Source organism: Arabidopsis lyrata (genome assembly GCF_000004255.2).
Source record: "Arabidopsis lyrata subsp. lyrata unplaced genomic scaffold ARALYscaffold_3, whole genome shotgun sequence".
NCBI lineage: Eukaryota > Viridiplantae > Streptophyta > Magnoliopsida > Brassicales > Brassicaceae > Arabidopsis > Arabidopsis lyrata.
Genome location: NW_003302553.1, coordinates 18,212,837 through 18,357,015, shown reverse-complemented (window position 1 = coordinate 18,357,015; position 144,179 = coordinate 18,212,837). Strand labels below are relative to the sequence as shown.

General features: G+C 37.8%; 11 protein-coding genes, 2 long non-coding RNA genes and 1 pseudogene across 15 annotated transcripts; 9 read left to right on the top strand and 5 right to left on the bottom strand.

Annotated features, from left to right (window-relative positions):
* The first annotated feature begins 3,572 nt into the window (after positions 1-3,572).
* Positions 3,573-4,448, top strand: LOC9321952 (transcription factor MYB117). The gene is made up of 2 exons (XM_002885840.2): positions 3,573-3,768; positions 3,861-4,448. Exons 1-2 carry the CDS (start codon positions 3,612-3,614, stop codon positions 4,397-4,399), a joined length of 696 nt encoding a protein of 231 aa, XP_002885886.1. The 5' UTR covers positions 3,573-3,611; the 3' UTR covers positions 4,400-4,448.
* A 24,836-nt stretch (positions 4,449-29,284) lies between these two features.
* LOC9319872 lies at positions 29,285-30,088 on the top strand (annotated as a pseudogene).
* An 820-nt stretch (positions 30,089-30,908) lies between these two features.
* LOC9321951 (cation/H(+) antiporter 15) lies at positions 30,909-33,853 on the bottom strand. The gene is made up of 2 exons (XM_002883758.2): positions 33,537-33,853; positions 30,909-33,355 (listed from the first exon to the last, which is right to left on the bottom strand). The coding sequence occupies exons 1-2, from the start codon at positions 33,747-33,749 to the stop codon at positions 31,097-31,099; spliced, it is 2,472 nt and encodes an 823-aa protein (XP_002883804.1). The 5' UTR covers positions 33,750-33,853; the 3' UTR covers positions 30,909-31,096.
* Positions 33,854-34,788: 935 nt separating this feature from the next.
* Positions 34,789-37,217, top strand: LOC9319871 (ABC transporter G family member 5). Its single transcript, XM_002885838.2, has one exon. The coding sequence runs from the start codon at positions 35,133-35,135 to the stop codon at positions 37,080-37,082; it is 1,950 nt and encodes a 649-aa protein (XP_002885884.1). The 5' UTR covers positions 34,789-35,132; the 3' UTR covers positions 37,083-37,217.
* Positions 37,192-39,590, bottom strand: LOC9321950 (pentatricopeptide repeat-containing protein At2g13600). The gene has a single exon (XM_002883757.2). It carries the CDS (start codon positions 39,412-39,414, stop codon positions 37,321-37,323), a length of 2,094 nt encoding a protein of 697 aa, XP_002883803.1. The 5' UTR covers positions 39,415-39,590; the 3' UTR covers positions 37,192-37,320.
* An 8,444-nt stretch (positions 39,591-48,034) lies between these two features.
* LOC110229775 lies at positions 48,035-49,461 on the top strand. The gene is made up of 2 exons (XR_002333172.1): positions 48,035-48,315; positions 49,024-49,461. It is a non-coding gene; the product is annotated as an uncharacterized LOC110229775 (long non-coding RNA).
* A 2,124-nt stretch (positions 49,462-51,585) lies between these two features.
* On the top strand, positions 51,586-53,328 carry LOC9321948 (F-box protein At3g57590). Its single transcript, XM_021033328.1, has one exon. It carries the CDS (start codon positions 51,857-51,859, stop codon positions 52,964-52,966), a length of 1,110 nt encoding a protein of 369 aa, XP_020888987.1. The 5' UTR covers positions 51,586-51,856; the 3' UTR covers positions 52,967-53,328.
* Positions 53,329-53,725: 397 nt separating this feature from the next.
* Positions 53,726-54,707, top strand: LOC9319869 (nuclear transcription factor Y subunit B-7). Its single transcript, XM_002885835.2, has one exon. It carries the CDS (start codon positions 53,873-53,875, stop codon positions 54,512-54,514), a length of 642 nt encoding a protein of 213 aa, XP_002885881.1. The 5' UTR covers positions 53,726-53,872; the 3' UTR covers positions 54,515-54,707.
* A 365-nt stretch (positions 54,708-55,072) lies between these two features.
* Positions 55,073-60,350, bottom strand: LOC9319868 (NAD-dependent malic enzyme 1, mitochondrial). Its single transcript, XM_002883755.2, has 19 exons — positions 60,060-60,350; positions 59,890-59,986; positions 59,697-59,815; positions 59,413-59,580; positions 59,172-59,300; positions 59,016-59,076; positions 58,489-58,592; positions 58,330-58,413; positions 57,833-57,939; positions 57,496-57,607; positions 57,234-57,347; positions 57,019-57,084; positions 56,765-56,837; positions 56,581-56,667; positions 56,442-56,496; positions 56,264-56,335; positions 55,832-55,894; positions 55,628-55,742; positions 55,073-55,375 (listed from the first exon to the last, which is right to left on the bottom strand). Exons 1-19 carry the CDS (start codon positions 60,225-60,227, stop codon positions 55,301-55,303), a joined length of 1,869 nt encoding a protein of 622 aa, XP_002883801.1. The 5' UTR covers positions 60,228-60,350; the 3' UTR covers positions 55,073-55,300.
* Positions 60,351-68,437: 8,087 nt separating this feature from the next.
* On the top strand, positions 68,438-70,186 carry LOC110229828 (putative defensin-like protein 62). The gene is made up of 2 exons (XM_021030825.1): positions 68,438-68,498; positions 69,921-70,186. The coding sequence occupies exons 1-2, from the start codon at positions 68,438-68,440 to the stop codon at positions 70,082-70,084; spliced, it is 225 nt and encodes a 74-aa protein (XP_020886484.1). The 3' UTR covers positions 70,085-70,186.
* Positions 70,187-70,467: 281 nt separating this feature from the next.
* LOC9321945 (nuclear cap-binding protein subunit 1) lies at positions 70,468-82,669 on the bottom strand. Of its 2 annotated transcripts, XM_021031733.1 has the most exons (19): positions 82,504-82,669; positions 82,305-82,364; positions 82,051-82,107; positions 81,418-81,489; positions 81,246-81,308; positions 80,898-81,074; positions 80,564-80,692; positions 80,266-80,332; positions 79,882-80,081; positions 79,594-79,664; positions 79,144-79,228; positions 78,926-78,994; positions 78,712-78,830; positions 78,234-78,372; positions 77,201-77,701; positions 76,790-77,089; positions 76,460-76,705; positions 76,227-76,378; positions 70,468-70,517 (listed from the first exon to the last, which is right to left on the bottom strand). In XM_021031733.1, exons 1-18 carry the CDS (start codon positions 82,585-82,587, stop codon positions 76,271-76,273), a joined length of 2,547 nt encoding a protein of 848 aa, XP_020887392.1. In that variant the 5' UTR covers positions 82,588-82,669; the 3' UTR covers positions 70,468-70,517; positions 76,227-76,270. The 2 variants fall into 2 exon arrangements, with proteins under 2 accessions (XP_020887392.1, XP_002883798.1); XM_002883752.2 differs by lacking the exon at positions 70,468-70,517 and having other exon boundaries at positions 76,089-76,378.
* Positions 74,862-75,841, top strand: LOC9319866 (putative defensin-like protein 62). The gene is made up of 2 exons (XM_002885833.2): positions 74,862-75,050; positions 75,652-75,841. Exons 1-2 carry the CDS (start codon positions 74,963-74,965, stop codon positions 75,816-75,818), a joined length of 255 nt encoding a protein of 84 aa, XP_002885879.1. The 5' UTR covers positions 74,862-74,962; the 3' UTR covers positions 75,819-75,841.
* A 5,162-nt stretch (positions 82,670-87,831) lies between the features above and the next one.
* Positions 87,832-88,909, bottom strand: LOC110230214. Of its 2 annotated transcripts, XR_002333341.1 has the most exons (4): positions 88,791-88,909; positions 88,574-88,645; positions 88,295-88,407; positions 87,832-87,887 (listed from the first exon to the last, which is right to left on the bottom strand). It is a non-coding gene; the product is annotated as an uncharacterized LOC110230214 (long non-coding RNA). The 2 variants fall into 2 exon arrangements; XR_002333340.1 differs by having other exon boundaries at positions 88,574-88,909.
* A 13,753-nt stretch (positions 88,910-102,662) lies between these two features.
* LOC110230125 lies at positions 102,663-104,492 on the top strand. Its single transcript, XM_021032120.1, has 2 exons — positions 102,663-103,691; positions 103,773-104,492. The coding sequence occupies exons 1-2, from the start codon at positions 102,780-102,782 to the stop codon at positions 104,490-104,492; spliced, it is 1,632 nt and encodes a 543-aa protein (XP_020887779.1). The 5' UTR covers positions 102,663-102,779.
* The last annotated feature ends 39,687 nt before the right edge of the window (positions 104,493-144,179 follow it).

Sequence of the window (144,179 nt, the reverse complement as noted above, 5' to 3'; positions counted from 1 at the left end):
ACGCGACCATAGATAACAAATAAACCAAAAGTTGCAATAGTTCGTAAAATATACTAAATGTTACAACGCTACTTCAAATAAACCAAAGATTACAAACAAAAATAAAAGTTGCAATGATTCTTCAAATAAACAAAAATGTTTCAACGGTTCAATTAAACAGTTACAATTATTTGTAATACATTTTAGGAACTAAAAATTTAAATTTTTTTCAATAAAAAGTATGTGAAGGAGGGACATAACATATTATATTTGTGAGCCTATAAGTCTAAAGATAACATGGTTACTCTCCACAACTTCATCGAAATTGTATTAATTTCTTGTATTTGCGTAAACGGTTATCTTAAAATGTTCATGTATCCTGTAAACAATTTTTGATATTAATATATTTAATTTACTGAAAAATCAAATTTTTTTAAAAAAATAATTTATGAAAATTACACCAAATGTTATAATGATTTATAAAATAAACCAAATGTTGCAGTTGTTCGTGAAATAAACTAATAAACTAAATGTTGTGATTTTTCAACTAAACAGTTACAACCGTTTATGAAAAGTTACTATTAAAAGACGCAACCATAGAACACATTTATCAGGGGTTACAACTTAAAAAAAAAAACACAATCCTAATATATATTTTTAGTTTTAAAAATATATTTTAGTAACTAAAAGTTTTAAAATAAAAATTTATGAAAAGTTTCACCTAGAGACGTAACTGTAGATAATTAAATGTTATAACGATTTATAAAATAAACTAAATATTGTAATTATTTGTGAAATAGATTAAATATTGCAATGGTTCAACTAAGTGGTTGCACCCGTTTATAAAAAGTTACGATAAAAAGACGCAACTGTAGAAGACATTTACGGATTGCAACTTTTGAGAAAACATAACCGTAAATATATTTTTGGTTTTAAAACAATTAACGAATGGTTACAAGAAAAAAAAAACACAACTGTTCACAACTGCAAAAAATATTTATTGGGATTATTATTATTATTATATAGATTTAGGATTATGTGCAATAAAACCTTCAAACTTGCCCATTTTTGTAACTTTACCCTCCATCTCCAAAAAATACAGATTAATCCGTCACGCTCATAAAATTTTGACAAATAATATATCAAATCGAAACCCTCGCGTTGAAGTGTTCATCTCTACTTTAAGAAATTTTAAAAACTAATGTATGTGACCTGAAAAACATTTACAATATATGTATAAGGGTTATATTGCGTATTATTTTGGACTCCGTAGAATTAATCTAAATTTTTTGGAGATGTAGGATAAAATTGTAAAAATGGACGAGCTTGAGGGTTTTTTTTTTCACAAAACCCTTATACAGTATATACATAAGATATTGATAAAAAGGTCGATATATTATAAAGTTTTTAATTTGATTAAAAACCTTAAAATAAAATAAAATATTTGATCATAAATTTTTTTAAGAAATTAATCAAATGTAAATATTAAAAAATATATATAAATATATATATTTTCAAAGATATCTTAGCCAGCTAACCGGTTAATCATGCAAAATACTCTAACTCTGATGTGTGGCTAGTTAAATGAAACGGGTTAACTCTCTTTGATATCCAAAAGTTTCTTCATAGAAAAATAACCGTAAATTCAATAATGAAACTTTATACACTAAAAATTCAACAAATTAATACTCGATTAATTTCTAATCACTATAAATTAATAATTTCTCTCGTTCTGAATTGGGCCAGTATAATAATTAACACAATTCAGAAGATAATCAAATATTTTTCTCAAAACTCCTATGCAAATATATGTTCTTGTCAATATCATAAATATTAATTAATTATATATATATATATATATATATATATATATATATATATATATATATTAGTGAAATATTACTTCAGTGTTGTTTAGTTTTTTTTTTTAATTTGCTTTCTTATTTGAGTAAATCTCTAATATTTCTTAATAAATCGAAAACTTCTTGTGTTGTCTTCTCGAATTGCATCCAGAAATTGTCAAGGGTTCTAGACTCGGTAATTGTTTTATTACGTGTAACATGGTCTAGAAAAATATTGATTCTAACAAAAAAAAGTTTTACTTTTAGATAGAAATTTTATTAGAAGTTGTGAAATTAGGAAAATATTCTCTATAAATTAACACTTCTCTAAATTTACAAAATATCATAATCTCATCATGATTAATTTATAGAGGTTTGACTGTAATTTGTTAGTAAATTTGCAATTTCATTACAATACAATTGTAACCATTATTTGCAATTGCGTTATTGCAAAAATGTAGGAAGAATATATGCAATTGTACTCATTCACAAAAAAAACGAAAATCGAATGAAAAGATTGACTCAACGTCTCAACCATTTACACATATTCATGTAACTAAAACTATATTAATTTTATTTTGTTGGGTAATAATGTCTCCTCGTGCATGGATATATAAACTATTAAACTCGTATTTTATAACAATTTATTATATATATATATCTCCAAATTATTTTTTGTTGTTTTTGGAGTTAAATCTAATTTATCTGGGAAAATTAGTATAGGATATTTGTATATAGCACAAGGTTAACATATAATAGAGCTGTTAGTTCCTAGTTCTTATAGTGGCCAACAATTAATTAGTGGACCTACACAAATAATGGAGATACCTTTTTGTAACAACATCGTAACATATATATTTTATTTTGTGTAGTCATTAACCTATATAGTCTGACATATAATACTTCCTATTTATATAAGAAACCAATGGGGTAAAATTAATGGAGAACAAAATGGGCATTGACTTTTTTATTTCCCTATGATTCTGAAAAGACAAAATTTCCCTATTACACAACCAATTGAAAGATATTCGGAAAAAAGTATTTCAAAATTAATAAAAATAAGAAATTTACAGCGCAACAAATTGTGGTTTATGAAAAAGTAGAGTAATCTACATAAGTTTTTTTTTTTTTTTTTATTCTACATAAGTAATCTACATAAGTTTTTATCTAGAAATTTTAGGTATTAAAGTACTATTTCAAATGGATCGTTTGTATTAGCCTAAACTTATGCTGTAGAAAAGTAACATTTTAATTTCTTTGATCAAATATCATTTTCAAACTAATAAAAACACTGAAAAAAATAAACAAATAAAATGAAACAACGTTTTTACTCTTTCGATTATGTATTCATTAATATTATGCGTTTCAATATACAATGAACATGTTATAATGTCTTACATATAACATGTACCATACTTTTATTCAGACACACTTTTATATGAGTGTAATTTAAAACAATCATAAGTAATTTTAATAACAAGGATAAATTACACAATTAATCATCAAAATATTATACCATGGGAGAGAGAGAAGAGTCTTGTAAAGAGAAGAAATTAAACACGACTTTTCATCCATAACCCTAAAAAGAGAGTTGTCTTTTTGGTCTTAATTTTCATCCTTTTATCATTTCCACATAGACTAACTATGTTCTTCCCCTTTTTTGTGACAAATATCTCCAACGACAATAAATTAATGTTCTTCCCCTTTTTTGTGACAAATATCTCCAACGACAATAAATTAATCCATCTTTTTCGGTTATAGGTAAGAGATAGAGACAGAGATTAATTGTCTATGGAAGTCTCAAGAGGAAGCAAGAGTGATGAGAATAACAAGAGTTGTCAGAGAGGTCACTGGAGGCTTGTCGAAGATGAAAACCTCCGGAAACTTGTTGTTCGACATGGTCCCAAGAACTGGAATTTCATTGCTCAACATTTTAAGGGACGATCCGGTAATTATATATAGATCTATCTACTTATATTCTTTTTTCTTTTTGAATTATCAAGAAGACTTGAGTAGGGTTTGATTTGTTGTTGAATTTAGGAAAAAGTTGTAGATTGAGGTGGTACAACCAATTGGATCCAAACATACAAAAGAGACCCTTTACCGATGAAGAAGAAGATCGGTTATTGAAAGCTCATGCGGTCCAAGGGAACCGATGGGCTTCTATCGCTAGGAAGTTCCCTGGAAGAACCGATAACGCGGTCAAGAACCGTTTTCATGTTATCGTGGCTAGATGCAAACGTGAAGGAGGTGCTTCCAACACTAACTATACTCTTCCGAGCCTCAACAACTTGAACGTTGAGCACTGGTGTTACCGGGCTACGCATACACAAGACTCGTTCCCTTATTGTAATTCTCTTCTTGGATCCTCATCAGTTTCGAATGATCGCCATGCAAGTCATTTTGGAAACACAAGCTTGGTGGGTTTAGAGAAAAATTATAAATTTCATGGGACATCGGATAAGAGTTCATCCGGAGATGGACTAACTAGCAATCTTGCTGATGATGTTGGGGGTGAGAATGAGAACTATAGTGTTACGTTCATTGATTTTCTTGGGGTTGGGTTAGATTCTCATTAGCTCATAATATCATATCAATATAGTTATAGTTTGAAGGGTTAATTTTTATTATTAGAGTTCACGTTTCATTTTCAAATTTTCATCCGATTCATATTTTTCCAGATTGCTATTTCTATATGTCTAACGCATGCTATTTGATGTGAGTCAAATTAAGACTTAAGACTACTCTCTCAAATAAGAGATCGTGTGTAGCACTTTAGGGTCGAATTCCACAAAGCTCTCGTATTCACACAATAGACTAACAAGGTTCAAATTAAGCTAAACAAGTAAAGATTGTAAATTAAAATAAAACAAGTAATTAAAATCGAGATGTAAATCAGATGGGAAAACGTTAGGCTTAAGGATTTTTCAAGAAATAAACTAATAGTAAATCTAGGAAATTAATTAGGATTATTTAACGAACCGTTCTAGAGCTCAAAATACTAATGAATAGCTAACCACCTCTCGATGCGCTAACTAACTAATCTAATATCAGTAATTCCACCTCTCGATGCGAATTCCTAGATCTAGACTAGCATTAAACTCAAGTTTGATATGTTCACAAATTCTCCTAGACCAACTCTCGATGCATCTAGAAATATTTGCTCGCCTAAGGTAGTTCCAGTAATAGGTGCCCTCTCGGATCAAATACCTATTATCCTAAGATCAAATTCTAGGTGATCAAGCTAGAATTAACATTAAGAATAACCTAAGGTGAAGAACTCTATAGATTAATCCTAACAGGTTATCGATCTACTAATTCATCTAAATCCCTAATGAGAATCCCTAAACCTAACAAGCAAACTACTCAGACATGGAGATTGAAGCAAACAACATGATTGAATAGAATTGCACTAAGAGAAATTAAGAAGAGATTAGAGTTTAGAAAGATCTTCTCTGGAGGACCTCTCTCCAATTATCTCCCAAAGGATTCAAGCTCCCAAGAACAAAGTAAAATAAAGCTTAAGAGAGATCTCTAAAACAAAACCCTAAAAATCTATATATATGTTCTTAAAAACGTGTAGGGACTTCTTTGAAAATAGGGAAAAGTTCTGGGATGATTCTGCAAATCTTCATAACTTCAAAGAGACTCGAAATTGCATTGCCGTCAAATCTTGTGTCGCCGACACCAGGGGTGGTATCGTTCGACACTTGCACGTATTTTCGTCTCCGGACTGCTCGCGCAGCATAACTTCTAGGTTTTGCTCCAGAATGATCTATAATCTCCAAATTGGTCCCGAACGTGTAAAAACCTGAAAAGACTCAAAAACACTCTAGAAACAACAAAAAGACTCTAAAAACAATACATATATCACGGCTAAAATCGGTAAAATCCGTGATATATCAACTCCCCCAGACTTACCTTTTGCTTGCCCTCAAGCAAAACACAAAAACCGAACCCGTGGAAGAAGTTTGAAAACACAAAAATTCCCAATTTCTCTAGCCTATCACCTTGACCATTCAAACCAAATCCATATGCCTAGCAGATCGCATCAAATCCTAACCACCATGTAATTCTCCGCAAGCATTCTTAACATTCCAAATTCCAAACCAAATTCCACAACTATATCCTATAGCCCTTATCCCATAAATCTCATCAATAAAATCAGTATTCAAGAACCTTCTAGACTCATTCCCGTACTATACCATCATAAATCAACTATTTATACACTCAGGTACTCTTTCTCTCCCCAGACTTATTATTTTTCAAACCTTTTTTTTCTTTTAGTTTCAAAGGTGTAGGCGAATAATGGTATCATCGGAAATTTTCCTAACCTCGCTTCCAACCTTCGAGTGATCATTTCTCTTGAAGTAAAATAATGAGATCACAGGAAATTTTCCTATCTCTTTACTCCAAAAGAAAATCATCTCAATCTTTTTTTTTTTTTTTTTTTTAGAATAAGAGAGAGGAGCACCATTCTTTTTCCACATTGGTCTCATTTATCAGGTATGAATGAGGAGTCAAGTTCTGAGAATACTAACCGTATTAACGAGGTGAAGAGCATGAACTTTGCTAAGGCTTTAGCGGATTGTGTTGGAAACGTGGATGTCCTCTGGTCTATCGATTAACTCTCTGGATTTTTCATTAGTCGGATTGAATTGAATCTGCAGCATTAAACTAACCAGGCAATAATCTAGAGAAAAAGATCATAATTTCCAACAAAAATTTTGACTCAATAAAACGACTCAAAAGAAAAAGAAAAATAAGAATAAGACTCAAAAAGAAAAACGTAGTTAGTAACTGCCTCCCCCAGACTTAAACGATACTGTCTCCAGTGGCATTCAAACCCGAAGTTAGCGAAAATAAAAAGAAAGAAAAACGAAAAACAAAAATAAAAATAAAAGAAAAACGAAATCATACCAGTGGGTTGCCTCCCACTAAGCACTTATTTTCAGTCTTTAGCTTGACTATGTCGGGGTTAAGGCATCCGGTGGATCAGATGGTGGCAGCAAATACTTCCGGGAATAACGTCTCATCATCCATGGTGGTGTGTAAGCAGTGGGTGCATGAGGTTGTCCATGGAAGTAAGTGACATCAGCTGGGAGGGACTTAGGTATGGGTGGTATACTCCTTTTTTCTGCATAATCATCAAAAGAACAAACAAGCGCTCGACGAGAAACTCGTGGCTTGCTTAACCGTGAAACAGTCTTGAAAAATTTAAAAGTCTTATTGATGAAATCAGGAGGTTTAGGTGGAGAACGTGAGTACCTCAACTTTTTAGGAGGAGGATGGAGTGAGAGAGGCGCAGTGGTAACAATTCCTGGACTTGCAGCAATGATTCCAGCTTGAAAAATACCTTTGTTGGACAATCCTGGTTCTGTTCGTCCTGGGTGTCGATTGACATAGGTAGTGGTGTCGATCGATACCAATGCAGTGTTTCGACTGTGAGATAGTGTAGACGACAAAGGTCTGTCTCATCGGGGCTGGTGTCGACCGACACCCTGGTGGTGTCGATCGACACTGAGTCTGCAGCTCGGAATTCTGCACTATTTCTGCAATGTGGTTCAGCAATCTGCAGCAACTTATCACCGAACTGTGCCTCATCCTGCATCCTAGTGCTGAACAGATGGTCACCACTCCAATCTTCAAGCTTAGAAGCTTGCATATTCACTCTTTGACATACCCAACAGTAATGTATGTGGAAGTCTCTACAGAAACAGAATGGGGCATCAAGTTGATGCAAGAGCCAAGATCACAAAGAGAGTGAGGAAATTGTCCTGTGGATACGGAGCAATCTAGCATAAAGCTTCCTGGATCAGGTAACTTCTCCGGGATGTTACACTGAATCATGGCACTGACTAATTTGGAGATAGCCATTGACTGCCTCTTGTTTGGATTCTTCTCTAGATCCTCATACACCAGGATTGCACTAATGTCTTTGGTAAGCAAGCTTGCGTCCTCAGCACTGACACCTTTAGTAATCATCTTCTTGACATATCTTTGAAGTGGAACTTCGAGGTTACAGTGATCATCAAAGGGTAATGCACTGAAAAGCCATTCCAGCTTCCATCTGCATTGTTGTTCCCGTATCTCTTGCTTAGACTTCTTAGGCTGCGGTGGAAACACAAGAGCATATGGTGCAGTTCGTGTCCAGTGTCGATCGACACTACTAACGGAGGAGTGTCGATCGACACCCAGGTGATGTCGGTCGACACTAAGACAGTGTGTCGAGTGGTCCTGCAAATCAGTGTTGAGCCAGGTCGATTTTGCTTCGTCACAGTTTGATTTCTCGGATTTGTGAACTGGTTTCGGTCGACACTATACCCTGCAACCACAAAATCAAAATCATTCTCCTCAACTGCAACGAACTCATCTTCACTTTCCATCAAAACAGTGTGGCAAGCAGTTGTGAGACTGTTCTCAATCATTGGGAATTGCTCTAAGGTTCTCTCCAAACTCTCCTGAATCTGTCCCAGCATGGATTCTATCTTACTCACATAAGTGGGTGGAGGGAGGGCTTGGTAAGGAGAAGAACCGTAGTTCTTGGTGAAATTTCTCTAGAAAAGCCATCCTTGTCTGCTGCCAATTTGTCAAAGATCCTGGAATCAGCTCTTTAAGCCAAGAAGCTGCTTCCCCAGCAAGAGAGTATGAGAAAAGCTTGCGATGTAGATAGTCCTCTGAAACAACTTGTGCCTTGATGATTGAAACCAAATCTTCAAACCTCTCGATGTGATCCATTGGTTGTTCATGTGGAAGACCGTGAAACGGGTGCTGACTCACAAGAGTATAGAATGCAGGTTGGAGACCTAAATCGTCGCTTCTTTCAAACGCAGTGGGTCTAATTGCACGCCGATTCTCATAGAACAGGCCGGGGCTGTTGTAGTCACCAAGAGTCATATGACGACCATCTGCTCTATTTACCCAATGGTGTCGAGCGACACCCAGCTGGTGTCGATCGACACCGTGTGCAATTTCTGGTATCACGTTTCTATGTTCAGCAAGTCTCTGACCATCCTCGTTGTATGCCTGACCATCTCTGTCTCGTAACACTCCAGCAGCATCAGGTCTGAGTATCAGCATCATGTTGTTGCGTTCGAATTCCTTAAGCTCCTGTCACAAGAAAAAAAAAAAGAACGCGTAAGTTAAAAAAAAAAGTAAAAGAAAAGTTTAGACTAAATTCTAGACCTAATCTAATGGTGAAGCAAAGAGAACTTCGGCAACGGCGCCAAATTTGATGTGAGTCAAATTAAGACCTAAGACTACTCTCTCAAATAAGAGATCGTGTGTAGCACTTTAGGGTCGAATTCCACAAAACTCTCGTGTTCACACAATAGACTAACAGGGTTCGAATTAAACTAAACAAGTAAAGATTGCAAATTAAAATAAAACAAGTAATTAAAATCGAGATGTAAATCAGATGGGAAAACGTTAGGCTTAGGGATTTCTCAGGAAATAAACTAATAGTAAATCTAGCAAATTAATTACGATTATTTAACGAACCGTTCTAGAACTCAAAACACTAATGAATAGCTAACCACCTCTCGATGCGCTAACTAACTAATCTAATATCAGTAATTCCACCTCTCGATGCGAATTCCTAGATCTAGACTAGCATTAAACTCAAGTTTCATATGTTCACAAATTCTCCTAGACCAACTCTCGATGCATCTAGAAATATTTGCTCACCTAAGGTAGTTCCAGTAACATGTGCCTCTCGGATCAAATACCTATTATCCTAAGATCAAATTCTAGGTGATCAAGCTAGAATTAGTATTAAGAACAACCTAAGGTGAAGAACTCTATAGATTAATCCTAACAGGTTATCGATCTACTAATTCATCTAAATCCCTAATGACAATCCCTAAACCTAACAAGCAAACTACTCAGACATGGAGATTGAAGCAAACAACATGATTGAATAGAATTGCATTAAGAGAAATTAAGAAGAGATTAGAGTTTAGAAAGATCTTCTCTGGAGGAGCTCTCTCCAATTATCTCCCAAAGGGTTCAAGCTCCCAAGAACAAAGTAAAATAAAGCTTAAGAGAGATCTCTAAAACAAAACCCTAAAAATCTATATATATGTTCTTAAAAACGTGCATGGACTTCTTTGAAAATAGGGAAAAGTTCTGGGACGATTCTGCAAATCTTCATAACTTCAAAGAGACTTGAAAGTGCATTGCCGTCAGATCTTGGTGTCGACCGACACCAGGGGCGGTGTCGTTCGACACTTGCACGTATTTTTGTCTTCGGACTGCTTGCACAGCATAACTTCTCGGTTTTGCTCCTGAATGATCCATAATCTCCAAATTGGTCCTGAACGTGTAAAAACCTGAAAAGACTCAAAAACACTCTAGAAACAACATAAAGACTCTAAAAATAATATATATATCACGGCTAAAATCGGTAAAATTTGTGATATATCACTATTTTTTGCTTGAGTGAACTTGAATTATAGCAAATATATATATATATATATATATATTTTGGTAAATATATATATATATATTTATATATATATATATATGTACAAACATATATGTATAGATACTACATATGAGTATGATACGTCACCATAAAAATTATGCATTTTTTGCAACAACGGTTTGAGTCTTTCAGACGAACAGTGGAATCCGTTGCAGCACATGCACAAGACACAAGGGCAAGAAATAGTTGCAACGAATTTAAGAATAGTTGTAAAATTTCCTCTAGTAATTGGTTTCATAGGTCCCCGAGTTGGATTGTCTATTTGTCTTGATTCTTTTATATATTGGAAAGCTAACGCATCTATGTCTCCACAAATATTGTATGATCAGATCATGAAAACGTTGCCATTGGAGATCCATCTTTCAGGCAAACAGTTTTCAAGCAGATTTTTTGCCAAAATCACCAATATTTTTCCTTACGGGGTTTTCCATATCTTATATATTTACTAGAGAGAAACCCACGCGATGCGTGGGATACTGATTAAAAATGTAATTGCAAAATAAATAATACAATAATATGTTTTGATGTCCTTCCAAATAATTATACATGAATTTGTTTAACACTTTGGTTATTCCTTTTGTTATCAGATTAAGAATTTTGTTATAAAGAAAGGTAAAGTACGTATAGAGTGGCTAAAAATAGAAAGTATTGGCATATACATTATGAAATTTATTTTGAATGTAAAAATTAGTATGTAATAAAACTTTTTCTTTCCAGAAAAAGGTCAATAAAGAATAAAAAGTAGAGGTTTTTTGGAAAATAAAAAATACCCATCTTCCAACGAAAAAATCAGTGATCATAATCTCAAATATTAGATTTTATCCTTCAACTCTATCATCATCTTCTCCTTCTTTTTTTCTATAACAAAAGTGTAGATAAGGGTTTGGCCATTAATTCTAATTTAAAAATGAGCTCGTCATGAAGTTTTTACTTCTTTTTCACGACATGTGGTCCTTTTTCTTTGTCTTTAAATGCTCCAAAAAAAATCCTATATTTTGTCTTGTTTTTTTTTTTCATCATTCAAAGTTATAAGAAAAATTTAAATAGTTTAGAAATAGATAAGATGCTATATTATTTATTTCATATTATCCCTTCACTTAATAATAAATATTTGCAAGACGTTATTATTATATTTTATTTTTGAAAATGCACTTTTTGGTGTGTCATTTTTAAAAAATGTCCCCTTCTTTTGTGTATTTTCAAAAATACATCTCATTAAACCTGAAAAGGTTTATGAGATACTTCTGGATGGTAAGTATTACTCAAGCCTCGATCTAAGTATTTATAAGATTTTATAACGTATTTATATAACATATTTATAAGATTTTATAAGATATGTATAAGATTTTATAAGGTATTTATAAGTTTTAATCATGTATTTATACATATAAATGTAGTTTTTTATGCTTTTATAATGTTACATACGTACTTACGTAAATCTTAGATTTTTAAGGAAATTTTAAAAAGGTTTTACGTAGGTTGTATTTTTGAAAAGAGGTATTGGAAAAAAGCATTTCTAACAATTCCTCAATTTACAATGTCATTTTAATAATTTTATTACATTTTGCTTCTCTAATAGTATTCATTTATGTAATGATTTACTAGATTTGAACCCGCAGTACACCGCAGGGCTATAATTTTTTTAAAAAAAATCTAAATATAATTAGTTTTGTTTATTAATAGAGAGTATAATATAATATTTCGACCTATTTTATAAATGTACCATCCATATATCTATATTAATAGTTTTGAGTATATTAATTGTGTTTTAGGTTTAAATGGTATATCTATATATACACTTAAACGATATTTCGCTTTCTTCTTCTTCTTGTCTCAGTTTAGGAGAAAGATTTTTCTTGCGGTACACCGCGGAGCTATTATTTTTTAAAAAAGATTTTTCTTCCTTAAACTTCCAAATCTAGATTTTACCCCGCGGTACACCGCGGGTCGATTTTTTTATAACTAAAATATTATTTTGCAAAATTTTAAGTTGTATTTATTTTGTTAATATTGTTTATTTTGTTTAGTGTTTCTGATTTTATAATTAAATTTTGATTTTTAATTCTAGAATTTCATCCATAGTATATTGTTTAATATTAATATTGATCTAAACCTGTTGCACCATATAACCCCGTCCCGTAAAATTAAACATCATTTGTTATTTTTTTGAATAATATTTTTATCCACTATGGGTCGAAGGTTCATGCGGATAAGCCCGTAGAGAGTTGCGGGTTTGCGGGTCGACCCGCCAAAAGAGAAGCTATCTTTTGAAACCCTTTGTTTTGTTTAGAGGTTTTAAGAAAATATCCCTAAAAAATAATTTTCATTATATGAAAAAAAGAAGTAGAATAAATTGTAGTATCAACATTCCCGATTTTTACATCACTCGTTACAGTTAATTTTTTTTTTTTGCAGATAAAAATCAGAAGTAAACTAAGTCGAGATTTTGAAAAAGATTGTGTAGAGATTTTTGGTAAATTGTTGAGAATATATTTGATTTCAAAATCTTTACTTAAATAGATAAGAAAAGATTTTGTATAGAGTTTTGCTAAATATATGAGAAATGAATTTCAATTAAAAATCTTTACTTAAATAAAACAAATCTAAAATATTAATGCTAATGGCATGTCATTGTAAATACTTCTCAACTTCAGGATTTATTTGCTAATTGTGATCCAAAAATGTATATATAGATAGTTAAATTAAATATGAAATAATATTTTAAAATAAACTATTATAAGATAATTTGTTGTTAATTTTTTAATATAAATTTGTGGGAAATAGGGTAAAATGTAGAAAAAGACAACATTAAAAGAATACTTGATTTAGCGCTATATGCTTTATAGAACATTGATGAATTTTGAGAATGAATTTTAAGTTTTTAAGTAAAATCTTTTTAAGGAAATAGAATGGCAAATGATCTTATAAAAATGTATACATATATCTTTCATTGTTCCATTTCAATTTGAATCTATATATACATTTTCGAATTACAAATATGAAATAAATCTTTGAGTTGACACTTATTTACAAGAGAATGTCATTGTTATAAATGTTTATCTATTAATTAATATTACAAATTATTTTCGAAACAATTTTTTAGAAATTGTGGCTTCTAAATATGGTAACAAATTGATTTTATTTCTAAATTTGATTAATTGCTAATTTCCTAAAACTTCTCTACCTAATTTAAACATTAATATATGATTCTTCTTTCACTTTTATATGATCTTATATTTAATTTATTTTGAATTTATGTAAAATACATAGAATTAATAAACTGATATATTTTCCTGCATATAATGTGATTTCAAAATTTTAAAAACAGACATATATTACTCAATCGATGAAGAAAAAAATATGTATACAATGTCCCACATTGCTTAAAAATTTGGACAATTGTTCAGAGTCATACTATAAAAGGACCAGAATGATTCTCAACACAAATGAGAAGGAACCTTGATTTATCAGGCTTCCAAAATTAAAATTGTTATCCGGTTTACTCCAGTTCTTTATTTTATTGAAACTTTTAAAAAATTTTAAAATATTATAAAGATTTAAATTTTATCAAAACTTAAATATTATAGTCATTTAAACGTTTGTAAAATTCAACGTTATTAAACATTTTAAATATTTATATAACTAAAACTTTTATGAAGTTTCAAATATGAATATTTGAACTTTATAAGAATTTATAAGAAGTTTAAACATTATATATATTTAAACTTTAAAAAATATTTAGAGTATTTATAATATTTAAGTTCTATAAAAAGTTTATAATATTTGAACTCTATAACAATTAAATAGATATATATATATATATAGATATATATATGTAACCATTTAAAACAAAGTTTTAAATTGACTCGAATTATATGTCTTTTAAATGAAACTATTATTAAAATAAAAATAACAAAATGCTGTTTTATTTTATGGGATGGGGTTATATGATGGGACGAGTTTGGGTCAATATTAATACAGGACGATGTAGCACGGGTGAAATCTTAGAATTAAAAATAAAAATACAATGATATTATCTTAAACACTAAACAAACCAAACAATATTAACAAAAAAAATATAACTTAAAATTTAAGTTTTTAGTTTTAAAAAATCAATCCGCAATATGCCGCGGGGTAAAATTTTTAGATACAAAATAATATCAAATTATTATAATAGTCCATGATTATAAATGATTGCCAATATTAACACTACATCACTTCTACACCTACAATAAGTACATCAATACAAATTAACACATTTAAGTAAACAAATACAACAACTAAAAAAAAGATTCATATATTTCAACTATATTAATTATAATATAAATAAGTAAATGAGAAATAATTATTTTATAGTATGAATTTAAAAATCTAATAAATTATAAATTATTATATAAAATACAGAAAATACAATTATGCTCCGCGGTGTACCGCGGGTTAAATACTAATTCATTTGGTATTTGTGATTTTCCCACGATAAAATAGATAAAAAATAAATATCACAGCTTTGAGGAATTTATTTTATATCTTACCAGACCCGGCTCAATAAATTTTAACGAATCAATGTGTCATTTTTACTATTCATATTATGAAAACATGAACAAAACAAATGCACAAAATAAGTATTAGTCGTCACTAACACCAATCAACGAAAATAAATCATGTTTTAGCTAATCAACACGAAACTAAGAAATGCATTGTACCAATTGGATATAATGTTACTTTTTGATGGATCATATTTTAAAAATATTTAAAAGTAAACAATACTTAAATGAGAACATACATATCCAAGCGCATAATTTCTTGACGATCCAACCTCAAATTCAGCAGTGTCGTTTATGTTCTACAACACAATTGTTGGCTAGAATTAAGATAAGGCACACTAAAATGAAGATGAGTGAGAGAGAAGAAAATGTTAATTTCAAATAACTAAATAAAAAAAGAAGTTAATTTAGAAACATAATCATTGCTTGAGCTGTAGTAGAGAGCTTCTTGTAGAGCATTGAAGAATGTTCTAGCCGTTAAAAGAACAACACACCAAGTGTCTCGATTTTATTGAATTGATTAAATAAGAGATTTGTAACATGAAAACATAATGTGAAGAAGAAACGCTACGGTTTTCATTTATTAGATAGAGTAACGTAAGGTAAAAAGGGATACTTAATTATAAGAGTAAATTTGGAAAAATACCCTCTTTTTGTTTTCACTTTTGAAAAATACCCTCTCTTTGTTTTTCTTTTAAAAACAATTTTTAAATATATAAAATTACTAAAAAAATCTTATTGAATCTTAATAATAATTAAGCAAAAGGATCTATATTTTTTAATATGAAATCAATTAATTGGTAATAACTAAATATCTAAACAAAGTTGTCCGTTGACCAAATCATGTTCGTTTTTCACCATAGATGTTGTTTTGTAACTTTGCATGTTATATAACTAATAGTTCCAAAGATTCATTATCCTAAATATTTTTTCAGAACAATAATGAATAATAGCATTCTACCAATGTTAAGTCATAATTTTTTGTTAAGTCATATGGTGCAGATTTTAATGATTCATTATTATTGAAAACAAATAAAATAGTTTACTTTGCAAAAAAAAAAATCAAAGAGAATCGTTTAATTGAATCAAACTTTGGTAGTATGTTGAGTTAAAAAATATGTTTGCTACGTTGGAGATTTTTTTTCATATAATATGATAGATATTAAGCGATAGAATTTATTATATTTTAAAATTTAATCTTGTTAAAATTTAATATATAAAATAAATAAACTACCTTTGTGTAAAATAAATATATATATAACCATGATTAATATTATTTCGAATTTAGTATATATTTTTTCTCTGAATTTTGAATTTTATTTATTTATTAAAAATATAGCTTTAAATTTAAATTTGAAAAAATTATCATTTTATATATAATTGTAGTTTTTATTTTAAAAATATAGAAAAAGGTTATATTTCAAAGTATAACTTAAAAACAGGGTAATTTTCAAAATCACCCTAATTATAATGTCTAGACAGATATGCTTAGAGAACAGAATAAACAAATGTTCAGTTATTTTTTTGAAATTTATTTTGAGTAAATTTGGATAAATGGCTTCAGTAAAACTATTTTTGACTTTTCTTTTGAAATTATCCTTTTCTTTCTCTTTTAAAAACTATATTTTATTATATTAAATTACTAAAATGGCTTCAGTAAAATTTAATATTGATTAAAAAGATTTTATACGTAAAACAGAAAATCTATTAATTTAGTTTTGAAATTAATATTTGAAATAAATAACAATTTTAGTAATTCTTATCTTAAACATTTCTTTTAAACAATCTAAAATAATTGTGAATTCACTTATCAAGTGAATCATGTTCCTACATTTGATTAAAATTTAATAGTTCATCATTACCTTTAAAATCTCTTGACTAAAATTACTTTTGATTGGATTTCCATTAGTTTTTGGTACTCCATCTCTAATCAATAACACATGTAAATAAAACAAAGAATATTATGTTAGAGCTATAAGCCTTACGTTGATTTAATCAATGATACACATATATTACATCATTCTACCAATGTTAAGTCGTAATCTACGTTAACCTTGAAATTGGAGCAGACTTTAGAGTTGAAGAATTTGATTGTTACGTTTTTGTTTATACAATATTAAGGGATAAACTTTATAGACTTTTAAATATTTTTAGATATTATTTTATTAAATTTAATATAAAAATAAATAAACTATTTTTATCTCAAAAATAATTATAAGGATAATTAATATTATTTTGAATTTTTCTCTCAATTTTCGAGTTTAGTTATAATTTTGTAATTTAAATATAGACGAAATTGTCTTTTTACATATAAAAATTTGTAAGTTTCATTAGAAATAGAAAAAAGGTATTTTTCAAACGAAAACTAAAGAATAGGGTAGTTTTCAAAATCATCCATTTATTTTCCACAGTATAATTACAAATTAATCGCCACTAGTCATATATATAAAAGTTGGCCAACTCTCTCCATATGAGTGCCACATCATCACATGAAAAAATGACTTGTGTCATTCTACATTATTTAAATAAAAAGATTAGCAAAATTAATTGAGAGAAAATCAAAAGTCTTTTGTTGTCTTAAATTCTCCATTAATCTCACTCTTAATTGATTTTGTTTAAAAACTAAAAAATAAAGTAAAAGATCATACTAATATATTAAGCACTACTTTCATTTTACTCTTCTTATATTATTAAATTTTTTTATCGATGGTCATTACTCGATAATTGCTAAAAAATTACTTGTGTTGTAGTTTATATATTTGCTACCTAACTTCATGTTACGTTTTCTGAATATGGCATTCTCTCTTTTAATTTTTGTGCGTTATGATAAGTTGGTAACATTGTCACATAATTTTTTCCACTTAAGGGTCATTTGAGACGTTAGACATACCAAGAAATTTAAAACACGAGACTCTCTCCTATATGGTTGTATGCAAGGAGAGAGATCTAGAGTGTTGACTTAAAGTACTAGCATATTATGATGCGGTTGGCGTACAAGATGACGAAAGAGTAAATGGAACAAAGAATTTTTTGTTTAGAATTAAGTTAAGCAAGTTTCAAACCACTACATACCATTGTATTAATATATCAAATATTATTGTTGTATGTATTCATGATAATGAAAGATTAGGATCGTAGGTATATAAATAATCAGGTTTATACATTAAAAACGTGGAATTAATATTTCGAGTCAAAGATGAATGTAATCATAAAAATTATAACTATAGAAAATAGATATGACTTTATTAATTATATAATAACACACACAAAATAACATAAAATGCAACAAAAACTATACTCATATTTTTTTCTGCAATTTTTAACACAAAAACCCACGCGTAGCGTGGGTATTCATCTAGTTATCATTAATTGGAGAGGGACACATGTCAGATGCATAGGATGCCAAATGGCATGATAATAGAGCTTCTTCAAAAAAACCTTGTCATATTATATAAGATACTTTTACAAACTAAAATGTGAGAAATATGTGCATCCTACCCATATATGAAATACAGTACCTATGAACACGCGGTGTCATCTAAAAATGTGATCGATAAATACTATAAACCAATGTTTTTAAGGACCATCTCAGGGACTGATGTCGATGAAGAAATGTCGTTTGAGTTGAACATTGTGAAATGGTAGCTTGGACAGTAGGACTACTATTTTTTTTTTTTTTCTCCTCTCAACTTGTAATGACATTGCAACGAAATTCTTTGCAAAAAAGTAAATAATATTCACTACAAGAATATGACGCATTTATAGCATAAGAATATAGCAATTAACGTTGTTTTCCTATAATTGACAAACACCGTAATATGTTATAGCGTTTGGTAAATTTAAAACGCTATACTTTATTACTCGGGTCAATGTTTTTGGAATTAGGTTTAATATTTGATAGCACTTTTTTGGATTAAACGCTATTGAATCTATTAGCAGTAAACGATTAAACAATGCCCGCCTCTTGGAAAAAAAATTTTGTGGGAAAAAACGAAAAATTTGCCTAAGGTACATTTAGACTCTTCATTGTTTAGACTCTTCAGTACTGTTCATCTCTCTCTCGATTCTTTATCTCGATTCTTCATCTCTCTCTGTAAATCTCTCTCTGTTCTCGACTCTCCATCTCTCTGTTACTCGACTCTCCATCTCCATCTCTCTGTTACTCGACTCTCCATCTCCATCTCTCTGTTACTCGACTCTCCATCTCCATCTCTCTGTAACTCGACTCTCCGCCTTCTTTTCTCAGTTAATCGATTCTCCATCTCTCTTCTGACTCGACTCTCCATATCTCAGTCACAGATCTGGTCGTACATTGTAAAGGTTAGGGTTTTGAAAATTGATTTGGGGTTTCGTTTGTGAAATTATCATATTTGAGCTTCAATTTGGGGTTGTAATCGTTTTAGGGTTTTGTTTTAAGGTACTCAGAGTTGCAGAAGCTTTCGATAGCCATTTCTAGAAGCTTTCGGTGAATCAACAGGTATGTAATTGAAGGTATTTCGATGTTTTGCATGTTATTGTTTTGATTTGTTTTAGTGTGTTGGTCTCAAACTTGCTTGTTTGTTGGTTTCAATCTTGCATGTGTGTTGGTTTCGAGTTAAGCAACTGTTTTGATTTGAGTTAGTGTTTCTCTTTGTCAGTTTCAAACTTGCATGTGTGTTGGTTTCGAATTAAGCAACTGTTTTGATTTGATTTAGTGTTTCTTTGTTAGTTTCATACTGTTTTGTTAAAACCAAACTTGTTTCTATTTTTGTTAGTCATGTTTCTCTTTGATAGTCTTGTAAATTGAGCTATTGTTTTGATAAAATCAAATTTGTTTCGATATCAACCTCTGTTTAAACCAAATTTAACTAAAACTAAACTCGTATGACACTATATTATACTAAACAAAGTATTATGCTACTTTGTTATATATGTATTTGCTCTTTGTTTACTAATATATTACTGAGTAGCTGCATATATATATATATATATATATATATGATTGCTCTTTGGTCTAATATATATAATATATCATATATATGGGCTTGGAGCTTGGTGTTGTTGTAAAATGGATAAGTCTTGGGTATGGCTGCCAAGGAATAGCATCGAGTATGAGAAAGGAGCAACTATATTTGTTTATTCATCAGCGAGGAGTTTGGGAGATCCAAAAGAAATGTTCTGTCCATGTAAGGATTGCCAGAATCTGTGTCATCAACCAGTAGAAAGAGTTTTGGAGCATCTAGTTATTAAGGGAATGGATCAGAAATACAAAAGAAATGAATGCTGGAGTAAGCATGGGGATGTAAGGACTGATAAATCAGATGCTGAGCCCAGAAGGGAGTTTGAAGCTTTTGACCTTATTAGAACAACTTTTTATGATGGAGAAGACCATTCTGATTCTGAGAATCAGAATGGAGATGATAATCAGGAGGCAGAAACAAAAGAGGAATCTGATTTTAGGAAGAAGCTAAAGGAGGCTGAAACTCCACTATACTTTGGATGTCCAAAGTATACAAAGGTGTCTGCAATCATGGGGCTGTACCGCATCAAAGTGAACAGTGGGATGTCAGAGAATTACTTTGATCAACTTTTGAGCTTAGTGCATGATATGCTCCCTGGAGAAAATGTGCTTCCAAAATCAACAAATGAGATCAAGAAATTCTTGAAGGTGTTTGGTTTTGGATATGAAACCATTCATGCCTGTAAGAATGATTGCATTCTACACAGAAAGGAGTATGAGCTCAAAGATAGCTGTCCAAGATGCAGTGCTTCAAGATGGGAAAGGGATAAGCACACAGGTGAAGATAAGAAGGGGATTCCAGCTAAGGTACTTAGGTATTTTCCAATCAAAGATAGATTTAGGCGAATGTTTAGATCCAAGAAAATGGCTGAGGATTTAAGGTGGCATTTTAATAATGCAAGTGAAGATGGTACAATGAGACACCCAGTAGACTCACTCAAGTGAATAATAAATGGCCAGAGTTTGCTGCTGAACCAAGAAACCTTAGATTAGGTCTTTCAACTGATGGGATGAACCCATTTTCTATTCATAATACTAAGTATAGTACCTGGGCTGTTTTGCTAGTTAACTACAACATGGCTCCAACAATGTGTATGAAGGCAGAGAATATTATGCTAACACTGTTGATACCTGGACCTACTGCACCAAGCAATAACATTGATGTATATCTAGCACCATTGATAGATGACTTAAAGGATCTGTGGAGTGAAGGTATTCTGGTGTATGACTCATTCTTAAAGGAAAATTTCACTCTTAAAGCTATGTTGTTGTTGAGTATCAGTGACTATCCTGCCTTAGGGACCTTAGCTGGTTGTAAAGTGAAAGGAAAACAAGCTTGTAATATCTGTGGGAAGGATACACCATTTAAGTTGTTGAAGTTTAGTAGAAAACATGTCTATTTGAGCAACATGAAGCGACTCAGACCAGGGCATCCTTACAGGCGTAGACGAGGCTGGTTTGACAACACTATAGAGGAAGGGACAACAAGTAGAATTCAGACAGGAGAAGAAATATTTGAAATACTCAAAGATTTCAGAAATGATTTTGGGAGACCTTTGGAGAGAAAGAGTAAAAGGAAAAGAACAGACTTGGAAGAAGATGATATGGTTTCTCAAGATGAATATGATGAAGACACTGATCAATGGAGATGGAAGAAACTCTCTATTCTTTTTGAATTACCTTTTTGGAAGGTAAATTATTCACTTAACATTTTCCTTACCTTTCTAAGCTTAACAATTTGTAATGACTTGTTTTTTTTTTATCTTAGTATTTGCCTGTGCGTCACAACATTGATGTGATGCATGTGGAGAAGAATGTGTCTGATGCCTTAGTGTCAATTTTGATGCAAAATGCCAAATCAAAGGATGGCTTGAAAGCACGCAAAGATTTGGAAGATATGGGGATTCGTAGTAACTTGCATACACAGTTAAGAGGAAAGAGGACATACTTACCTCCTGCTTATTGGTTGTCTAAAGAAGAGAAAAGGAGATTCTTTAGTAGGCTAGCCAGGTTTAGAGGGCTTGATGGATATTGTGCCAATATCTCAAATTGTGTATCTGTTGATCCACCAGTCATTGGTGGATTGAAGTCTCATGACCATCATGTCCTCCTTCAAAACTTGTTACCTGTTGCTTTGAGAGGGTTGCTGCCTAAAGGACCTAGAATTGCTATAAGTAGATTATGCAACTACTTCAGCAGGTTGTGTCAGCGTGTTATTGACCCTGAGAAGCTAATCACATTGGAGTCTGAATTAGTTGAGACATTTTGCCAGCTTGAAAGATATTTTCCTCCATCTTTGTTTGATATCATGTTTCATCTACCAATACATTTGGCTAGAGAAGCTCGTCTTGGTGGACCAGTACACTTTAGATGGATGTATCCATTTGAAAGGTAGTATCTTACCTTATAGTCTCTGTTAATTTGTAATGATTTGTATGATAAATTTGATGACATATTTTCTGTCTTATTGTGTTCTAGGTACATGAAAACTCTAAAGGCTTATGTGAAAAACTATGCAAGGCCTGAAGCATGTATGGCTGAGAGATACTTAGCTGGAGAGTGTATGGCCTTTTGCTTGGAGTTTCTACAGAATTCCTTATCATTACCAGAAGCAGTCAACCGCAATGAAGATGTTGAGAGTAATTCACTGATCCTTGAGGCCAGGACACTGCAGAAAGTTACTCAAGTGTCACTTACTAGTAAAGAGAGAGAAATAGCTCATAGATATGTTCTGATGAACATGGCTGTTATGGATCCATACATTAAGTAAGTATAACCCATTTCTGTTATTTTATTATTTGATTTAAATGTGTAGTAAAATACTTCTTTTTGCACTGAATACAGCAACCTACTGATGCCAGATGTATGGGCAATGAAACTCTACTATGGAAGATGCATGCAGATCAGTTCTTAGAGTGGATAAAGGAGAAGGTGAACATATTTGCTTTTAATTTCATTCGTATATATAATACAATTATTAACTGACTTGTTTTTTAATGTTTATAGATCCCTACAAACTCAAATGAGCATTCCACGCAACCGAGATGGTTGGCCTTTGGACCAAGGCATATTGCCCAGACATACAAGGGGTTTGTCATTAATGGACATAGATTTCATACAGATGACATGAAAAGGAAAACTCAAAACAGTGGAGTCACATATGAAGCATTTTCAATGTGTAGATCCAGTGCCAAGGATACTAGACTACATGCTGATATAGTTACATACTTTGGAGTAATAAAGGAGATCATTCTGTTGGACTATCATATGTTTCAAGTCCCTATATTCAAGTGTCATTGGGAAAACAAAGGGAATGGAGTGAAAGAAGAAGATGGATTCACTCTTTTGAATCTTCATTTGAACCAGTCTGCATTTCTTCAGGATCCATACATTCTGGCAGGCCAAGCAAAACAGGTCTTCTATTCCAGAGTAGATGACTCTTCACCTTGGTATGTAGTAATGAAGGCGCCACCAAGAGGATACCATGAGTTGGAGACAGAAGAGGAGTTTGCTGCAGCACCAATAGTAACCCAGAAAAATGTAGAATTAGGGAATGAGTCTGATGATGATGAAAGTTTCTATGTTAGGAATGACTGTGAAGGTGTCTTAGTAATGGAGTAATAGATATAGGAGAAAGATTTGAATGTTTTGATTCTGATTTGGTTTTTGAATATATTTTGCTTGGTAAGTCATCTTCTATGTTATCATTTTGTGGTTTTAGTTGTTTTGATCTGTTTGGTGTGTTTCAGGTAAACAGGTATGTCTCCTAAACTTAAGAAAACCATACCTCGCTGGAGTAATCGTAAGCAAGGCATTGAGCTGAGTTCTGAAGTTGGATTACAAGTGCACAGAAGAAGCAAGAAGAATGTTACACAGAAGGTTGACATTGGTTAGCAAGAACATGAAGAGAATGTTGCAGAAAAGGATCACATTGAGCAGCATGAGCATGAGAGTGTTGCAGAGAAGGATCACATTGATCAGGAGACTGTAGCTGATGTTCTTGGTTCTAACTTGGCTGCAGAGGAGCAGGAAATTGAACAACAAGCTGATGAGGAGGATACACAACTAAATGATGAAGAAGTTCATCAACATGTACATAAAGATATGGGTCCAGAGGAAGCTGCAGCTGGTGAAGAAGAACAGGTGCATCATTTCACTGAAGAAACTCAAAGCCAGCAATCAGTGAGCAAGAAGAGGAAAACAAGAGGACCAACTAGGATGCGTAAAATTGCTAAACAACATGATGAAAAGGTAGAGGTTTAATTTACTTCTCTTGGTGAACATGTAGGGGTTGGATCTGTGACACTATCATCATTCTTTGGTCCTCTTGTGAGAGAGCATGTACCTGTTCTGCTGGATGATTGGAGGCACCTATCTGATCAGACTAGGGACACATTATGGGAAGAAATACAGGTATATCTGATCCAACAAATTTAACTTATTCTTTTTCAGTGTTTGTGTATGATATTTTAGCTTTTTTGTAGGGGAGGTTCAATTTGACAGAAGATTGGCAAAAAGATTGTGTTTTCAAGCAGATGGGTTGTGTGTGGAGGGCTTCTAAGTCTAAGCTAACTGCTAAGGTGCGAGCTGTAAAGAGCAAAGCAGAATTACTTAAGCTAAAACCAAGTAATATAGAATCATTGTCAGCTTGGAATGCTTGGGTGAAGAACAGAATGATTCAGTATGATTGTCTTAAAATAGTTATTGACTAATTCAAATATTTAACTAACTCCACTATACTTTTGTATGAAATAAGTGAGAAGTACAGGAAGTTGAGGCAGACCCAGATTCCACACACCACCAGTCGCAAAGGGATGAACCGCCTAGCTCATGAGATGGTATATGTCTACTCTCTGTTAAATAAGATTGGTAATGATGAGAGTTTCACTAATGACTATCTTACTTGATAGAAAAAAAAAAGAGTTCAAACCCAAAACTGGTGACAAGAAGCAAGGTTTGAGTAGCAGGTCATACACACTCAGATGGGAGACCAGTAAGGCCTGAATTTGCAGAGACTATTGTGAGTTATTAATTTCACTATCTTTTTTTTTCTATTGAGAGACTTGCTTTATGTTGACATTCTGGTGTTATTAGGAAAAAATTAAATCGATTGACAGTGAAATGGGCTCCTCATCAACAACAAATCTCAAAGAAGATGCTGTTAGTCAAGTTTTAGGAAAAGACAAGCCTAGAAGACTTAGAGGAATGGGCAGAGGGGTTACTGCAACTAAGTTAGCATTCATGTTAGCTAGAGACTCTCATGTGGAGAAGCTAGAAGCTAAACAAGCTGATTTACTGATAAAGCTTGAGGAATTGCATAATGTAGTGAGTGGCTTAGCTGGAAAAAAAGTAAGTCAATACTAAACACTTGTGTTCTATGAAGCAAAATTAAATGTTACTGAACAATGTCCATTGATTCTTGTCAGGACCAGTGTGAAGAGGTATCTAAATCAGAGGCTAGTGATCATAGTAAAGGTGTTAGATGCCAGCTTCTTGATTGGTGTTCAGAGGATGATGTTGTTGTGGAAGAAGGGGAATTCTGCTCAGCTGAACAATGGTACAAGATTGGTCGTATTCCACTTGGTCGTCATGCTGCGGCTGTTATTGTGAAGTCAGTATCTGATGAAACAGCCTCTCTATGGGGACCTACACCATCTGTATTCTTACTTGGTGAAGCTTTGGGGACCAAGATTGTCTGGCCTTTTGATAAGATCATTCTAGACAATGATGCAGACTCCCCTATTGAGAATAAGACTGCAGGATCTTCAGTAAGGTTTTCTTTCCTTTACTTGTCAAATATCAATATAATATATGAGCATAATCAATTATTATTTATGAATCATTAGGCTACAGATGGATCTCACGCAAAAATCCTCATAATTGATTGGAATTTGGCTGACTCTGTGGTTGCTGAGGGACGATTGTGTTCAACTGACAAGGACGAACTGGTCAACAATATGCCTCTTGGTCATTCTGCTGGAATTGTTAATGTTGAGAAATTGATTCTTGTCAGGACCAGTGTGAAGAGGTATCTAAATCAGAGGCTAGTGATCATAGTAAAGGTGTTAGATGCCAGCTTCTTGATTGGTGTTCAGAGGATGATGTTGTTGTGGAAGAAGGGGAATTCTGCTCAGCTGAACAATGGTACAAGATTGGTCGTATTCCACTTGGTCGTCATGCTGCGGCTGTTATTGTGAAGTCAGTATCTGATGAAACAGCCTCTCTATGGGGACTACACCATCTGTATTCTTACTTGGTGAAGCTTTGGGGACCAAGATTGTCTGGCCTTTTGATAAGATCATTCTAGACAATGATGCAGACTCCCCTATTGAGAATAAGACTGCAGGATCTTCAGTAAGGTTTTCTTTCCTTTACTTGTCAAATATCAGTATAATATATGAGCATAATCAATTATTATTTATGAATCATTAGGCTACAGATGGATCTCACGCAAAAATCCTCATAATTGATTGGAATTTGGCTGACTCTGTGGTTGCTGAGGGACGATTGTGTTCAACTGACAAGGACGAACTGGTCAACAATATGCCTCTTGGTCATTCTGCTGGAATTGTTAATGTTGAGAAATTGTTTAACAAAAACGCATATCTGTGGAGACCAAGTCTGGGAAAGTTTTTGATGATGAAGGATGTACTACATGAGAACATTGTATGGCCTCTTCAGAGTATACAATTTGTGAATTCCTCACCAAGGGATGAATCAGCAGCAGCAGATAAAAGACCATCTCCTCCATTGGTAAATTTTTTGAACTTTTTACTTTAAGTGAATTGAAGAATGATGGATTTAAGTAATTTTTGATTTTTGCTTATTGTAGAGCTTAAGTAACAGCACTGGTAGCACAAGCAAATCAGTCAAGAAGAAATGCATCTTGTTAGATTGCAAAAACTCCAGAGAAAAAGTAGCAGAAGGAAGAGTATGTCCATCTAATCCATCTGACACAGTCCATCATATGCCTCTTGGTGCCAATGCGAGCAAGGTTTGGGTAGAAGTGTCAAAGGTTGGAGATGCAGCTGTGTGGAGACCAAACTCTGAAATTCAAACCATTGCCGATGCAGTAGGTAGTATTGTGGCTTGGCCTAATGATAAAATCATGTTTGTCTAAACTGTTTGAGTACCAACATTGTTATTTTGGTGAATTCAGTACTTGCTAAGGCATGATCATGTAATTTGAGTACTTACATTGACATGTTTCTCTAATATAAATTTCATTTTGTCTTTTTAAATCTGTTTTATATAATATTAATTTGTAAATAATTTGATCAAAACATAATTGGAACTAGAAATAGATGGTCACATATTGCACCAAAACAAAATGCCATTAATCGAAACAATTGCAGTTTAGTAACTGCTATTGTCATTTTATATGTAGCAAAATAAATATGCTGTCAATAATAGTATTTAATATCGAATATTAATCGCTATTATATTATTAATTATAGCATAAATAAAAGCGCTGTAATAACGAACTTTTTGGTAGCATAACAAAAAACCGCTATAATATGTCTCCGACCTATTATGACGGACGGTGATAGAGCGCTTGTTAAAACGCTACAGTAGAGTTATATAGCGTTATTCGGGCGCTACAGATGCTTCATTTTTCTGTAGTGATTGAAAAGTTTGCCTTCAAATATAGAATTATTTGGTGATATGTTTGAAATGTTTCCCACGTGTATTTGAGGTTGGTGAAAGCCTTAATAAATTCTTGCTTTGCAACGACTTTACTAGATCCATTTAAATATTTGTGAACCATTAACTGTTTCGGATGTAAAATACTAACTAGAGCTATACATCGAACTAGATTGTTATCCGCGGTACACCGCGGATTAATTATTTGATTTTTTTTGTCTTTTTATAAATTGATGAATTTGTTGTATATAATATTTTTTGTTGTACATTGCGAGTCACATGCGTTGTAACTAAAAATGAAAATTTTAAGTTGTATTTGTTTTGTTTTGTGTTTAAAATTGTATAATTGTATTTTGATTTGTTAATCCCAGGATTTCACCCGTGATATATTATCCCGTATTAATATCAATCCAAATCCGACCCGTCCCACCATATAATCATGTCCCGTAAAATTAAACATCATTTTGTTATTTCTTTTAATAACACTTTTATTTAAAAGACATATAATTCGAGTCAATTTAAAAGTTTGCTTTCAAATAGTTTCTATAATATATATATATATATATATATATATATATATATATATATTTTCAAATTAGTGTGTGTTTTTAGACCAACCCGTAAAAATATTTTTAAAATGTATATTAAAATACTAAATAATTATATTTCGATTTGTTAATTTTAAGATTTCACCGTGGTATATTGTCCCGTTTTAGATAATTGTAGAAATTAAGAAAATATCTGAATGACTCAATTCCGGGTCAGAGTAAAAAAAAAATACGACCTGATTAAACGCGCAAATTTGTTTTTCAAAAATGTTAATATAGATTGTACACATACTTTTTTCTTCATCGATTGAGTAATATGTCCGTTTTAAAAAATTTGAATCATAGCATATGCAGAAAAAATCGAATTTTTTTATTAAGTATATATATTTTATAATAGTTCAAAATAATATAAATATAAGATCATATAAAAGTGAAATGAGAATCATATATTTATGTTTTAATTAGGTAGAGAGGTTTTAGGAAATTAGTTCAAATTTGTTATATTAGCATTAAATAATCATATTTGATTTCTATATCTATAAAAATTGTAGAGAATATGCCATAAATAAAGAGTTTAGGTATAGTAATTAGTTGAGAAAATATATATTTTTTAGATTTTATTGATTAATTTTCGTTTTTTAATTTTGTCAAAAATAAGGAAAGATCCGATTGAAGATTTCCGGGTCAAAATTAAACAAAATTTGACCCGATTAGGAACCCCAAAAAGTGTTGCAAAAATGTATAGTAGATATTTCGCAAAACCATAATAGATGTTGAAATATAATGTCGAATATATAGTACCATAATGTATACTCTAATTCGGTCATCGTCAAAATAATAACGAAAAAATGTAGCTAAAGAGAAGTTTTTTAAGACGATACATTAAGAACATCTCCAATGGGAGGTTTTCTTAAAAAATGTGTTGGGTTCTCTTGTTTAATTGCAAAAAAAAAAATGAAAACTGATAATAATAGAGAGCATCGGCTCTCTAGAGAGAGTTTTGGGAACCAAAGAGAGCCGCATATATGGCACGACTTGATTGGCTGATGATTTTTACTAAAAACAAAAAAAAACACGGCAATTCTCTCCGCCGGCGATTCTGTAGCTTTTCTCACAATCTCTTCTTCTTCGAACGATGATTAATAGTTCTCAAATCTCTTCTTCTTCTATGTCAACCCAGGTCCCAACAATGGCGACCTAATCTCCGAAATTATGTTCAGAAAAGTGAGTAATTGATTCTTTGACTATCTTCTTCTATTGAATCTCTTGGATTTTCCGATCAACGCTCCTTCCTTGGTATAATTATCACTCTTCTCTCATCATCATCATCATCTTCTTCTTAAATCCCCTTTTGAATTTTGGGGTTTTGATCTTACAAATCCATTCTCAGGGATTCCAAATTTTTTAAACGTCATCTCCAAATTTCCTTTCCTCATCATCAGCCTTATTGGTCTCATCCTCTGCTTTTACCCATAAGATTACTTCAGCTTTAGGTTCGTAGTTATATAATTCGTCTTTGTGAAATCCAGATTCAAATTAATTAAAGTCTCTGTGTATTGAAACAGTTTGCGAGGCTAGAAAATAGGATGGACTTGCTTTTACATCGGTGTGACTGCTGTTGCTTTTGGATCGTCTTACTATCATCTTCACCCAAATGATGCTGCTCTCCTCTGGGATCGTCTTCCCGTACGCTCTTGCTCTTTCTCTTCACTCTATGATACTGCTTTTGTTTGCTTTGTCTTGTTTTTGATCACTGGTTTTGCTTGGTTTTTTGATTTAGATGACTATTGCATTGTTCCTTTTCTTCTTGCTGGTCTTGTTAGCATTTTATATTGGAGGTAAGTCAATCCTTAAACTATCAAGTGGTTTTAGTGATACAATCTTGAGATAGAGTAAGCTCTCATGAGGTTATGAAATGCAGGTTTTTCGATGACTTTATACCATATGCTTTAGTCTAGTTTGTTCCTTGCATTGTGATACTGTTGATGGCTATTTTATTGCCTCCAATGTATACACATTCCACTTATTGGCTATGGGCTGCAGGTTAATGCTCAGTGTTGTGTTGATATCTTGGGTTTGATCATGGGCTTGTTTGATCTTTAAGCTTGATATTCTTTCTGTTGTTCTTAAGATTGTGCTGGTTTTCGAGAATTGCAGAACTTTGGGTTTGATGGTGAACTGGTGGTTAACTATGCTTGTTCCATGGCATTGAGGAAGGTGGTGATAGATGATGAGAGACCAGTTAATGAAATCAAAATCCAAATATGACAAGTATTTGATGTAAATATGACAAGTATTTGATGTATTTCTTTCTCAAATATGACAAAGTTTTTGCTCAAATCAACATATGTGATAACACATGAATCTCTATTTTGTATTTGACAAGTATTTGATTTAATTCTCTGTTTTGTCAATACACTAAACAAATATTTGACAATTTTTTTTTTTTTCAAAGAACCCCCATTAGAGAGACTACCATTGGGCTATGGAAAATTACACAAAAAAACAAAAGTTCTCATCTAACATTTTCTCAAAATTTATACTAAACAATTTGAGAGAGTCTCATGGTGAAAGCTCCCTCCCCATTAGCAACTATAGCACTTCTATTACCAAAAACGAATTTATAACTCTACCGTCCTTAAGTTATTATTTATCAGAGATGGTCACAACAAATAATTTCTTGTCCTACAAGAAATCAAATTGCAGGGTTCTTCAGGATGTGATATGATTTACAAGAAATCAAAAGCATTCCTAGAATCCTAGGTACGTAATTCACTCCATGACTTGTATTGTGTCATGAGTAGAATATTTTATAGAAAAACACACAATAAACTAATCTAAACTCTAACGCAAACTATATAGTTTTGAGTGTCACTTGGACATACATTTACATGCAAAAAATCTAAAACATAATGTAAAATTAATCAGTTTCTTGAAACACCCAAATTTGGGGGGTCAGCCAAAATATAGATTGCTAAAATACATTTGTAAGACAAAACATTAATGAAAAAATTGAAAGTGTGTGTGTGTAAGATTAAAAAAATCTGAATATTTGACTAACGTGGATTCTCTAAACCATATATGGCTTTTGTTTCATGTGAATGTACTGGACTCTCAGGAAAATCCATGTCGTCTCCTTGTGCCCATGACCCAACATACTGCTGAACCACAAGAACCGACACAGTGGCTGCAAAGTCTGATGAAGCAAGCAAATCTCCAATGGCACCAAGCTCGGGACACTCGCTCCAATCGGTTAAACCCGCGGTGAGAGGAGACGACATTCCTTCTCCTCTTCCAACAATAAACAGATCATGAGAACTATCCATTGATCTTACTGCTGCAACCGTCTCTTCCCCATTGCTCACTAGTTTTTCTATATACACAATTGACTCTAATTCCGCATTTTCCGCCCTAAAGAGATTTATGTAGTCATCATCAAGTTGTCTTTGTTTTTTATGGTCCATGTTCATCTTTGGTATCTTTAGGTCACTGTCATTTGTCGCACGTGTTGAAGCTGTGTCTGCTTCATCTTCATCATGAATGAACCGCAAAACGGTTAAAGTAATGCCCGGATGTTGGGCCATTCTCCAAGCATAGGCTAAAGCTTCTCTATCGTCTGGACCGCCGAAAAACAGAACAGCAACTTGGAGAGAGACGGTGTTTGAGTTGAGTCTTGTGGCTCCATTAAGTCCTCTGTCCACGAGTATTCCAACGGAACAAGGCGAGTTTTCGAGTAGGTTTTGGTTGACTAAACGGTAGGCCGGGTTGGTGGATTCCATTCCTCCATCAACTGTTTGTTGTTTGTGAAATGGTATGATGATGAAGGAGACACGTTTGTCCTCAGCTAAGCTACAAACATCTTCATGCATTGTTGAGTAAGGTGAAATAGCTGTTAACGGTTGAACAGCGACAAATGCAGCATGTTGTTCATAGTTTTCGAAGGCGTTGATGATATGATCTGACTGAGCTTGAGTTCTGTTAAGCGCGGGTCGTCCTGACTTACGAGTGTTGTGGACAATTAGCATTGCGGATGCTCGACCCGTGAGCTCAACTAGATGGAGAACATAGATACATATGGGAGATCTCTTTGTGGGATACGAAGCTTCAAGAAGGTTGATTATAGTAGGAACATTACGCGGTGTGTGAACACAAACCAATACTCGAAGCTCGCTGTCTGGCTTCGTCTGTTGGATTGTTCGTCTCTTGTATGAAACAGATTTCTTCACTGGCTTGTAAAGGACTGTTACAATAGGGGTGATGACTCCAGTCATAACTAAGGCCACAAGAACCATGGTAGCAAATGTTTCGTCATCCAAAACCTTTTGGTCTTTTCCAACATTAAGCACAATCATTTCAACAAGACCTTTAGTGTTCAAGAGTAGGCCAAGAGTGATTCCTTCACGAACCGGCATTCCATGGAAAAACGCAACAATAACTGTACCGATAACTTTTCCAGCACAAGCGAGGAAAATAACAAGAAACAGAGTTAACCACGTGGCAGGGCCTTGAATGGCAGCTACATTAGTTTTGAGACCACTTATGGCAAAGAAGAGAGGTAAGAGAAGGCCAGAGACGAAATCTTCAAGCTTCTCAATGAGGGTTAGACCAAGAGGTCCATTGGGAATCACAAGACCAAACACAAAAGCCCCAAAGACTGAATGTGTTCCGATTGCATCGGTAATGAAACCAGAGATCATAACTCCTGTCAAGATTAAGCATATATAGAACTCACTAAAGTTCTCTCCTTCAGGGGTTTTACGTATGATCCAAGCAATGCCTGGTCTCACAACAAAGACGCAAATGGCGATGAAAACTGCACTAGAGATCATGACCCAAAGGGAGGCAAATGAAGTTTTGTCACTCTCAGCCAACGCGATAGCTAAGGCTAGAAGAATCCAAGCAAACATATCGTTAACTAAGGCTGCAGACATCGATATCCGCCCAATCTCGGTATTGATGAGCTTGAGCTCAGCAAGAATCCTCGCAAGAACCGGGAATGCAGTAACGGAGAGTGCAACACCGAGGAAAAGTATGTAGGTACCTTGCCCCAAGTGGTCTTCTGATCTATGCATAGAGAAAGAGAAAGCAGCACCAATGAGGAATGGTAAGACCATACCACCAATAGCGATGGTTAAGGCTCGCTTCCCTGTCTTACGAACCACCATGATGTCCATCTCTACACCCACCAAGAAAAGGAAGTAAAGTAAACCCACATTAGCCATTGTTTCCAGTACCATCACACTTCTTTGAGGGAAGATTGTGTGCGCAAATTTCGCGTACCGCCCAAGCACCGATGGCCCAAGAACAATTCCACCCTATAATTTAAGATCAAATGATATGTTCTAAAATGTTAGGAATCTCATATTGAAAGTTAAACAAAAAAAAAAACTCGCAATATATAAAACATATGTGTCAATCCACTCATTTTCAATTGGTTTTGAGTTGAAAACTTCTCCTACACAGAAGGAAATAAAAAGAAAATTGATGGTTACTCACAAGGATCTCGGAGATAACACGAGGTTGGCGAAAGGGCTTGAGGATAAAGACGAAGAAACGAGTGACGACAACAACCAAGGTTAGCTGAAGAACAAAGAGCGGTAGCGAGAAATCGAGAGGATTATCGCCTTGCCAAACTCCATTGGTGGTGATCATGCTTGGCGCGTAACATATTATGGAGGTATCTGTACTATTTTCCTCACTTGTCGCCATTTTCCTATGAAAAACTTGAAATGATTGAAAGGTTTGTTGTGTGTTAATTTGCAGGAAGATACATACACATAACCATATGAGGGAAAGGCAATGGATTCAAAGTTGGTGGTATTCCGTATCATCCTCTCTGCTCAACGAGTCAAAACAACATCATTCAGCATCTCTATTTTTGGTCTTCGTTTCTTTTATTAGAACTATCACAATTATTTTCAGGTGTTTAGCTAACTGTTTTTTTTTTCAATTCCTGCTTTTAAACTAAATATTAATTACATGAATAATTATTATTCGTTATAAAAATTTGGTTCTACAGTTTTTTTTTTGTTGATAAAATTATAAAATTTCCCAACACATTTGATTATAGCCATTCACGGAAGAAAAAAACAACTAGCCACCTATTGTCTGAATGTAATATAATGGAAAAGAGTTTTACAAATTAGCATAAATAAAATAAATGTTAAATTTCTATACTGGCATAAGAAAAATAAGCATGAGCGAGTGAAAAATATAGCCATGAATACAAAGGTGGCTAATCCGTAGTCAAAGTGGTTATGAATCATAGCTCTAGTGTTTTCTAAATTAGCCCCAAAATTCTATTTCTAATTCTAATGAAGTAATGAGCTCCATCTTTAAATCTTTTGGTGTTTATTTTCCTTTACATTTTTGCCTTATCTATTTTTTTTTGTAAATGTTTGTCATCATTTACATTTTAAGAACGAATTTATAGATAATCGTGGCTTTACCATTGCTTTTGTAGTTTTAAGAATCAATAAACACGTAATACCACATTTATGGTTATAAAAACACATAATTAGGGGATAGTTTAATTAGTGTCAAATGTCAATACATGTAAACTTCTTATGAAAGAAAAGTGATTTTCAGAATTAGACGTCGGCAACTTTTATTCAGGATATTTTTTTGTTAATATAAATTAAATTTCTTAAAACAAGAAATTGGTGATCAAATCACAAATATATAACAAAATATGAAAGTAAATAATGGTACAAAGGAACACGTGACTCTTCATGTCTTGGGAAAGTTAAAGAGACGTGAGACGAACAATTGCATGTGAACCTCCCTCACTCTCTATCTATCTATATTTGGGTATAAGAAAACAATGGCCCGTGACCAAACTTGAAATTTTCAACTCTCTTCACTTAAATCCAATACAAGTTACAGAAATCGAGCTGTCTTCTTACTTCTTAGTCTTTTGAACCATTTATGACCAATCCAATACTTGTCAAAGTTTATTACAATAATAACACAATTAGTACAAGACATATATAATTGGTATTGTTCTATTACTTGTCCTTTTTCTTAAGCTACTATATAGCATTGGAAAAGAGAGAAAGAGAAAGAGAGAGAGAGAACAAAGCTTCTTCTTCAATGGAGAAGGAAGGGTGTGAGATTGAAGCTTTAGATATTGATTATAACATCTTTGTAAGGAAGTTTAATGTTAATCCTTTCGGAATCTTTAGGCCGAAACCGCGGCCGGAAGCTGACCAGCCGGTTAAGACGGAAGAAGAGTCATGGAAGCTAGAGCATGAAAACGGTAACAAAGTCAAGCATGTACTAAAAGGAGTGACTTGTAGAGCCAAACCATGGGAGATTCTTGCTATTGTTGGCCCAAGTGGTGCAGGGAAGTCTTCTTTGCTTGAAATTCTAGCAGCTAGACTCATCCCTCAAACCGGTTCGGTTTTTGTCAACAAGACACCAGTGGATAGAGCCAATTTCAAGAAAATCTCTGGTTATGTCACTCAGAAGGACACTCTGTTTCCTTTGCTTACGGTAGAGGAAACCCTTCTGTTCAGTGCTAAGCTGCGTTTAAAGCTCCCTGCAGATGAACTGAGATCACGGGTTAAGTCGTTGGTCCATGAGCTTGGGCTAGAAGCTGTTGCTAAGGCTCGTGTTGGCGATGATAGTGTCAGAGGGATATCGGGTGGAGAGAGACGCCGTGTCTCTATAGGAGTTGAAGTTATTCACGACCCCAAAGTTCTGATCCTTGATGAGCCAACCTCTGGTCTTGATAGTACTTCGGCTCTGCTGATCATAGACATGCTCAAGCACATGGCTGAAACACGAGGCAGGACCATAATTCTGAGTATCCATCAACCAGGATTTCGGATAGTCAAACAGTTCAATTCAGTTCTTTTGTTGGCCAATGGTTTGACCTTGAAGCAAGGCTCGGTGGATCAGCTTGGTGTGTTTTTAAGGTCAAATGATTTGCACCCTCCTCTCCATGAAAACATCGTAGAATTCGCCATTGAATCAATCGAAGCAATCACAAAACAGCAACGGCTACAGGAAAGCAGAAGAGCAGCTCATGTCCTAACATCACAAACAACATTACAAGAGAAGAGATCGGAAGATAGTCAAGGGGAGAGCAAAAGTGGCAAATTCACACTACAACAGCTGTTTCAACAAACAAGGGTTGCTGATGTAGGAACGATGAACATAGTAACGGAGTTCACCAGAGATTTTGCAAATTCAAGACTAGAAGAAACTATGATACTCACCCATAGGTTCTCCAAGAACATTTTCAGAACCAAGGAGCTTTTTGCGTGCAGGACGGTTCAGATGTTAGGTTCAGGAATTGTTCTAGGTCTGATTTTTCATAATCTCAAAGACGATTTAAAAGGTGCACGAGAAAGAGTCGGCCTCTTTGCATTCATATTGACCTTCCTCCTAACTTCAACAATAGAGGCACTCCCTATATTTCTGCAAGAGAGAGAGATTCTGATGAAGGAAATATCTAGTGGAAGCTACAGAGTGTCGTCATATGCCATCGCTAATGGGCTTGTTTACTTGCCATTTCTGCTCATCCTAGCTATTCTATTCTCACTCCCAGTGTACTGGCTGGTGGGACTGAACCCTAATTTCATGGCATTTCTGCACTTTTTGCTCCTAATTTGGTTGATCCTCTACACAGCAAACTCAGTGGTTGTGTGCTTTAGCGCGCTGGTTCCTAATTTCATTGTTGGAAATTCAGTGATTTCCGGTGTGATGGGTTCCTTCTTTCTGTTCTCCGGATACTTCATATCGAACCATGAGATCCCTGGTTACTGGATTTTCATGCACTACATCTCCTTGTTCAAGTATCCGTTTGAAGGATTTCTGATTAGCGAGTTCTCCAAGTCAAGCAAGTGTTTGGAGTATGGATTCGGAAAATGCTTGGTGACCGAGGAGGATCTACTAAAAGAAGAAAGGTATGGAGAGGAAAACAGATGGAGGAATGTTGTGATTATGCTATGTTTTGTCTTGCTCTACAGGTTCATTTCCTATGTGATTCTGAGGTGTAGATGTTCCCAACGAAGTTTCAAAACCGCTCTTGCTTAACAAATGTGTTAACAATAATGTCTATTCTGCAAAACATTGGGTTACAGGTTTGTTCATGTGTTTAATTATTTACTTCGTACAGCAACCGAAGATGTGAAAGAAAACGTTGTTTATGCAAAAGAAAATTTCCATTGATTCTATCGTCTCTCATATATTCTATCCTGTTTCTATTTCCTTAAGTTCTCAAGAAAAGATATAATAGATTTTTAACAGCAAAAAACATATCCAGCAAAGTTACTTACATGGCGTTGTCCCAAAGAAGACTAGATGAATAATCCATTTCCTCAGACGAGAGTGATCCTGTTTCGGCATGATCTTGTTTCTGTCTCATCTCTGCTATTAGAATATCAAGAAGCGAGTGTATCTGCTTTTTCCGAGGATGGCTTTTATCTTTAACCATGAAAACATGAGCATGTCCAGGTATCTTTATCCAACTACAGCCTGGCTGCTTTGTGACTCCCTCTTTCCTCATCAACTTTCGTACATTCATTGCATCCCCCCATTTTCCGAGCTCAGCGTACATGTTAGAAAGAAGAACATATGGTCCTGAATTTGACGTCTCTACTTCAAAAAGCTTCTCTGCAACGTATTTACCTAAGGTGATGTTCCTATGTACTTTACAAGCAGCAAGCAAAGAACCCCATATAACAGAATCTGGTTGCACAGGCATCTCCTCAATTATGCTCTTTGCTTCTTCGAGAAATCCAGCTCGACCAAGTAAATCGACCATGCACGTATAGTGATCCCTAAGCGGAGCCACACCAAAATCTCTGGTCATAGAAGAAAAGTAATGCCGCCCTTCTTCAACGAATCCAGCATGCCCGCATGCAGAAAGAACACCAATCATGGTAATGTGATCTGGTTTTTCTCCAGAATCAAGCATTTCTCTGAACAACTCAAGAGCCTCATTTCCATAACCATTTTGTGCAAATCCAATAATCATCGCGTTCCAGGAAACGCAATCTCTTTCCATCATTTTCCTAAATACAAGATAACCCTCTTCTACACAACCACACTTTACATACATATCTATCAAGGAATTGCCAACAAATATATCATCTTCTTCACCAGACTGAAACTTGAACCCATGCTTCAAGACATGCACGTGAGCCTGCATACCGAGATGTAAGTCTGCAAGATCTGCACATGCCTTGAGAATATTTGCAAAGGTATAGTGGGTTGGGCATACAGATTCCCTCTTCAAGAGACAAAAGAGACTAAGTGCTTCTTCGTTTTCCCCGTTCTGCGTATAGCCAGCAATAAGTGCATTCCATGAAACAACATTCCTCTCCGCCATTTTGGTGAACATGAGTCTAGCCGCCTTAGTGCTTGCAGCCATTGCGTACCCACTGACCATGGAGGTTTCTGCGATAACATTTCTAATAGGCATGCTATCAAATATAAACCTAGCTTCTTTTATTCTGCTGCACTTTGCATACATATCCACAAACGCATTGCTTAGAATTATGTCATTCCTTAACTTATCCATTTTAACAACACGGGCGTGAACTTCCTGACCAACCTTAATTGCCGATAAGCTTGCACAGGCACTAATCACACTTGCTAAAGTAACCTCATCTGGCTCAACCCAAGATTCTAACATCACTTGAAAAACCTTGAGAGCTTCCACCGCAGGACCATTTTGTTCGTAACATGTAATCAAACTATTCCAAGAAACAACATTTCTATCACCCATCTCATCAAAAACCTGCTGAGCATCATTTACATTACCGCATTTGGAATACATGTCAACAAGAGCAGAACCTATATACACATCCGACAAACAAGGCGATTTCGCAATCAAAGAATGTATTTGTACACCCCTATTCATATCATTCAAACCAGAACAAGCACTAAGACCACTAGCAAATGTATATTCATTAAGCACAAACCCTTCCTTATGCATCATAGCAAAATAATACAAAGCCTCTTCACACCTATCATGCTGCGCAAAACCCGAAACCATAGAATTCCAAGTACACTGATCGCGTTCAGGCATTGACCGGAACAAAGAATCAGCTTCATCTAAAAATCCTAACTTGGTCAAACCCGTCACAACAGAGTTCCAAGTGAAAACATTTCGTTGAGGCATTTTGTCGAACAATTGGCGACCATCCTCGAGTGACCCACATTTCGCATATGCATCGATAAGCCGATTCTGTATAAAGACCTCATTGGAGAAACCGGATTTGATGACAGAAGCATGAACACACCGAACGTCAATGGCTGATAACTTGAGTTTGATGCATGAATCAAGAAGCTTTGCGAATGGTGAAGAAACAGTGAAAGAAGAGAGATCACCAGCGAGTTTGAGAAATATTTTTCTTGCCATTCCATTATCGTCGTTTGCAGAAGAACATTGAACACGAATCTCGTTTTCTCGAGTAATCAAAGCTACGAATCTTTGTGTGTGGGATTCGGGTAGATACAAGCAAAGGCGGGGTTTTTATGATCAGTCAAATGGTCAGCCGAACCGAACCGGACCAAACCGGAGTTATGACTGAAAAGGGGAGGGGGAGGTCAGAGGTGTATTTTTTTTTTTGGTCAGAGGTGTATTTGTAGCAAATAAAAGTGATGTTAAAAAAAAAACAAAATAAATGTATGGAAATTAAAAGATATGCACCAATGTTTGACTTAGGGTCTGACTGGTTTAAACGCAGCGGTTGCGGTTGTGGTTGCGGGAGTTTACGGAAGCGGGCGGTTGCGGTTTCAAGCGTTACCAAGCGTTTTGAACGACTGGTTTAGCGTTTGAAAATGGATGCGTTTGCGGAAGTTTTATGACTGGTAAACCAGCGGGTGCGGTAGCAGTTAAATAAAAAGTGACTAAAAAAATAAAAAATATTACAAAAAAAAGAAGAAATAAAAACACCAATATATTATTATGATAATATTAGAAAAATTGAACATGCTTAATAATTAAAACCATAAATAAAGTACTAAATAATTATTCAAAAATAAAGAAATTTTATAATAAGATAGTACTTTATGTTGGGTCGTTAACACCAAAAATTGTATCAAGTAATGGGACAAACTGTAAATAACGTTGAATTCAATCAAAAAGCAAGTAATTTTCTATTCGAGAAAACAAATCGAAACATATATTCAATCAAAAAGAAAAGCAATATATAATGAAAGAAAAAAATATTCAAATTGATTTTCATCAGTTTGGGTGGAAGACATTGAGAAAATAAGGTTTTAGAATATTGATTAGGGTTTCTGATGAGAACGTGATACAAAGATGAAAGATATATATAAGATTAATATATTTTATAATAATTATAAGTAAACGTTTGATTTTTTTTTTTTTTTTTTTAAAATCCAACCGCTACCGCCCGCAACCGCAAACGCTTGCGGGAAGGAGCTTTTGAAATTCAGCGATTTCGAGCGGTTTGAAACGGTACGGAGCGGTTTCTATGATTGGTACCAACCGCTAACAACCGCAACCGACCGCTAGCAACCGCTAGGAGGGTGCTAGCGGGAGAACCAATCAAGCCCTTAAATAGTTTTTAAACGATTTTGCCATTCCATAATGCTCTTCCTGTTGCAGCTAATGTAGCTCACAGAGGAATCCGTATCTCAAAGGACTGCTTGTTCTGCGGAGAGGAAACAGAATCCCAATTGCATCTCTTCTTTCAATGCCGATTTGCGAAGGAGATATGGGGATTATCCTCTCACAATATTCCCACAGGTCAGGCTCAAGATCTGCAATCTATTACTGATATACTTAAACATTGGTTGCCTACTAAACCCACTAAATCCAAGAGTCTTCTTTTTCCTTACATTGGGTGGCGCATCTGGAAAGCCCGTAATGATCTGTTGTTTAATAACAAGCGTTGGGCTATCCCTGACATTATTAATCAAGCCATCATGGATTTGCGGTTGTGGAAGGATGCATATCAAGCTAGCAATGATAGCATTAATAACTCTCAAGATAGACAGCAACCTACTGTTTCCACAACTCAACCAGTAATATCTCTCACCACACCTTTCTATTGCTGCACAGATGGCTCTTGGATTAACAGTGACAGTAATGCTGGAATTGGTTGGAGTCTTCATGACATTCATGGAAGATGCATTATCAAGAGTTATTCTTCTGTGGAGCCCACCTCCTCTGTATTGGAAACAGAAGCCATCGCTCTTCGTCAAGCCCTGTTCCAGTTGAAGCGTCTAAACTATAGACAGGTTACATTCTGTGGGGATTCAGCAACATTATATCATTACCTTGAAAAGGCCGCAAAACAGAGCCATCCTCCTCCTGGGAATAAGGAGATTCAACGCTATATCGATGACATCCTGGGACTGTCTAATGGTGCTTACCTTTTTAAGTTTATACCCCGATCAGCAAACTCATTAGCTGATTCATTAGCAAAGGAAGCTAGGCTTAAAAAATCCCCTCTTGTTGTATCGTGGACTTGTTAAATATGTGTTCAATCCTTGTACCAAACTTGCTATATCTAATAAATACAATTGGCCGTAAAAAAAAAAAAAAAAAAACGATTTTGCCATTCATTTAAGTGTTAGGGCCTTAGGGGCGTATAATTTTTTTATCCAATATGTGAACATATGAAACGCTTTTATTAATGTCTTTTGCTATTTGCAAATGATAGTTTATTTTTTTGTAAAGCAAATAAAAAACAAAGTTGAGCAATCTTAGAAATCCTTCGATAATATGAGATGGTGTCGGGTCAACAGATCAATTTCGACAAATCATCTCTTCAGTTTGGTCATACAGTTGGAAAAGAGGTACAAACAGAGGTAAAGATGGTTTTGGGTATTACAAAGATGGGTGGCATGAGATCATACCAGAAAGGCTGAGAGGATCAAAAACAAAAATATTTTCTTTTGTGAAAGACAGACTACAAAATAGGATAAATGGTTGGTCACCTAAATTTTTATCGAATGAGGAAAAAGAGGTGATGATTAAATGGCTGCTGCCTTACCGACTTACGTTATGTCCTGTTTTCGACTCCCCAAAACGATCACCTCGAAACTAACTAGTGCAATAGCTAAATTTTGGTGGAGTTCAAATGGTCAAACAGGAGAGATGCATTGGCTTGCTTGGGATAAGATGTATCATAGCAAAGCTAATGGGGGGGTTGGATTTCGGAATGTCGACGATTTTAATACAACTTTATTAGCAAAACAATTATGGAGGTTAATCTCGGTGCCTGATTCGCTCTTTGCGAAGGTTTTTAAAGGAAGGTATTACAGGAAGTCGGTATGGATCCCTTTAAATCATACTCTCCATCCTATGGGTAGATGTGGAAGTCGAAACTATCACAATCAAGATTTGTCTAGGGTTTTATTTTAGGGATCCAATAAACGCGAATTCTCAAAGAACAACAGAACGGATTGAAACCAAATATGGTGTTCTTGATATTATTAAAAAGATAGCTTTGATCGTACAAGAGTCTGATCGTAAAAGAAAAAGTGTTTTGCTTAAAAGCCTTGTGTAGTCTAAATTCTAGAGCGATATTGCTTGCCCTTCTATGAGAGCCTTGAGTCTCTTTATATAGCGATGATAAACCGCCTCTCCAGCGGTATTCTCGGAAGATTTCTATTTATCTTGAAGTCGGCTAGAATATTGCGGATTAGGATAATTTCCTTATTCTTCGGGGTTTTCGGAAGTTTTCCTGATTTGAGTCGATCCTTCAAGATTCTCCATTATCATTTTCGGGTATATCGGAAATGATCCTTCTTTTTTGGAAATGATGCCTTGCTTTGAAATGGTACTTCGAGGATGAATATTTTACCAAGTCCTTGCTTCGGGCGATTAATGACCTCGCCTCGGGTAACTTGGAGACTTCTTGGTGTTTGGCTCGGGAGATAATGCGACGTTGTTCCCGACCCAAAATATTTACCGGGTTCGGGTACCCGCGAGAGAACAGGCTTTGGTACCCGAACCATAGATGGGTTCGGTCACTCGGACGTAAAACAGGCTCGGGTGCCAGACCATGGATGGGCTCAGTCGTCGAATCGGGCTCGGATATCGGGATCGGGTATCTAAGTTGGCTAGCAGAATCCTGAGTCGAATATCAAAGTATCCGAACCGATAAGAAGGGTGCCCGAGCCGATCAGCGTAGAACCCGAGCTGGTTTGAAGGCCATTCCGAGCTGTTCTGAGAGGATCCCCCCGAGCTGGCGCGCACGTTTGTTCAGTGTTTGATGTTTGGCTCGGTCTTAGGTGGATGGAATCCGACCCCAACAGTGGAGAAGTATTGTTTCAGGTAAATCTCTGGTTAATAAAGGACTTACTAAAAGAGTTGGTTCGATGGCTCCCAGCTCCAAGCTCAATTCCCAAAAGTTCAACATTTTATGTGGCAAGCTTTAACTGGGTGTGTTTCGGTTACCTCGAATCTGGGTAAGAAAGGTATTAATTACGATACGAGATGTGATCAGTGTGGGGCTTCAAAAGAGACAATTAACCATGCACTCTTTGAATGTCCACCTGCGCGTCGGACTTGGACTTTATCACAGATTCCAACAGCACCTGATATTTTTCCATCAGGATCCCTATACGTTAATATGGATAAATTAGTTTGGAGAACACCCTCGGAGGTCTATACTACGATGTTTCCATGGATTATTTGGTATTTGTGGAAAGCCAGGAATGACAAGGTATTTAATAATTTGGACCAAAGCCCAACTGATATATTAAAATTGGCAGAAAATGAAGAGCAACCTTGGTAGTTGGCCCAGGTAGAGATCTGATAACCTAGAAACAGTGGTAATAATTAATCCACCTCCTTCTAGAGTTGAACATATCGAGCAACGTGGATCAGTTTATCGTTGTTGCTTAGATAGTTCTTGGAAAGAAATTTTCAGGGTTAGGATGGTTTTGTTCTTATCCAAATGAAGAAGCGCACGACATGGGAGCTGCAAATACTCGAAGAAGCTTGACCTCACTCCACACAGAGGTTGAAGCACTAATCTGGGCGATGAGATGTATGATCGACCAAGACAAAAGAGAAGTAGTTTTCCTTACAGACTGCTCCGACCTGGTGAAGATGGTGTCTTCCCCGCAAGAGTGGCCAGCGTTCACGACTTACTTGGAGGCGATTCAGAACGACAAGGAAGAATTTTATTTTTTCTCTTTATCGCTAATTTCCCGAAATTTGAATGTGAAAGCGGATAAACTCGCACGAAAATGTTCGTACCTTACCGCATCTTTCTACTTATGTAAACAATATTCCTCCACATTGGCTAATTTGAGCCAATCCAATAAAGCTGTTGAGAAAAAAAAATGTCTTTTGATAATGAGTTTGTTTAAGGTCATCTACGATGGTGTCAACATTCAACACCATTTTTTTCTTTTTAACACTCCACATCATCTTCTATCTCTTCCACCTAATACTTCAACACACATTCAATTTTATCATATACAATGGTTTTATTTAATAAAATTCAACACCTTACACCTTACCCCAATAAAATTATCATCTACAATGATTTTGGATAGTTAAAAAGATGATTAAAAGAATTTTGGGTGTAAAAGGATTATTGTTGGGATCCATTTAACAAAAAAAAAAATTGTTTAATAATGAACAAAATTAGATCATCGGAAGATAATTGAAAAATTCTACTGATAATAATGGCGTTTTTTTCCCTATGTCCAAATGAAATGAGACTAGACTCTGTTTATAGATCATTTAAAAGGCTGAATTTTGATAAAATTTTTATTTATTTTTAAAGTAGATTTCTATCAAATAATTGAGATCAAATTATTAGGATAAATAAAAATCAGCAAAATTATTTTCTTTATGTGCGTGGAGCACACACAGATTTTCGGTTCTCTCATACACTGATATGTGCGCATGACCCATTTTTTTATTCAACGTGTTGAATTTATTCAACATATTATTTGTCATGTGTACTCTTCTTTAATTTCAACTCTCTCATTGTAGTGATTAAGCTGTTAATTTTTTTTTTTTCAACAGACCATTGTATGTGGTCTAGACGTAACAAGTTCGAAAATGTGTTTCTGCATCCATGAAGCCTTTGTGGTCATATTATCACGCTTTATAAACTCTTGCTAAATGGAATTTGGAGCAGAGAGCAGCATCCACGCTTGCTTGGCTAGTAACGCTTGATTGAAATTACTAAGGTCTCTAAAGCTTAAGTCACCATCTTTTTGGATTTGTACATATCTTTCTTAAGAAACACAATGCATATTTTTCTTATATTTGCATGCAAAGCCGGCTTTGAGGACAGCAGCATGAAACAATTGTATGTGCTTCCCAAATTTTTAAAAATTATTACAGCAGAAAATATTTGCAAATAGGCCACGCCAAAATATTTAGTTCTATGAAAAATACCTCCAAAATTCAAAACTGTTTATAATAACCCCAAAATTTTATTTTGTTATGTTGGTCCCTAAATGTTTAGGACCGGTCCTATTTGCATGGGTTCTAAAAGAAGCTATTATTCGCACACGTGACTTGTTGACATTGGTTTTAATTAATAGAAAGCATGACATCGAGTGGTTAATATTTGACAGTCATTATCTGAATTATTAGTGGATTCATTACCTCATTAAGCTTTTGGAGGTAAAAAAGCTGTTGTTAAAATCAGTTGTAAATGGATTAATGAATTTTGGAGAATTCCTTCAAATACATGTTAGAAAAACATTTCAATTCCGAAGATAAACTATTTGTAAAGTTTAAACCATTTTATAAGATACATTATTTTAGAGAAAGAATTTTAGTTTTTTTAAGTTCAAGCTAATAATGATGGTTCAAATCCATAAACGGGAAAAAATTGAGAGGTGCTTGAAAGTTGAAACAAAGAATTTCATAAACGGTCTCTAAAGTTCTCAGGTTATTCGATTAAAGCCCCAAACTTTGTTTTATGTAAAAATGAACCCATAGTCTGTTACATTTATAACCAATTTAATGTTATAGGATCTCTTGTTGTTCACACTTTCAAGTCGATAAGGCTTCCCAACAAATTTTGTAAAATACTGAGATGCTTCGCAAACTTTTGGTGTAACACAAAAGTTTTGAGTTTATTCTATGGGTTGTCTGCCTATGTCCCCCTGTACTATATCGTTTCAACTCGGTTCTCCCTGTACTTTCACCATCTACCTATTTCCCCTTATACACATGATATTCTTCACAATTCCACCCATTTTTATAAAATTCTACCTAATTCCCCAAAATCAATTAAGCTCCTTAAATGCGTTTTAAAATCACTAAATCGCGTTTTAAAATTGATTATCAGCGATTAAACCGGTAATCGACCCAGATCTCATAACCCGAATTGAACCTTCTAATTGATAGAGAGGGTTCGATTTTTGCATTAAACCCTAACAAAGTATCTTCTCCACCCCGACACTCGCTTCTTCTTCTCCGACTGAGACCGTCAAAGACTCCTCCGACTGAGACTCCTCCGACATAGCCTCCTCCGACTGGGACTTCTTCATATTCTCTTTTGCAAATTTGAGCTCTTGCTCAACGATCTCATTGATCTTCTTGTTCATTTCTTGTTCCACCTCCTTCCCCAAATTTTAGCTCTTGCTCAACGGTCTCAGTCGGAGGATTTCGACAGTCTCAGTCGGAGAAGAAGACAATCGATGTCTTCGCAGGTGTCGGGGTGGAGAAGAAGATTTCCCCAATTTTGTTAGGGTTTTAAGAGAAAAATTGAACCCTCTTTCTGAAACAGAAGGTTCAATTTGGTTTAATAAATCTAGGTCGATTACCGGTTTGATCAGAGAAAATCAATTTTAAAACGCGATTTAGTGATCTTAAAATGCATTTAAGGAGCTTAATTGATTTTGGAGAATTAGGCAGAATTTTATAAAAATGGGTGGAATTGTGAAGAATATCATGTGTATAGGGTGAAATAGGTAGAGGGTAAAAGTACAGGGGGAACCGAGTTGGAACGATATAGTACAGGGGGACAGAGGCAGGCAGCCTTATTCTATTAAAGCCTCAAACTATATTATGACAAAAATTGTTAGCATTTGTAACCAAAATCCCAATTCAATTCAGTCTGTAATTAACTGTTGACAGAGCTCTTTTGTTCGCTTTCAATAAAAATATTAAAAATCGTACTTTTAAAATCTTTATCTAGCTATAACAATGAAAAGAGTAGAAATAATTTTAAAAAAAAGTCAAATGAACAAAAAAAAAATAGAAAGAAAGAAATGTTTCTTATATATTTATCTCTTTTATGAAAGATATTCCAAGAAATAATCAGCCATGGCATGTACAAAGACATTATCGCCATGATTTCTAAAATCCATATAAGACAGCATTTTGGTTTTGACACAAAAGGAAATTATCACTACATATATTCATGATGATGATGAATTTGAAGATTCATAAAGAGAAATAAAAGAGTGAAAACATTCCCTAAGACGATACTTGTACAGTACGTAACCAGCTGCAAGTATGCAAACTGCAGCTAGAATCACAAACGTCAAGAACCATCCGATTCTCTCTGCAAAAAAAAATTAACAAATAAAACAAAATGAGAAAATGATTGTTCCAAACGAATCTAACAAAGTTTAGATCTTTAAAGCATTCACCTTCACATTTAAGACCGTCTCTTTCAAAGCCTTAAATATTTGTTAAGGGTGTCATTTTTCTCTCTTTAATTTGATTTTTGATGTATTTTCTTATGTAAAGCTTCCTAAATCAAATTGGAAATAAATAACTGCATGTCAAACATAAAAATTGGAATAAATAAAGGAAAAATGCAAGAAAAAAAAAAGACCTTTCAAATCACAAAAAAGAAAGTGAAAATTATTTAGAATGACCCATATTTGTAGTGAAATAACTAGAGTGACTTAGTTCTAGGAACTCTAACTAGACTAACCCATATCTTTTTGACAAAGACATTCTAACCACTTTTTTTCAACATATTAAAAAAAATGGCATTATGAATTATTTTTAATAAAAAGTAAACTAAAAAGAAAAAAATATTAAAATCTAAAATTCATGTTTTCTTTTTCACATTTTTCTCTCGACACTTTACTTCTCTCTTCCTCCAAAACCTAGCCGCCACCTCTCTTCTAAATTCCGTTCGCCGTAACTCCGACCGCTGCGCTTCCGTCCAGCTTTGTCCACCAGTACCTGCCGCTTCATCTTTCTCCTCTCTTGTCCTCTCCACCGCTTCTCCCTTTTCCGCTGGAAACCATCGCTTCTCTCTTCTCTGCCGCTTCTACTTCATCTTCTTAGGCTTCGCCGCCAGCATCTATGTTGGATTCCGTCACCAACAACAGCAACGTTGAGGTTTTCCTTTGATTTATGGTTTATATTTTTATAAAATGAGTTGGAAAAACATATTGCATGAAAGGTGTTCGATGAAATGTCAGTCTTGACGGCAGACTTATTTGTTAATTATCACAGATTTATTTGTTGCTCATCACAGACTTGTTTGTTCGTTTTCGTAGATTTATTTGTTGCTCATCGCAGATATGTTTTAAGTAATAACAATTCTATCAATGTCTATTGCAGGATCATATTGCGAGTATCTTTGTTGGTTGCATTGTTTTGTTGGTTGTATTTTGATTGCATATCTTTTTGTTAGTGTTTCTAGATTTAATTGCTGCTCATCACAGATTTGTTTGTTTGTTGTATTGTTTTGATTGCAGATTTATCATTACAGATTTGTTTGTTGGTTGCATTGATTTGATTGCAGATTTATTGGTTCTCAATGGGTTCTGTCTAGTCATCGACATAGATTCTGGTGGAGTTAACTTCAGTGACTATGAATTTCGCTGGTTTGTGTTCTCTAAGACACAAATTTGTTAGTATCACCACAGATTTGTTTAGATATGACCACAAATTTGTTTTGATATGTTCACATACTTGTTTGTATCACCACAGATTTGTTTTGACATAACCACAGATTTGTTTTAATATGTTCACAGACTTGTTTTAAGTATGTCCACAGTTTTGATTCGTTGATCACAGATTTGTTTTGAAAAATGCATCTAGGATTCTGGAGAAGAAAAAGAGTGCCTAGCCATAGGATGGCATTTTGATGGACTTAACGATGGGAACATTCAGGCATTGCGGGAGAGATTAGGAGCTGAGATGTTTGAGGAAGTTCCACTGACGGGAGACGTAGCATTGACTAATCCATTGCCTCGACGTGCAGAGTTCAAGATCCCTTATCTCAATGATCACTCAGAATGAGTGTCTTTATGATATGGTCGTGGTTGCATTTGGTTTTGAGTCAGATGTTGCAAGTTTTCTTATTTAGGAATGTTATTGTTTCCACAGACTTTTTTTGGTGTGAACCAGTTGTTGCAGCTGTTACCACCGACTTTTTTGGTGTGAACCAGTTATTTTTCCTGAGTGTTATTGTAACCACAGACTTTTATTAGAACATGTAAGACTTGAATTCTTAGAGATATAAGTTCCATAACAACACATACAAGTTCCATAACAACACACATGTTCTACAATAACACATAAAAGTTTGACATGTCAATACAGACGTCTTACATGTTCCACAATAACACTCATACAAGTTTGAAAAATACAACAAAAGTTTACAACAGAGACTACTTCATCAAGTTTATGCCTTCTTGCATTGTTTTACGATTATGCCCAGTTTCATTACAACTGGTACACGTGTGTTGTTTCCTAGGCCTCTTATTCTCCATGGCTTTCTCAAGGACAGATTTAAATCTTGACTTTTTAGGCTTACCTGGTTGTTGTTTCGGAATAGGTGGCGAACACACTTTAGTCGCAACATGCTCTAGTATTGGAAGTGCAAAATCCCTTGGCATGATGAAAATAGGGAATAAATAAGTCTGTGACAACATAAATCTATAGACCAAATAAATCTGAGATAACTTAAATCTACACCACAATGATGAAAATAGGGACCAAATTAATCTGCGATAACTTAAATCTAGACCAAATAAATCTAAGATAAGCTAAGGATTGGTCAAACCCTAAATCGGACGGTCCAGATTTCTCTATCTTAGATTCTAGAAAACAAATCTGTGGTGTCTTCAAATAAGTCTGTAAAACTATATCTGCGGTCAAAGTGTAACAACAAGCTGTAGAATATAAGTCTGTGACAACTAAAAAGGTAGTTAAGTCTAGATTAAGTCTGCGACAACTATGACACATATATCTGTGATGATGGGAAATAAATCTGTGATTCATAATATATCTGCCGTCAAGAGGTAAAACTCTGTGATCACTAAGAGTCAGTCTAGTTATTATCTTTTGCAGTAACAAATCTGCAACAACGTACAGACTTAATATAAGTCGGTAGGTACTATTAATAAGTCTGCAGAAACGTGATTGACAATAAGTCTGTAGGAAAAACAAATCTGTAGAAATAAATCTGCGAAACCTAGGAAATCTGCGATGTCATCAAAGAAAATCTGTAAGACAAGTTTGTGGTAGACAAAAAATCTGTAATAGCCTATAAATCGGTAGCAACTAGCAACCTATGAAAAAATCTGTATACTAAATCTGTGGTAGAAATAAATCTGTAGAACAAATCTGTGATTCAAAAACAAATCTGCAAGAAAACAAGTCAGCGATAACTATACAATTAAATTTGTGGCAGATTTATAAATCGGTGGCAGATTTATAAAATCTGTGGCAGATTTATAAAATCTGTGGCAGATTTATAAAATCGGTGGCAGATTTTTTCTACAGATTTATTTGAGTTCGCAGAGATCAGTGGCAAAACTGTAAATAATGACAGGTTTTTCTGTAAATAACGGCAACTTTTGCCTAGCTGGCATTTTTTTTTAATGGCATTTTTGTTATTATGTTTTTTTTGTACAAAGCTTTACATGGGTATTTTGGGGATTAAAAAAAAAACGAAAACACTCTAGTTATTATTAAAAGATATGAGTCATTCTACTTATTAATCCCCATATAAGAGTCATTCTAGTTATTCTCCCAAAAAGAAATGCAAGATTAAAAGTATAAAGGATTTTTCCCTCGTGTTCGGCTATAGCGGGAAGAAGTAAAAAAAAAAAAAACTGCAAAACAAAACATAAACCTCGCCGTAAAGTGTATTGAAAGGATTACAAAACCCACTCATTTTGGTTTAAGAAAAAACAATAGACACAACCAAACTTGATGTCGTTTAGCTCTTAAAACGATAGAGCATGTATTCACTCGATTTTAAGTTTAAGAAACAATATTACAAAAAATTTCTCTAATTTGTTAGGGTTTGCAATTCAGAAAATTTTGAAGGAGTAGAAGCATTAGATTAAGGCAATAAGGCTTTAGGTTTTTGCTTATCATGTAAGATCAATTTTCGGTACAATATTTTGCTTTTGTGTTTGCAAGTAAGCTGGATTTGTTATGGATTTTGTTTGGTTTCATTGTTGTTTTTTTTTTGTTTGTTTGGTTCCATGTTTGGTTGTGATATGTCGTTTAGTGAAATCAAAGCAATACGTTTTCAAATTAATTTGTTCCAAACAAATAATATTCTTTACGTCAAGGTTTATGTTGCTGGTTTTAATATTCTTTTTTTTTTTCTTTTTTTTTTTTTTTTTTTTTGTCAAAAGATGGTTTTAAAAGAAACAATAGTTGATTTTACTTCGAGGTTGATCTTGCATTTTTTTGTAATGTAGAAAGTTTTTTTTGTTTTGGCAATTTTCCCTTAAATAAATTATCTAAACTACTAACTTTTGGCAGAAGATATTTGTAAACCTATACAATTATAAATTTCCTGTTCTGATTTTGTTCCCTCGTAATTATTAACTTATCACGGGCATAATCGTCCTCGTTGGTTATCAAATTAGGGTTTCATCTTCAACTAGTTTGCTTACAACACAAGCCAACCATGTCCAAAGCCAATAAGCGACGTTCAAAATCGAGGAAACGAGGAGAAAATCCAGATTCCATCCCAACTGATCTCATTATCGAGATATTCTCAAGATTGCGAACAAAGTCAATCGTGAGGTTTCGTTGCGTGTCGAAGCTATGGCGGTCCATGCTTCACTGTCCATATTTCACCGAGTTGTTCTTGACCAGGTCTTTAGCTCGTTCACGTCTCTTATTTGGTGTCGAAGGATTCGGTGAGTGGCTCTTCTACTCGTTGCCTCAGCCTCAGCATCCATATGAGAAGTCTCTTGTAGTAACCGCTGATTTTCATACGAAGTTCCGTGTAAAGATAAATGGAGAGGGTATGAGCTATGCCTCTGGTTTGATCTATTTCCCTAATACGCTATGTAACCCTATCACGGGACAGTATGCGATCTTACCTAAACTCATAAGGTATAGAATGGTGAATAGCTTTTTAGGGTTTGATCCGGTTGACAAACAATTCAAGGTATTGTGTGAGGCTTATCCATTTAGTCATGGAAGCGGTCATCATAAAATTTTGACATTAGGAACTGAAAAACTTAGGTGGAAGAGGAAGAACCATTTTCTCTCATACATAAATTCTTTTTATGTAGAGGACGTATGCATCAATGGGGTTTTGTATTACTTGGCTGAAAAAGCTGTTGGATCGGAGTTTATAGTTTGCTTCGATGTTAGGTCTGAGAAATTCAAGTTTATTGAAGCAGAATGCATATCCCTTTTTGACAAATTGATAAACTATAAGGGTAAATTAGGTGGGATTGAGTTGATTTGTGATGTTCATGGTGCTATCGTTGAGATTGGTATGTGGATTCTAGAGGATATGAAGATACAAATATGGTCAAAATATGTCTACACTTTGCCGCCGAATAATATCGTTGATCACTCCTGTTTCTCCGTTGCTGGAGTTACTGCTACAGGTGAAATTGTTTTGACCAAGGACTATACATTTACATCTAAACCTTTTTATGTTTTCTACTTCAATATCGAAAGGAACACTCTCCGAAAAGTTGAAATCCAAGGATTCGAAGCGCTTGATAATCGTGGTAAAGTGTTAGCTAGCCTTTGTAGACTATGTAGAGGATCTTAATGTTAACGATGCAATAGAGAAACTTAAGTCAAGCATCTCTGCTCAATCTGTGAAGAACAAGTGCAGCCTAAATATCATTACGGAAAGGCCAAAACAAAAAAAACAGCGGGAAGAAGAAAGGTATAGGGACAGGAATGGTAGCATTAAGGAAAAGAAACACATAGAGGGGAAGAAGTGAAAAAAACAGTAGGGAAGATGAAGACGGAAGAAAAAAGATGAAACCGCAAAGAGATACAGATGATCATTGGAGTGATAACGAGTGTAATAAGAGGAGAAAAGAGAGAGACAATGAAAAAAGGGATATGTGAAAGCATTTGTGCTCTTTTTTTGAGCATGTTGTACATGTAGGTGGGAGTGTGCGTGTCAAATCTAACTTTGGTAATGTATTGAATTACAAAACTTTTTCTTATGAATTTTTTTTTTTTTTTTTTGCACCTCTCTTCACTCTTCGTAATCAATAATATAAATCCTCCACCACTGTACACAATGGCTGCCTTGTCACGGTAATTGCAAAGAGGACCAAAAGTGTTTCTTACTTTTTCCAGCCTTGAGTTTCGGAGATTACTTTTGTTAAGATGCTATACAATAAATTAAAACATTATGTGATAGATTATGGAGACATGATGAATTATAGACCTCTACATACTAAATAACATATTACGGAAAATAATAAATTAAAAACACTATTGATGACAATATGTCACATGATTGCTATTTTCTTTCTTATTTGGCAAATAAAAGAAAAAAAAAAAAAAGGAGCGAGTCGCATGGAGTTCCAAATTTGGTTGGCAAGGTATCCATAAATAGAAAAGTTGCCTAGTTTCATGCACTAAGCTTAACCATAAAATCAGATTGATCACATGTGGTTAGCATCAATCATAAAAACAACGAGATAGAGAGAGAGACATGACTGAGGAGAGCCCAGAAGAGGATCATGGGTCTCCAGCCGAAACAAATCCAGGAAGCCCTTCTTCAAAGACCAACAACAACAAAGAACAAGACCGGTTTCTTCCCATTGCAAATGTCGGAAGGATCATGAAAAAAGTTCTTCCCGGTAACGGTAAGATCTCAAAAGACGCTAAAGAAACCGTTCAAGAATGTGTCTCGGAGTTTATTAGTTTTGTCACTGGTGAAGCTTCTGATAAGTGTCAAAGAGAGAAGAGGAAGACCATCAATGGAGATGATATCATTTGGGCTATCACAACTCTCGGTTTCGAAGACTACGTGGCTCCATTAAAGGTCTACCTCTGCAAATATAGAGACACCGAAGGAGAGAAAGTTAACAGCCCAAAACAACAACAACAAAGACAACAACAACAACAACAACAACAGATTCAACAACAGAATCATCATAATTATCAGTTTCAAGAACAAGACCAAAACAATAACAACATGTCATGTACTAGTTACATCTCTCATCATCATCCTTCTCCATTCCTACCGGTGGATCATCAACCATTTCCCAATATTGCTTTCTCTCCTAAATCATTGCAGAAACAGTTCCCGCAGCAGCAGCATGATAATAACATTGATTCCATTCACTGGTGAGAGAGACCTTTGTTTTCTTCTTCTTTCTTTTCATATATTATATGCTTTTGTGAGTACATCTTGATGCTTATATTAATTATATTGTTGCTAAATAGAAACATTAGATACGTACATTTTGATATTTTCAGTATACCCATGTCATGGTTTTGTGTAACAGACATACTTCTTCATATATTTTTTTCGAATCGGATTAGTACGTCTCGAGCAAACAGAGCAATCTCTAACTCAGGATTTACACCAACATGAGTAATATTGTTCCAAGTGGGATTTTTGGATTAGCATTTGATAGTTAGCAATATGTTCTAGCTGATAAGGTTCCACTGACGTTATAGCTTGATTTTCATGTATCATGAAATTCATCACAATCCCTAGTTAATTTTGGGAAATCATCTGCTGATGATAACGAAATTAATGGTTTATTGTTCTTCACTCATTTCCCTCATATTTTGTATAAAGATGGTTAAGTTATGGATAACTTTAAACTGTTACTCACTTACTCATAGTACCTTATCATGAAACCAGAAGATATAAAAGAGAATGCATTTGTGATACAATGTATGTAAAATGTTGCAGATTGGATATGAAGCAACCCAGTTATTTTTTATACATATCAATAAGAGAAAGTGGAAACTATGAATCTGATTGGATAACAAGCAACCCAATTATATTTCTTTTTACATAAGAGAAAGCAGTAGCTATGAATCTGATTGGGTATGAAGCAACCCCAATTATAAATTTTTACATATAAATAAGAGAGAGTAGACATGTTCATTTTGGGAACCAAACTTAGTCATCCTTGTAGACCAAAGTCGGGTACTCTGGATTCCACATGTTGTTTTCCACGTACTCCATCAGCTCCTCCTGCGAAACACACAAGACCGCGTCAATATAACTAACATATCGGCTTAGTTGTTGGTTAGTCTTTATATTCTCTGCTGGAGAAATCAGGTAAACACTATACTGTTCCTAACATATAACCAAACTCGATCAACATTCTACGTAGAAGACGATTTGATCATCACGAGTCCCAAACAAGTCAGAGAGATGTTGTTTCGATATCTTTTCTTTTTCTATCATTTATGATTAAAGCCGGTCATTAGCTGAATTTATTACCTCATTCAGCTTTTGGAGCTCTCGAGCGTCCATTTCCCTATATCCTTCAACCAAATCCTCCTCAATCGCTTCCTTAATCACCGCAGCTGCTATTCTTTTTGTTATGTCTCGTATCCTGCATTTTCAATTCCACACGCCAAGTTTAACATTTCTATCAACCACTTTTTCTTTTGCAACACTAAGAATGTTCTTTTATTGTGTTACCTTGATATTGGAGGGTATATAATCCCTTGTAGCACTTCTTCTTCGCTCATGTATGCTGCTAGGCTGCAGTTGTTTAGCAGAACAATGTCATGATCCCACATCCATAAATTATGGGACTTGTTTAATTTTTCATCGTCTCCTTAAATACGAGCTTTACACTAACTACTCTATGAAACCTCAACCGAAGGCCTACTTTTGGGAATACCATTTGGAGAAAACATGTCGAACTACTGTGGCCTCTGTTTCGTGGGTGGCAGGTATGTTATAGTTTGTGACATCAGCTAATAATGTGATTGGTAATATGCAAAAATTCTTAATAGTTATTTAGATTTGATCCATAGTTAATTAGTTATATATCATTGTACTCACTTCACCTGTAGTTGAGAATAAATCTGGAAAGATAAAATGCAGAAGGCAAAGAAAAGAGCTTACCACTCGGATGCGGCCTGAAGCATCCCGTCCGAGACAATGGGAGCACCAGATAGAAGAGTGCCAAGTCCAATACTACATTAAAATTTACAGGATTAGAGAATCAATTTTTTCATGGCCATCAATGCATCCAGTCAAGAATGTATGCAATTTTTTCTGCCGATGAACAAGCGGAACTAACCCTGGAAATAGATACATGTTGTTTCCCTGGTTGCAATGTCCTACATGACCACTACCTGCCAAAAGAAAAGGTACTAATATTTCAAAAAGCCTCCTATACAAAGGCGTATAACAAACGATGCAGTAGTCCTCGTACATACCAAATTCCACATTCTTGAATGGGCTTCCACTCGCAAAAATCATATTTTCGCCTAATATAGAGAATGCATCTTGAGGCGTGCATTCAGCTGTTATTTAAAACACAAGTAAATATTAAATCAACCCTGAAAAGAATCACAAATAACCGGAAACCACATTTTAATGCAAACAAAGGAGACAATTTACCATTTTTTGTGGGGTTTGACATAGCAAATATAGCAGGTCTTGTCGAGGTTGAACCTTTCATAGCTTCTAAAACCTTAAACACAATATACCAACAGTGACTTCCAAAATATCAACTTCCATGTCAGAATCATGCAAGTAAGACGCACCAAAGCCTCTTGCAGAATTATGAGCTATGCTACATTCTACTTGCTCACTCATCTAACTAGCAATTACCATGGAAACCAGATAATGAAGACAATGGTCATTTTCCTTACCTCTTTTGAGAATAACCCTCCAACTGCAGATAAACCAAGAAGCACATCAGGTTTAACTCCTCGAACCTAGCCACAGAAGAAACAGAAAACCGTTAGTTTCTTGCTAATATTCAGCATGCAAACTTTTTGAGGGAGAAGTTAAACTAAACACAAGACTCATTGCCAAAATAGATTTAGTATAGTTGATGAACATATTGATAGAAAGAATAACAGACCACTTCCACAAGAGTTGCTCCTTCTTTTAATCCCTGACGCTCCATTTCTTTAGTCTTCCTAGCAAAAGGCTGAGCCTCTGGGTCAATATTTTCTCGTCTTTCAGTGATAAGACCCTGATTTAAGTACAACAAAAAGAGTTAACAACTTCAGCTCCTTAAGCTGCTGGACCAAAACACACGCCAAAAAAAAAGGGATGGTGAAGTGATTTGGCAAACTGTTAAAGGAAACCGGAGGGAAATCGTTGATTGGGGGAAAACGTACCTGAGCATCAACCACCCAAAATTGACTTTGTGCACTATCAAACGCAGTTTCCGTATTTCCTAACATCCGTGCCATAGTCTTCCTTGCAGCATTTAGAACACCAATTCCCGCACTGCAAAAATCAAAGATTTGAACAAGGAAGCTTAGTATTCTGATACAACTATTCTAAGCTGACTTATGCAGTGATGCCGCTGAAAGTTTCCATCTGTTAAATCTCTTCAAATGTTACTCAAAACTAACAATCCCTGACCATAAATAAGTAAACAATAACACCAAGACCAATTTTTTACCAATAAAAATCTCTAAAAACTAAAAATAGCAACAGAGAATGGCTTACCTTCCGGCGCCAGCAACAACGATCTTCATCTTTGGAAAATCAATCATAGGCCTGCCCTGTGCTCTAACTGCTCCAAGAAGACCAGCGATCGCAACCCCTGCTGTCCCCTAAGCCAGAACATGAAACATAATAGTCATAACAAGAAAAAACAAGAATTTAGCATCAGCACTTAGATTTTTAGGTTCCTTGCTATTGTCTCTTTAATGCATCTGGTCGTATGGAAAAGATTAAGAATAACTACTGAACGATAAGATGATGGTTTGAGCAGATAAAATATGATATTTTAAAAACAGAAGTTCATAATTATTTCAAACAGAGTAGCGCCTCAGAAAATGCTAGGGTTTAGGGTTTAGGGTTTAGGGTTTAGGGTTTAGGGTTTAGGGTTTAGGGTTTAGGGGGCAAACTTAACTGACATATTGACCTAATATAAATACTGCACAAATAAATAATAGTATTTCATCTTCACATGAATCGTTCTAAGGCGGAAGACTCATTACCTGGACATCATCATTGAACATTCGATAGGTGCATCTATACCTCTGCAATAATTTAAAAGCCCACTTGCTCTGGAAATCCTCAAACTGTGGGTAGAAAAACATTAAAGTTTCATAATAAGAAACATTTGATATACCAAAGATCTATGAAACATCAGTTACCTGCACGATAACATGTGGCCACCGGGTATACACTGCCTCCATAAATTCATCAATAACATCTACATAGTCGTCATCCTCTAAACGATGTTGCTGCAGACCCAAGTCTGTCAAAAAAAGAAAAAAAACACACAAAGAACGATGACATGACAGATAATAAGCTATTCTCGTTCATGTCTCTGAACTATTGGAAATCCCTAAACCATTAAAGACAAAATAACATGTCGTATAGCCAAATTATTTTGTTTCAACGAAGAAAAAGAGAGAATGATATGATAGACTCCTGCACAATACTATAAACCTTTGACATTTTAATATATGTATGTATGTATATGCATACACAAATCTCAAATACGCATTCTCTACCTCCTTATGTAAAGAGACAGATGATAAATATGCTTCAACATACTCAAAACATCAGAAAACAGTTATATTATATGTAGTCGGAAAGAAGAGAACCGCTATTAACCTATCATAGTCATCTTATAATAATTGACTTTAAAAAGGTAAGAGGAGTAAATGAATCTTACACATGGGGTCCTTGAGTAGTTTTTCATTGTTCGTTCCAACATCAATCATGACAGGAAGTACCTAAACCAGCATGTGCTCATAAGTATTGTATCACATTATCATTGCAAAAAGTGGAGAAAGGGGGAAACTACGAAAATAGAAGATGCTGTAAGTACCCTTTGTGGATTTATTCCAGCTGCGGCAACGTATAAATCAAGCTTCCCTACAGCAATTCCAATTCCATGAACGCCTAGATCTCCAAGACCCAAGATCCGGCTTCCATCGGTAACAACAATCATATCAACCTAAATGTGGAATAAGAACATTACATCAGAAAACTAATTGTCACACCAGTTTCTTGGTATAAATAGACACAGTTGAGATATCTTGAGGATAGTGTCAGATATATCAAAGAACCTGTTCAGCTGGCCAGTTGTAAACCATAGACATCATTTCACCACGATCTTCAGCACTAAAATACATTCCCCTTGGCCTCCTAAACAACCCACTATAGTTCTGGCAGACAAGACCAACCGTAGGAGTGTAGACTATCGGTGCATACTCCTCAATATTGTTAATCAAAACCTAAAAACAATGTAAGAATTAAAGTGAATAGCCTCTTCAGAAAACAAAACAAGCGTAGCAAGCAAAATCTTACACAGATTTTAAGAGCAAATAGAGCAAAAAGGAAATGAGTTCACCTTATAGTACATAGTCTCATTTCGGTCATGCAAGCGATTAAGGATCCGCCACTTAGCCAAAGCATTAGGATCAGAAGGTCCATCTCTTGCTTGCTCCTCCAATCTCTTGAGGTCAGTCACTGTTTATCAAAATAAATCATGTCAACAACTAAGAAAACACTAAGATTAACAAAGTTTCAAGCAGTAAACTTACTAAAACGCTGAATTTGTTGCTCAGAATCCATAACATTAGGTGGAAGAAGACCTCTAAGATCTAAACGATTTCTCTCCGTCATCGTAAACGCGGTTCCCTAACAAGAATCAAAATCAGATCCAGGCTTTAAATCCTAGTTCGAAAGAGAAAGAAGTTTGAAGATCAAGTACCTTGTTGAACCAAGGATCATGGAGGATATCGAGACCTTGTTTATGAACGATGGTGGGACGGTGACCTTCCGATGTGGTGAAAGATCTAGCGGCGGATGAATAAAGTATTCTCCGATGGAGAATTCGGCTGAGAGATGAACTCAGACGGAGCTTATTGGCTATTCCCATCGTTTATCGGAATCTATTGCGAGGATTGCTCCGATCTGGCTGGAGAAGAAAGAAAGAAAGCTCACTGTTTTTGACTCTGGATGAATAATTGAATTTAGCAGTCTCTCTTTTTCTTTCTTTTTGTTTTTTTTTTTTTTTTTAATTTCAAGATTCTCATTTCGGGTCAAGTGTCAAATGTCAATAAGTAATGGTGGACTATACCAAACCGGTTAGGTAAACCTTGTAATTTTTTTATAGTTCAGGTTTTCTCAAGATAAACCGGAACTCTTGGAGTATATGACAAGATCTATGTGACGTTCGGGTTCGGGTTAAATGGATAATGAATTTATGACCCATTCAGATATTTCTAAACATTCGGTTCTGGTCCGGTTCGGGTATCGTCGGGTTCGGATCGGTTTGGATAAAAAATTTTAGACCCTATAAATACCCAAAAAATATGGGTACCCGTTCGGTTCGGATATTTTATATGTAAAATTCCGAGTTTTGTACGTAAAATATCGGATACCCGAAAAAAACCTTTTTTGCTAAATTTTGACAAACATAACAAATAATTTTTAGATAGTTTGGTTGTTTTGGGTATTTAAGTCTAAAGTTAATTGACATATTTAGATTTATAATTGTAATCCTAGATAATTATATTAGATTATAATTATATATAATTAATATTTTGGATATTTAATTATATGTTCGGGTATTCGGATATCCTGTTTGGGTAACAAGTAATACCTAGACCGACCCGATACACACGGGTTTACAAAAACTGTACCTAATAAGATAATTTCTTCTTACCCGTATCCGCTCCGAACCAGTTTTTTCGGTCTGGATATCGGTCCGGGTTTCGGGTCTTTTTTTGCCCAGGCCTATGACTAATAAGTCACAAATCTCATTAAGTTGAATAACAGAAAATCATTTTACAAAGCTTTGACTTCGTCTTCTTCTCTTCATTCAATCTTTCTTTGATTCTTGTTTACTAACTTGGTATCAGAACGTTGAGCTTGAAATCTCTACCGAATTTTTTTTTTTCGCATTTTTTTGATATAGATTAATTTTTTTCCTCTCAAAGTAAATTTATTTATTAAATGTTATGAATCTCGTGTATTCTTATTGATTAATGAATGAGGTTACAACTTATATATATACACAATAAGGGAGACAAATCCCAATTGGATTAGGAAACCCTAAAGCCCAAAGCCCACTAAGACTAACATAAACCGTCATTGGACGAGTCTTCTAGAAGGTAGACATGGGCCTTCTAGAACATGGACATGGGCCTTCTAGAACATGGACATGAGCCACGGTTATGGAGTCCATCCGTTATGTGGTTTACAACACTCCCCCTTGGATGACATAACCGTGTAGATGCCAAAGGATCTTTGTAATGCGCTTGGGGATGCTGCCTCATTAAAACCTTACCAGGAAAACCCATTGGGACAAAACCACGGTGAAGGAAAAAGAGTACAGCACGCATTACTCCCCCTGTTTTGGTCATCCCTGCAAGTCCTTAAGTCTCCGCATTCCAATTTCATGTGTGAGCTTCCTTAATGGTGTTGTCGGTAGTGCTTTAGTGAAGAGATCGGCTGAGTTGTTGCTTGAACGAACTTGCACCACTTGAATTTCACCATCCTTTTGTAGGTCATGCGTAAAGAAGAACTTAGGTAGAATGTGCTTTGTCCGATCTCCCTTGATGTAGCCGTCCTTGAGCTGAGCGATACATGGCTACGTTGTCTTCACATATGATGGTCTTTGATGTTGTAGTAGCTGCGCCTTGAAGAAGGCTGCCTACGTACCCTTGGAAGGGATCAAGCCACACGTAGTTCCTATTTATTGACCATGCCATACCTGCATCAACAAAACAAACTAAACCAAGGCAAACTAGACCTTTTTTTTGGTTAGATCAGTATAGAATAAACCCAAATAAATAAAGTAGGAAGAATAAACTTTAAAATTTAACCAAACCTTCCTTCAAACCTTTCCAGTGCCTTTGGGTTGATCATGAACTAAATTTAGACAAAGGAGGTTCACGGCAAAACATATGTCTGGTCTAGTGTGGCTAGTCAAGTACATTAACGTTCCTATGGCACTGAGGTATGACAGTTCAGGACCGAGAACTTCTTCCTCGTCCTTCTTTGGACCGAATGGATCACTATCCAATCCAAGGCTTCTCACCACCATTGGGCCTGGTCAATGGGCGGGCCTGGTCCTTATTAAATATCCTTGAGTACTTTTCAGTATATGCCTTTTGATGCACAAGGATTCCATTATTCATGTACTCAGGTTGTAATCTCAAACAGAACTTAATTATTGCCTAGGTCTTTCTTTTAGATATACTCAACTGTTTGGTCGATTACCCAGAGGTTTAAATTATTCATATACACTGCTATGATTACAAATCCTTTGTTTGCAAACCTCTTTATGAAAATACATGGACTAATGGGATCATTTATAACATTCCATACGCCCATTTGGTCTAAGTCCATGAAAGGATTTGTCCAGCCTTATGCAGTGATATTCTCGAGAATCTTTCTTATCTTTGAGCTCAATACCCTCTGGTAATCTCATATATATTATCCAGTGGACTTATATAAATATGCAGGCATTACATCCATTAGCCGCAAATCAAATCTTTTCCTTTATATAGCCAGACTTAGCATCCACCACAGGGGAGTATGTTTCTTCATAATCTATCCCCGGTCTTTGTGAGAATCCTTGTGCTATAAGCCGTGCCTTATATCTCACGATTTCATTATTCTCATTTCTCTTCTTCACAAAGACCCATTTGTGTCCTACTGGTTTTTACATCGAATGGTGTCCTTAAGGTCGGACCAAACTCATTCCTTTTCTTAATGATTCTTAGCTCCACGTTGTATGGTCTTGTACCATTTAATCAATCAAGTCTTTGAGTGCACTCTAGTATAGACGTGGGCTCCTGATCCTCATTTATATTCATAAATTCAAGTGCTACCTTGCATGCAAAATCATCTTATGTCGACATTTCTTATATGTTCCATTATGTTCCAGACATGATATAATCGATTTGAGATTTATTATGGTCAGGACCTTTAATACTTTGCAGCTTGGCGTCCCAAGCTACATTATATGGTACCTGTATCTTAGAGCCGGCCGGCCTTATCTCCATGTCTGGGATGGTTTCCTTAGTAACCTCGGATTCCTATTGCACCTTTCTTTGATTTTCGAGGATTTTTATCTTTGGAACCTATTGGTCTACCACGTTTCTTTCGTGTGTTAGACTCGGTAGCAATTTCATTGATTCCCTTTTGGATATCAATACGTACTGGTGCATTACAAGCTGGTATGTACGTTTTTGTAACTTTCTTTGGGTCAGCAAAGGAATCTGGCAATTGATTAGCTAGCTTTTCAAATGTATAATCTTATGGACCTCTGATTCTCATGCCAGAGTCCGAGGATCTTGCCAATTTAAGGATGTTTGATTCCATTATATTTCTTTTATTGCTTTACCCAGCTTGTTCGTCTCTCCACCTATAATAGGAAATTCGGATTCATTCAAATGACAATCTGCGTATCTAGCCTTAAATAGATCACCCGTAGTTGGCTCTAGATACTTAATAATGGTGGGAGAATCAAATCCAACATATATTCCCATCCTCCTTTGAGGTCCCATCTTTGTTCTATGTGGTGGAGCAATCGGTACATATACGGCACACCCGAAAGTCTTTAGATGGGATATGTCTGGCTCATGACCCATGAGTAACTGGGATGGTGAATATTTATGTTCACTAGATGGCCTTATGCGTATAAGCTCTGATGCATGTAAAACAGTGTGTCCCCAAGCGGCTACTGGAAGCTTCGACCTCATGAGTAATGGTCGAACGATCAACTGAATTCGTTTAATGAAGGATTCCGCTAATCCATTCTGTGTATGTACATGTGCTACGGGATGTTCCACACTTACCCCCATGGACATACAGTAGTCATTAAACGCTTGGGACATGAATTCACCGGCATTGTCTAGACGTATAGTCTTAAGCGGAAAATCTGGAAAGTGGGCTCGCAGTCTTATTATCTGGGCCAATAACCTAGCAAACACTTGGTTTCTAGTAGATAGGAGACAAACATGCGACCATCTTGTCGATGCATCAATGAGGACCATACATATATCTCCTTGTATCCTTTCCAGAAATTTTAAGGTCTCTTTATTTACCTTAGCCGGTGATGGCCTTATAATGAGTTTCCCTTGTGAACATGCTTCACACGTGAGATTCTTAGAGATAACTCTTTTCTCTTTTAGGGTGTGCCCCTTTGAATTTATCATAAGCTTACGCATCATACTATGACCCGGATGGCCAAGCCGGTCATGCCATAAAGTGAATTTCTCGATGAACTCTTTGTTCATTGCCATATTAGCTTCGATCATATCGATTTTAACATAGTAGAGACCAGTGGATAATGCGGGTATAGTCTCTAGGACTTTCTTATGTCCTTGGGTGATCTCTTTGTTCCCTTCACCCTTTGTTTCAATATGGAAACCATTCAATCTTATATCTTTGAAACTTAATAAGCTCCTCTTCGAGCTGGGTGAATATAGGGCATCGCTTAGTTCAAGATGCGTGCCATTTGGTAATAGAATATGGGCTTGGCCGTAGCCCTCAATAAGATTTGCTATACCCGCTATAGTCCTAATATTGGCATTTTTTCATTATGAGATTTAGGAAAATATCTCTTATCTTTTGTGTGGCTCTACTATCCACCACAAATATGTTCTTGTCCTCGGCCATTTCTTATATGGACAAGAATCATGTTTTAAACATAAAATAATATAAAATAAATTCAAGGAAATAACAATCAATGAAAACATAAAATGCAAAGAAAACATAGAGGTTTTGATGTCGAACTCAGATTTATCAACTTGATTCTTTTAGGCAATCAGAAGTCTCATACTCTATTAGATCATCTTGATCATGTTCACCATCTTTATATACCAAATGGGCTTTAGGATTCTTCCCTTTTACACTCTCTTGATAGAGGTCACAACGATGTTTGGAAGTCCTACATATCTTAGCCCAATGGTTTCCCATTCCATATCTATGGCATACTCATTTGGTCGAGTGTTGTGGTTTGGAAATACCACATCGTCCTCGCCCTCGACCACGGCCGGAATTGGGTCTACATCCACGGTTAAAGTGGTTCCCACGGCCGGATGAGTTATAGTGGCCACAACCACGTCCTTTCAATACCACATCTATGGCATACTCATTTGGTCGAGTGTTGTGGTTTGGAAATACCACATCATCCTCGCCCTCGACCACGGCCGGAATTGGGTCTACATCCACGGTTATAGTGGTTCCCACGGCCGGATGAGTTATAGTGGCCACAACCACGTCCTTTCCATCCACCACGGTCACGACCGTGTGGTCTATCACTTTAGACATGGTTATATTCTTTGGATTCTTTCTTATCCTCTGCGGCCTTATTGGCATTAGGTAATAGGGTTAATCTATGAGGTCGTAACTCACTGTTTTTATCTGTAAGTCATTATTTTGCTCATCTAGCAATAGACTCATCCATGGACTTATAGTCCTGATTATGAGACTCTCAATAAGACGGTGGCTAATATTGCCTTGTATCTATCTTTCTCTCTTTGCATTATTGCCTTATTAGATACATTCACCAAGTCCTTTTGACTTTTAGGATAATCTTAGTATCCATTGCCCATTTTAAATAATTATCTCCTAAGAGATTTAGGGCAGTAAAATACAAGTTGTAATTCAACATCTACAAGGAAAAGTCTTGAGTCAAAATCATGTAATCGTTAGTGTCATGCGGTATTTGAGACCGAACCATGAATCGATTTACTTAGGGATTTGACTTTCCTCTTTTGCTTAGGATTAGATTTCCTCTTTTGCTTAGGATTAGATTTCCTCTTTTAATTAGGATTAACTTTTTCTTTTCCTTTTATGATTTACTTTCCTCTTTACTCTAGGATTAATTTTCCTATTTCACTTATGATTTTAGATTTTAAGATTTTCTATTTTATTTAGGATTTGAAAATTTTCTATTTCTTAAGGTTTTCCTATCTTAATTAGAATTTTAGGGTTTTAAGATTTCCTATTAGGATTTTAGGGTTTTAAGATTTCCTATTAGGATTTTAGGGTTTTAAGACTTATAAAGTTTCGGCCATTAGCTTAGGTATTTTCGATTTGCGATTTTTAGGTTTTGGCAATAAAACTTCTCTAGCAACTTAGGCGAGTTTAGCTTAAGCAATAATCAACTTTTCTAGCAACCTAAACGAGTCAAACAATCGGATCTCACAAGCAATAGCAATCGCTTAGACAATCAAGGTTCGTTTTAGGTCTTAGCCGTTTGTTAGATCCAAATTCGAGTTGGGTTCTTTAGCTTTAGGGTTTGTTGTTTTACCTTTCACCTTTGGGGTTGTATGGACTAGAACCGGGAGCTAAAGACCTCGGTTATCAACTTGTCACGAGCGTATGGTCCTTGGAAGGAATCGCCGAGCAAAGGAGAAAGCAAACGGACGGACGAGCTAGGGTTTTCAAAACAAATCGGCGCACACTGTATCTGTGCGTGATGGCGCGTCGGTGGTCAGATCGACAAGCCGTTTGCACTGATGGATTCGTCTCGGCGAGGGCTTCGATTTGATATCTTGCTCGTTTTCTGGGTCCTCACGATTTGAGAGAACGACCTCTTTGAAGTTCCGAGGCAGATTTCTTTGCGTTTTAGGGGTTTGATGGAGATAGAGAGATCGTGAGATTAGGGTTTATGTGTCAGATCTTTAGCTAAGAGATTTAGAAGCTATCGTGCTGATAACGTGTTATGAATCTCGTGTATTCTTATTGATTAATGAATGAGGTTACAACTTATATATATACACAATAAGGGAGACAAATCCCAATTGGATTAGGAAACCCTAAAGCCCAAAGCCCACTAAGACTAACATAAACCGTCATTGGACGAGTCTTCTAGAAGGTAGACATGGGCCTTCTAGAACATGGACATTTTTTTTTTTCGCATTTTTTTGATATAGATTAATTTTTTTCCTCTCAAAGTAAATTTATTTATTAAACATAATATACTATTATTTGGGGAGTATAATTTACAATTACCCTTAATTAACCTTCCTCTTTGTAAGAATTTACTTAAGAATGCCATTAGAAATAAAATTTTATAGAGTAAATTAATTCAACTTATTAAGGATAAACAAGTCAAATACTATTTTATACAATTTAATTAATTTAATTTAATTATAAAAACGAAAATCTATTATTAATTTCTTTAAAAAGAATGACCAATCAAAATAAACATATAAGATTACAATTACAAACATATACCGTAACTCAATTATATACAAAATTTGGAAGACATATATATGTATTTATAAAACTTAGAGATTTCAATATGTATATACCGTATTAACTGCTCATATTTTCATTTGAAATGTTCACTACTTTTATCTAACGCATGACTTGCTTGGTTATTTTTACCCTCATACAAGTATAAGAGTAACTTTTTTATTTTTTTTGTCAATAACTTTTAATTAGAGTTCAAAAGAGTCATTCATGAAGAATGTTGTTTACATAATGTTATGCGGTTTAGTACGAACTTTTCGTGCCAAATTATCCGTTAGTAGAAGAGTAACTTATGAATACATAAAACCATAATAAATATATGAAAAATATATAATTTTAGTGTCCTCAAATTTAGCAGCTTACAAGTAGCAGTTGTGTGATGTGATGCACAAATCTGTGAATACTAATCTCAACTCGTTTTAACATATAATTGATAAGATTATAGTCTTAATGTTATATGTCAAAAAGATTATTCAACTTTTGTTATAATTTGGAAACTGTAAAATAAATAATTATACATTTAATTCGAGATTGAAATATTCAACTCAATTTTGAATTTCAAGTATATAAAAACAACTTGATTTTTTTTTTTTCACACATGCTTAGAGTCATCTATTCAATTTAGTACAATACTAGTCAATTTTATAATTAAGTTAGATGATAAGTTTTAGTCAAGCCTCCATATTAAATTTTAGTCAACCTCATATTAACAAATATATAATATCCATTTATAGTAATAATAAAAATGAAAGATTAGTTCAAATTTGTGTTTTTCTCCAAAAATAACATATAAATAGAGGTTTTCATAAAGATCTGAAAAAAAACTATTTTTTCTCAAGAGAATTAGTAGTCAAAAAAATATAAAATATAATGGGTATCACAAAAACTTATGTGACTATTTTCCTTGTAGCAGTATTGACAATTTCGGTTTGTAACTACAACAGTATGGCAACACCAGGTAGGTTTTAATTATTCAACTAGATTTTAACCCGCGGTACACCGCGGGATGATTTATTTTTAAAGTTAGTATAAAAATATCTTGTATATTATATCTCCTTATAAAATATTTATTTATATTATAATTTATAATTGTTATTAAGTAACGGTATACCACGAGTCCAGGAGACAATTATTAATAAACTGAAGATTTAACCCGTATTAAAGCGGCATGTTAATGATATTTATAAATATTGATTCAAATTCGTCCGCCATCTAAACCCGTTCCGAAATATAACCCGTTCCTTAATTTCTTAACCCATCCCTTGATTTGTTTTTATTATAAAATTTAATAATTATTTATTATATATAAAAGTTTACAAATCATATCATTCTCTAAGTCATTTATATTTTAATAAACTAAAGATATAATCTATATTAAAGCGGCATGTTAATGATATTTTAAAATTTTATAAATATTGATTCAAACTCGTCCACCATATAACTTCGTTCCAAAATATAACCCGTCCTATAACTTCTTAACTCGTCCCGTGATTTGTTTTCTAAAAGTAGTAATTTTTAAAATTTAACGATTATTTATTATATATAAAAGTTTGCAAATTGTATAATTTTCTAAGATAGTTATATTTTATAGTTTACAATTGTTATTAAGTAACATTATACCACAGGACAATTTTTGGTTTTATACAATCTTTTCTAAATGAGATTCATTTAATATGTCTAATATTGGTGGTATTAAAAAAAATTAAGGATTTAATCCGTATTGAAGCGTCGGATTAATGATATTTTAATCTTTTTATTATTGTTGATTCAAAAACCCGTCCCGCCAAACCCGTCTGGCAAAAAAACTCATTTATTTTATTAATGTTGATCTTATTTATGATATGATTCTGAATCATTGTTTAAATATTTCAATCGATGTCAAACGTTTAACACACATTTCCGTCAATTGGATAATATATGTCCGTTTTTTAAATTTCGAATCACTGTATATGCAGCCAAAAAATTAATTTTTTTTTTACTTTATGTATTATATGATGATTCAAAACAATTAAAAACAAATCAAACAAATATGATAGAAGAATCATAATTCTAAATCTTAGTCAAATCTTCTAAATTATTAAATATGGAATATCCGGTGTATGAGTTGGGTTAAATATAACCCAACCCAATAAACTTTTTATGATCAAAATTTGTAAACGGGTCGGGTATCCAAAGTATCCGAGAACAATTTTACCTGACTCAAAAGTGACTGCAAAAATACTAGTACAGATTATCTTAGATCATTAGAAGAGCAATGGTTTAAACATTTTCTTTTCATAAATTACAAAAATATTTTCATCGAATGTCTAACAGAAACACATATATATATATACCTTGGGTTGTATAATTGCAGTGATCCAGCAATATGATCGTTGCATTGGGGCATGTTCGAGATTTTATGGAAATATGCAATGTTACAAAAACTGTAGAAACCTGAAGTATGACGGAGGACAGTGTGATTTTGTTACAAAAGGTGAAAAATTACCAGAATGTTGTTGTTCTTTCTACAAAAATTGATACTCTTTCTAGTAATTGGCTACTTGAGAATTATATTTTTCTCTTCCCATTATTTAAACAATGTATTGTCTTCAACTTCTTAATAATAAATTTAATACAATAAATTAATATTATTAGGCATATTTTTATCGATTTTTTTTTTTTATTTTTACATAGACAAAAAGCCAAATAATTATATTATTTATTAATTGATCGGTATTTTACGGTATTAGGGTGTTTATATATGTCTTATGTTCCTTCACCAAGACCACGTTGCTCGATTGTGCTTAAATCGGAACATGAAGTTGTTCCCTTTTGGATAAAATGTTTTTGATTTTTTCTTCGGCGAGTCAGAGAGACGAGCTTCAGAAACAAGACTGTGCTGTTTATAGTTTAAACTCTTGTTTTATGATTCTTTCCGATTTCCTAATAACTTGAATGTCAAAAATAGAATCTCATAACAAAAACAAAAGAGACTAGTTTGAGATTGAAAGAGAACACCTCCGACTCCAACTTCTCCATGTGAGGCCATATCTAGAGAACATGGAGAAACAAGTCAAGACTCAATCTACAAAAGCTCTTACAACAACATCCCAGCTCTTTACAAAAAGTTTTACTTGAGTTACACTCTACCAAAAACGACCTACTACCCACCAAAAGTTTTAGAGATTATTTCAAGTACCTGAATAGTTAAACCCAGATCAAGAATCCCATTCTTGATACGATCCCTGAAAGATTCCAGTCCTCTCCTCGATATGTAACTGAATCTGTGTATATCCAAATCGATCTCAAATTAGTTTGGTCCCTGTACAAATGATCAATAACATTAACCACAAAGCTCTGAATATGAAATATCAGTTATGAAAACTAAAGAAAGATCTGTAATCTAACCTCGTGTTGGCGTTGCGGACGAGAAAGAACCGGTCTATCGTTGTAAGCTGTGATAAGTTTTCTCTCAGTAGAACTTAGCTGAAGATCCTCAGGATTTACCAAACCTGCCATAATCTTTAACCTCTCTCTGAACGGAACTGTTGATTCTCTTGTGAATCCTTTGACTTTCTCCATTTCATCATCCATAAATCTCTCCAAGAACCAAATCTTTAAACATCTCTCTATACAGAAACTGTTAGAAACTGAAGTCTCCAAGACAGAACAGAGTATAACAGAGAGAGAATCAGACTTTGTATCACAATCTATTTGATCGTGAACAAAACAATGAAGAAAAGAACTTCTCTCTTTATTAGATAATTAAAAGTGAAAAACAACGACTGTAGTTTAAGGTTTACAACAAGGAACTTAAATAGAATCCAACAGACATGAAAGACAAGAGTTGTAACTCTTCTTTCTTATGACACAACAACCGTAACTACTTAAGACTTAACAACACACACACTTTGACTTAACATACATAATTACTTGTATAATTAAATAATATAGACCAAACTCAATTATAATCTAACAGAAACATAACAAGTTTTTTAAAAAGAGCTAGCTATAAGATCTATCATCATCATATCTTGATGGTTTCTTTAGAGTGAAATGAGATTTCTTTGTGATAATTCTCATTGCGTTTGAAGTACAAGACTAAGCTAAGTCCTTCACCATCATAGTCACCAACATAGAGGTTGGATACATTGGAAGCTGGATATTCACAATCAAGAGATTGGGGATATCGCAGACTTGTGATGACGCCGGTTTCGGATTAGGAAGCTCAATGTGTTGAGCAATGTGGTTGATCATTTTAAATTTTTAATGTTTGTTTTGTAAAAATACTTTTTTTTTATTCCCATAATATTCAGAATTTATGTCCTTACCAAAAAAAAAAAAATATTCAGAATTTATGTTGCAAAATATTACCATTTAAATATCTTAAAATAAAAACTTTGTTTAAAAATAAATTAATGTTTATTTCTTTAATTACAAAATCTGCGATTTATTTTAATGTTTCCTAATTACTAATATAGATATATTCGAATTGCCAAAAAGTTGGATTTAGATGTATTTTGTTAAGATACCTAAAGTGTCATTTGATTAAGAATAAGAAATTATCATTAAATATTTGAAGTAGTGACAAAGTTTGAATGACGTACGTGGTTAAAAGATATGAGTGTTTTATAGTTAACTAGGATCGGACCCGCGGTCTACCGCGGGGGAATATTGGTTTACATACGTTGAGTTTAATATTGTGTGTTTTTAGTAGAGCGAATCGTGTAGTATACTTATAAATATTCATAATAACGAATTGTAGAGAAAATGTTAAATTTTTTATAAATAAACCCATCATATTAATTATGATTTACAAAATAGAATTCTGTGTTTTAAAATTCTAAAATTAGACGATTCATAGGAATTAGAGCAGTCAAAATAGGTCAAAAACCGCGGGTCGAGCCCAAATCATCTTACTATGGGGTAGATTTGGGAAAATATATTAAACACGCAAATAAGCGGGCCACATGGATTAATTCGCAGTGGGTCATAGGTTTAATCGGTTTTCATCCGCGGATTGGTGGATCAGCCCGCATGTTAGTATTTGTGGATAAAATTATAATTTATTCAACATGTGGTAATTTAAACAAACTATAATAGTATTTTTATTTATTTATTTATTTTAGTAGTATTTTAAATTTTGGTTACTTTAAAACTATTTAAACAAAATCCACGGACAATCCCGCAAATCCGCATACATTCGTGGGATGGATTTGTATTTCATATATGCTACCCGCGGATCGTGCGGACCGACAACTACAAGTCAAAATATTTTTTGCCTATCGTAAACGGGCTTAACGGGACGAATCAACTCGCTTTGACAGCTCTAATGGGAATATTATTTAGTCATACAACAAAATGAAGTTTGGACATAGGAATAATAGAATATGTATCTTATTTGTTAGATGAGAGATTGAAAGATGAAATATAATGATTAAAAATTAGTTATTATTTTTCATGATTCACAAAATTTAATAAATACTTATCATCTTGTTGAATAATTCTAAAATCATATTCAATAAATCTTTATAAATTGAAAATTAAACTTTTTTGGTAAGCTATAGGTATGAAAATACCATAATTTCGATTTAATCTAATTAAATTAAAATTAGTTACATGGATTTTATATCTATTTAATGTACACGACCAAAATAAAAATATATATTTAATTTATAAAACAAATGGGGTATTACTTATGTGTGATAAATTTTCTAGAAATCTTTAGAAGCAAGTAAGATATCTTTCAATTAATGATAATTGACTAAAATGAGCGAAATTAATGATAAAAACGTTAATTGTTATCGAATTAGTTCCAAAATATATGAACAAATTTATTATACGTAATTAATGTATAATATTGTTCGGAATATGCTTTTATAATTAGTTGTCATAAGTACAATCAGATTTTATTTGATTTCCATAAATAATTCATTTTTCATTCGATTTTTCATTATTAATTTGAATTTATACTCCAAAAAAATTTAAAGATCCGATTTCAGAATTTCAGGTCAATTTTCTGATTTTAACCCGACCCATTTTCATTTGTACTTCTCTTTTAATAATATAGAGATGATTTTGATATTTTAGGAAAAAAGAAGCTTATTGTTATTCGTCATATTTTGTTGCTATTTGTTTATTTGATGCAAAATTGCAGGAACTGGTTTGCCCTGAAGATATCCAGCTAATTAAAAGGATCAGGCCTCGTATTGTCAAAACACCGGATGTTCCAACATGGATATTCACCAAGGATGGACAGTACTCAGTGAAATCAGCTAATATCTCTCATAGGCGGATGAAAGTGTTGACCGACTGTCCCTTTTGTGGTGAAGCTGAAGAATCAACTATACACATCTTCTTCCAATGTCGGGTCGTTAGAGAAATCTGAGAACTATCACCCCCTTCAATACCACCAGGTCAGTTTTTGCAGAAGACTTCAACTATTAATATTATCCAGGACCTGCTTTCTTCTGCAAATCAAGATAACTCTAAGGAACCATTATTCCCATTTATTGGTTGGCGGATTTGGAAAGCTAGGAATGCACTTCTTTATGAAAATAAAAGATGTGCCATTCCTAATATTATAAATCAAGCTCTGATGGATTGGCGACTATGGAAGAAAGCCTCAGAATATCCTTCTTCACAATCTCAGCAGTCTATAAAAGATGGCCAATCAGTTCCCCATCATAATCAACAGATGCTTGTCACTAATACATCTTTATACTGTTGTGTAGATGGCTCATGGATTGACCCTACTAGCAAAGCTGGCATTGGATGGGCACTATACAATACAGAGAGACAATGTCTCATTAAGGGCTCCTCTTCGATAGAGCCTACTAGCTCTGCCTTGGAAACGGAAGCATTAGCACTAAGAGAGGCTATCCTCCAAATTAAACGCCTTAACTATTGCGATGTCACCTTCTGTGGAGACTCCAAAATCCTATATACTTATTTGGAGACAGCTATGCAACAAGATCAACCACCACCAGGAAACTTGGAGATTCAAAACTACCTAGAGGATATTCTGCTGATAAACAAAGGCATGTACCATTTTAAATATATCCCTCGTGAGATAAATGCTATGGCTGATAAGTTAGCTAGAGAAGCTAGGGTTATGAAATCTCCTTTTGTTGTATCCTGGGTTACCTAAACAACTGTGTTGATGTACTCTATTACCCTATCTAATGAATGGATAAGTTGGCCGACAAAAAAAAATAATATATGAGATATGAAATTAAATTTCGAATATTTATTTTATTAGATATCGAGTAGTTATGGTAAGTACGTGGCGAAAAAAAAAGGTAAGTACGTAAATTCAGGGCCGTATATTTAATTCCGATTTCCCAAGTATAGAGGTTTCATAAAAGTCTGAAAAACTATATTTTTCTCAAGAGCATTAGTAGTCAAGAAAACATAATGGATACCACAAAAGCTTATGTGACTATTCTCCTTGTAGCAATATTGACAATATCGGTTTGTAACTACAACATTTTGGCAATGCCAGGTAAATTCTTATTACTCAATTATCTTTGATCATTTGAAGAGCAATGGATTTAACATTTTCTTTTCATACATTATAAAAAATATTTTCATCGAATGTCTTACATAAACACACATATATATATATATATAACTTGGGTTGTATACAGTGGCGGAGCCAGGATTTTTGTTTATAGGGGTCATATATATTATTATTTTTATTTAATTACATATTAATATTAAATAATATATTTATCTTGATTTATGATATTTTATAGAAATATATGTCAAAACAATTTTGTGAAAAAGGACAAAAAAAAAAAGATATCCGATGATACAAAGAAAAAAAATCAATATGTAAAAAAACTATTAGAGAATTGTAATCATTTTTTAGGAAAAAACAAAACAAACATAGAAAGAAAATTAATGTTGAATGAAAAATTAAATATGAATGGGGTCAAAGACATAAAATTATGGCATGACATAGGGGTCAACTAAGAAATTTTGTACCAAAATATCTAAAATCATTAGATAATTTACCTTATAATTTCAAAACTTTAAAATGTTATGGGGTCAACTGACCCCCTCCCTCTTAATTGGCTCCGCCCCTGGTTGTATAATTGCAGTGATCCAGCAATATGATCGTTGCACTGGGGCATGTTCGAGATTTTACGGAAATCAGCAATGTTACGAAAACTGTAGAAAGGTGAAGTATGATGGAGGACAGTGTGATTTTGTTACAAAAGGTGAAAGTTTACCACAATGTTGTTGCTACTACAATAAACAAATTTGATATTCTTTCTAGTAGCTGGTTACTTGAGCATTATGTTTCTCTCTTCTCATATTTTAAACGATGTACTGTCTTCAACTTCTTAATAATAAATTTAATACAACAAATTAATTTTATTATTCATATTTTTATGGAATGTTGTTCAATTTTACATAGACAAAAACCCAAATAATTTTATTATTTATATTTTTTATATATGTCTTATGTTACTTTCACCAAGACCACGTTGCTCGATTGTGCTTAAATCGGAACATGAAGTTGTTCCCTTTTGGATAAATAAAAATGTTTTTGAATTTTTCATCGGCGAGTCTGAGAGAAGAGGTTCAGAAACAAGACTGCTATTTAAAGTTTAAACTCTTGTTTTATGATTCTTTTCGATTTCCTAATAAACTTGAATGTCAAAATCAGAATCTCATAACAAAAACAAAAGAGACTAGTTTGAGATTGAAAGAGGATTATTGTAATGGGAATTGAAGCGCAGAAGATATGGCTTGAAGAAAGAGAGGATGCACATCTTCACCCGAGAACACCTCCGACTCCAACTTCTCCATGTGAGGCCATATCTAGAGAACATGGAGAAACAAGTCAAGACTCAATCTACAAAAGCTCTTACAACAACATCCCAACTCTTAAGTTATTTTTACCTCGCTCGCATATTGCCTTGTAAATGCCGTGAGATAGCCAAGTGTTGATAAGCACCACTGTTCTCTCTCACCGACTTCGCAACTCTTCTTTGGGTTTCCATTCTCGCTGTCCACGTCCATCGCAGATGACTTGTCATCTTCCGCTCCTATAGATTTGAGATCCTGCACTGATCTCACTTTTGTTGGATCTGGGAGACGTTCCTTCAATACACCTAAGAAACTTTGGAACAGCAAGAGCAGTAGAACCTATGCACAAGGCAACTAAATTAGCTTCTAGTAAATAAAAGGAAATAGTAAGATCATCTGCTGTATTAAACTAATATATAATACCTCGGTCTCAGAGAGAGCTCTGTTAAGAAGAGCCTCTTTTGCCTCTAGGGACTCACGAAGAGATAACTCCGCTTCTCCTGTCTTCTCCACTGTTGATTTTAAACGCTTCATCTTCGCTGGATTCTCACCAAGAACGGGCTCACCCTCCACTAGGGAAAGTTTGCTCTCAGCAGCCTCCAACTCTACTCGTGCATTGGCTGAAGCTTTCTCAGCAACCAAAACATTTTTTGTAATGTTTGATATATCTTTCCTCAAATCAGAGATACGGTTATAAGTCTTGTTAAGAGCATTGCCAAGTATCTGCAGAGAAAGAAATAAATATCAAAATATAAACAAACTTGCTGTGCGAAAAGTAGATAATAAATATATTTCTTTCGAGGATGACAACGAATGAGATAGAACGAAACTGACCTCCCATGGCTGATCAGACACATGGAATTGATCAACATTTTCTGGAGAGAACACCCATCTAACAATTGCCTGATTAGATACTAGTCTATAACCCATCATCCTATCGATTGCCACCGCCGTCATTTGTACATTGTTTTTCCAGTATGTACTCACTTGAGATAATAGCATCACCTGCTTATCAGTATCAGGACAAAGTTTTGAAAATACTTGGCCATATCGCTCCAGGACTGTGACCAAATGAGTGAAACTTTTTGATCCGATGTCAAGTAAGGTCTGTACAACTATTGTAAGAGTGACTTCAAAACCATGAACTGGATATACCGTCTCCTCAATCCACACCATCATGTCACGTGCAGTTTGTTTTTCCTTGACCTTCCTGCTCAATTCGGCTGACAATTGCTGTTCTTCTGTTTTCTCTTTACCCTCTTCCAAGGAATATATAAAATTCGGACCAGCCTTTGGAGGAAGCAATTCTTCTAGGGTGCTCGCATTCTCAATGCTCTGTTAGACACACAGAAAAAAACAATATAGCCTGAGAAAGGATATGTGATGCTTAACTGCTTATATTTGGAAAAATATATTAATGTGGATAAGAAGATGAAACATTGTTCCCCCACAGACAGGTATAAGATAAATGCCCCTAGACTAAGAGAAAGGATATCTGATGTTTTAGTTTGGCAGCTTCTAATAGCCTGAGGATATTTCTTCTAATTTAAGAGCTAATTAGTGCTTTTCTTCCAGCTAGACAAAAGAGTGTGGACACAACTTTAAAATATTATTTCGGTGTTCTGACTAGGACCAATACAGTACTAAACTCCCTAGCCAATAAGACCTTACTTTATCCAGTTCAGTAGAACCATTCAAAATTGCAAATTTCTCACCTAACCTAAATGAGGAACATTGACAATCATTTCCGTCCACAAAAAATCTAGTTCCATATTGTGTTATCACCCACACCGGTAAAATAGGTCGAGGCCAAAATATAACAGTATATATCATAACAAAAAATCATGTTCAGCAGGTGATCTGTTACCTGCTTAATTTTATCCCAGTAAGACAAGCGTACTTCTCTTTGCAAAATCTCCTGAACAAATACACGCTTAGGGGCCCACTTGGGAAGGTCCAACACATAAGCCCACTCTTCCCACGGCCAGATGAATTGGAAGTTGGACCTGTTAAGCATGGAAGTTATAAACATGAGAGTAGAGAACAAAAAGAAATACGTAATCAACTTCATGTGATGATAACAGGTTTCTCAATTCATCGACAAATCAAGACTCAAACACAACCATTGTATCACGTAAACGGATCATCAGTAAGAAAAGTAATGCCGACTGAGAATCCATATTTCATGTTTCATTAATTCAATCATGTGAACTTGACCAAAGTAAAGCTGATAAGCTAGGTAATTTTCTATCATATATGGAACATCCACCAAATATTCGACAATAAAGCACCTTTTCCAGATCACAAAAACATCCAGAGGTAAGAAAATGAAATTATATACTTACAAGTGGTGAGAAAACCAGAGGATAAGACGTGTCCTGGATTCCATGTCTAAGTCGGAAATTTTCTCAAATAGAGCACGAACAGCACCAGCAACAACAGCAGGAAAGGCACCCGGAAGAGCCTAAAATAATTAAATATTTCGAATCAGGTAGAAGAAAGAAATGAGACCAGAGATATAAAAAACATTGAATGAACAGATTAATTCGTTGTTACTACCTTACAAAGATCCATAATTACGAGTGTATAATAAAGAGTCTTGAATGGTGGTTGTGGTAGCAGCAGTATCTGAAAAACAGCAGATCCAATTGTTATATCTTAAAACCACAGCTCTAAGAAAAACTTTCCTGGAATTAATTGGTATAATCTGCCAGAAAAAAGTATGATTTCATATACAATGTGAGTACTCACTAGAGAGATTAAACAGCAGAAGTTACCTGAGAAAATAGTGTCTCTGCCATAAGATACTCATACCGAAAAGGAACAGGAAGATTAGCCATGTAGGACGCACACTCCTTCCGACTAGCTTTGCAATAAATTAATTAGTGAAACAAAATTCTATATAATTAAGTAAGCAAACAAAATTTAGTAACAGAAGGAAAGAAATTCAGCATAAGCTAAGATGTAGATTAGAAAACAAGTATATGGTAGGCAATTCCAGAACCATAATAATGACATAAAAAAGGTTCAACTAGATATTCAACACAAAAACACTTGCCCATAGTAGTAGCAAATTAGTCTTCAACTTAGCGGGGGGTGGGGTGGGGGAGCGGAAACCAAGATCTAAACTAAAACCAGCATGCATGGACGACAGTCCACTGTGCAAGAAAAATATAGAAGAAACATAGAAAACGTCAAAAGCACTCAAGTTTTGGGGAAACACAAACCATCCATTTAAATAGAAGAGCACATCCAGCAAATACTCCTCCACGACAAAGCGATCGATAGGTTGTACATCCTGTGAGGTTAATAGTTACAGAATCAGAAGAAAGGGTAGACAAAGAGAAAGGAATAGAAATGGACATCATATAACCCATATATTAATCTACAACTATAATAAGCTAGAGAAAAAGACAAATGTCGATGACTGAAATGGTAGCAAGTATAATTAACTTCCACCAGCATGATATATGTCTTATTCAGATAAACATTGACATCAAAAACCAGAAAATTACCTCCATTTTATTAGCTGGAAAGATATTCAACCTACGAATTCTCTGGGGATATCTCGTCAGAGCATCATGCTTTTGCTTGCCACTGTATGCTCTCGAATGATCAGAAGGTGGACTCGGTTGTTCCATACATTTAATGGGGCCTAGCTCATGAAACTTTCCAGCAACGAGTTGAGCTTCGAAAGAGAGATGAGGCCTAGGAACTAGAACATTGAATATGCATGAAATTTTCGTTAATAGTAATATACAACTAACATCTCTAGTCATATGAACTGATCAATTCGTAAAGCGAAACAAGGTAGATAAGGATAATAAAAGAGAGGGTTCGTAGAAGATTGCAGTCTTTGTAATACCATCAGAGATGAGAAGTTGACAAAATATGCATACCACTATCAAGTTTCCATCCATTGGAAGCCAGAGACTGTATTCGATCCAATAGATCCTCCACGAAATCCTAAAGAGACCACCAACGAGAAAGACGAATGAGGCAGACCAAAAGTTACTACACCATGATACAAAATTCAACAGATATCTATCTCGAACAAATATAGAAAAGCAGAAACGTAACGTCACATCCATGCATCTTATTTATACATCTGCCAAGACATCTACCGAGACAAAATCAAAGGGGCAGCTAACACAAAGCAAATACAACAACTTCAAGAACTAAACACTAAACACAAACCTTCTCTGCAAGGCTGCTTTCAAATTCTCCGTTGTGAAAAAAGTTTAACCCAGATGTGGAAGAATTCTTTCGGATGCTCAAATAAGCTTGTATCCCAACTAACACTCTTTCAATCTCATCGGGAACTTGCTGCAAGCCAAAGGGAAATTCAGCGGCCATAACATGTTAAAATAATAGTTTACAGCAATACAAATAGCAGCAGACACCCAAAGTTGGTTACACATCCAACAAGGATGACATCAGTATTCTAAAAGCCTTCAATGTAAATATCAAATTTTTCTAGAACACAGTTACCAAGTTATTTTCTAGAATGTCTTTAATCCAAGAGCAATACCTCAGCGAGTTCTGATCCTCCCCACGGGAGGCTGGACAAGATGCATATAACGTAAAAGTCAGCTTGTGGCTGCCATGATGGATTTCCTTTCTCTTCATCCACAGTAGTGGCAGCAGATGATAACAATGTTTCGAACACGACAATCAAAGAAGCAGGTTGAATAACCTTACTGCACAACTAAACAACCCAAATAAAACATGTTAGAAAAATAGACAAAACATCTCAAAATTTTCACAAATACTGTTCTATATACTTCACAGTTTTATTCAGACGCTTTTTGTGTATTAGAAACATGAACTTACATATCAAATAAACGAAGCAATCATGAAACAAGATTAGTAACCATACCAGGGACGTCATAAAGCGAAGCAATATACGGATACTGTTGCAGTTGCCAGAATCTAAAGCGACCTGGCATGTTCAACCCAGAAAAAACAGTCACATTAGAAACAAAAGTAATTGAGAAAACTTATTTTATCAATTTATCCTTGGAATTTGATGTACAGATTAGATTATTTACCTGGAAATCAGCATGGACACTTTCTACTAGCTTCCGGACAAAATCTTCATTCTCCAAGTTCAACAAACCAATCTTAAACATGTGGAAAGACATCCATCAAACTTTGAAGTATGTGTATCAGATTATATTGAACTAATATATAACAGGGAACAGGGTATCCCAGTTCAGAAGTAGATCCAAATGCTGAACGCAAAACCCAAAATGGCAAAGTATGTCGCCATGAATACTACTTACACAGAGATAAGAAAGAAAAAAAGAGATATACACAAAATATTCAGGCATTATCTTTATTAGTCAGGAGTTAGGAATGTTTCGCTGAGTGTTCTGTTAGATGTCACTAAGTAATACAGCTAGTACTATGACTATGCAGGTTTCTAAACTATGTTATATATGATATAATAGACACAAATGATCCACCTTAAGGGCATTTCCATTATTATTTCTGTTTCTAACGTGGTGTTTTTCAAGTTAAATCCTTAGGTTATTGCTGCGAGCTAATTACTCTTTGATAAGGATCAGTTCACAGATATCATATAAGACACAATCAAAACCTCCACCAATAACACATCTAAATGCAAGCCCAAAGAAGTTTTTTTTTAAGCAAGGTAAATTAGTTTATAAGAAGAGACTTACCAAAGTCCCATACAAAGGAATCTTATGAGGCAATTGTTCAGCACATTGGAGTATAAACTGTTCAAGATGAAGAAAAAAATAATGAGAACCACAATAATATACACAGAGATACATCAATACAAAAAAAAAAAAAAAAAAAAACTGAACTAATTTCTTGGATTAAAGTTCATCACAAGTGAAAAGAAGACAAAATAAAGATAGCAAACCCCAAAATAGTGATACAGATCCTAAAATTGAACAACGAAGTCACTTACAGGCAAAACTTGATCTCCAGAACGCTCGATTTCTCTGCGAATAACACCGAAACAAGTCTCCTGTATATAGAGAAACGGAAAAGTTTGAGAAGAGAGGAAATTAGGGTTTAAGAGCGAGGAAGAATTGAGAGAGAGAGAGAGAGAGAGAGAGAGAGAGAGAGAGAGAGAGAGAGAGAGAGAGAGAGAGAAGAGTACTGACGATATGGTCTTTGTAGTCGGAGGAAGTGCCGTACTCAGGACCCTTTTCGCCGATGCGAAGGAGAAGAGTTTTCCAATTGCTCATCTTTTGGTTTTCTTCAGTTCTTCTCTTTGTTTCAGTCACTTTGGTCGCACTGCCCTAGTTTTTGTTGTCCGTCTCGTCAAAAACGGAACAAATTCTCTAATGCCCCCCAAGCTTTTTTCTTTCTCAAATGCTCCTCTTCTAAAAGGAAATTTCTTTTTAATCCTTGAAAACCCAGACAATCGAGATCGGATCATCAATTACTCGAACTTATTTTTATTTGGTCAAATCCAATTAAAATGTCGGTTTTTTTTTCTTTAGGATTCGTTCAATCTTTGAAAGAAAAATCCTTCGATATTTAACAGTTTCATTTTTATTCTACTTATTCGACGTCAAATTTGGTATAACTACGGACAATTACGTTTTTGTGTAAGTTAAAATCAAGTTTTTATTTTGGGTTGTATATAATCGTTTGAAGTTAAGGATACTATAATTAATCGTTAGTCGATTTTGTTTGTATAGAATCTGAAGTGACGGAATAAAATCGTTTGAATGGACGTGTTAATCTAATCGATAAAATAGAAGTGCTAATCAAATCGATTGATTTTGTTTGTAGGTTTGTGCAAGAGAGTAATGGTTCGAACAAAGAAGCCAATTGTATCGAATCCTACAGAACCAGACAAAATCATTGAAGAAGAATACGCCATAAGTGGATTATGAAAACAACAAATTCAACCTCTCGTGGGGATTCAACAATATAATCTATACACTTTGGACAAATAATAGAACTTGGTATAACTATGTTGCTTTTGTAACTTAGAAATTTGGCATAACTACGTTAGTCTGTTAGTACAACTTGGTTAGTATGGTTATTTGAAGTTTTTGTATAACTAGGTATTGGCACATAGTTGTACTACCCAGGTTTTGTTCTCTCTCTCGTCCTCTTTCTCTTTCTCTTTCTCTAGTAGGCAAGATACACCCGAGAGAGCTCATGTATCCCTTCAGCTCTTTTAGCTAACGACCATTTCTTTAGGATTATGAAATTTGAAAGGACTTCATTCTTAAAACTTTTCAAAATGAATCTAGATCATTGTTTAGGATTATGGAATCAAGATTATTTTATACTGTTTTCTTCATATAATAGCATGTTATTGTGATTTTTACACTGATTATGTCCAAGTTATATACTTTTTTTGTCATGTTTTTTATTCAAGACATAGTCCCACAAACCTTACTCAGGTCATAAAGTGACCTGTTTAAATACAGGAGGCTAGAGCCACAACATAGACCTCAGGTTATCCTCCAGACTCGTTTAGGTCAATAACAATATTTTTGCAGTAGCTAAGATACAAGTTGATAGTTTTGTCGTTTTTGTTTAACACTGGTTCTGTTCAAGTTATATACTATTTTCTTCATATAAAATTTTCTCATGTTTGTTTTTCAAGACATATTCCCACAGAGATCACTCAGGTCACGAAATGCTCTGTCTCAATTCAGGAGGCAAGACACACCCGAGAGAGCTCATGTATCCCTTCAGTTCTTTTAGCTAACGACCATTTCTTTAGGATTATGAAATTGGAAAGGACTTCATTCTTAAAACTTTTAAAAATGGATCTAGATCATTGTTTAGTATTATGAAATCAAGATTATTTTATATTGTTTTCTTCATATAATAGCATGTTATGGGGATTTTTTACACTGATTTTGTTCAAGTTATATATATTGTTTTTTCATGTTTCTTTCTTTCAAGACATAGTCCCACAGAGATCACTCAGGTCACGAAATGCTCTGTCTCAATACACGAGGCAAGATACACCTGAGAGAGCTCATGTATGCCTTTAGCTCTTTTAGCTAACGACCATTTCTTTAGGATTATGAAATTTGATAGGACTTCATTCTTAAAACTTTAAAAAACGAATATGGATCATTGTTTAGGATTATGGAATCAAGATTATTTTATATAGTTTTCTTCATATAATAGCATGTTATGGTGATTTTTACACTTATTCTGTCCAAGTTATATACTGTTTTGTCATGTTTTGTTTTTCAGGACATTGTCCCACAAACCTTACTCAGGTCATGAAGTGACCTGTCTCAATACAGGAGGCTAGAGCCACAACATAGACCTCATGTTATCCTCCAGACTCGTTTAGGTCAATAACAATTTTTTTTGCAGTAGCTAAGATACAAGTTGATAGTTTTGTCATTTTAACACAGGTTCTGTTCAAGTTATATAATATTTTCTTCATATAAAATTTTCTCATGTTTGTTTTTCAGGACATATTCCCACATAGATCACTCATGTCACGAAATGCTCTGTCTCAATACAGGAGGCAAGATACACCTGAGAGAGCTCAGGTATCCCTTCACCTCTTTTAGCTAACGACCATTTCTTTAGGATTATGAAATTTGAAAGGATTTCATTCTTAAAACTTTTAAAAATGAATCTCGATCATTGTTTAGTATTATGGAATCAAGATTATTTTATAATGTTTTCTTCATATAATAGCATGTTATGGTTATTTTTACATTGATTCTGTTCAAGTTATATACTGTTTTGTCATGTTTTTCCTTTCAGGACAAAGTCCCACAGAGATCATTCAAGTCACGAAATGCTTTGTCTCAATACAGGAGGCAAGATACACCCGAGAGAGCTCAGGTATCCCTTCAGCTCTCTTAGCTAATGACCATTTCTTGAGGATTATGAAATTTGAAGGGACTTCATTCTAAAAACTTTTTAAAATGAATCTGGATCATTGTTTAGGGTTATGGAATCAAGATTATTTTATACTGTTTTCTTCATATAATAGCATGTTATGGTGATTTTTACATTGATTCCGTTCAAGTTATATATGGTTTTGTCATGTTTTTTCTTTCAGGACAAAGTCCCACAGAGATCACTCAGGTCACGAAATGCTTTGTCTCAATACAAAAGGCAAGATACACCCGAGAGAGCTCAGATATCCCTTCAGCTCTTTTAGCTAACGACCATTTCTTGAGGATTATGAAATTTGAAAGGACTTCATTCTTAAAACTTTTTAAAATGAATCTGGATCATTGTTTAGGATTATGGAATCAATATTATTTTATACTGTTTTCTTCATATAATAGCATGTTATGGTGATTTTTACACTGATTCTGTTCAAGTTATCTAGTATATATATATATATATATATATATATATATATATATATATATACATATATACCTATCTACAATTTAATATATAATCCTCTTCATCACATTTGCATATATTTGCTAAATCTTTGCAGAACTCGATCCTCTCCTACAATAAGTTTATATATTAAATTCACTTTAAATTAGCACTTAATCTATCACAATCAATAGTTTAACATCTATATTTCAATCAATGGTTTGTTAGCATTCTTAGTATCATTGGATAGTTACTTGTGCATAATATTGTTCATATTCACTATTTTAAGCATTTGACATAGATTGATTTAGTATTTAGTTATTTACTATGTTTAATTTATTAAGATTTATCCCTAAATATTTTTCCTATAGGTAATTAGATTATATACTAAAATAATTTTTTTTTTTTTATAGAAACTCTTAGAATTTCTTATAGATGGGAGATGTTCTTACGAGTTTACTATTATTCAGAAAAATGGATATTCTTGCTGGTACAATGTAACATGGCAAGTTCAAGTTGGCCATCTTTTTATGCGATTATCATATTTCAATTATGCTCGATTATATTTTAATACAAAGTACTTAATTACGTATATATTGGAAAGTATCTTTTATTTATTAATTCTTACTAGGAGATTTTTTTTTCTTTTTGTAATCAATGACTTTATCAGCTTTTTAGTAAATTATTTTTAGTAAAAATAATATTTTATATTTTATTTGGTTAACAAACATTATTATCCTATAAACCATGTGATTCAAATGTATTATTTGGTAATATTGAAATCAATGTTCAGTTTTTGTTCAAGAATCAACTCTCGGATACAGCTAACTTGTTACCAAGAAATCAAAAAAACATTTAGCAGCCAAAAAATAACGATCGATCAACAGGAGACGTTGGTTGTTTCGTTTCCAATATCGATTAATCATCTGAATTTGAAACCCAAGCTGTTTCAGATCAAATAATCTACAGATCATAATCGGTGCTAGACGATCAAGGCGATTCAAACCTCCATTGAAATTGGAATCTTCTTTTCCGATCCAATTTCTCTGTTAGTTCTTCTAAATCCAAACTCTTAAATTCGAAAGTGGAGTTCTTATGTAACGATTGTTGATGTCTGTAAACTTAATTTTGTTGAAATAGTAATCGCATGCCATTGAAAAAACTTATTTCCGATTGACCAGCTGATTTTGAAATCAATATATACTTAAAGTGTTTGTAATTCAAGTTATTTTCAATGTTTTGAACCTATAAACGTTGATTTACCTAGCAAATGTACTGATATGCTAACCAATTTATCTGATTTATATAGGATTCAACATAGAAGCTGTATCATTCTGAAGCTTGGGAGACTCAGTAACTTAGCATAAACGGAACAAAAAAGAAGAGAAGGTAAGTGTTTAGACTGTAATTTTCTCTTACCAAATTTGGACATATTTATGTTGGTTTAGAAGTCTCTAACCTGGGGTGTATATTGAATAGGATGCTTCTATGTTCAATACAACAAACAAATACTGAAGAAACTTCAGTACCATATCTATATCCGCAACAAATGAAGGTTAGTTTGCACTTTCTATTTCTGATTGACCAGCCTACAAGAAAACAGCTCATTAACGACTACTTGATTAGTCGGCTATTAGTCGCTAAATGTAATTATACGACTAAATAACGACTATTAATTGTAGTCGGTAATCGAGAGTCGCTAAATACTGTAGTCGTAAAAATAGTCGCCAATTAGCGACTACTTTACGACTAATATTCATAGTCGTAAGCGTAGTCGTAGCGTAGTCGCCAAATTTAGTGACTAATTGACGACTATATTGCGACTATGATCGTATTTATACAGTATTTATGTTTTATACAATATTGTATTTCAATAATAATTATTTTAAATATATTTAAATTATGAATAATGTTTTATGGAATGAAATGATATAAAAAATAAAAATATTATATTTAATTATTATGAAACCATATTTATATATATATATAAAAAAACTGTATTACAAAATAAAACTAAAAACATAGTTAAAAATAAGAATACATCATCCTCCTAAAAACATAATTAAAACTAAGTAGATGACAATCATCAAGAAAGAACTTGGCTTAGTTAACTCTTTTGATTTAAACTCTTCTTCCTTGTCTTACTTTTTTTATGTTTTTCTTCTCCAAAAACTGCCTCCTAGTTATTGGTCTGGTCGAGATCCTCTACCTGAAAAAAGAAACACAACATGAGAAGGCAACGACATAACATCTTAAGAGAACACGCCACTAGGTCTAACTATCCAACTCTAGAATACAAACACACATAAGACGAAAGCATCAAAGACTATATCAATATGAGCTGAAATTTAAAATGCAAAGAACTTGGCGAGATATGTCAAACAGCTCTTAACACACAAGCGTCATTTTGGCAACTTATTGACCCGTTGAAAGCATTAAAACTCCCACATTTATACCCAGTTTTATATGTGTATTTGTTTATGAAGCTCATTTGACTATGTATAAAAATAATTAGGCATTCATAGTATAGCAATATCAAGAAGTGAAGACAATAAACAAACTTACTTTGTCCAAAGTCTAAGTACGTTCAAAATATGAGAGCAAGTGAACTCGTACCTTAAACTCAAAGTGTTGGGACTTTTCTAAAACATCTCTTAGGCTGCGCTGGACAAAGATGACATCACTCCTCTGATATAAACAGTGGCAACGATGGTATAAATTCACTTCATCTGTGAACACGAAATAAAACCCATACACATAGAGAAATATGAATCGAAGTTAGCCCCTAAAACTGAGATGCTAGGATTTTTACAAACAAGTACTAATGTTTTATCTAGTTCAATTAGCTTAGATATTCACTAAGCGAAAAAACACAAGGAGTTCAAAAGGACAGACCTTTGCTTCGATAGAAACTCCAACGTACGAAGAACCAAATTGTACATGTACTCCACTTTCTTGGGAGTAAACCTGAACCGAACCATGAAGTAGAAAACAGCCACAGATCCAGAGAAACACAAAATTCGAAACCCAATTCTCAATTACTCTAAAAAATGGAATAAGTTGAATCAAAAGAGAAACAAATTTCTGAAAATTGAAGCAAAATACCACAAACCTTCAGCGAATTCATAGGAATCTGCCCATCTTCTTCATTTCCAGTGATTTCTCCGGTAATAATTTTGAAGGTAGTCTTCTAGATTCTCCGACAAATCAACTTCCCAATTAGCCATAAATAATTTTGAAGGTAATAATTAAGTGTATGATTTCAGTTTTGAAAATAAAATAATATATATATATATATATATATATATATATATATATATATATATATATATATATATCTACTTAATATTTTTGAAGTACATTTTAAGGAATCAATCGAGTCGGTTTTTGTTTAAGTTTTTGACCCGGTTTTTAACCCGGATATTAGGCCCTTTCCCTTTGATTCCCCAAAATCTGGCCCATTTGCTGTCTTGCGGATCCAAAAAAAACTCTTAAACCTATAATAAAACCGTCTGCATGAATCAATGCAAGAATCTCGAGTCAATCAAGCTGTAAATATTATAACTTCCCAAAAATCTAGCTTTAAAATAAGTGAATAAAAAATATAGATGTTTCATTCGCATAGTATATTCCGTCTCTATTCAATTACCTATAATGTAGCTAAACTTTATATCAGGAATCAATTTGGTTTCCAAATCATTCTTCACCGTATCTAATCTGTTTTAAAAAAACCAACAATTTATGGCAATATCAATACATCAACTGCAACCAATTTCATTATTGTGATAAATTTCTAGCCGCATATCCAGTTACCTATATTCCCAGAGAATATTCACAACTTGATCCTCAAGATTTCGCCTACTTCATATTCTAAAACCCTATACAATCTCACACCACTATAAATACAGCCTAAATTCCATTCCATTTCTCCACATTTCAGTCTGTCATATCTCCCTCTGTTTAGAAAAATTAAAACTTGCTTACCAATACAAATGGCTGCCTCTTTTGCTTTTTTGAGAGATATTCGACCTTACAAGACTTCATGGCGTGTTCAAGTGAAGGTGCTTCACTCGTGGCGTCAGTACACTAGCATGACTGGTGAAACCCTCGAGTTAGTGTTGGCAGACTCACATGTAACTTTACTTTATCATAATTACTTGATCATAATGAATTCAAAATGTTAACTAGATGATCATTCTAATTATGTCGTTTTCGTTTGTCATAGGGTGCTAAGATTCATGCATCAGTTAAGAAGGACTTGGTGAGCAAGTATGTGAACAACTTGCCAGTCAATGAGTGGAGGTTTATAGAAACCTTTACTCTTAACCATGCATCAGGTCAATTCCGCCCTACTGGTCATCTATATAAGATGTCCTTTGTTACTGGGACACAGGTCATCCGGTGTGATCCTGTTAGTGACTCTAGCTACCTTTCATTAGCCAGATTCTCTGATATTCAGACTGGTGAATTGAATCCTCACATCTTGGTTGGTATGTCTCCCAATTTCTTATTTGTTTCAGCACAGTTATATTCATTAAAGATCTTCATTATCGTTTACTATATATGATTGCTTATCATTGTCTTATTGTCTCTGTAGATGTTATGGGTCAAGTGGTTAATATCGGTGAACTTGAGACTCTAGAGGCTAATAACAAACCTACAACTAAGATTGACTTTGAATTAAGGGATGACACGTAAGTTTATCATATATGAATTCTCTAAAGTTTAGCCCTTTTGTACTTATTGTTTTGATTATGATCTTAATATTAAGATTAGATGATATAAACTACCTATATTTTCAATCTATCAACCAAAAAACTATAAGTTTATATAAATCTTTTATTTTCAACTCATATCAACTAAAAAATATTAATTTTCAACTTTATAGTAATATTAAGAACAAAATAATATTTTCATCTAAAACACACATACTAATAGAACAACGAAGTGATGTTTCATTACACACTCTATGTTTATACTGTATCCTGACTCATGACCATTAGTGACGGTATACCGAATTAAACATATTATACTATTTATATAAAAGAAATATAATTATTATGTAAGACCGTGAAATAGACAAACAAATATTATAACTATTAATATCATAACTTACAACTCAAAATAAATCATCCCAACCATTCTACAAAATTATCTAAGAACACAAACAACATACAAAATTATACACTACCAATTATTAATTTATTAAAAAATAGAATTAATATAATATTAAACCTGCGGTGTACACGGTTGTGTGGGTATTTAATTCTACACACAACCGACCACAATTATTTTGTAACATGAAAAAAAAAAAACAATACTAAACATAAATTACATTGATCAAAACCAAAAAATAAATTTTTTAAATAAATAATAACCCCGCGGTGTACCGCGGGTCAAATCCTAGTATAATATAATTAAAGAATCAAATCAAACCCTTTAAAAAAAACGTTTTTATACATATATAATGGTTATATTTTGGTTGAATGGTTTATGATTTAATATATATATGCATAATGCATTACAAGAGTTTAAAATTTAAAGTTTAGGGTTTGAAGTATAGGGTTTGGAGGTTAAGTTTAAGATAAAAATTTTGAGTTTAGAGATTTAAAGTTTTGTATTTAGGGTTTAGAAAAAATGGTGAAGTTTGATTATATAAACATTTATGGAGACTAAGTAGTTACTAAAAGGCCACCAAAAAGCGACTACGTTTTGTAGCCACATATTAGTCACAAAATTAGCAACTATTTTGCGACTACTGGTTGTTGTATGCAATGTAGTCATAATATAGTCCCCAAAATAGCGACTAACAGAAGTTGTCAGACAATAGTCGCTAAAATAGCGACTAATATACGACTTAGATATATATTCAACTTATTAGTCGGTAAGTAGTCGCCATATAGCGACTACATTACTGACAACTGGTTTTTGTCGCTCTTTGGCGACTACGTTACGACTACTTTTCTGTAGTCGTTTAATAGTCGTAAAAAAGAAGCAAGATAGTCGCTAAAATTGGCGACTACATGAATAGTCGGCTGCTGTAGTCGGTAATCGGCTGTTTTCTTGTAGCTGATTATGAATCTATGGACCTTTATTAAAATTTAATACGTGTTCAGGTGAAGGTTCTCCATTCTGTATTCTGCTAAACCTTGCCAGTGTTAAGTAGCTTGAATCAGAGACAATGTCAGACCGTATCACGTTAGTGCCATTGACAATGGTCATCTTTTATAGATGACAGGTTGGTTTGTATTGCCCTGATGCATGAGTAAGTGAAAAATGTTCAATGAACTTCCATTCATTCACTTGTAGGCTATTGACATACTTGGCAGCCAAATCCTTCTTCACATAAGCATGAATCTTGACACCCTGTTTTTGAAATGAAGTAGATTTTGGATTAGTTATTATTAATCACTCATGTATATGAATATGTAAAATGAGCTTTGTTTGATTTTATGTTTTTTACCTGTGAATCAGCCAAGACTAATTCAAAGGTTTCACCAGTGTTGTTTGTATATTGGTGCCAAGAATGGAGAACCATCACCTGAACACGCCAGGATGTCTTGTATGGCCTGATATATCTCAAAAGAGCAAATTGTACAGCCATTCTTGCTGGTAAGAGTAGATTTTTTTTTTTGTTTTTGCAAATGGGAAATGGGAGAGATTGTGAATAGAGTTGATGGAAATGAGCGCCTATTTATATAGTTTGAAATTGTAGGATGCATTAGGTTTAGGTGAATATAAGAAAATCTTGAGGAGCAAGTAGTGAATATATTTCGTGATACTAAGAATTAGAATATTAGAGAATATGCAAGTTTGATAGGTAAGAAAATAAGTATAAAATTGTATAGTTATTGTTAATATAACTGTTGATATTGTGTGGATTTTAACTTTGGTTTGATAAGAGAAACTAAATCATTAATGCCTTGAATGTAGGTGGTATAAAATAAGGGAGGATTAGTTTGTTTGATTTCGGCTTAATAATGAAATAACAATTTCTGTTAATTATTGTTATAACTGTAAATATATTGGGTATCTTTAAATGGGATTGATAAGAGAAACTAAATCATTAATGCTTGAATGTAGGTGGTATCTAATAAGAGAGGATTCGTTTGTTTGATTCAGGTTAAAACTGAAATAAGGTAAGATCCGTGAGATTTGATATATTTTCTATATCTTTCAAATATAAGAAAGTAAATGTCTTTTGGCCTTGAATGTAGGGAGCATCAAATATGGTAGGATTCAATTGAGAGAATATGGTCAAAATCATGCAATTTGGTAAGATTTGAGACACTTATTTCGGGTCAAAAACAAATCAATTCCGGGTCAAAAAATTGAAAATACCTGACCTGATTAGGATCCATAAAAATGTACTTCAAAAATGTATAGTAGATTAATTAAAAGAAAAATTTATTTAATGTGTTTAGAAAAAGAAAAAATATCGAAAAATGCCCGAACTTTCAAATTTGGGACAAAAATAGCATGAACTTTCGAAAATGTCATTTAAATCATAGAGTTTAATTTGACTTTTGATCAAATGGTTAAATTTTCGTTGACTTGATCATTTCTGGCATGTCGTTAAATTTCTGTTAACGAGACGTTGACGGAGTTAACTTTCCGTTAAATCAAAACGACGTCGTTTTGAATTGTTCATTAGAAAATAATAATGAAAAACTGCATGTATGTGGAATCGAACTGCTGATCTTATGGACACACAAGAGCCTCTCAACCATTGAGCTACGAGAAAATTTTGGTATTATAACAAACAGAGCGTTGAATTATATATAAAAACATATAAAAATATTAAATATTCTAAATAAAAATGTTTAATTTTTTATATAAATTTTTTTTTCTGTATAAACATATTCAAATATTAAAAATACTTATCACTTTTTCTTATAATTTTATAAAAATGTTTTTTTAATATATACTTCCAATCTAACTATAAATATCACATCAATTTCAAGATGGAATAATTATGTTTTAAATTAACTAATATATATTATACAATAAATAAAAATAAATTTTTTAAAATATATGTATTTTATTATAAATAAAATTATTTATAAAGTTAAATTGAGTAAAATTCTATGTACATGTCTAAATTAATCCTATATTTATACGAGAAGGATTGTATAAAATTTAGGTCATATATTTAGTCTTCTTTAGCTTCATGGTAACAGTTTATTTTTCAGTAAAACGACATCGTTTTGTTGTTTTTAAAACGATGTCGTTACTTCTTATTCATTTAGAGGGTTTCACCTCGATTGAAAAAGCTTTGTTTCCTGGGAAAGTTTCCTTTTTTTCGCCGGATTCGTGAGTTTATTTCCTGTTTTCGACCGTAATTTTGAGGATTATTGGAAGATTTGTGGTGGCTGTTAACCTAATTCTCATTAGTGAAAGACGCAGCCGCTTGAAAGTTCATCACTTTGAGTTCTTCGTTTTGCTTGAGTGAAGAGTTTTTCGTCGCTGCACAGAGAGAGATGGAGTATGCGCTTGATAAAGCTTTGCAAGAGATGACTTTGGAAGAGGATAAACCGATTGTGTTGCAGAACCTCCCGAAGTACAGTTCTTTGGTTCGTAATGGGTGTAGTATCATCTGACGGCTCTTATGTCCGGAGCACCAGAAGATGGCAAGTATGATTCATGAGATGTCGAGGATTGGCATGTTAACAACAGAGCAAGGGGAATTGCTTTACCTAATGACAAGTTCAACTTTTTGTTTGATTCAGAAGCAGATCTGTCAATGGTGTTGGAATCGGGAGCTTGGACCTTTAATGATTGGAGTATGACTTTGGAGAGATGGGTAGAGGACCCGCTGACAGATTACTTGAAAGTTCTTCCCATTTGGATTCGTATTCGATACATTCCGGTGAACAACTTGACTGTCGATACTATCAGAGAGATAGCTGAGCACATTGGACAAGTTACACATGTGGCTTTTGACCCATTGAAACCAATAAGTCGTGGTTTTGTGAGGGTAAGAGTGCTGTTTGATATCAACAGACCTTTGAGGAATACACAGGTACTTCAAACACCAATGGGAGATTTGGTGGATATTGGCATTGAGTATGAAAGGATAAGGAAATGGTGTTACCGGTGTCAACGTCTCACACATGACAAGGATCATTGTCCTTTAAACAACTCAAACCAGCAAGCGATTGCTACGGAGGAGTTAAGGTGACAGGTATCCCAATTCGTCTTATTCCAAAAATCAGTAAAGACGATCCTCTGTTTGGAGTTTTAACTGATGATGATGTGGGAATTGATTCTACTTCTGGGAAACCCAAAATTGCAAAAGCAGTGTTGGATGAGCTGAGACAATACCTTTCAGTGGTGGACCCGCAAGAAAGGAAGGTGCGAGTAGAGAGAGTTCGTCGGTCTGTCTGGGATTTGGATGGGGATTCACAGGGCCAAAAGACTGTGTTATGTCTTGAAGCTCCAACAGAATTCACAACGGATGCGAATAAGGGAAAGGGGCTGGTTTTTGATTTTGAGAAATCAGATTTAAGTCCGGAAGCTGCTGAACAAACCACACTCGTGGCTGGTCTCATTGCTCAAACAAGGAGGAGTACGTCACAATCTGCTCAGTCTCACTCAGGGACTTTTGCTTTTGCGACACAACATTCTTTTGGTTCTACGGGAAGTAAACCTAGCTTTTCAGCAGGTTTAACCGGGACTAAAAATAAAAATGTTAAGAAGCGAAGACGTCCTAATCAGTGGCGTAGGAAGGCTCAGGCCGTGACAGAAGGTGCAGGCACAAGTCATCAGCAACAAGTGCAAAATGGGAAGGAAGTTCTATTGACAAAGAGGAAAGCTAATGATGAAGCTGAAGTATCATCAAAACTTGCTAAGTTAACTGAAGAGAAGGTGGTTCTGTATGAGTAACCGCCGAAGTTAATATGAATTTTATGAGCTGGAATTGTCAAGGGTTGGGGGGCACCTTGACAATTCCTACCTTGAAAGAAATGCGTCGTGAACATTTCTCGGATTTTTTGTTCCTCATGGAGACTAAAAACTCCAGTGATCACGTTTTGAAGGTGAAGAGGTGGATGGGATATGTACATTCTCATATGGTCGATCCGGTAGGTCTTAGGGGAGGGTTAGCTTTATTATGGAAGACATCGTATGAAGTAGAAGTGATCAATGCGGATCACAGGATCATTGATATCAAAGCTAAACTTCGATCCTTGACATTTTTTGTGTCTTGTGTGTATGGAGATCCGGTTAGTCAATTAAGACAAGTGGTATGGGATAAGCTAGTGGAGATTGGAGTGGACAGAGAGGATCCATGGCTTGTCATAGGGGATTTAAATGAGATCATAAACAACTCAGAAAAGCTTGGTGGACCAGTACGGGCAGAATCATCTTTCTTTCCATTCTGGAATATGATTAATGATTGTCGTCTACGGGAGGTCCCGCGCATAGGTAATACATTCTCTTGGGCAGGTGAACGGAATAAGATGTGGATACAGTGCCGTCTTGACAGAGCACTAGGGAACACTGAATGGTTTCAGTTATTTCCGCGTGTACAAGTAGAGTACCTTGAACGTATTAGACCAGATCATCGACCAATGTTTAACTAGATTTACCAATGAAAACATGTCTTGTTTTGGAGATTCATGTTCATAAACGGTGGATTTCGAAACCAGATTTTGTGGAAATCATCAAAGCCGGCTGGTGTAAAGGTGATCACACGGGGTATGGGTCGATTTTAAACAGGATATCAGAGTGTCGAAGAGCTATCTCAGTCTGGAAGAAAGAAACGAATCAGAAATTCTAAAGAAAGAATCTATATGCTTCGGGATAAAATTGATAAGGAAGGCATGAAGTTGTATCCAGACTTTGAGTTTATGAGAGTATTACGCTGGGATTTAGCGGAGGCGTATCGTGAGGAGGAATTGTTCTAGAAGCAAAAAAGCCATGAGCAATGGTTGAAGGAAGGGGATCGGAACACAAGAGCAATGGTTGTTGGAAGGGGATCGGTACACAAGGTTCTTTCATGGTAGTGTTCAACGCCGGCGAATTCAAAACAGAATCATCTCTCTTTTTGATTCTAATGGTGTAGAACAGTTTGCTGAAGCTTCAAAAGGCGAGATTGCAGTTGAGTATTTTCACAACATGTTTTCGAGCTCTAATTCGTCTGCTATTTCAGAAGCTTTAGAAGGGATGAGTCCTAGAGTCACGAGCCAAATGAATTCTGTTCTCACACGGCCAGTGACAAGTGAAGAGATTAGAGCAGCCGTCTTTAGTATAAAAGGTGATAGTACACCAGGTGTGGATGGGATGTCAGGGCATTTCTATCAAACTTATTGGGACATTGTAGGTCCGCAGGTGATTGATGAAGTCAAACAATTCTTTAATTCTGGATCTTTTCCTGCTGAATGGAACTTCACTCAGATTTGTTTGCTTCCAAAAATTCCAAACCCGACAAGAATGACTGATTTGAGGCCCATAAGTTTATGTTCGGTGCTGTACAAGATCGTCTCCAAGATACTATGTAACAGGTTAAAACAGTTTCTTCCTGTGATAGTATCGGATACTCAAGGTGCTTTGTCTCAGGGAGACTTAATTCTGATAATATTCTTTTAGCACATGAGATGGTACATGCTTTACGAACAAATTCAGGGTGTAATGAGGAGTTTATCGCCATTAGAACCGATATGTCGAAGGCGTATGATAGGGTAGAGTGGAACTTCTTGGAGGAATTGTTAATCCGGTTGGGTTTTGAGATGAAATGGGTCCAATGGATAATGTGTTGCATTCTTTTGGTCTCTTATTCGGTTCTTATAAATGGCTCGTCGTATGGCTACATTAAACCAGAGCGCGGGATTCGTCAAGGCGACCCTCTTTCTCCATTTATTTTCATCCTGTGCGCCGAAGCTCTAGTGCATGTTATGAATAAGGCAGAAACTGAAGGGAGATTAACAGGGCTGCGCTTATCTCCTAGTTGCCCATCAGTTCAGCATCTCCTTTTCGCCGATGACAGTTTATTCCTTTGTCGGTCTACTTTCAAGGAATGCTCAGAATTTTTAAAATGCCTTAAGTTGTATGGGCAAGCATCAGGACAGGAAATCAACTTTCAAAAGTCAGCGATTACATTCGACAAAAAGATGGACCCGTATATGAGGCGAATGATTGGCCTATACACCGGAATAGAACAAGAAGGCGGCGAAGGTAAGTATTTGGGGCTGCCAGAGTGTTTTAGTGGTTCAAAGAAGGATTTATTACATTTCATTACAGATCGTCTCAAGTAAAGGCTTAGCGGATGGTATGAAAAAACATTGTCTCTTGGCGGTAAAGAGGTTTTACTTAAATCTGTTGCCATGGCTTTACCGGTATATGCGATGTCGTGTTTTTGATTAACCAAGCACCAATGCAAACAAATAACCAGTGCAATGACCAATTTCTGGTGGAACGCATGTGAAGAGAAAAACAAAATGCATTGGGTATCATGGGAAAAGATCTGCAAATCGAAAAAACAGGGTGGTTTAGGTTTCCAGGGCATTGGCCGGTTTAATCAAGCATTGTTAGCCAAACAGGCATGGAGGTTGATAGATTCACCACAGTCGTTATTAGGTCAAGTCTACAAAGCTAGATATTTTGCCACAAAACCCTTCTTGGAAGCAAAAATTGGCTATAGACCATCGTACGCTTGGAGGAGTATTATGTTCGGGAAGGAACTACTGGAGCGTGGACTAATGAAAACGATTGGTAATGGACAAGACACTTATGTATGGGCAGACAAGTGGATCCTTGATGACTTCCCGAGAAGACCAATCAACAAGGAACTTATGATGGATATTAATCTCAAAGTTTCGACGTTAATAACACCGCATGGTGTTTGGAACAAGACTTTGTTAAATACTCTGTTTCCACAAGAAGATGTGACGACAATTTGCTCTTTTCCACCAGCTGTGAATTTACATGATCGATCTGTATGGGCTTATACTTCAGATGGAAGATATTCAGTGAAAAGTGGAAATTGGGTTCTTAATCAGGAAGCTGCAGCTATGGAAATAATATCAGGGAACCTGCGTGCTAACAACAAGATTAAGGAAAAGGTTTGGGACATTCCAACGGCTCCAAAAATTAAATTGTTCCTTTGGCGGGTTCTGTCAGGAGCAGTTGCAGTAGCAGAATGTTTACGTAATCACGGGCTGCAGGTTAATCCGATTTGCCAAATTTGCAAGCTTGAAGAAGAGACGATTACACATATTTTGTTTGGATGTTCTTTAGCAGCTCAGGTTTGGGTCAACACGAGTCTACCCTTACCGGATCAAGGTTTCTCTGCAGCCATTGATGAAAACATTGACTATGTCATGAAACTTATGGTGAAAAGTGAATTACCTTAACACATAAGGCAGGCGATTCCTTGGATACTATGGGAGATATGGAAGGTACGAAATTCTACTCTATATGCTGACAGAAGGAATGATCACAACATTCTCCTAGCCTCTGCTATTGAAGACGCAGAAGAATGGATTCAACAAAATAACATTCTTTTGCAGGAAGTGAAGAAAGAGAACCATCGACACAGGAGCGGAGTCAATAGATGGCTTAAACCGGCGGTATGAGTATTAAAGTGTAATGTGCATGTCTCCTGGGTGAATGACAAGGCTTTTTGTGGTGGTGCGTGGCTTTTACGGGATCAGTCGGGTCAGGCTTTGCTTCATGCTAGGGATGCATTCATGCCAATGGTGAACCATATTGCGGCAGAGTTACATGGTTTACTTTGGTGTTTACAGAGCCTTCGTGATTTACAAATTCAATCATGAGAAATTTGGTCAGATTGTGGGGCGGCAATTGCAGCGATTGAGTCTCCGGGAGCATGGCCTAAATACCGCTCGCAGTTGGACAAGATAACTACAGTGATACAGGAGATGCGAGGAATTAGTTTCAAACTCTCTCCACCGAAAGCCAATTTATTGGCTAAGGATATCGCTTGTAGTGTGACTCGCGAAGGCCGTCTTACTTCGTATTTGGCGTCAGGTGGTCCAGCATGGTTGCATAATCGACTCGAACAGGATCGACTTTATGGGAGCTAAGGCTCTGTTTTTATGTTTTGCAACTCTGTTTTGGGAGTCCTCTGTTCTCTATGTTTTATGTGGTTCTTGTATTTTTTATACCTTTCTCGTTTTTAATATGATTACTCAGCGACAAAAAAAAAAAAAACGATGTCGTTTCGATTTAATGGAGATTCTAACGGAAAGTTAACCCCGCTATCGTCTCGTTAACGGAAATTTAACGACATACCCGAAATGGCCAAGTCAACGAAAACTTAACCATTTAATTAAAAGTCAAACTTAACTTTATGATTTAAATGATATTACGAAAGTTCATGTTTTTTTTGTCCCAAATTTGAAAGTTCGAGCATTTTTCGACAATTTTCCCGTTTATAAAAGGTATATTAGATATTTACATAAATAGATACAAGAAACCGAGGATATACAGTAGCCCCGCTTTAGCTCGATAATTCCCGGTTTACTCATAAGGCCCAACCCAAATATTGGAGAACCGTATATAATGGGCTGTGATTTGGGGACTGTTTAATGTCTCATAATTTATATATCTTTTGTAAGTCCGATTTGTGGGAAAGTTCTGAAAACACTCGTCCCTCTGCTCTTTTTTGTTTCTTCCTCTTATGGAGTTCTCGGTAAGATCGAGAACGATATCTCGGAATTAAGAGACTTCTATCTGCTTAATTTTCTCATATACTTGAGAAGTAGGCTTAAGTAGTAGTATTTCATCAACGTTGTTGCTGAATTTTTCTTCATTTTCTTGTCAATTTGATGCATTATTTTGTGAAGTTACGTTTTGTAATTTCTGGTGACTTCTTGATAATCGTTTTGTAATTTCAGGAATTGCGGCTCTGATACAGAAATATCATCTCTTCGAATTCTTGAGGAAATTTTCTTGATTTACTTGTATTTTCAGCTATCGAATCCATCTTAATCTTGGTGTTCGTAACTTGTTACTTGTTAGCAACGTAAAAATCAACATCTATTGGGAATAATATTTCACGTGACGTATTTGTCCGAAAATGGGAAGATTGTTCAAGATGGATCTTGAGGGACCTCTATATAAATGCAAGCACTGCCAAGTAGAATTCTTTGTTTACGATGATCATCCTCTAAAAACGGTTTGATTTCTATTTCTTGCTTTAGCGAATTGGTGAAGTCAGGAAGATCAATATTTGATTAGATATAATTGGTTTGTGTTAGTATTCAACTGAAATCTAGTTTTCAACCAACATCGAGAATCTGATATTTGATATTTGTGTGTTTTGTTGCAGAGACCGTTCATTGAATATCCGACCAACCTTGAAAAACTATTTTTCTTCATGAAATGGTAAAATAATGCTTTGAGATTATTCATGTTACTTTATTAAAAAAATTCTACATTTAAAACCCTAATTGCTCAAATGGACCTTTATTTTGTGATGGGCTCAACAACTTACACCCCAATAAGCTCTCTCTCTCTCGGCCCATTGTATATCTTCTTGGTGTAATCTATCCAAAACTTTGGTCCAAGTTTGAATCACTACAAGAAATATGCACATTGTTAGCGCGGAAAATATGCTATCATACATATAAGATAGCGAATTCAATAATGCTATGACATCAGCACCTATAATAGGTTTTCGATATACGATAGCATATTTTTGAATGCTATGATATATCCAGATACTATAGCAAATTTACAACGCTGTAATTAATACTGATATAGCACATGTATTTTTGTTATCATAGGGCATTCTACAATAGCAAGTCTATACTGCGATAATATTTATTTGTGTAGCTTAATGTTTAGTGCTATAATATATGGTGATACAATAGCTCTTGAAAATTGTTATATATAATTTAGGAATCAATTACAGAAAATGTCCTTTTTTACCGTGGCATTTGTTGCCCTTGTCCTTTTTTGCACAGTTTGTAGATTTATCCTTTATGCAGCCTATTGTTTTACGATTTTACCCTTTGCGACTCTTCGTCATCAATTTTTTTTTTTCGCTTCATCCGTGCATTTACTCAGCTACCCGAGACGTCAGACAAACCAACCGTGTAGCCATAACTCTCTGTTTACAGCACAGTAAATCATTACTTTCCCTCTCCACTTTGCTTTCTCTATCGTCGGGGAAAACAAGGAGCTCACCGCCGCATCGTCCGTTCTGGAGTTCCAATTTGTAGATCTAAAATTCGTCGGCAAAGCTGCAGCTGGTAATTTAATGGAGCTTTACTGCTGTCTCCCTCTCGCCATTGCTAATCTGCTGGGTTCCGCATCGTTTCTCTGTGTTTTTGCATGTTCCATATAACTATCTACAGTCTTCTTCCGACATGGATAGGGTTTAGGTTTCATACCTTATGGGAATGATCTCTACCTCGCCGCTCGCCGGTGGATATTGTTGTTTCCGTTTAGGATATGTGGCATTTATTGTAAAACTTAAGATTCATGGTAGCTAAGTTGCCTAAACACCCATGAATTTCCTCTGTAGTTTCTGTCTTAGTTCAATTGATTTTGTTACCTATCATGCAAGTGACCCCAAAAATGATATTACTATCATTTGTAGGTTCTGCCTTACTTCAATGGGTTCACTTGGATCTGGAGCTTCTCCCTCTGCTGGACCTGGTTTGTAATTCTGCGACCTGTCCCCCTCCCTTTTTTCCCATTAAGTATCGTTTACATCTATACTTGGGTTTAGTCATCATGGCTTTCAGGCTTTACCATAATCATATACATTTCTGCTTGGGTTTAGTAGTGCCATGTCTCTTAGGGTTTAGTACCCTAGAGGGTTTAGTACTGTCAATGTTTCTGCTTGGGTTTAGTAGTGCCATGTCTCTTAGGGTTTAGTACCCTAGAGGGTTTAGTACTGTCAATGTTTCTGCTTGGGTTTAGTAGTGCCATGTCTCTTAGGGTTTAGTACCCTAGAGGGTTTAGTACTGTATATATTTCTGCTTGGGTTTAGTAGTGCCATGTCTCTTAGGGTTTAGTACTGTCAATGTTTCTGCTTGGGTTTAGTAGTGCCATGTCTCTTAGGGTTTAGTATCCTATAACTTTGTATTCAGTTTTTTCATACACACTCTGCTTCCTGTTTTGAGCTTCAATGTTTGTTCTTTTTATATTTTCAGGTGTTCTCCCTGAAAGAATTTTTGCTGTTGATTGCTATCCTTCTCATGCAGTTCGTATCAATTCTTATTCAAAACCTAAGTACCTGGTTGATATTTTGAATGTTCTGCATGGTATGCCAGAGTTGGAGACTCTGTTGTCCTCCCCTCTTGGTGCCCTCTTCTCTCTGCCTGTTCGTCAATGTTCTTTTTCTGGCCAACTGGTTCATCAGATGCTCTGTAGACAGTTGCATACAACCAATGCTGCGGAAATGTGGTTTGTTTTTGGGGGTCAGCCGTTGAGATTTTCGCTAAAGGAATTTCATGATGCCACTGGGTTGTCTTGTTGTGATTTCCCTCCACAGTCAGAACTTGAGCCTGCAACAACTCATGCTGATGGTTCTTCACCTTACTGGTATCAATTAATTGGAGGTACTCCTGGTGCTGTGACAGTTAAGGAACTTCTTGCCCGTCTTAAACAGGAGCCTACTATGGCCAGTTGGCGTAAATTCAGGATTTGTCTGGTTGTTATTGTAGAAGGTATTTTACTTTGTCGCTCTCAACCAGTTAAAGCATCTGTTGAAGTTGTTGAAATGGTGAAAGACATTAATTTCTTTCTTAAATATCCTTGGGGAAGACACTCCTTTCACCGAATTCTGCGTACTGCCAAAGTTGGTTCTTATATTCTCGACACTGCCTCCCTTGTAGCCAAGCTTAGACAATCCTCTGTTGCAATACATGGTTTTCCTCTTGCAATTCAGCTTTTTGCTTTCAAGTATATCCCGTTGCTGCTTAAGTACTTGCCTCATGCTGGAGAAGAGTTTAATTTCCTTGACCAAGTCATTCCTCGTCTTCCTAAGTGCAAGTCATACCATTCATCAAACATTCTGCATGTAGAATATTCACGACAAGTCTGTCCTTCTTCTTTCACTGTTGCATAATTAATTTTTTTCTCTTTCGTAATAGCTGATCTTTATCTTTCCTTTGTGCAGCTTTTTGTTTTGCCTCCAGCATCAGGTGATGCTGCATTTCTCGCGTCTCCGCATTGCGACCCAAAGGTTAAACAGTTAGAGGGCCTTATTGCATCAACTTTTAACTTCGATAAATCTATTTGGCCTGGTGGTGATAGCTCTCTACCATCCCTAAGGTCTTCCCGAAAGCGTAAATGCAACCATTGCCAGTCTGATAGCTCAAGTTCTACTGAAGAGCCAGATGCCAAAAAGGTTATGCGTGATCTGCGGTCTCGTTCTAAGTCGAAGGCTAAACGCTCTCAGACACTGTCTCAAAAAAATGTCAAATCTTTGAAAGCATCTCTTATTGTTGAAGTTCGCGAGCTTATTGACAAAACTCTCCATGATAATACAGTTCTGTCAGCGACTGTTAATGTTACTTCTCCTGTTAATCCTGCATCTTCTTTGCCTCGGCGTGTCACACGCTCTGCTTCTACTGCCATGTCTGTAGAATCAGTTGCTAACTGTTCTACCGCGCGGAAAAAAAGCTCCGTTGCTTCTGCTAAACTTTCAGCTTCGGCTCACACTTTAACTGAGTCAGCCCATAATGCGCTCCCTTCTCCCATTAGAAATCCCTCTTTATCAACTGCTTCCTCTCAAGGTTGTACTGGCTTTCGCAACTGCCCCACTGGTGCCCCTCCTAATGTGGTAAGGATTACCTTGGTTCTCTTTTCCAATGCTTTTTTTAATTGCTTGTACTAATTCTTTTTTTTCCTTATCTAGCCTGCTTCTCCTGCCGTCAGTGGTAGCCATGCCCCTGCTGTTATTCCCTCTCCGGCAACTTATCCCGTTTCATCTTTGTGTCCAGACAATATAGTGTTTACTGAGGTTATTTAATGGTTACCAATTGTTCTGCTTTGCTACTTTCCTTTCATCTTCCCACAATGGTACTTACTGAATTTTACTTGCTTTGTTTATGTAGAAAGCTTTGCGCTGCCCATCTTTGCTTCATGAAGCAAAGAAGTTAACCCTCGAATCCTCCTGCATTCCTTCTGCCAGTGATCAAGGCCCTGCTTCTAACCATGCTCCGGAAGTGTCAAACCCTCATTGTCCTCACCCCTCGCCCTATTTGTCCACTACACCGGGGGTTAGTTGTTTTCTACTGCTACTAATTGTCTCTTACTTGTTACACAGTCGGTTTACTTCTCTTCTTACTTTTTTTTTTCTCAGGTTGCCGCAAAACATAAGAAAAATCTGCTTCCAAACCAGCTTAGTACGTCATCCACACAGCTGAAAGATGTATGTGCCTTGAACAGTACAGCGGGACCTAGCCCTTTGTCCTCACCTGTTAAACATTTGCTCCAAAGTACTTCCCGGAAAACAATGACAAGGAGCCAAGCTCGCATAGCTTCACTTGCTTCTGCAAAGTGTAGTCAACAGCTACTGGTTTCTGGCCCTGCTATGAATCTTCGTACCAAGAAACAAGCTCCCAAGCCTCCTGTTGGTGACAGTTCTGAATACATTTTAAGTACACTTGAAGCTATAAACTCTCCAACTGTTTCAAAATTTTTAGTCAAACTTTCAAAGCTTCAGGGCAGGTGCAGCATATTCTGGAACTCTAACGCCTCAGTTAACTGTCTCTTCTATACCATATTATACATTCATTTTCTTACCATGTTTGTTTTGCAGTGAATACACTATAAATGGTCAGCGATACCCTGCTGCCTTCTTCTCTGAGATATCTAAGCCTCAAAAGTGGGTTTCAAGCTTGGTCAGTCTCATCTTCTGCACATCTCATTAGTATTCTTCATTTCAAATCTTACTCTTTCATAGTTCTTACTCCCATTGTCTCTGATCTCCATTGTTTTTCATTGCAGCACATTGACTGTATTGTCAGCTTCCTTTGGAAGAAACATGGTGCGTACCTTGCATCACGGAGAATTACACTTCTGGACTCCATGTTCACTTCCATTATGAGCAACAAATTTATGAGTTTCAGCCAGAACCTCAATACATCTGCCTATGCTTGGAACCCTCTTCTGATTGCGTATGCTCGTGGTGTAGTAGATGGCCGTCCTTCCCAATTGGCATGGCTCAAAGATGTTGACATTGTCTACATGCCGATGAATTGGGGAAAGAGACACTGGGTTGCCTTAGCCATAGATCTATGTCGTGGTCATATTGACATCCTTGACCCCTTTGAAGACTGCACTCCTCAAAGGAAGGTCGTCTCATACATGTCTCCTATAGCTCAAATGCTTCCTTCTTTGCTTCAGTCTCTTTCAAATGATGTCCCTGCCACTTGGCCATCAACTGGCTTCACATTCATGCGAGTCCCTCATCTTGCGCAAAATGACCGGGGTGGCGACTGTGGCCCGATGTCTCTTAAGTTTATTGAACTCCACTCACATCAGCTCACTTCGTCGCTTCAGCACCTTACAAAGAAGCAGGTTGACAGCATCAGAATGCACTACGCCATGGATCTCTATGCGGAATATCTGTCCTTGTCTTGATTGTTTTCCTGTTTCTATTGGCATTTTTCTGCGTTTACCAATATGTGAAGACTTTACACTTCCTCCCCTTAAGCTCTGTACCTATGCTGTGCTTCTACTACATTCCCCATTCTGTTTTAACTCTTCTCACATGTACCTATTTCCCTTCGTAACTTCAGTTCCTTGTATTTATCCTCTTTCGTGTACTTTTATGACAATGGTTTATGGTTTTAGCTCATGTTGCAATATACCTGATTTTTCTTGCCATAAATGTCAGAGCTCCTCACCCACTTAGCTATTAAACATTTATTTGCTTGCTACCAGTGCCTACATGTTTTGCCTTTAAAAACAGATAATCATTCACACTTTCCTTCTACCACAGAAGAAATGGAAAAACTGGACATCAACATTGCTCTAGATATTGTCTCACGTGTTGGTGAGGATTCGTTTAAGGCTCTTGGGGGTATGCTGCTGGCTTCGAAATTCTACCACTATCTCGCATCTCATCCTATTGTTCTCAACAATGTCAGCCTTCAACCCTTCCTTGCAGATGCAAGCCTTATTAACGAAGACTCTATTTATCGTCCATTCTTCCGCCTATGTTTGGACTCTCTTAATCCAACTGCTGCCTACCTTGAAAGCATCCGCCTTGCTGCAAAACTTGGGCGTGCTGAAGATGCTCTTCGGTTGTTATACTCCTCTGGCAATAGTCCACCTCAAGCCTGGTTCTCACGGGCATTATTAGAGGTTTGCCTCGGCTTTTACCAAGAATCAATTGCCACAATTGATAGCTTCATCTCGTCTGTTGGTTCATTCCGTCAAGCTGATGCTATTGGTAGCACTGTCTTTAAACACATAATGCAAATTGGTCCAGTGAAGATTCGTTCGCACGCTAACACTTGGCACTATGGTGACATCCCTACATGTTTTGCTACTAGGTGCCGCATTGACAGACGTTGCAGGCAGTGTTTTTTGTATTGGTTTAGTGTTATGTACCTCCTTCTTTGTTAATCTCTTTTCAAGATCTTATTCCTAAATCTTTTTTTTCTTTTTCATTTTTGTATCTTGTATGTGACAGTTCCAGTAAAAGCAGTTCCTGTATCTACAGCAACGCTTACACCTTCTGGTTTCCATATCATTTGCTAGTTTCAAGGCACTTTACACTGTCACTTTTCCTTGACACAACACGCAAGGGAACACACAGCTTTTAATTACCACTTGCTGCTACTGTGCCACCTATATCACTTAATGTATGTCATTGCACGCTTACTCCCCACCTGCATTCCAACTCCAAATACGTTCCCTCTCTTGCCTCTAATTCCCTATTTAATCACTGTTGTTCTTTCTTTCTCCTGCAACCTCAGAAACGCAAACTCCAAAAAAATGAACATTATTCCACATCCTCTGCTTCTTGACATTGTTCGGCGTCTCTCCCAGCATGGTTTCAGAGAGTTAGGTTCTTTGGTAGCTGCTGGACCCGAGTGTATGGCCCTTGCCTTTGACGAGACCGTCCTTGCTGATGTCGATATTGATGAATTCGTCTTCGCACCACATCTGGCAAATATTGGTTCTGTCTACAGGCAGTTCTTTTTACGGTGTTTGGACGCTGATAATCACTCTGCCCAGTTCGTTGAAGGCTTACGCCTTGCTGCTGAAGCAGGTCCTTCCCAGCTATCAATTGATCTGTTAGGAGCTGCTGCTCCACACATGATATATGCTAGGTTTGCCTTGGGAATTGTTCTTGTTTGTTGTGGTTCTTTTGACCAAGGTATGGTGGTCATGGAATCATTTTTTAATCTTCTTCCTAACATTCCCGAAGCAGTTGAGATTGGTGAAATGTTTCTACATCAAGTTACATCCCTGAGATTACCAAGGAGTGGTCGTTATGACAATACCTTTCGTTTTGGTCCTGGTCTGCCTAATTGTTTTCTGAACAATTATACGGTGTTTTCCCTTTGTCGTCGATGTTTTGTTTACATGTATGCAACTTGCTTTCGCGAGCTATGCTAACTACATCCTATTCTCTACCTTGTACTCACCCAATAAATAAAGTACCTGCTGTTTTCCTTTTACACCAACAGAAGCCTTTTTCCATTAATACTTTAAGGGACATACATGCGTAGTTTGTTTGAGCATCAGATTAATATATGGGAGATTTGCATGTTAAGGCACTTCTAGAGAAAGATATTAGACTTTAGACACTTTATAAAGTAGAGGCACTTTATCATTATTTCGGAGACAACGTATGACGCTTCTGCCCCTCCGTAAAACAAATAAACACAAACTTTACATTAATTCATGTTTTAATATAGATAACTATACCCTAGACCATACTTTGTTAACCCAAGCAACAAAATGTATACCCTAAAACCAAATTATACAATCCCTAACTACTACTACTTTATATTAATTCATGTTTTAATATAGATAACTATACCCTAGACCATACTTGGAGAACCCAAGCAACAAAATCTAAACCCTAAAACCAAATTATACAATACCTAACTACTACTAGACCATATTTAGAAAACCCAAGGGAAAACCGTTCGCTTGGTTTCTGATTATCCCAGTTGGTGATGGACTGTTTTGTTTGGACAACCAATAAATAAAACTATACCCTAGACCATATTTAGTAAACCCAAGCGAAAATATTATAATTTCGATTTTAACATCATAGGAATACGAAAACTAATAATACTAAAATATAAACAATTATTGAAATTTTATAGATTTTTCAATATAGAAAACTATACCCTAGACCATATTTAGTAAACCCAAGGGAAAATATAATAAATTCGATATATACATCATAGGAATACCAAAACTAATAATACTAAAATATAAACAAGTATTGAAATGTTATAAAAATTTCAATAAAGATAACTTTACCCTAGAATATATTTAGTAAACCCAAGGGAAAATATATTAATTTCTATTTATACATCATAGGAATACCAAAACGAACAATATTGAAATTTTATAAATTTTTCATAAAGATAACTATACCCTAGACCATATTTACTTAACCCAAGTATATTAAACGTAAATGTGAAATTCATATATTATGAAAACCTTGTATAGACACTTTTATTTAACTAAACTTCTATAATACTCACTAATAATTATAAACCGTTCGCTTGGTTTCTGATAATCCTAGTTAGTCGTGGACTGTTGTGCTTGGACAACGAAACTCGTATCTATAGACGCAACGGTTCATTGATAATAAAAAGTAACCATTGCATTCAATATTGATCCTTATTTTTGGCTTTTTCGTATTCATTGCCTTTTAGAGTTCATTGAATATAGGATAAACTATTAGAGACTGTACATACATCCAACTATGTTCGTGGCTTTCAGACTTCCAATTTTTTTACATTATATATTAGTTACCCCTTTTTCTCGCCAAAGATAGACTTTACACATAAAAAAAATATATATAATAACCAAATCTTTCTGTCTCCACCATCTCGAAGAACTAGGGATTTAGGTTTTGCAATTCGATATGGGTCATTACCACAGTCTTTACGAGTTGTCACCTGTGATAACGGGATGGACGATCTGTGTTATGGTGCTTAGGGTTTACAAGAAATGGATCAATCAATCCTCGTTCCAACTTCTCTTGGTGTTGGTCGATACATCGGTAAGTTATCTACTGTGTCATGTGTAATTTTATCTCTCAATTTATCATAATTACTTAACATGCAATTCACAATTGTTTATTAAAGGGCACCCAAATTGAGGCAATAATCGATCGGAGGTTTTCTAAATTTTACTATGAAAAAATCAAAGAAAATTAGTGGAAAACCATAACAACATTCCGTGTTCGCCCTAACTCGGAAAAAGTTAGAGCGACCTCTCATACTTATGGGATATGGTTCGTCGATGAAACTTGTGTCACATCTGCTGATCCTAGAGAAACTGTCCTCTTTAATAATTTCACACCTTTCGACTACATTGTTGAGGACACTGTCCCAACAAATACATTGATTGGTAATTGGAATTCCCTTTAATTTAAACTTAGTCTTCACATATGTTTAAACGCTTGTACCGATCATATTAATCTTTGTGTATTTCAGATATAATTGGTGCTGTCGTCTATGTTGGTAGCCTGACCAATAACGCTCCGGATCGTGCTGATATCAATGGATACAGAATTCCTTTCAAACTCATGGATAGGAAGTAATTATACAATAAATATATATATCCGTTAGGAATTATTTCATAATTTCCTACCTAATTTGTGTTTATATATGTTAACATTATATTTTTGATATTTTCAGCCATGTAGTACTGAGATGTGAGGCAACTGGGCAAACCGCCCTAGACTTTGACAGTAGCTACCGCAGATTAGGTCATCCGAATATTATTCTTGCTCTAGCTTGGTGGAGGATTGATAGGTATGCAGCAAGGCCGGAAAGTGTGAGGATTGTTAGCCATGGGCCTATATCGAAAGTTTATTCGGAGCCAGATATTGAAGAAGTGGAAGAGATCAAAATGGTGGTCGATTAACTTATCCAAAAGCTAAAAATAATATTCATGTCTCTCTTATGATGATTGGTGAATGTTTTTGTTAAACTTTTTGTAAGGATGTACTCTGATGTAATATCTAACCCTTATTCTATCTCCCTTATATGTAGTTATGTATTAAGTTTTTGATAAACCTTTGTTTATTATGTGGCCTTTATAATGATTATGTAAGTTTAAATTATCCATATAACTTGTTCAAATCCTATCAGAGATGATATACTGGCTACTACTACTTTATATTAATTCATGTTTTAATATACCCTAAAACCAAATTATACAATCCCTAACTACTACTACTTTATATTAATTCATGTTTTAATATAGATAACTATACCCTAGACCATACTTGGAGAACCCAAGCAACAAAATCTAAACCCTATACCCTGATTGTTTTTTTTTTTATTTTGGTTCCTAAAACATATTACCATTCACCCCCTACATATATGTTATAGCTTTCTAAAGCACAATTTGAGCTTTAAACGGGAGAATGAAGAAACGGTAAAGAAGTTGGGAGAAGAAATTAGGGTTTTTTACAGTAGGGGGGAAACCGTAACAAGTGGGGAGGATAGAGACAGAGGCAAACCAGGTTCGGTTTGTAGGAAGAGAAACAGAACCGGCTGTAGAACCGGATTGGAGGGTATAATGGAGATTTGGCAATGTGAGAGTGCCTTCTCCCTTGAAAGTGCCTAAAGGCACAAATAAGTTGAGGTAAGTGCCTTTTTATGCAATAATTCCTTAATATATTACATGCTTCCATATTACCATAATTCCTATGTACATTTAAGGCACTTTCTTACAAGTTGGTTGTACCAACTAAACCGAGCTGATCTCCAGCTTCCTATACATTGCCTTGCCCTAAGCCAACGATAAGCCGAAATACAAAAGGGTCTGTCCCCGTCGCTGCTAAACATATGTGTCCATAGGCCATCAACTGGCCACGCCAAAAAAACAATCACTGCAACATAAACTACCGCTTCGTTGGTCCAAAAAGTTATAGTCTCCATCCACACAGCTGCCACACATTGTAACATATTGTTTAGTACATATAACCAATAATTGTACTTCCAACAGAACAAATATATGATATATTTATTTCAGGCATGTACCTTAAGCTGGCATGTTAGAGCAAGTTGCTCTGTTATGACCTTGTTCACCGCAAGTAGAACACTTATGCGGTCCAGTCTTTCGCCTTTTTGCACCCTGCAGAAACATTAGAGACTGTTAGTTCCTAAATTTTTAGTTTTTCTCGGCTATGTAGAAAACATAACTTCCTTCCTTACCGTGTACTCTCCCCTGGAAGGGATCCTTCTTTTCCTTCTCCGACCAGGACCATTCTTATTTTCAGGTGGGATGAACTCTGTTTCTTGCACATCAGTTGGAATTTCTTCGTCACATTCATTAGGCACAGGGAAGATCAGCTTCTCGTAAGTGGCGGCAAAGACTTTTACCATGTAGTGTTCACCTACCAAAGAAGGTACTTCAACGCGCTTCCTCCTTGCTGCAGCCAAGGCATGACAACAAGGGACTTCCAGCTTTTGAAATTGCAAACAAGTGCAGGTTTTCTGAGCTAAGTCCACATAGTACTGCTTTGTCTTCGAAGCAACTTGGAAACTCCACTCTGATACTGGTTTCACAGCCAAGCCAGCAGACTCAGTGTGGTGGCGGAGGAGTAATGTGTTGACAGCAGGTGTTATCACCTGTCCCATAGCCAGTAGTTTCCTTCCCTTCTCCCTTCTGAAGCAAAACCACTCCATTAACTTTGTTCTAATAGACTCAACCATTGAAACAATTGGTAGTTCAACAATTTTTGCTAATGCGCCATTTAGAGCCTCAGCAATATTGCTACTCATCATGTTGTAGCGTTTAGCTGGACAAAACGCTTGTGTCCAATGCTCAAGAGGAATTGCATCTAGATATGCTGCACACTTTTTGCTTCTCTTCTCAATCTCAGCATACCATTCTTTGTATTCTCCGGAGTTAAAAGCACGAGCTGCTTTACCAACCAGGGCTGAGATGCCTGCGCCAGGTTTCTTAGCCCTAACATTTCTTTCAATGTGCACTGCACATGCTCCATGGAAGGCCTGACTATAAACTTTCCGGAGACCAGCATATATTGACCTGTGCCTATCAGAAACAAGGACTAAATCCTCTCCATCAGGGACAAGAGAGCTGAGTTGCTTGAAAAACCAGGTCCAAGCCAAGTCATTCTCTGCATCCACTATTCCAAATGCTATTGGAAACACTTGAAAATTTGCATCTTGCATGCTTGCAGTCATAAGCACTCCTTTAAACTTGGTCTTTATAGCAGTGCCATCAACAAGTACGACCTTCCTCATGAACTTAATACCTGCAATGCTTGCTCCAAGAGAAAAAAATAGATACTTGAACTGCTTTGCAGCCAATCCTCCACCAGTATATTCCAGTTTGTATACAGTTCCTGGATTTCCTTTTTGCAACAAGTACATGTAGACTGCTAGTAGCTTGTAGCTTTTTTCATCACTTCCACGGGTTCTTAGAACAGCAGCTTCCTTAGCATACCATGCTTTCATATAGGTTACAGACACTTTAAGCTCTTGCAGAACTATATCTGGAATATCGCACGCCCTTGGCCCAGGCAATCCGTTAGCATACTTTCCTTTTAGAACCTCTGCGATCACTTTTGCTGAAGCTTGCTTCTCATACTGGGACCTAGCAGTTATTGAACATGTGTGGGTTAGAGTAGCTGTTCGGATGACATAATTCTCTGAGTACTCTGACACCCTACGAGCAAATACTCTCCATCGACAATGCCGATCAACACAAACAAAGACCGCCCGTGTAGTATCAGATTTGGTCTGCCTGAAATGGAACAACCTTTTAATGGCATATATTGCTAAAGTGTTTTGCAAACTCTCCTTGTCTTTAAACAGTCGACCAATATATATTGCATCTTCTTCAGCAGACACAATGGCACAGCCATCTGTGTTAGTGAGTTGATATATGTCATCAAACACTGGTTCGGCATCTCTTTGTGTATACTCATCATACACATCGTCTAAACTCCCGCCTTGGTTAGCCATAGGAATTGCAGAGGCATCTGGCTCCTCTTGGATACCTATAGGAACATGAACCTCAGAAGCACGGGTTTGGTTGTCTATACTAAAGGAAGAGGAAGCCAGCCCCCCTTGGTTGCTCACAGGAAAAGCACCTTCATAAGACCCGCTTTGGTTAGGCACTGCAAATGTTAGTCCACTAGGCCCACCATGGTTGCCAACAGAAAAGACAGAGGCATAATTTCCACCTTGGTTGTCTAGTGTGTCTACAGGGGAAGCATTCTCTATTATGTTGCCGCTAGAAAACGCAAGGGAATCAGACTCCCCAAAAGTGTGCTCTGAAACAGGTAGGTTACCATTCCCTACAAGGCTGCCCTCAGGTAAAACAGCAGGGTCCTCAGTTCGCCTTCCTACATATGACAGAACCACTGCACCTATGTCCTCCTCCACAGAGATTCCATCTTCAGCATTTGGTGCAACTTCAGCTGGTTCAGGCTCCCCTAACTGGAGTAAGGAGGAATTAAAGTCAAAAGCATATTGTCGATCGAATTCCAAGGCCCAGTAATCCTCATCACAAAGCTCATCATCGTCTGTTCCTGACCACAAAAGCCCATCACTGTCAGAATCTTCACTATGGTTACTTAGAATAGCATCCCCACTTTCAGTACATTTCCCTTTCCCCTTACGCATAAGTCGCTCATTTTCTTGCTTCTCGGCTGCTTCAACTGCTCTGACTAACTCTTCTTCCTCTTCTGATGCTAAGGTTTGCTGTCCAGCAGGAACTGTTTCATTGTTCTCTTCACAGTTAGAAGACAGAGAAGGTGTATCTGGATCAGCAAGTCTAATGACACCACTCTCTTTTGTCCCACCGTCTTCAATGAAACCAGGTTCTCTGTCATAACTTGACTGAGTCCATGTTCCATCAGTACTTTCAGGAACAGAGTACATCCTCAATGGTTCTTTGGAAGAAGATGCCTCATTCCCACCAAATAGACGTCTCCTAACACCACTCAACTTGGTTGCATTACTGTTCTGGTCATCAGGCATGCCTGGGTCAATTGGCATCAACGCTGCGAAAGCCTCTGCAGTGTCAGCTAGACCTTTAGCCTTTTCAGCAGCTACTGAACATTGTTTCCTCAACATGACGCCAACATCATCACTATCTTCAGGTTCAAGAGACAGTAATAGATTAAGATGAACTGCAGTTTCCTTTACAGCCAAGAAGTTTCTCACCCCAATATTACTAGCAATGACGACAGGAGGTCTTCCGTTCACTGCAAATACAGAAAGTTGGCATGGAAGCCAGTAACTTAATTTTGGTTTGAAGCTCAGGCCATCCAATTCAAACTCTTTACGCACACTGCAAATCAGCTCCTCGTACGTCATAGATAGATTCATCCTAATACTGCACGCAAAACAATCTTTTGCAATATAGAAATCCCAGATACCCTTATCAGAACATTCCCAACTTCCAGCAATCACAAATACAGGAACATCCGCTCCCTGCAAAAAATTATATATATCATAAGAAACCATGTTCAATACCTACTCCTACGCATCCCTAAAAGCAAACTATCAAACTACATGAAAATAAAGAACACGATTACCTGCGGATCCATAACTCTTTTAGCGATCTTATTCCTAAACACGCCAAACCTAGATCTGAGATCGAACTTGCAGCAGCAGAACTTTGTTCACAATGTCCACAAGAGGGCAGTCGCTTTATAATATCCTCATACTTAAGAGCCTCTAAATGACATCCACCATAAAACAAAACCCTACCAAATCTCAGCCACACGAATCGCAGATCTACTGTGCCGGCGGTCACCTCCATGAACAGAGGAGGCGCTGTTCAACGAAAAAAAAATTTCAAAATCCCTCACCTCCCGCTCCTTACGCCAGGGGTAATATTGTCTTCTCAAGTTTAAAAAAAAGGACAAAAACAAAAGCCCAAAAGGAAAAGGGTATGGCTCAAACTTTTGGCCCAAAAAGGGTATTCCAGCCAATAATCCCATAATTTAGTTATGGCATTTATATATGCTATTATACTTTCTTTGAAAACAAATATTTTAATGCTATGATTTAAGTAGAGAACTGTTTCTTATTTTGCTATTTTAGGTGTTTCCAGAAAGCTATATATTTTAGTCCTGTCATATTGCATACTATAAACAAGAACATATAGATATAAAAGTCATTTCACGTAAATATGATTCCAATCCAACATACAGAAGTCAAGAAAATCATTCATCTTACCTAGCTCAAGTCTTAATCCAAAATACATAACACAATTCATACAAGTCATAAGTTGATGATTAGCTATTAGTCTTAAACTTAATTAAAACTAGCAAATCTGGACCAAAGTTTCTTCATTCCCCTGCAACAAATTAAACAATCTTATATCAGATTTGTGATATTAGTATGATTTATATTTAAAACCAAAGCAAAAGCATCACACTAACTACATACCTATTCTTAAACTCAAAAGATGACCAACTTATCCATTGGCCATGCAATATATGAACCAAGTGCATCTCTCATATACTCGATTTCATCTGATGGCCTCCAAACCGCTGCATCATCTTTCTTCACTATATCAACCCATACTCTAGCTGCATTTGATCCCAAGCAAACACAGTGGACCTTACTGTCTGGGTCGACTGAATGCACACGTCCTTCAGCAACAACCTTCTTCCTTCCACCAATATCCATCAACTTGCATCTTTGCTTTTCTTGGATGACCTCAACTCCAGTGTTACGCTGCCATGGGTACAATATAAAGTCAATTTATATTGGAGAGAATAATAACCATAATTAACTTCATAGCATTTTAAAAGATTTATCGGGGATCTTCGAAGAGGGGCTAGTTGAGTTTTCCTTACAGGCGATTTTGGACATGCTAGTGGAGACTTCTCAGCAGGAGGTTTTAAGAATGTTGCTGCAGATTTTGAACCTAATGCTGCAGATTTTGAACATGTTCTTGCTGATTTTAAACCTGATGCTACTGATTTCTGAGCTGCTGCAGAATTCTGAAGAGGAGATTGCTGACCTGTTGCATCTGTGGTGTTTTCAAAGACAACTTTGTTCGCAGGCCATGATACGAATGCCATTAAACAGTCCTCAATGTATGTTACATCTATCGTAGGCCACCAGATAAATGTTTCAGGTTGATGTACCACATCAACAAATACTTTCACTGCATTTGGTCCAAGAGGAATCCCATTTACTAATGCATTCTGTTCTTGGGTCTGCCAACGTCCTTCAGCAACAATGACATCATCTGAACTCAAATCCATTAGCTTGCATTTGTTCAATGAATTACTTCTTTGGCCCTGTCAAACACATTCAGACAACATGATCATCATACATATATATTCTTCTACACATTAGACTGAACAATTAATAAACTTACCAGTAATGCAATGTCTTCTGGTTGGTGCTGCTGGTCTAGGTTAACACACTTAGAGGCAGGCCAAGCAATCATATGTCCAACAGCTTTCTCAATTGTTAACATGTTAATCGCAGGTCTCCAAAGGAATGCCTCTGGTATAATAGCAATCTCAACCAAAACTTTAACATCTGTAGGACCTAAGCGACAATCATTCACTAAGTCATCCGGATCAGAAGTAATAATATGCCCCTCAGCAACATTTCCATCACCACCAGTCCAGTCAGTCAAGATACACTTTGGTTCTGATCTCTTGTTCACACTCTATAGAAAGATTAATAAAATAAATAATAGAGTATATAGAAACAAAGAAATAACACATCTGATATAAATATCTTACTCTAGCTGCAGCTGAGTTTTCGCCAACTTCAGGATCTAGTCTCTATTAAAAAAATAAAAACAAAATCAAATATTGTGTAATAATGCAGCAGCTAAATGTAGAAATAGGGAAATAGTGTGTAACCTGGTTCTTCATTTTTTCAATTACATCTTGTAACTCATTCACTTTAAGCTGGAGATTAGCTTGTTTCTCTTGCATTGCAGCCATACATTTGTTCTTCACTTGGAAACAAGCTAATTTGGTCTTAGTCATGTTTCTACCCATTACCCTCAATCGACCAGGATTATCAGGTCCTAATAGTTGGTGTTGGGGTCGGATTCCACCCGCACTGAGTCCGAGCTAGGAAATAATACCTCGGGCCGTATCATCAAAACCGGCTCGGGGAACACTGCCGAAACAGCTCGGGATCAATCATTGAACTGGCTCGGAGAATGTCGATTGATATGACTCGGGTCACCTTATACCGGCTCGGGGACGTTTGCCACGACAGCTCGGGAACCTATATGTCGCCATGCCCGAGCTGAGCTTTCCTTCCACCCCGAGCCGACCTCACAAGTAGCCCGAGCCGCTTCTCTGAGAGTAGCCGAGCTCAATCGACGAAGAGTATCCGAGCCCAATCTTTTCAGAGTCTCCCCAGCTCGGCTCGGGAGTCATGCCATCATCCATGCAGCCCGAGCCGAAATCATAGACACCCGAGGCGAAATCATATTCGCCTCCAGAAGTATCATTTCTAAGCAAGATATCATTTCCGACATACTCGGAAATGATAAGAGAGAATCTAGAAGGATCGACTCAAATCAGGAAATCTTCCAAGAAACCCCGAAGAATAAGGAAACTATCCTAAACCCGCGATATTCTAGGCCGACTTCAAGATAAATGGAAATCTTCCGAGAATATCGTTGGAGAGGCGGTTTATCACCCCTATGACTCAAGGCTCAAGCAAAAGGCGAGCAATATCCCTCTAGAATTTACACTACGCAAAGCTCTCATAGCACAAACATCTTTTCTTTTACGATCAAACTCTTGTACGATCAAAACTACTCTTTTCATCAATAAGATCAAGAACACCATCTTTGGTTACAATTGTTTCTGTTGTTCTTTGAGAATTCACATTTATCGTATCCCTAAATTAAAACCCTAGACAAATCTCGATTGTGTTAGTTTCGACTTCCACAGTTTGGCGCCGTCTGTGGGGATACTTTAGAATTCTCTTACCCTAAGACGCAGAACTCGATTACCGAAAAGGACGATGAACGAAGACGGTCGTCAGACACCACCAGCTGGAGGAGGGACCCCGAACCCTCCGAACCCTCAGAATCCTCAAGCCGATCCGACGATCATAGCGACTCTAGCCGAACTGAAAGACCTGATGGTTAAATTCCAGAAGAAAGCTGACGACCAAGAGAAAGCTAACAAAACCTTGGCGCAGCGAATCGACGAAATCGCAACACGTGGGCAACAAAAAACCACGCGTTTCCAGACTCGGCCGCCACGAGCTCGGAGGGACTTGCCTGGCATTAACCCAACAAGACTCACGTTCGCGACACCAACTAACAACACCAGAGTCGCAACCCGAGCCGACCCTGCCAGACGCGAGAACCAAGATGATCCCACCGAGCCAGACGCAGTGGACGTGACGGACGAGCCAGATGATTTGCAAGACGAGCGCACCCGAGCCGGAGCTAACTCCTCCGAGCGAACGGACCTTACTGATGACAAAGAAACTGAGGAAAACATAAGGTGGGCCGAAGAATCCGAAAGAGAAGACGAGCTAAGCAAGATCCGAGCCTCCCTAGCCAAGGCGGAAGCTGATATGAAGCTCGTCAAAACCCAGATACATAGCGTTTCATCCTCCACACCGAACATCGACCGAATTTTGGAAGAATCTCGGAATACGCCTTTCACCAAAAGAATTTCCGAAACGATGATGTCCAATCTGGGAAAGTTCAAAATCGACTCTTACAACGGATCAACCGACCCAAAGTGCCACATTAAATCGTTCGTGATATCTGTGGCCCGAGCCAGGTTCAAGCCCGGGGAAAAGGATGCAGGTCTATGCCTACTGTTCGTGGAACACCTCAAAGGACCCGCATTAGAGTGGTTTTCAAGATTGGAACGAAACTCGATTGACAGTTTCGACGAGCTGTCGACACTGTTCCTCAAGCAATACTCCGTGCTCATCGACCCCGGAACCTCCGACGCGGATCTGTGGTCCCTGTCTCAACAGCCCACCGAGCCATTAAGAGATTTCCTCACAACCTTCAAATCGACGCTAGCCAAGGTTGAAGGAATTACAGATGTAGCCGCTCTTTCGGCTTTAAAGAAAGCTCTCTGGTACAAGTCAGATTTCAGGAAAGAGTTGAACCTGTCTAAACCGACAACAATTCGCGACGCGCTGCATCGAGCCTCGGATTTCGTCGCCCACGAAGAAGAGATGGCGCTGCTAGCAAAGAGGCATGAGCCAACGAAACAGGCGCCCCGAGCCGAGAAAACCGAGAAAGCTCAAGCGACACCTCCGGTCCAGAAGAAGACACGTGAGAGCGGTACGTATACGCATCACGAAGGGCGCAATTTCTCAGGATACCATAACTACCATATTGACACGCCCCGAGGCCGTGGCCGCGGTAGAGGCCGAGGCCGTGGGCGAGGCCGAGGCCGTGGGCGAGGAAGAGAGTCCTTCACCTGGACAAGGGATCAGCCACCGAGCAATGATCAAGAATATTGCGAACACCACAAAATTTTCGGCCACCATACCTCGAGATGCCGAAGCCTCGGAGCTAAGTTATCAACCAAATTCCTAGCTGGAGAGCTCGGGACGAACGTCACTCTTAAGGATCTCGAGCCAGAGCCAGAGCCCGAGCAGACCAACCCGGGAAGAGACCCCGAACCAAGGAACCAGGAGTCTCAGAAAAGAACCCGGGGGTCGGAAGACGAAGACCGAGATGGTACGCGGCAGAAGGTTCTTACCATAATGGGTGGATCGCCATACTGTCCTGACACCGTAGCGGCAATCAAAGCTTATCAACGCCGAGCCGAGACGCCTAGCAACTAGACAAGACGCTTCGATTGACCTAACGACGTGATCATATTCGAAGAAAGCGAGACAAACGGGCTCGACATGCCTCATAACGATCCAATCGTCGTCACATTAGCGATAGGAGACCATGATATTTACCGAGTATTAATTGACACCGGCAGCACCATCGACGTAATCTTTCGCGAAACGCTCCGACAAATGAACATCGACATGTCACAAGTGATTCCGACCCCGAGGCCTGTCCTTGGATTTTCAGGGGAAACTTTGATGATGCTTGGAACCATCCAACTACCAGTCCGAGCCGGCGGGGTAACAAAGATAGTCAACTTCTCAGTCACCGATCAACCTACCATCTACAACGTCATAATGGGAACTCCGTGGTTAAATCTAATGCGAGCTGTCGCATCAACATATCATCTGTGTGTCAAATTCCCGACCCCCAATGGCGTGAAAACGATCTGGGGCAGTCAGAAAAATTCTCGGATGTGTTTCATGGCAGCACACAAACTCCGAAACCCTGTCACTGAAGCGAAGGCTGAAACCGATCACAAGAAATCAAAACTTGGCCGGAGTGAAGAGAATGCTATATCTAAACAGTTATAGCAATTACAGATCGAGGAGGCGCGCGAGGAGAAGAAGCCTATCTCGGATCCTATAATCTCCATTAGCCTCGACGACGAACGGCCCGAACGATGCGTGGAAATTGGCAGCGACTTAACCGAGGAAATCAAGACCGAGCTCATCTCATTCCTCAAAGAGAACATCAACACCTTCGCCTGGTCAGCTGAAGATCTACCTGGGGTAAGCATCGACGTAATCTGCCACGAGCTGAATGTTGACCCATCTTTCAGGCCCATCAGGCAGAAGCGAAGAAAATTGGGTCGGGATCGCGCAGATGCCGTGAACGCCGAAGTAGAAAAGCTCCTGAAGATTGGCTCGATCTCCGAAGCAAGATATCCGGACTGGTTAGCAAATCCTGTCGTGGTTAAAAAGAAGAACGGCAAGTGGAGAGTCTGCGTCGATTTCACCGATCTGAACAAAGCTTGCCCTAAAGACAGTTTTCCACTCCCACATATCGATCGCTTAGTGGAAGCAACCGCGGGAAATAAGTTGCTATCATTCATGGATGCTTTCGCAGGATACAATCAGATTCTCATGCACCCCGACGATCGCGAGAAGACAGCATTCATCACAGACCGAGGTATCTACTGTTACAAAGTCATGCCCTTCGGACTCAAGAATGCTGGCGCAACGTATCAACGGCTCGTCAACAGGATGTTCTCCGAGCAGCTCGGGAAGACGATGGAAGTTTATATTGACGACATGTTAGTCAAATCCCTTGAAGAAAGCGATCACATAGCCCATCTACGCGACTGTTTTCGCCAGCTCAACAAGCACAACATGAAGCTCAACCCGGCAAAATGTCGTTTCGCGGTAAAGTCGGGAGAATTCTTGGGATATCTCGTAACTCACCAAGGCATCGAGGCAAACCCGAAGCAAATCGATGCTCTACTGAATATGCCCTCACCACAGAACAAGCGCGAAGTCCAACGTCTCACCGGGAGAGTCGCAGCCTTGAACCGATTCATCTCGGGGTCCACTGACAAATGCCTGGCTTTCTACGATACTCTACGCGGGAACAAGAAATTCGAATGGACCGATCGCTGCGAAGAAGCTTTCCAGGAATTGAAGAAGTATTTGGCTAATCCACCGGTGTTGGCGAAACCAGTCCCGGGCGAGCCATTATTTCTGTACATCGCAGTCTCTGATACGGCGATAAGTGGAGTCATAGTCAGGGAAGACAGAGGAGAGCAGAAGCCGATATTTTATGTCTCGCAAACTTTCACCGACGTGGAAACACGCTACCCGCAAACGGAAAAGCTCGCCCTCGCCGTAGTAATGTCAGCTCGGAAACTACGGCCATATTTCCAGTCTCACTCAATTGTCGTCATGGCGCCCGTATCACTTCGAACCATCCTGCACAGTCCGAGCCAATCGGGACGCCTGGCCAAGTGGGCAGTAGAACTCAGCGAGTATGACATCGAATACAGGAACAAAACATGCGCGAAATCTCAAGTCCTGGCCGATTTTATCATCGAGCTGCCAACAGAGAACGCCCGAGAAGAGTCACCCAACGCTGTTTGGATCCTCCACGTCGACGGCTCATCCTCAAAACAAGGTTCTGGCGTCGGAATCCGCCTAGCATCACCAGAGGGTGAAATCTTCGAACAATCCTTTCGGCTAAATTTCGACGCGACTAACAACGTAGCTGAGTATGAAGCACTGATAGCAGGACTTAAGCTGGCTCGGGGACTTAAGATCAACAAGCTGCGAGCCTTTTGCGACTCCCAGCTCATGGCTAATCAATTCAATGGAGAATACGCGGCTCGCGACGAACGAATGGAAGCGTATCTTGCTCTCACGCAAGACTTGGCGAAACAGTTCGGAGAGTTCGAGTAAACCAGAATCCCACGAGGTGAAAACACATCGGCCGATGCCTTAGCGGCTCTAGCTTCAACCTCCGACCCGAATCTGAAGAGAATCATACCGGTCGAGTTCATCGAAAAGCCGAGCATCGAAGATAATAGCAAGGATCAAGTTCTAACAGCTCGGGAGACAGAAGAACCGGAAGAAATGGACATCGAACTGCTAAACCAGCAAACTACAGACGCAACCGAGCCCGAATACGAAAGCGACGCCAAATGGATCAGAGCCATCCGAAGCTACATTGCCGATGGAGAAGTTCCTACTGAAAAATGGGCAGCTCGGAAGCTTAAGGCAAAAGCGGCTCGGTATACTCTGATCGACGGAGAACTCTTTAAATGGCAATTTTCCGGTCCCCTCCTTATCTGTGTCGAAGGAAATAAAGCTCGGAGAGTCATGGAAGAAGTACACGGTGGATCTTGCGGAAACCATTATGGCGGGAGAGCCCTAGCTATAAAGATCAAACGCCACAGATATTTTTGGCCGACAATGGTCAAAGACTGCGAGAAGTTTTCTCAACGGTGTGACAAATGCCAGAGGCACGCACCAACCATTCATCAACCCGCCGAGCTCCTCTCTTCCATCACTTCGCCTTATCCGTTCATGCGATGGTCCATGGACATCATTGGACCTCTACACAACTCCAAGCAGAAGAAACTCGTCCTTGTACTGACAGACTACTTCTCCAAATGGATCGAGGCGGACTCCTACGCCAGCATCAAAGACGCGCAGGTCGAGAGCTTCGTCTGGAAGAACATCATATGCCGCCACGGGATACCTTACGAGATCGTAACAGATAACGGATCGCAGTTTATTTCGGGTCGGTTCGAAGGATTCTACGAGAAATGGGGAATTCGCCTCAGCAAGTCTACGCCTCGGTACCCTCAGGGAAACGGTCAAGCCGAAGCGGCAAATAAGACGATTCTCGACGGAATAAAAAAGCGCCTCGACGCGAAGAAAGACCGCTGGGCCGACAAATTGGAAGGAGTACTATGGTCGCACAGAACCACGCCGCGGCGGGCCACGGGAGAAACGCCTTTCGCCCTTATCTACGGCACGGAGTGTGTGATTCCCACCGAAGCCGAGATCCCAGGACTAAGAAGACGTTTTCTCCCCGAGCAGGAAAATTCCAACACTCAGATGATGCTGGACGAGCTGGACTTAATTGACGAAAGAAGAGATTCGGCTTTGATCCGTATGCAGAACTATCATAATGCAACTGCTCGGTACTACAATTCTCACGTTAAGCATCGCCGTTTCCACGAAGGAGATCTCGTACTGCGCAAAGTTTTCCAGAATACCGCCGAGCAGAACGCAGGTAAGCTCGGCGCGAATTGGGAGGGACCTTACACGATCGCAAAGGTAATCCGTCCCGGCGTCTACGAACTCATCAACATGAATGGCAAAGCGGTACCTAGATCCTGGAACGCAATGTATCTAAGGAAATATTACCGCTAAAAACCTAAGGTACGCATGTACTCGAACTACGGGGTGGCTTGATCCCTGAAAAGGGTACGTAGGCAGCTCGTCATCGGACGAGTTCAGCTACCCCCCTAATTAAAAAAGGGGGGAGTGGGTCCGTATACATATACTCCCACTAAATTTTTCAAATTTTCTAAGTTTTTACCCTTCGGATTTTCATTTTTATCCACCTCGACATCTATCCCAAAATTCATCTCGGGAACCTTTACGGTCTCCTTATCGACCCACAAAGCTAACAGTTCGTTCGGACGATGGCCACGCCCACGAACAGAGAGCTCATTTCACCGCTTCGGTTACAGCGCGCTATATAAGCATTCAAGACAATTCGGTCGGAGATATCTTGCCAAATAAATTGTCTTCAGAAAACCCAGTTAACTTCAACACTGGTACCCCAGTTCGCTTCTAAGCACTAGCATCGACTATATCAGCTCGGGTCGCAACCGATAAAGATTAGTCCCATATGACCAAAACCCAGTTATCCTAACACTGGTGAACGATCTATTTTCACTTTCAGCTCAGAAGTTGAAACGGTTCGGAAGAATTAACCTCTTAATGTCACACGCTTGCAAAAATCCAGTTACCTTGACACTGGTGCGAAATTCGTTTCCTCGGCCCAGAAGTTAGAACGATTCGGAAAGATTAACTTCTCCATGAACAACCCAGATTTACGAAAACCCAGTTACTCAACACTGGTACCGAATTTGGTTCGGAAAAATCTCAAGATAAACAAAAACAAGTCAAGCACTTAAAAAGAACATTCATATCAAGTGGATAAAGCCATCCAGGCATAAGTTTTTACAAAAGAAACTTGAAACATGAAACAAAAGAAAGAAGAGACGCCTCGGGCTTATTCGTCTCGCTCCTCGACATGCGCTGCCGCAGGATTCAGAAACGTTCCCACTTGATCGGTAACTCCGACTTCAACCGCATCACTTTACACCGATCTATTCCCGAGGCTGTCATGGGTAGAGACAGGAGACACCGGAGGAATGGTCAAGTCTCTGAGCAGCTCAGCCCCCAGCCTGGCGTATTCAGCCTCGGCATCCCCATACTCCTCTTTCCATCTGGCGACCTCAAGCTTTTCATCTTCAAACCTTCCCCCGGATTCAAGCGCTTTGATCAGCTCGGCGTTGGCTTTCGCTTGAGAGAAGTATATGTATCGCTCGGAGACTTTGTCAAATTCAGCCAATTTCACCTAGGTCATCTTGACCTTCTCGACAAATTCCCCGGCGATCTTTCGCTCACCAGCTTTCTTCGCCCGGGCCACCTCGGTCTCGCGAAGAGCCTTCTCCTCGACAAGCAGGCGCCTGAGCCTCTCAATTTCCGCCTCGGCCTTCTGACGGACACGAACATTCTCCTCGGCCTCTTTTCGCCTCGCCTCCTTTTCGGAAACAATCAGCGCTTCGGCAGTCCGTGTCGCTGTGACCGCCTCGGCAATCTTCCTCTCGGCTTCAGTCCGAGCAGCCTCAAATCGCTCCTGAGCCGCAGCATGCTCACGAGCTGCAGAATCGTAGGAATGAACCATAGTGTTCATCGAGGAGAAGGACTGGAAAGTAAAGTGATAAAGACGTTAAAACATGAAAAAAGGCTACCTTATACTAAAAAGGGACTCGAACGCGTACGTTCAAAAAATTGGCCGCGGCCTCAAAAAATTGGCCGCGGCCAGGCGCAGGAAGCGATAAGGTTGGCAGATGCAACCTTGTCTTGGTATATTGGCCGAGAGGAGCTGTGAGCCTGTTTCGACCTTTTACGCTTATCTCCGGAGTGTTCTCCTCGGGGATGCTTTCTCTTGGACCTGGTCTGCCCACCAGCAAGCAAACCAACCACCAATGTGTTTCCCGCCTCGGGAACCTGGCTAGCAACATCCCCAATCGGGATACCATCTGGTACCCCGGACAGAGCCATGGTGACAGCTAAATCGGCACCCGATTCTACGGGATCAACAATCACCTCGGGGACGGTAGTTGCCTCGGTCCCCGCTATAGCCTTAGGCGGAGCCACCGGTCCGAAAGCCGCCTCTATCATTCTCTGCTCTTCGCGCGCCTTCTTCTCGGCGGCCTTCTTTTCTCTTAAGGACATCTTCACCCCTTGCATCTCCGTCAAAAAACTTAGCCTTTGGTCTGAAGAAGATGAGGAAGTGGAACAGGACGCGCCGTGAAGAATCCTTAACGCCTTTTCAACCCTTCCTTGGGAAAAATGCTTAATCCAGTGACACTTCCGAGCAGCCAATTCCTCACGAACGCTGAACAGATCCTCGGGAATACGATCCAGGAAGCTCGGGCCTCGATCTGCAAAAGAAAATCGAAACATCAATTAAAGCCAAGTTATAACAGAAAACAAACAAGAATCACGGATGAACTACCAATCTTTCTCCATTTTCCAATCATCTTTTCAAGGCAGCCCTCGGGGACACAATCTTCGTCAAGGGCGACGAAGAAGAAATGATCGGTGTACTTCTCATCTTTGCTCGGGAAGCCGCCGATAACCCTTCGCTTCGGACGTGGAGAAATATAATATCTCTCCATCTCACAGCTCGGAACACGGCGAATCTCCAGCAAATTCCTCAGATGATCAAGACCAATGTTGTTGTACGTCTCGAATCCATGTACTAAGATTCCAACTAAATGTCGAAGGCCTCGGGTTGTGATATGGGCCAAAGCAAGCTTATACGACCATAAGTACTCAATGATCGGCCTCGGGATTGGGAACCAGAGGAAGCAGAAGTAGAAGAATCCTTCGTACAAGGTAAAGAACCCTTCGGGAGGATCGTCGGCTCTCTCATTGGAAGTCAGCAATCGCAGAGTCACCCCTTCGCCAAAGTTGAAACGTGCTTTTAAATCCCGAAGTGAGTCTGAAGTCGACAGAGTAGAACCGGGAGGATCAGGTTTTTTCACCTTTTTAGCTCGGGTTTTCTTCTTTTGAGCCATGGCACCTTGAATAGCCAACTGAAGTAGCCTGGCTCCCTCCTCGGGATCATAAGTAACCATCTCACCCTTCACCTCGGGCAAAACCGACGGCTCGGGCACATCCTGCCAGCGAGAAACTCCCGCCTCATCTACAGCTGGAGGACGCCTGCTCCTTCTATTCAAAACCGCCTCGGGGTCATCAGGGAGGTCTTCATCCCGAGCCATGTCAGCAATTGCATCCCCCCGAGCCACAAACTGGCTCGGATCCCCTCGGTTTCCAGATAAAGACTCAGCACTACAGCTCGGCTCGGAATGACCCGACGCACTGACCTCGGACCCACCTGAACTGCTCCAAACCATCTTTCGTTTGTAAACTGGTATATTTCCGCCTCGGGAAGAACCACTTGAATCAGAGAGAGACATCAATCTGCTCGGGTAAATCAAAAGAACAACTGGAGAAACAGAATTCTGGGCGCCGGCAAAATCAACCTAGATCTAAACACAACGGCGCTACGAAAAATAAAATCGGAAAAAGAAGAAGCATAAACTAAATCAAGATCAGAGCGAAAGAAACAAACCTTAAGATTTTTGCTCGAAAATTGCAGAATTGAGGAAATAAATCGCGAGACGAGTATTTATAGAACGCTTCGGCGCGTCGGGCGCGCGTGACTTCTGTGGAAGTCGAAACTAACACAATCAAGATTTGTCTAGGGTTTTATTTTAGGGATACGATAATCGTGAATTCTCAAAGAACAACAGAAACGATTGTAACCAAAGATGGTGTTCTTGATATTATTAAGAAAAAGATGACTTTGATCGTACAAGAGTTTGATCGTAAAAGGAAAAAGATGTTTGTGCTGTGAGAGCTTTGCGTAGTGTAAATTCTAGAGCGATATTGCTTGCCCCTCCGTTTCAGCCTTGAATCTCTTTATATAGGGATGATAAACCGCCTCTCCAGCGATATTCTCGGAAGATTTCCATTTATCTTGAAGTCGGCTAGAATATCGCGGATTAGGACAATTTCCTTATTCTTCGGAGTTTTCGGAAGATTTCCTGATTTGAGTTGATCCTTCGCGATTCTTCCTTATCATTTCCGAGTTTATCGGAAATGATCCTTCTTTTTCGGAAATGATAATGTGCTTGGAAATGATACCTTTAAAGAAGAATATTTACTAAGTCTTTGCTTCGGGCGATGATGAAGACTTCGCCTCGGGGAACTTGTGCAACTGGCTCGGGTACACAGGAAGAACCGGCTCGGGCACTCTAGGATGGCTTCTTCGGGTGTCCCCGAGGCGATGGGCTCAGAAACTCCCGAGGCGACCAGGCTCGGGTACCCCCGAGGCAATTGGGCTCGGGTGCTTCCGATGTCTTGTTCAGGATATCCCCGAGGCGATGGGCTCGGGTACCCCCGAGGCAATTGGGCTCGGGTGCATTCGACATCTTGTTCAGGATATCCCCGAGGCGATGGGCTCGGGTACCCCCGAGGCAGTTGGGCTCGGGTGCTTTCGACGTCTTGTTTAAGTATCCCCGAGGCGATGGGCTCGGGTATACTAAATCGATTAGACAGATATCCCGAGGTGAACGATGCGATGCCCCGAGATGATCTCTGAAAGACTCCCAAAGTGTTCTAAGTCTGGCTCGGCGCCAAAGGGTGGAAACCGACCCCAACAGTTAGCCCCCCAGCTCGTTAGTTTGGAGAACCAAGCGTGATGAGCTTTATGACATTTAGGCCGAGCCGTTTACTTTGAACAGTTCGGTCCCTTTAAAGTTTTTGGCGATTCGAATTCCTCTGTCGTTTCATCTTCTCTTGGCGTGTGACGGTTGGGATTCCTTCTCGAGAAGTGGAGAGGTCCTTTCGCTGATTCCCGAGACTCGTGCGGACGCGAAGTATCCTACTCACTTCGTTTGTGCCCGACGCGCCTCAGACGCGGATTCGATGTGTTTTATTTGGCTCGTTCGTACCCGACGCGCCCCAAATCTCTATAAATGCTAAGCCTTCGATTCATTTTTTCATTTCGCAATTGCAAAGGAAAATTTTCAAGGTTCGTTCTCTTCTCTCTGATCTTGATTTCTTGCATTTTCTACTTTTTCCGTTAATACTTCCGTCATAGCGCCACCGTCATTAGATCTAGGTTGATTTCTCCGATCTGTCAAACTTTGTTCCTCCGATCAACTTCTTCAATCTCCCGAGCCAGAAAATGTCTTTCTCTGATTCCAGCGACTCGCCCCGAGGCGACACTCTTCTCCCCGTCTACAAGAGAAAGATGGTCTGGAGTTCCTCGAGCGACCCCGAGGCAGATACCACAGACCGTCAGATCGAGTTGTACCGTGGTAGTGATGCTGAGTCGGCCTCTCGGGAGGAAGACCCGAGCCGTTTCGTTGCTCGGGAAGATACGGTTGCAGATGTGGCTCGAGATCAGGATTTGCCTGATGATCCCGAGGCGACTTTAAGCAGGAGGAAAGTCCATCCACCGGCAGCTGATGAAGCTGGGGTTTCACGCTGGCGAAATGCCCCCGAGGCGCCTCTACTTCCTGTTAAGGCCGAGGAGATTCACTACGATTCTGACGAGGCGGCTAGGTTGCTCCAAGCTAAAATCCAAGCAGCCAAGGGTCAACAGAAGAGAAAACGAGCCAAAAAAGCTAGGAAACCTGATCCTCCGGGTTCCACTTTATGCACGGAGGATTCGCTTCGGGATCTCAAGGCTCGATTTGGTTTTAGTGAAGGGATTGAACTAAGACTTCCAACTTCGGATGAGCGAGCGGATGATCCACCCGAGGGGTTTTTCACCCTTTACGAGGGGTTCTTCTACCATTGCTACCTATGGCTTCCGATTCCGAGGCCTGTATTGGCGTTTCTATGGTCGTACAAGATCGCTCTGTCTCAGATCACAACCCGAGGCTTGCGCCATCTCATAGGGATTCTAGTCCGGAGTATTGAGACGGTCAACCTTGTCAGCCTTAGCCACTTAAGGAATCTCCTAGAGATTCGGCGCATACCTGGCCCCGTCGAGAGATTTTACATATCTCCGAGGCCAAATAGGAGGGTTATCGGTGGTTTCCCGAGCAAGGACGAGAAGTACACTGACCATTTCTTCTACGTAGCCTTGAATGAGAAAGTTGTTGGAAAGTGGAGAACAATTGGTACTACGCCCGAAGCCATACCGCGAAACTGCTGCGGGATTCCTGAAGGTACTGGTTTATCTCCGAAGCATCTTAAGTCTTTTAAAATTCTTAGTACTAACTTTAGTTTTTGCGTTCCAGGCTTTCCATTCGATGAACTGCATGGTTCGAGCCTACGACTCTTCGAACCGTAGATACGAGACTTCCCGAGCCGAGGCGGAGGTCAGAATTGTTGAGGCCGATGCCAAGATAGTCGAGGCGGATGCCAAGAATGCCGAGGCAGAGGCCAGGATTGCCGAGGCGGCGACTAAGATTGCCGAGGCAGATGAGGCCAGGCGGAAAGCCGAAGCGTTGGCTAAGGCAGAGAAGGTCGAACGATTGAAGGCGGCTGAGGACGGTCTTCGCCTCCGTCGGAAGATGGAAGCCAAAATCGAACGCTTGAACCGACTATTCACCGAGGAGAAGTCGCTTCGGGAGAAGGAAGTACGTCGGGAGAGGAAAACGGCTAGGAAGGAGTTTGCCAAGAAGGTCGAGGCGATAGAGGCGAAGATGGACCTGTATGGGAAGGCGTCCGAGCGCTACATGTTCCTAGTCCAGGCCAGAGCTAACGCTGAATTGATCGCCGACCTTGAAGGCGGCAAAAATGTCGAAGATGAAAAGGAGGAAGTACTCCAGTGGAAAGCCGAGTATGGAGATGCTGAGGAGGAGTTTGTGCGGATCGGAACCGAGCTGCGAGAGGATCTGAGGCTTCCTCCGGCTTCTCCGGATTCTGTTGAAGATAATTTCGGAAACAGGTCAATCGAGGGGGTTGCCGCGGGAATTGGTATTACGGATCAGGCCGGCACGAATCTGAGTTCCGAGGTCGCACATGTTCCGGAGGAGCGGGATGAGTAGATCCGTGGTGCATTCCTTCTTTTAATTCTGGATTTTTGTAAGACTTGATGCCTGGACGGCTTTATCCACTATTGATAACGAATATATTTTGTTCTCGATAAATTTCTAGTCTCAGAGTTTAACTTTTCGAACCACTTTTCGAACCAGGCGAATCGTGTACCAGTGTTAAGTAAACTGGGTTTTGGTAAGTAGGACTAATCTTTGTCGGTTGCGACCCGAGCTGATATAGTCGATGCCAGTGCTTAGAAGCGAACTGGGGTACCAGTGTAGAAGTCAACTGGGTTTTCTGAACACAACTTCTTTATGGCAGGATATCTCCTTCCGAAATTGTCTTGGATGTTTATATAGCGCGCTGTAACCGAGGCGGTGAAACGAGCTTTTTCTGTCCGAGGACGTGGCCATCGTCCGAACGAACTTTTAGCTATATAGGTCGATATGATGACCGTGAATGTTTCCGAGGTGACTTCTTAGGATAGATGTCGAGGTGGATAACCCGAGGGGTAAAGACTTAGAAAATTTGAAAAATATAATGGGAGTATATATATACGGACCCACTCCCCCCCTTTTTTAATTAGGGGGGGTAGCTGAACTCGTCCGAGGACGAGCTGCCTACGTACCCTTTTCAGGGATCAAGCCACCCCGTAGTTCGAGTACATGCGTACCTTAGTTTTTTTTTAGCGGTAGTATTTCCTTAGATGCATTGCGTTCCAGGATCTAGGTACCGCTTTGCCGTTCATGTTGATGAGTTCGTAGACGCCGGGACGGATTACCTTTGCGATCGTGTAAGGTCCCTCCCAATTCGCGCCGAGTTTGCCTGCGTTCTGCTCGGCGGTATTCTGGAAAACTTTGCGCAGTACGAGATCTCCTTCGTGGAAACGGCGATGTTTAACGTGAAAGTTGTAGTACCGAGCCGTTGCATTCTGATAGTTCTGCATTCGGACCAAAGCCGAATCTCTTCTTTCGTCAATTAAGTCCAGCTCGTCCAGCATCATCTGAGTGTTGGAATTTTCTTGCTCGGGGAGGAAACGTCTTCTCAGTCCCGGGATCTCGGCTTCGGTGGGAATCACACACTCCGTGCCGTAGACAAGGGCGAAAGGTGTTTCTCCCGTGGCTCGCCGTGGCGTGGTTCTGTGTGACCAGAGTACTCCTTCCAATTCGTCGGCCTAGCGGCCTTTCTTCGTGTCGAGGCGCTTTTTTATTCCATCGAGAATCGTCTTGTTATCTGCTTCGGCTTGACCGTTTCCCTGAGGATACCGAGGCGTAGATTTGCTGAGGCGAATTCCCCATTTCTCGCAGAATCCCTCGAAACGAGCCGAAATAAACTGCGATCCGTTGTCTGTAACGATCTCGTAAGGTATCCCATGGCGGCATATGATGTTCTTCCAGACGAAGTTCTCGACCTGCGCATCTTTGATACTGGCATAAGAGTCCGCCTCGATCCATTTGGAGAAATAGTCTGTCAGTACGAGGACGAGTTTCTTCTGCTTGGAGTTGTGTAAAGGTCCGATGATGTCCATGGACCATCGCATGAATGGATAAGGCGAAGTTATAGAGGAGAGGAGTTCGGCGGGTTGATGAATGGTTGGTGCGTGCCTCTGGCATTTATCACATCGTTGAGAAAATTTCTCGCAGTCTTTGACCATCGTTGGCCAAAAATATCCGTGGCGCTTGATCTTTATAGCCAGAGCTCTTCCACCAGAATGGTTTCCACAAGATCCGCCGTGAACTTCTTCCATGACTCTACGAGCTTCGTTTCCTTCGACACAGATAAGGAGAGGACCCGAAAATCGCCATTTAAAGAGCTCTCCGTCGATCAGAGTATACCGAGCCGCTTTGGCCTTAAGCTTTCGAGCTGCCCACTTTTCAGTAGGAACTTCTCCATCGGCAATGTAGCTTCGGATGGCTCCGATCCATTTAGCGTCGCTTCCGTATTCGGGCTCGGTTGCGTCCGTAGTTTGCTGGTCTAGCTGTTCGATGTCCATTTCTTCCAGTTCTTCTGTCTCCCGAGCTGTCAGAACTTGATCCTTGCTATTATTATCTTCAATGCTCGGTTTTTCGATGAACTCAACCGGTATGATCCTCTTCAGGTTTGGGTCGGAAGTTGAAGCTAGAGCCGCTAAGGCATCGGCCGATGTGTTCTCACCTCGTGGAATTCTGGTTAACTCGAACTCTCCGAACTGTTTCGCCAAGTCTTGCGTGAGAGCAAGATACGCTTCCATCCGTTCGTCGCGAGCCGCGTATTCTCCATTGAATTGATTAGCCACGAGCTGGGAGTCGCAAAAGGCTCACAGCTTGTTGATCTTAAGTCCCCGAGCCAGCTTAAGTCCTGCTATCAGCGCTTCGTACTCAGCCACGTTGTTAGTCGCGTCGAAATTTAGCCGAAAGGATTGTTCGAGGATTTCACCCTCTGGTGATGCGAGGCGGATTCCGACGCCAGAACCTTGTTTTGAGGATGAGCCGTCGACGTGGAGGATCCAAACAGCGTTGGGTGACTCTTCTCGGACGTTCTCTGTTGGCAGTTCGATGATGAAATCGGCCAGGACTTGAGATTTCGCGCATGTTTTGTTTCTGTATTCGATGTCATACTCGCTGAGTTCTACTGCCCACTTGGCCAAGCGTCCCGATTGGCTCGGACTGTGCAGGATGGTTCGGAGGGATACGGGCGCCATGACGACAATTGAGTGAGACTGAAAATATGGTCGTAGCTTCCGAGCTGACATTACTACGGCGAGGGCGAGCTTTTCAGTTTGCGGGTAGCGTGTTTCCGCGTCGGTGAAGGTTTGCGAGACATAAAATATCGGCTTCTGCTCTCCTCTGTCTTCCCTGACTATGACTCCACTTATAGCCGTATCAGAGACTGCGATGTACAGGAATAACGGCTCGCCCGGGACTGGTTTCTCTAAAACCGGTGGATTGGCCAAATACTTCTTTAGTTCCTGGAAAGCTTCTTCGCAGCGATCGGTCCATTCGAATTTCTTGTTCCCGCGCAGAGTATCATAGAAAGCCAGGCATTTGTCAGTGGATCGCGAGATGAATCGGTTCAAGGCTGCGACTCTCCCGGTGAGACGTTGGACTTCGCGCTTGTTCTGCGGTGAGGGCATGTTTAGTAGAGCATCGATCTGCTTCGGGTTTGCCTCGATGCCTCGGTGAGTTACGAGATATCCCAAGAATTCCCCAGACTTTACCGCGAAACGACATTTTGCCGGGTTGAGCTTCATGTTATGCTTGTTGAGTTGGCGAAAACAGTCGCGCAGATGGGCTATGTGATCGCTTTCCTCAAGGGATTTGACTAACATGTCGTCGATATAAACTTCCATCGTCTTCCCAAGCTGCTCGGAAAACATCCTGTTGACCTTCCGTTGATACGTTGCGCCAGCATTCTTGAGTCCGAAGGGCATGACTTTGTAACAGTAGATACCTCGGTCTGTGATGAATGCTGTCTTCTCGCGATCGTCGGGGTGCATGAGAATCTGATTGTATCCTGCGAAAGCGTCCATGAATGATAGCAACTTATTTCCCGCGGTTGCTTCCACTAAACGATCGATATGTGGGAGCGGAAAACTGTCTTTAGGGCAAGCTTTGTTCAGATCGGTGAAATCGACGCAGACTCTCCACTTGCCGTTCTTCTTTTTAACCACGACAGGATTTGCTAACTAGTCCGGATATCTTGCTTCAGAGATCGAGCCGATCTTCAGGAGCTTTTCTACTTCAGCGTTCACTGCATCTGCGCGATCCCGACCCAATTTTCTTCGCTTCTGCTTGATGGGCTTGAAAGATGGGTCAACATTCAGCTTGTGGCAGATTACGTCGATGCTTACCCCAGGTAGATCTTCAGCTGACCAAGATCTTTGAGGAATGAGATGAGCTCGGTCTTGATCTCCTCGGTTAAGTCGCTGCCAATTTCCACACATCGTTCAGGCCGTTCGTCGTCGAGGCTAATGGAGATTACAGGATCCGAGGTAGGCTTCTTCTCCTCGCGCGCCTCCTCGACCTGTAATTGCTATAACTGTTTAGATATAGCCTTCTCTTCACTCCGGCCAAGTTTTGATTTCTTGTGATCCGTTTCAGCCTTCACTTCAGTGACAGGGTTTCGGAGTTTGTGTGCTGCCATGAAACACATCCGAGAATTTTTCTGACTGCCCCATATCGTTTTCACGCCATTAGGGGTCGGGAACTTGACACACAGATGATATGTTGATGCGACAGCTCGCATTAGATTTAACCACGGGGTTCCCATTATGGCGTTGTAGATGGTAGGTCGATCGGTGACTGAGAAGTTGACTATCTTTGTTACCCCGCCGGCTCGGACTGGTAGTTGGATGGTTCCAAGCGTCATCAAAGTTTCCCCTGAAAATCCGAGGACAGGCCTCGGGGTCGGAACCACCTGTGACATGTCGATGTTCATTCGTTGGAGCGTCTCGCGAAAGATCACGTCAATGGTGCTGCCGGTATCAATTAACACTCGATAAATATCGTGGTCTCCTATCGCTAATGTGACGACGATTGGATCGTTATGAGGCATGTCGAGCCCGTTTGTCTCGCTTTCTTCGAATGTGATCACGTCGTTAGGTCGATCGAAGCGTCTCGTCCAGTTGCTAGGCGTCTCGGCTCGGCGTTGATAAGCTTTGATTGCCGCTACGGTGTCACGACAGTAAGGCGATCCACCCATTATGGTAAGAACCTTCTGCCGCGTACCATCTCGGTCTTCGTCTTCCGACCCCCGGGTTCTTTTCTGGGACTCCTGGTTCCTTGGTTCGGGGTCTCTCCCTGGATTGGTCTGCTCGGGCTCCGGCTCTGACTCGAGGTCCTTGAGAGTAACGTTTGTCCCGAGCTCTCCAGCTAGGAATCTGGTTGCTAACTTGGCTCCGAGGCTTCGGCATCTCGAGGTATGATGGCCGAAAATTTTATGGTGTTCGCAATATTCTTGATCATTGCTCGGTGGCTGATCCCTTGTCCAGGTGAAGGACTCTCTTCCTCGCCCACGGCGTCGGCCTCTGCCGCGGCCACGGCCTCGGGGCGTGTCAATTTGGTAGCTATGGTATCCTGAGAAATTGCGCCCTTCGTGATGCGTATACGTACTGCTCTCACGTGTCTTTTTCTGGACCGGAGGCGTTGCTTGGGCTTTCTCGGTTTTCTCGGCTCGGGGCGCCTGTTTTGTTGGCTCGTGCCTCTTTGCTAGTAGCGCCATTTCTTCTTCGTGGGCGACGAAATCCGAGGCTCGATGCAGCGCGTCGCGAATTGTTGTCGGTTTAGACATATTCAACTCTTTCCTGAATTCAGACTTGTACCAGAGAGCTTTCTTCAAAGCCGAGAGGGCTGCTACATCCGTAATTCCTTCGACCTTGGCTAGCGTCGACTTGAAAGTCTTGAGGAAATCCCTTAATGGCTCGGTGGGCTGTTGAGACAGAGACCATAGATCCGCGTCGGAAGTTCCGGGGTCGATGAGTACGGAGTATTGTTTGAGGAACAATGTCGACAGCTCGTCGAAACTATCAATCGAGTTTTGTTCCAATCTTGAAAACCACTCTAATGCGGGTCCTTTGAGGTGTTCCACGAACAGTAAGCACAGACCTGCATCCTTTTCCCCGGGCTTGAACCTGGCTCGGGCCACAGATATCACGAACGATTTAATGTGGCACTTCGGGTCGGTTGATCCGTTGTAGGAGTCGATTCTGAACTTTCCCAGGTTGGACATCGTCGTCTCAGAAATTCTTTTGGTGAAAGGCGTATTCCGAGATTCTTCCAAGATTCGGTCGATGTTCGGCGCGGAGGATGAGACGCTATGTATCTGGGTTTTGACGAGCTTCATATCGGCTTCCGCCTTGGCTAGGGAGGCTCGGATCTTGCTTAGCTCGTCTTCTCTTTCGGATTCTTCGGCCCACCTTATGTTTTCCTCAGTTTCTTCATCGTCGGTGAGATCTGTTCGCTCGGCGGAGTTAGCTCCGGCTCGGGTACGCTCGTCTTGCAGATCGTCTGGCTCGTCCGTCAAGTCCACTGCGTCCGGCTCGGTGGGATCATCTTGGTTCTCGCGTCTGGCAGGGTCGGCTCGGGTTGCGACTCTTGTGTTGCCGGTTGGTGTCGCGAACGTAAGTCTTGTTGGGTTGATACCAGGCAAGTCCCGCCGAGCTCGTGGCGGCCGAGTCTGGAAACGTGTGGTTTTTTGTTGCCCGCGTGTTGCGATTTCGTCGACTCGCTGCGCCAAGGTTTCGTTGGCTTTCTCTTGGTCGTCAGCTTTCTTCTGGAATTTAACCATCAGGTCTTTCAGTTCGGCTAGGGTCGCTAGGATCGTCGGATCGGCTTGAGGATTCTGAGGGTTCGGAGGGTTCGGGATCCCTCCTCCAGCTGGTGGTGTCTGACGATCGTCTTCGTTCACCATCCTCTCTGATATTCGAGTCTTGCGTTCTTAGGGTAAGAGAATTCTAAAGTATTCCCCACAGCCGGCGCCAAACTGTGGAAGTCGAAACTAACACAATCAAGATTTGTCTAGGGTTTTATTTTAGGGATACGATAATCGTGAATTCTCAAAGAACAACAGAAACGATTGTAACCAAAGATGGTGTTCTTGATATTATTAAGAAAAAGATGACTTTGATCGTACAAGAGTTTGATCGTAAAAGGAAAAAGATGTTTGTGCTGTGAGAGCTTTGCGTAGTGTAAATTCTAGAGCGATATTGCTTGCCCCTCCGTTTCAGCCTTGAATCTCTTTATATAGGGATGATAAACCGCCTCTCCAGCGATATTCTCGGAAGATTTCCATTTATCTTGAAGTCGGCTAGAATATCGCGGATTAGGACAATTTCCTTATTCTTCGGAGTTTTCGGAAGATTTCCTGATTTGAGTTGATCCTTCGCGATTCTTCCTTATCATCTCCGAGTTTATCGGAAATGATCCTTCTTTTTCGGAAATGATAATGTGCTTCGAAATGATACCTTTAAAGAAGAATATTTACTAAGTCTTTGCTTCGGGCGATGATGAAGACTTCGCCTCGGGGAACTTGTGCAACTGGCTCGGGTACACAGGAAGAACCGGCTCGGGCACTCTAGGATGGCTTCTTCGGGTGTCCCCGAGGCGATGGGCTCAGAAACTCCCGAGGCGACCAGGCTCGGGTACCCCCGAGGCAATTGGGCTCGGGTGCTTCCGATGTCTTGTTCAGGATATCCCCGAGGCGATGGGCTCGGGTACCCCCGAGGCAATTGGGCTCGGGTGCTTTCGACATCTTGTTCAGGATATCCCCGAGGCGATGGGCTCGGGTACCCCCGAGGCAGTTGGGCTCGGGTGCTTTCGACGTCTTGTTTAAGTATCCCCGAGGCGATGGGCTCGGGTATACTAAATCGATTAGACAGATATCCCGAGGTGAACGATGCGATGCCCCGAGATGATCTCTGAAAGACTCCCGAAGTGTTCTAAGTCTGGCTCGGCGCCAAAGGGTAGAAATCGACCCCAACAACTTCAGAGCTAGTTTCATGTCCGCCGAAATTCTCGGGAACAAGCGAAAACTCTTCCACTTCTCAAGAAAGAATTTCAACCGTCACACGCTAGAGGGAGATAAAGCGTCAAAGGAATTCGAATCATCAGAAGGACCCTTGGAGCATGGACAGTTTCGGCATACAGGGATTGGCTCGGAACGATGTTCAAACTGCTCGGACTAACAATCGTGAAGCTCATCACTTGCTCCTCAAGACGAAGAGCTGGGGGACTAACTGTTGGGGTCGGATTCCACTCGCACTGAGTCCGAGCTAGGAAATAATACCTCGGGCCATATCATCAAAACCGGCTCGGGGAACACTGCCGAAACAGCTCGGGATCAATCATTGAACTGGCTCGGAGAATGTCGATTGATATGACTCGGGTCACCTTATACCGGCTCGGGGACGTTTGCCACGACAGCTCGGGAACCTATATGTCGCCATGCCCGAGCTGAGCTTTCCTTCCACCCCGAGCCGACCTCACAAGTAGCCCGAGCCGCTTCTCTGAGAGTAGCCGAGCTCAATCGACGAAGAGTATCCGAGCCCAATCTTTTCAGAGTCTCCCCAGCTCGGCTCGGGAGTCATGCCATCATCCATGCAGCCCGAGCCGAAATCATAGACACCCGAGGCGAAATCATATTCGCCTCCAGAAGTATCATTTCTAAGCAAGATATCATTTCCGACATACTCGGAAATGATAAGAGAGAATCTAGAAGGATCGACTCACATCAGGAAATCTTCCAAGAAACCCCGAAGAATAAGGAAACTATCCTAAACCCGCAATATTCTAGGCCGACTTCAAGATAAATGGAAATCTTCCGAGAATATCGTTGGAGAGGCGGTTTATCACCCCTATATAAAGAGACTCAAGGCTCAAGCAAAAGGCGAGCAATATCCCTCTAGAATTTACACTACACAAAGCTCTCATAGCACAAACATCTTTTCTTTTACGATCAAACTCTTGTACGATCAAAACTACTCTTTTCATCAATAAGATCAAGAACACCATCTTTGGTTACAATTGTTTCTGTTGTTCTTTGAGAATTCACATTTATCGTATCCCTAAATTAAAACCCTAGACAAATCTCGATTGTGTTAGTTTCGACTTCCACAGTTGGGTAAGTGAATCTTCTGCTTTAAATGTTGCAGATGATGGACCATCACTATTAATTAACAAACTCAGCTGCCTATCTCTACAAATCACAAGATACAGATTTAACAGTTAGTATTTATGTCAAAGGAAAACTAAAGTATAATTACCATTTCTTCTGTTAGTCTAACCAGTCCTTTGCGGCTAGTGGTGTGAGGAATCTGATTGCGCCTTCTTTCCTTATAGCTATCATTGACAACCTAACAGAGTAATTGTATATGTTATCTACTATATCTGAAATAAACTTAGCTAATTACAAATAAATACCTTGAATTCTTTGCTAGTTTTGAGCTTGAGAAATTTACGCCATTCAAATGGAGAAACATTCTTAGGTCGCAGTTTCATCCTATGTTGGTTAGTCTTGGCTTCTTTAATCTTGGTAACAAGACGTGATTTTCATGACCTCCACAGACATCCCATCTGTTTAAGCACTGCAGTCTTTTGGTAATCTTCATCTAACTTAACCTTGCCTGCACTCATTTAAAAAAAAAAAACACTAAATGGAATTGCAATATCTGAAGATCAATACATGATTAAGCTAATAGAGTACCTGGACTGATTTCCAGAGAACTATCCTAATATCTTCAGTTATTTTAGTCCAACGATATATCAAACGTGATGGGAACGTGTTCCCTTACCAATGCGCCTACGTATGATGACATTTTAACTGACCCTTTACCATAAGGTTCTCCCATGGCAGTGAACTCCAATTGTACTCTGATATTTGGATCCTTTACAATGTCTTTCATGCGTGTTGGTCCTCACTGTCTCTTACTCTTTCTACCAACAAGCTCATGATCTCCATCAAACTGTATCTCACCTTCAGGCTCTTCTTCATTAAGCTCTTCATTAAGCTCTTCATCAGGAACTTCTTCATTCAGCTCTGTTTCTTCATCAGGCCCATCTTGTACTCCAGCGGCTGGTTCTTCCAAATTCTCCATAACATCTTGTACTTGTGCTTCTGTTTCTATCAAATGCTCTATCTTATCTTGTACTTGAGTTTCTGGTTCTACTGGTTCTGGTTCACGGGTACCCACGTATTCTACCTCCTCAATCTTCTTTGTTGGGGTCGGATCCCACACATCTTCGGTAGGATCCACTTGGATCTGTCCACGTCATTATTACATAATAATTGTGGAAGTCGAAACTAACACAATCAAGATTTGTCTAGGGTTTTATTTTAGGGATACGATAATCGTCAATTCTCAAAGAATAACAGAAGCGATTGATACCAAAGGTGGTGTTCTTGATATTATTAATGAAAAGATGATTTTGATCGTACAAGAGTTTGATCGTAAAAGAAAAAGGTATTTGTGCTGTGAGAGCTTTGCGTAGTGTAAATTCTAGAGCGATATTGCTTCCCCTTTGCTTGAGCCTTGAGTCTCTTTATATATAGGTGATAAACCGCCTCTCCAGCGATATTCTCGGAAGATTTCCATTTATCTTGAAGTCGGCCCAGAATATCGCGGATTAGGATAGTTTCCTTATTTTTCGGAGTCTTTGGGAGATTTCCTGATTTGAATCGATCCTTCTAGATTCTCTCTTATCATTTCCGGGTATATCGGAAATGATCCTTCTTGTTCGGAAATGATACCTTGCTTGGAAATGGTACTTTGAAAGCGAATATTTACTAAGTCTTTACCTCGGGCGATGATGAAGACTTCACCTCGGAGAAACTTGTGCAATCGGCTCGGGTACACAGGAAGGACTGGCTCGGGCACTCTAGGATGGCTTCTTCGGGTGTCCCCGAGGCGATGGGCTCAGAAACTCCCGAGGCGACCAGGCTCGGGTACCCCCGAGGCAATTGGGCTCGGGTGCTTGAGACGTCTTGTTCTAGGTATCCCCGAGGCGATGGGCTCAGGTGCTTGAAACGTCTTGTTAAAGTATCCCCGAGGCGATGGGCTCGGGTATACTAAATCGATTAGATGGATATCCCGAGGTGAATGATGCGATGCCCCGAGGTGATCACTGAAAGACTCCCGAAGTGTTCTAAGTCTGGCTCGGCGCCAAAGGGTGGAATCCGACCCCAACAGTTAGCCCCCCAGCTCGTTAGTTTGGAGAACCTAGCGTGACGAGCTTTATGACAATTAGGCCGAGCCGTTTACTTTGAACAGTTCGGTCCCTTTAAAGTTTTTGGCGATTCGAATTCCTCTGTCGTTTCATCTTCTCTTGGCGTGTGACGGTTGGGATTCCTTCTCGAGAAGTGGAAAGGTCCTTTCGCTGATTCCCGAGATTCGTGCGGATGCGAAGTATCCTACTTACTTCGTTTGTGCCCGACGCGCCTCAGACGCGGATACGATGTGTTTTATTTGGCTCGTCCGTACCCGACGCGCCCCAAATCTCTATAAATGTTAAGCCTCCGATTCATTTTTTCATTTCGCAATTGCAAAGGAAAATTTTCAAGGTTCGTTCTCTTCTCTCTGATCTTGAGTTCTTGCATTTTCTACTTTTTCCGTTAATACTTCCGTCATAGCGCCACCGTCATTAGATCTAGGTTGATTCCTCCGATCTGTCAAACTTTGTTCCTCCGATCAACTTCTTCAATCTCCCGAGCCAGAAAATGTCTCTCTCTGATTCCAGCGACTCGCCCCGAGGTGACACTCATCTCCCCGTCTACAAGAGAAAGATGGTCTGGAGTTCCTCGAGCGACCCCGAGGCGGATACCACGGACCATCAGATCGTGTTGTACCGTGGTAGTGATGCAGAGTCGGCTTCACGGGAAGAAGACCCGAGCCGTTTCATCGTTCGGGAAGACGCGATTGCAAATGTGGCTCGGGATCAGGATTTGCCTGATGATCCCGAGGCGATTTTGAGTAGAAGGAGGATCCATCCACCGGCAGCTGGTGAAGCTGTAGTATCGTGCTGGCGAAATGCCCCCGAGGCGCCTCTACTTCCTATTAAGGCCGAGGAGGTTCACTACGATTCTGACGAGGCGGCTAGGTTGCTCCAAGCTAAAGTCCAAGCAGCCAAAGGTCAACAGAAGAGAAAACGAGCCAAGAAAGCTAGGAAACCTGATCCCCCGGGTTCTACTTTATGCACGGAGGATTCCCTTCGGGATCTCAAGGCTCGATTTGGTTTTAGCGAGGGGGTTGAACTGAGACTTCCAACTCCAAATGAGCGAGCCGATGATCCACCCGAGGGGTTTTTTACCCTTTACGAGGGGTTCTTCTATCATTGCTACCTTTGGCTTCCAATCCCGAGGCCGATTTTGGCGTTTCTGTGGTCGTACAAGATTGCTTTATCCCAGATAACGACCCGAGGCTTGCGGCATCTAGTGGGGATTTTAGTCCGAAGTATTGAGACGGTCAATCTTGTCGACCTAAGCCACTTAAGGAATCTCCTAGAGATCCGGCGCATACCGGGCCCTATTGAGAGATTTTACATATCTCCGAGGCCAAATAGGAGGGTTATCGGTGGTTTCCCGAGCAAGGATGAGAAATACACCGACCATTTCTTCTTCGTAGCCTTGAATGAGTATAGTGTCCACGAGGACTACTTAGGGAAAGTTGTTGGAAAGTGGAGACAAATCGGTACTACGCCCGAAGCCGTATTTGCTGTCTTGTTTTGCTTTAGCCTTTTTACTAACCGTTTTTCTTGTTCATGCAGATCGGAACCCGTCGTTTCTCGAAGACATTCCCGAAGGTTTTCTAGATCTCCACGACGAACTAATTGCTCGGAAGTGCGATTGGACAAAACACTTCTCCCAGGAAAGAATCGAGAGAGCCTTGCGTTTGTTGCACGGAGCTCCCTGCCAATCTTCTTCAGAATCATCCGACCACCGTCTAGATCACCTCATTGAAATGCAAGGAGCTGCGCAATCTCTGAGAGCCAGGAAGGCTGCTGAAAAGAAGGCGGCTAAGGAAAAAGCCGTTTTGGAGGCAAACTTCAGACCTCCTACTCCTCCCGAGGCCAACCCTGAGGTCGTTATTGGTGCCGAGGCAACTGATGAAGCTCGGGATATGGTTTCGATCGTTCCCGAGGTGGCCGGGCACATCTCCCCTACGACCGACGTCCCCGAGGTGGTAGGGACTCTGGTCGTTGCTGCTCCAGCCGCCGAGGCGAAATCCAAAACTA

Excerpts from the sequence above, each read along its gene's own strand:
- LOC9321952 (XM_002885840.2), top strand. The coding sequence starts at position 3,612 with ATGGAAGTCTCAAGAGGAAGCAAGAGTGATGAGAATAACAAGAGTTGT. Across the intron at positions 3,769-3,860 it reads ACATTTTAAGGGACGATCCG|GAAAAAGTTGTAGATTGAGG; the intron begins GTAATTATATAT and ends TGTTGAATTTAG.
- LOC9321951 (XM_002883758.2), bottom strand. The coding sequence starts at position 33,749 with ATGGCGACAAGTGAGGAAAATAGTACAGATACCTCCATAATATGTTAC. Across the intron at positions 33,356-33,536 it reads GTGTTATCTCCGAGATCCTT|GGTGGAATTGTTCTTGGGCC; the intron begins GTGAGTAACCAT and ends CTTAAATTATAG.
- LOC9319871 (XM_002885838.2), top strand. The coding sequence starts at position 35,133 with ATGGAGAAGGAAGGGTGTGAGATTGAAGCTTTAGATATTGATTATAAC.
- LOC9321950 (XM_002883757.2), bottom strand. The coding sequence starts at position 39,414 with ATGGCAAGAAAAATATTTCTCAAACTCGCTGGTGATCTCTCTTCTTTC.
- LOC9321948 (XM_021033328.1), top strand. The coding sequence starts at position 51,857 with ATGTCCAAAGCCAATAAGCGACGTTCAAAATCGAGGAAACGAGGAGAA.
- LOC9319869 (XM_002885835.2), top strand. The coding sequence starts at position 53,873 with ATGACTGAGGAGAGCCCAGAAGAGGATCATGGGTCTCCAGCCGAAACA.
- LOC9319868 (XM_002883755.2), bottom strand. The coding sequence starts at position 60,227 with ATGGGAATAGCCAATAAGCTCCGTCTGAGTTCATCTCTCAGCCGAATT. Across the intron at positions 57,608-57,832 it reads GTTGTTGCTGGCGCCGGAAG|TGCGGGAATTGGTGTTCTAA; the intron begins GTAAGCCATTCT and ends TGATTTTTGCAG. Across the intron at positions 55,895-56,263 it reads CTTCAGGCCGCATCCGAGTG|CCTAGCAGCATACATGAGCG; the intron begins GTAAGCTCTTTT and ends AAACAACTGCAG.
- LOC110229828 (XM_021030825.1), top strand. The coding sequence starts at position 68,438 with ATGGGTATCACAAAAACTTATGTGACTATTTTCCTTGTAGCAGTATTG. Across the intron at positions 68,499-69,920 it reads AGTATTGACAATTTCGGTTT|TGATCCAGCAATATGATCGT; the intron begins GTAACTACAACA and ends GTATAATTGCAG.
- LOC9319866 (XM_002885833.2), top strand. The coding sequence starts at position 74,963 with ATGGATACCACAAAAGCTTATGTGACTATTCTCCTTGTAGCAATATTG. Across the intron at positions 75,051-75,651 it reads CAACATTTTGGCAATGCCAG|TGATCCAGCAATATGATCGT; the intron begins GTAAATTCTTAT and ends GTATAATTGCAG.
- LOC9321945 (XM_021031733.1), bottom strand. The coding sequence starts at position 82,587 with ATGAGCAATTGGAAAACTCTTCTCCTTCGCATCGGCGAAAAGGGTCCT. Across the intron at positions 82,365-82,503 it reads CCGACTACAAAGACCATATC|GAGACTTGTTTCGGTGTTAT; the intron begins GTCAGTACTCTT and ends CTCTATATACAG. Across the intron at positions 78,373-78,711 it reads CTCTGGTTTTCTCACCACTT|GTCCAACTTCCAATTCATCT; the intron begins GTAAGTATATAA and ends CATGCTTAACAG.
- LOC110230125 (XM_021032120.1), top strand. The coding sequence starts at position 102,780 with ATGTTTGTTCTTTTTATATTTTCAGGTGTTCTCCCTGAAAGAATTTTT. Across the intron at positions 103,692-103,772 it reads ATGTAGAATATTCACGACAA|CTTTTTGTTTTGCCTCCAGC; the intron begins GTCTGTCCTTCT and ends TCCTTTGTGCAG.